Below are 140,845 nucleotides of genomic sequence, written 5' to 3' on the forward strand. Positions count from 1 at the left end.
TCGAGAGGGGCCTGGAAATAATTTTGGGACCTCCCGCCCGTTGGATGGGTGGGAAGTCCCCGGCCCCACGCCTCCCGCCCGTTCATCGGGCGGGAGGTACCATTTTCCGAAATTTTGCCAATCGGCACCCTTTTTCGAATTTTTATTTTTTTATCCTTTTTCAAAAAAAACTCCAGAGAAGAACACCACGGTGGGTCGATTGTTCGCGACGGCGGCATCGGAAATTCCAGTTGTCCGTAGCCGCTGCCGATGAAGGTCGATTATGTCCCCTTCGTCTATCTGGCGCCCATTAAAGCAAAGTAACCTCCTGCTTGTATTCATTTGGTTCCGCGCTCCTCCCTTTGTCCATGGAGATGTTTCCTTTCCTCCATCTGTGATGTCTTTGTTTAGGATTTGGGGTGTGCTCTGAATAATCCGGTTTCTAATATTAAATCTGAATCTCATCGATTATGACCGTCGTTGGAGGACACTTTCATGCTTTTGTTTGGTTCTGAATAATATGGGAAGTTAGAAACAATCCACCTATAAAGGGACTGGACAGATCAAAGTAGTAGTTTAATGTGTGTAGTTATTTTTTATGAGAGCAAGCGTACCTTAATCATGGATGCTAAACATGTCTTTGATTCTTGAACTGTAGAAGCTCTCTTCCCTGGCTGCTGGGATCCAGATTCTAAACCATTGTGTAGTCTTGTTCACAGGCTGCAGCGCAACAAGAACGACTAGAATCATGTCAAAGCAACAGGCATAAGGAACCTAGGTGATTTTAGTTACGCAAGAAGGCTTAGACTGATGAAGTGATGGGAGCTTCTAGTCCAGTTTATAAGTTTTATTGATGGTAGTTGTTATTTTGTTCAACCTTCTGTTTCTCCATCATTTCTGAATCTGTATTGAGCACCTGAACATTAGAGTTGACCTGATTGAAAATATGAAGAATGGAACTGATGCCAAATAGTTGACTTACTAGATGGAAAATCCAGTCTGCGTGGTATAAAAATTCAAGAATGTTATTTTTTACTTGATGCGAACATTGAATTCCCCGTTTCAAAGGCACGTAATTATCTTTCTTTACCCCAATGCAAAACATCAGAGTACGATAAAGGATACTCGGACATTTTTTTTCCAAATCTTACGTGAACCCAGTAGTTAGGAACTCATGTGAGTATAGTTTTTTTTTGTTTTGAAACTTTTGTCTTCATTGAGTAATTATGTGTAGTTCATTTTTATATTATCAAAATGTTATGTTTCAGTAGTTTGGTACTTCAGTTTAGTATTCATTCTGGAGCCAGTTTATTCAACTCTATGGAGTTCATTCTGGAGTATATACAACAGTATGAACCTTTGGTAGGGCCGTGGTTCTTTGAGTAGGATATATGGTTAAATTATCAACTACTTTTGGTTGAGTTAACCTACATGATATGTACATGAGCGTACTGCAGACTCAAGAATCAAAAACCATTACTAGATCAACACAAAATTGGTTCAGTTAACCTAGATGATGATCCATTAGCGTATTACTTCTATTATTTTAACATGTATATTTCAATTCTAATTTTCCATTTTGAAATTGTTGTTTCAAGAAACAAGCCACTACTACTACATGATAGTTTTAGCCCTGTATGGCAATTAATTTTTAGTTAGTTTTCATTTTCAGAGTTCTTAGTGCTTTCATATGAAAAATACAGAGATGTATGCTGGATCAAGTAGAAATTCTGGATATCTCCTTTTGCTTATATATATTTCTTAAAAAAATTCATTACATAGAGATCAAGTTTTTCATAGGTGAGTACCTTTTCTGCCCGATATTCTTCTAATTCTGTCAGTCTTGCATTTTTTATTTTTTGTTCATTCTTATTTTGCCTTTTGGTAGGGTGTTGCCTTTCATAACTTCTTCATTACCACGTGCAAAATTGTATACTCGCTCGTGGAGTGTGGAGAAGGGTTGCTCGGTGTGCAGGCAGGATAACATGGGAGATGTGGTCCCTTATTTTCTATTTCTCGTGTTTGAAGAAATCTAAGTAATTTTCTTTTTATTTATCACTTGGTTTTCCATTGGTGCCCTATCTTGTGTTTTTGAGTGATATTAGTGGTTTTATCAGTCACTTTTTCATATTTGTTTTATTGATGATGTGTCTAGATTCTATTGGACAAAAAATGATTGATAATTAGATGTGAAATCACCCGGATGATAGGTAGCAACTCCCTTTGTTTAACTATATAAAAAAGTAAGAGCATCTCCAGCAAATTACTCATCCATCTATCCAATACTAAAAACTATCTTTTTGACAATGAGAGGTGCTCCAAAAGATTACCAATTCCATCACCAATACCAAAATATTTTTATGATCACCAAATACACCTCCCACTTGCTCAAATATAGGAGATTTTTTTCTTCACCCCATCCATTAGGTAATATGTTATAGCACTGACTACCAAAGACTACTAAAAATATAAAATATATTATTAGGGATGGAGAGAGAAATTATATAAGAGCATCAGAGATAGGTAATCTGCTGGCTCTAGCCAAATTTGACTTGCAAATTCTGCTAATTCAGCAAACGGCATTACTATATGTAAACATTCGAAATTAGGCTGCTGTAAACATTTCAATCATAGCCAGTTATTACTACTTGCTAGGTTAATTGACAGAGGCTGCTTCCGCTCGAATTCATTTTGCAGGTCTACGGTCTACCTCGGTGAAATCCGTGGGGCAGCTCTTGTCAGAACTCAGGAACAACGCACGACCTCCAGTCTCCACCCCTCGACATCGCGATAACCCCCCCAGCGCGAGCAAGCCAAAACCACAAACACCAGAAGGGCGCGCGGAGGCACAGAGCTCTCCTCACCCCTTCAGCCATGGAGGTGGCCGCTCTCTCCCCCACCTCCCGCCCCGTCCCCCTCCTCTCCACCGCGCCCGCCCACCGCTTGCGCCTTCTCCCTCCCCGCTTCGTCTCCGGCCGCCGCTTCCGCCCCTCCCCTCGACACCAAGGTAACCCCCATCCTCACACTGCGCTCACTGGGAGGCCTGCTTCTGCTCAAATTATACCCTGCGGCGTCGGTCCCAGAGGTGGCGCGGGTTTAATATGTGGGGGCATATGCTGCGGTTGCAGGGTTCGGCTGCGTGAGAGATGGCTGGGGAGGAAGGCATTCTGCTCGTAAGAACGGATTCTTCGTAACAAGCAGCTCGTCAGGTTCAATTATCCAGCATGACATCTCTGCTATTTTACTAGTAATTGGTAGTTTGTTTGCGATTGCTGTTCTGGTTCGACGTTATAAAGTTTTCCCCTGCAATCTTCAGCCTCAATAGAACCCGCAACCCAGGAAGTGGGCACCGCGGTTCCAGGGGAGTGGAGCGGGGACGCGATACGCCGGCGGTTCCTTGAATTTTACGCTGCCCGCGGCCACAAGATCCTCCCTAGCTCGTCGCTTGTGCCCGATGACCCGACGGTGTTCCTCACCATCGCAGGGATGCTTCAGTTCAAGCCTATATTTCTTGGCAAGGTGCATCTTATGAGTTATGGACTTGTGTAATGTTCATTTAGTGCATCTGAAATATATTTGCGGAATGGACGCACAGCATGATCAAATAATCTTGACTATATTAATAAACAGCAATAAGATTCTATCTATGATCATATAATCTTGACTATAAGACGCTTCAACATGCAACTGTTTCAGCATACTTCATTCTGAAGTTCTTATGTTGCCACTTACAGGAACCTAGGCGTGTGCCATGTGCCACTACCTCCCAGAAATGCATACGAACAAATGACATTGAAAATGTGGGACGCACAGCTCGACACCAGACCTTCTTTGAGATGCTTGGGAACTTCAGCTTTGGTGATTACTTCAAGAAGGAAGCAACTGCATGGGCATGGGAGCTGGCAACCGAGGAGTATGTACAGTTCCTTTATTCTCCATGGAGTGTGATCGCCTTATTGGTGAATTATAAGCTGTTCATCTGAAAAGTTTACCATATGTTTGCGTATTACCATAGAGATGCCATTCATACTCATATGCTTCTAGAATCTCAGAGTTGTCCTAATGCATTAGTATTATCAGGCATCAATTGGTATTAACATGCTCTTCATTTACCTGAAAAGGTAATATTTCATTTTTACAATCAATGATTGTTTGTATAAAACATGAACTGGGTGATCAGTATTGCTGTAGTTCTGTCTGATTTCTGTCAGTGCTAATGATTTGCATGTTGGGCTTTACATTTCTGATCACCAGAAAGATTTTTTACGCATATATCTTTAGTTCATTTGATTTTACAAGTTCTTGAGTGTATCTAGTTCTCATTCTCTTTATTTAGGTATGGGTTACCCGCAGAAAGGCTGTGGATTAGTGTTTTCGAAGATGATGATGAAGCATTCAACATCTGGCACAATGAGGTCGGCTATCTAAATTTTATATACGATTTTTACCACACCTCACTGCCAATTTAAGAGTACAGGAGCCTGTGCACAATTAGAAAGTCAGCTATGTCTTAACCACATTTCATGATCTACACTCTTCGGTAGCTTTTTTATTTTCTTCGACAACCGTAAACTGTAGTAGATGGTAGACTAGAGATTTACGGTTATGATTTATTGGTCATCTTTAATTGTCAAAGCTCACACATTCTGTTCACAAGAGGCACGGGTTATATTTTGTAACCCTGTGGATGACGCGTGGCTTTTAAAAGATATTTGATCCATATTAATTAGGCAGTAGTCTTGCAGTATGAGTGATGGATTCTATATCTGTTTATTTTATGAAGGTTGGTGTACCAAAAGAGCATATAAAGAGGATGGGTGCGGAAGATAACTTTTGGACTAGTGGAGCAACTGGACCCTGTGGACCATGCTCTGAAATTTATTACGACTTCTATCCTGAGAGAGGATCATCAGACGCGGTGTGTAAAGATTCTTGTGGAATTAATGGTTAGGTTTAAAAAATTATATTTTTTTTCTTGTATGTAAGAGATTCTCAATAACTGAAATTAGTGATATCCATGTAGTTGTGTGCAGGATTTGGGCGATGATAGTCGATTCATTGAATTCTATAACCTTGTCTTTATGCAATACAACAAAAGGGATGATGGATCGCTAGAACCATTGAAACAAAAGAACATCGATACAGGAATGGGCCTTGAGCGTATGGCACGCATTCTTCAAAAGGTATTACCTATCATTTTGTTTCTCAGAAAATGATTTGTCATACTTTTTCTCTTAAGTTATGATCTAACACAAACTTGTTGTCGTTTATCATAGGTTCCAAACAACTACGAGACAGACTTGATTTTTCCAATTATAGAAAAGGCAGCTAGTTTGGCGCTGGTGTCCTATGCTAAAGCTGATGATGCCATGAAGACAAATCTTAAAGTGTGTTATTCTGGATGTAGTACTTGCTTTGTGACAAATAAGGGGGATACCTATAACCTTTGATTTCTTCTGTTTTTTCAGATAATTGGCGATCACATGAGGGCAGTTGTTTATCTTATATCAGATGGGGTCCTTCCCTCAAATATTGGGAGAGGATATGTTGTTCGAAGGCTGATAAGAAGAGTAGTTCGGACGGGTAGATTGATAGGTATAAGAGGTGATGGTCATGGAAACCCTGAAGGTGCATTTTTACCTTCACTGGCCGAGGTAGTGATCAGCCTTAGCACTCAGATAGATCCAGATGTCGAATCACGAAGGAAATCTATTATTGGAGAACTTCAAAGGGAAGAGCTACGATTTGTCCAGACCTTGGAAAGAGGTGAAAAGTTATTAGATGAACTTCTAGATGAGGCCTTATTAAGTGCTAGTAATAATGGAAATAAACCTTCCCTATCTGGAAAGGATGTTTTCCTTTTGTACGATACATATGGTTTTCCAGTAGAGATTACAGCTGAAATAGCTGGTGAACGAGGTGTCGCTGTTGATATGAAGGGATTTGATATTGAAATGGAAAACCAAAGGAAACAATCTCAGGCTGCTCATAATGTAGTCAAACTTTCTGTAGGAAATGAGAGTGAGATAGTCAAGAGCATCCCTGACACTGAATTTCTGGGATATGACTCTCTCTTTGCCACTGCTGTTGTTAAAGGTCTCCTAGTTAATGGAAACCCAGTTAATGAAGCTTCTGAAGGTTCTGAAGTAGAAATATTATTAGATCGGACACCATTCTATGCTGAATCAGGTGGTCAAGTTGGAGATAATGGTTTCTTATATTTAAATGTAGGGGAGGATAGAAAACAAACATCAGTCATAGAAATCAATGACGTCCAAAAATCTCTGGGAAATATATTTGTGCACAAAGGCACGATTAAGCAGGGGTCTGTAGAGGTTGGCAAGGAAATTGATGCTTCTGTTGATGCAAAGTTGAGGCAGGGGGCTAAGGTATGAGATTGTAGCATTGTATTTGCTTCTTTTGGTTGGCCTTTTTATTTTGTTGCACATTTATTTATTTGAGATTGCATTAACTAGAGTTCTGAGTTTATTACTTGGGCTTTAGCGGTCTTTAAACAAGAAACAAATAAATATTTTGTATAGATATTAGATAGTTAGTTCCATCTCATTCATGCCTTCTGATAGCATTATGTGTAACATTTCAGATTATATGAAAAAAAATTTAGTACTATAGGTTATAACTTCTGTTTCGTGACTGCTGATAGCTTAGCTTGTAGCACATGTAACATGTCTAGTTATAAGCAATTTTTTTGTTATAATTCAAAAGTGAACTCTTATATACTGAAACAAATATTATCATGTCATGATATTTATATAACTTTGTTCTGCTTCTGGCACTCTGTAGGCACATCATACTGCAACACATTTACTACAATCTGCTCTTAAAAGTGTGGTTGGTTCAGAAACTTCACAGGCTGGTTCCCTTGTGGCGTTTGACCGTCTCCGATTTGACTTCAATTTCCATCGCCCCCTTTCTGAAGAGGAATTAATGAAAATTGAATCACTCGTCAACCAATGGATTGGCAATGCAACACATCTTGAGACAAAAGTCATGGCTCTGCAAGATGCAAAAAATGCTGGTGCAATTGCAATGTTCGGAGAAAAATATGGTGAAGAGGTTGGTATATCTTGAAACAAGATTAATACCCAAGAGATTAGGATATTCCATTAATGTGATTGGAAAAATCATGAAAGTTCATGCATCATGCATCTGAATTTAAAGGAGCAACTGATTCTTAAAGAGAATTACAGTAGAAGCAGTACGTTAGAGCATCAGTAATGAGTGTTTGCAAATCAGGATCTTGATTATCTTTAAGATTCATACTTTTGAGTTTTTAAGAAAGAATAGAAGCAATAGCGATGTCCAAACCTATAATAATTTTGTATTTTTCTCTGATAGGTCAGAGTCGTAGAGGTCCCTGGGGTCTCATTGGAACTCTGTGGTGGTACTCATGTCAGTAATACCGCTGAGATTCGTGGCTTCAAGATAATCTCAGAACAGGGAATAGCTTCTGGAATCAGAAGGATAGAGGCAGTTGCAGGTGATGCATTTGTTGATTATGTTTGTGCTCGGGACAACTACATGCGACGCTTGTGTTCATCCCTTAAGGTATGATGGCATTCATAGGTTGTAAAAAGCTTGCTCATTCCCTTTGTTCGTCGTGCTTTTGTTGGTCGGTTGGACGGCTATACTTTTGTTCATCAGATGGTCCTTATCTCCTGCTCAAGTAGACTTTGGATTTGCCATTTCAAGTGTTTTGAAACCCATTTTGTAATTGAAATCTGCATGCCTCTTAATACTGATCATGTTTACGAATTTGCCCAAAAATCACTTGATTTGAGACATCATGTTGGTTACCAACATTGGTAGAGTGACTGGAAGTATGTTTCTCCACATAAATTTTCCAATTGATGTTATAACCTTGTGACTTATATTTCAGGTTAAGGCTGAAGATGTGAATGGCAGAGTAGACACAATTCTTGAGGAGCTAAGAGCAACCAGAAACGAAGTATCATCTCTACGGAGCAAAATGGCGGTGCTCAAAGCCGCGTCTCTTGCAAGTAAAGCCACAACGGTTGAACCCCAGAATGTCAGGTACTTGCTTCAATTATGCCCAATCTCTAGTGGCGTCATGTGCTACCAAAAAAGCGGTCACCACTCTCAACTCAGAAAGTTGGCAGAGACGATCTGACGTAAAATCTGTTTCCCGCAGGGTCGTGGTCGTGAACATGGGCGACGTGGACGCCGACGGGCTGAAAAGCGCCGCCGAGTATCTCATAGGCACCCTGCAAGACCCCGCCGCGGTGATCTTAGGATCAAGCCCGGGAGACGGTAAGGTCAGCTTGGTCGCCGCCTTCAGCCCCGCGGTCGTCAAGATGGGGCTGCAGGCGGGCAAGTTCGTCGGCGGGATCGCGAAGCTCTGCGGCGGAGGCGGCGGCGGTAAGCCCAACTTCGCGCAGGCCGGCGGCCGGAAGCCAGAGAACCTGCCGGACGCCCTTGAAAAGGCCCGGGCCGAAATCGTCGCGGCGGTGTCGTCGAGCTCGAGCTGATACTTCACTTCACTCCATACTTGGTAGCGGTGTACGCTTAGGAAATTCAAAAGGTTTTCCATTGGCAGCCAGGAGAAAGAGTTTTGGTTACCCCCGTGTCCTGGCATTCATTGTACGTTTTGTGCAGACGATGGAACAGTTTTTGTCAGTTTTTGTCAGACAGGAGGGAAGGGGTAAGAAATCAAAATCAAAATTTTCGTACAGCAAAAGTAGATACGCTTCACAGCAGTCTTGGTTATCATTGTGGCGCTTTTTGTTAACCGGAGAACGGGAAGCTCTTCCGGAGATGGAGTAGCTGAGCATAGCCGTCACCTGTCAGCCCTTTTCGGGGCATTGCTGCCGGGCATCGAAAACGATGGATTGGCACGTGCGTTCCCTCCCACTCCCTTCCATGATTCCATCGCACGGACACCCGGACGCTGGGCCTCCCCACCTCTGGCTAGGCAGCCATCACCGACAGGCGGGACCCGCACAGCGCCGCAGCCCCATCGGGCCCAAACGCCCAGGCGCGAGGCCCCAGGCCCCAGCCCGAGCCCGAGCCGACCGCCCAAAAGGGCGAAAAAGTTGGAACCGGCCGAGCCGCGACGGCGCGGGGGCGGAGGCGTTTGAAAAGTGGGTGGTGGGAGCACCGGAGTCCGGAGCCGCCGACGCCGCGGCGGGCGCCAAATTACCCAACGGCCTCGCGTGAATTCTCGCCGCGTTGCCCCCGCAGATCTACGGGGCGGGGGCAAAGGACAATCCAAAAATTTACTTGGAGCGGCAGAGGGATTCCTTCCCCTCCCCCGCCCGCGCCGCGTGAGCCGAACCCTCCCGAGCTCCCGCGCCCGCGATGGACTCCGCCTCCGCCACTGCAGCGGCAGCCGCCGGGCCCTCCTCTTCCTCCGAAGCCGCAGCCGCTGGGCCCTCCTCTTCCGCCGCCCCAGCCGCAGCCGCCAGGTCCTCCTCTGGCGCCGAGCCTCCCGCGGCGGCCGCCCAGCCGCAGCCGGTGGCTCCGCAGGTGCAGTTCCTCCAGGCGACCGTGCTGGGCGGCGGCGGCGGCGCCGGCAGCGGGGGCGGGAGCGGCGTCGCGCGGGCCTGCCGCCACCACGCGTACAGCCGCAAGCAGAAGTCGCTCGGCCTGCTCTGCTCCAAGTAAGGCTCTCCCGTCTCGTCTCTCCGCCTTGTTCCTAGTTCGCGTCGAACACCCCCTCGTGGCGCGCGGTGCCCTGACCCAGCTTCCCTTCTCGCGGCGGCTGTAGCTTCGTGGCGCTGTACGACCAGGAGAACGTGGAGACGATTGGGCTGGACGACGCGGCCAAGCGGCTCGGCGTCGAGCGCCGCCGGATCTACGACATCGTCAACGTGCTCGAGAGCGTCGGGGTGAGCCGCGATTTCCCCGCCAGCTCTAATTCCCGGGATGTGGTGCGGTTGCGCCTTCTCGTTCTTCTTCCAATCTTCATGTGCTGTCATCTCTTGGGGCTTGCAGATTCTTGTGCGGAGGGCCAAGAATCGGTACACGTGGCTCGGATTCGGGGGAGTCCCTGCAGCGCTCAAAGAACTCAAGGTCTGGCTATGCCTTTATGTTCCCACTTCCCCATTTCTATCTCTGTCAATTTCATCTTAACTCCAAATTATAATCTGATTACTCATAATCACCCCCTTTTCTCGTTCGTTTGACCAGGAGAGGGCGTTGAGGGAGATGTCCGGATCACTAGTGTTACCTCCAATGGAGGAGTCATCCACTGCTAATGTTAGATTTCTTCTACTTGATTTGGCTGGCTGTGGTCGTGGTACAAGTTGTTGCTGACTTTTGCATTTTCTCTGGGTTTTGTGATTGCAAAGCTCTCTGATGATGAAGATGACGAGAAATTGGAGGATGCTGATGAAGATGACGAGAAACTCAGCCAGTCCGTTGATAATACGTCTGATAAGCCTGACGCACCCGGCTGCCGCCTTAGATCTGGTATAGCTGCTGCTTAACTGTCTTCCTGCTATATCTGGTGACTTATATGCTATGTGCTGACTTGAAGTTGACTGCTGTAATTTCAGATCATCGGAAGGAGAAGTCCCTTGGGCTGCTCACTCAGAATTTTGTCAAGCTCTTCCTCACCATGGAGGTGAGTGACACTGAATTTTCACCTATATTGCTGGGGTTATCTTCCTTTGAGGTTGACTCTAATGGGGTTTGCATCTGGTGCAGGTTGAGACGATCTCACTGGATGAAGCTGCTAGGCTTCTCCTAGGAGAGGGACATGCTGAGAGCAATATGAGAAGTTAGTACATGCATTTCGTTTGTTTAATTTTGTCTTATAGCTATGATTTTCCTATCCAAGTAGAACTAAGATTGATCCTAATATTGGTGATGCAGCTAAAGTTCGGCGATTGTATGACATTGCCAATATACTATCTTCTTTGAACCTCATTGAGAAGGTAGGCTCTTAACCGCCTGCCATTTCAGTTGAAGGAAATGATTATTCTGCTTACCATTGTTTCTTCCACCATTTTGTTTCAGACACAGCAAGCTGACACAAGAAAGCCCGCATTCCGATGGCTGGGCCAGGCAAAGCGAAAGCAAGAGAATACCAAGGTCGCTTTACCCCCTGCCAGGCCCAATAAAAGGGCATTTGGTACTGATCTTACGAATTTTGACAATAAGCGGGGCAGATTGGACTCCACAACAGAGAACAAAGCCAAACTCATGCAGGGTGCTGGCAACATAGTGAAGACTTTTGAGAGGCAGCTGGGGCAAGGGAACAGGAGTGACTTTGTTTATGGGCCCTTCCACCCTGCTGTTGTAAAGAAACAGGAAAGTGATGATCACACCGTTAGGCAGAAGGAGAGGAAGACCATTCAGGACTGGGAAAACCTTGCTGTTTCCTTCTGTCCGCAATATCAAAACCAAGGTGAGCTTAGCATTTCCTTTCCAAATGACTCAGGTTTAATAATTCTTGTTTGAAGAAACAATACTGCATTGCCCAAATGCCTTGCAAGCTCTTGTTTTGTTCTCTTTTTCTCGCAATTAACTCGCCAAGCCTTTTCACTTGCTTTATAATCCTACATGTGATATGCTGGTGTCTGATCTTGATTGTTTTAAAGAATCTGGAAAATACATGAGCAACTATGAAATGTTTACTAATGAAACATAAAAGGCATGCTAGATTTTTTTTAGAGATTCATAGTTTATCATAGTCCAATGGTGAAAGAAAAACATTCACATTTACACTTGAAACTTCTTATTCTGAAGCCATTCATGGTTTAATATTTCCATGTTATTACCAATGGTAGATTTTCTTGATGGATTTATACATTAAAGGTTTTGTTTTTATTGACAGTCATGTCATAGGTCCCCTTGTGTTGTTTCTGTAAATCTACTATTGAGAGTTGATATTGTTGAAGAACTGACTGGGTCAAACTTACCTAATTTCTTCCACATTTTCCTGTTGCAGCATTGAATGATCTTTTTGGTCATTATGTGGAAGCATGGAAATCATGGTACTTGGATCTTACACGGGAAACATCATCATGAAATAGAATGCTGGCAGGTCTGTTGTAAACCGATTCCAGTAGGCAGATCAACTCAGTTGTTGATGCATGCTTAGGGAACTGATTTGTTTGTAATAAAAACAAAGGCAATTTTGGCCTTTGGTTCATTGTATTTACTCAAATGCAAAAAAATGAGGCCATTTGTCAAAAGGAAAAGGTTCAAAAAAATTTGACCCATTGTCTATCTGTAGTCAACACTGAAGATTATCATTTCCACATTTCCAGTGTTTGTTTCGTTCTATCAAACAGCCTAAAGGAGATGGTTTGGTATGAGGATCAAGCTTCAGCTGGGAAACAGCTTAAGGCTACAATCCATCCAGATGGAAGAATTTGTATTTTTTTGGAATTTCTTGACCATCCCTGAACCTGAACTTCTGACGAGTTGTCTGAACTAATGCTGCCTTGTGGGTTTTGCGAGATCTAATGCTTCCTTCTGGGTTCTGTCGATATAATGCTGGCATTCTGGTTAGAATGAAGCGTTACATCCATTGAACGGACTTGTGCTTGATCCACTAATTCTTTGACTGATGAAAGCAGCATAAGCTAGTCATTTGAGAAGGAAGTTAGGAACATATCAAGCAGATGCAAGTAATGATGATGCATAGTCAAGCTCGCAGTTTAACAGAATGTGTATGGAACGAACATCACAAAACATCGGTAGCAGTAACCAAATGAACGTTGGCTGACAATTTATCACTGAGGCACAGCAAATCCACATGACAGATGAGCATGAACATCAAACAGGGTGATGCAACACTCGAACCATATCATACACATAGCAAGCCATCACCAATCACTCACACGGTACTTTTAATAAGAGGTATCTGATGTCCTCCAATTTATGGATGACATGACATATTGAATGCCTTAAATGGGTACACTCGACAATAGCGACTCCGGCAGCAGCACCCAAGCAAATCGCTTCACTTTGGCTCAGTGAAGAACTTGTTTATCGAAGGCATGATTTCAGGGGTCTTGTCATGCACAAAGCTTCTGAGGCTGTGCATTGCGTACCGCCTCCCCTCCTCATGGTTCTCAAGCACACCAGCTGCCCTCCCTGCCTTGTTTACCCTGTAGATTGAAGCGATTTAGATTTTTTTTCTTCAACAAGTAGGTCTATTGACTCGGACATCAGGATTGAACTTTGTTATTTAACCAAAAGTTCAAATTATTGATACAAGTGATGCTACTACAACATCGAAGTACTTTATTCTTAGCATCATACAAGTTAACACCACACATATAACAGAGAAAGCGGTTCAGTATGCATTGCACACTTACAACTCAAGAAGAACCAAGATTACAAACAGTAAACATGAACAATGGTGAAATGAGATTATTATACATGTAAACAGGGACGCATGCATGTACCCACAGACGCACGGCATGTTATCGACAGTCAGACAATCAGTCTCTGAATAAGTAGAAACTACATGCATATCACCTCATGCTTTCTCTCAAAAGAAATCATCACCGCCACACAGGTAAACCTCTGCAGGTATGTAGACACAATGACTCCTACGGAAAGTCTAGTAGTTTTCAACCCTTTGCTAACCCCCTCAACCGAGAAAACTATGGCCACAAATATTCACCTGATGGATAGAGCCACAGCAACAATAGCCTGGCAAGTCAACCCCAAGCCATGGGTCCAAACAAGTTAGAAACGAAGGGTACTGACTATCGAACTTTGAACTATACACAGACCACTCCATGAGCACAAAGAAATCCAGCAGATCTATCCTGATACAGTCCTACAGCACGCACAGGAACATCTCTTGCAAGGATCGAACGGTTAAAGGAGTTAAAGAGTCCAGATCCCGACCTGACTTCCGGGTTGCCGGTGATGTTCCGGAAGAGCTGAAATCCGCATATGCCGACGGCCACGCCCATCGCCGCGAACAGCGGGTACACCTGCGCGGCAGCCACGCCCCCATGAGAGAGAGAGAGAGAGAGAGAGAGAGAGACGAAGCGACCGAGGAAGCTCACCTCGGGTCGGACCCAGCGGCTGGCCATCGGAGTCGGAGGCTCTTCGGACTGCGAGGCGACCGCGACGGCGGCGAAGGATGGGGAAAGTGGAGAGGCGACGGTGGAGGAGGGGGAGAGCGGAGAGTGGGTGGAGCGGTTTTATCGGCGTGTGGTCGCTTGGAGCTTCTAGTCAGAAATGACGCTCCTACCCTCACACTTTCTTTTTGTTCCCTTCCGGTTGCCCACTGTTTGTTCGAGTACACGGGAATTATTATCTTTTTAGGAGAGTCCCCAGGAAGCCACCACATGCCGATAGTATTTACAAGAACAAATACATGACTGCCCAAGTGCTATACGTCGGTATTTGAACAGTGTTGTGTACTTGCATCTACGAAATACAGTGGAAAAGGTGGCAGTTCGAGCGTCAATCATTGCGTAAAAGCAAAATACTTGCCGGAAATTTATAGATAATGCAGGCTTCGTAAGAAATTCTGTTGCGTCGTCTCTTAGTAAGTGATTTTGCTCGGATCCTTATCTCCATTATTGTTTTGTCTTCCAATTTTTATTAGAAAACAGGCTTTGCCCTGTTGCCTCCTCTCTTTTTTACAGGTCCTTAAGGCTTTGCTAGGTTAGTTCAGAGAAATAGCATCAATGATTAATAAGATTTTACTAGAAAAGTTCTTATAAAATAGTAAGACCAAGATTTTACCTAGAGGCCAAGATTCTTAGCTGCAAAAGCCGAACTGCGCAACAAAGGCCACAGGCCAAAAATGCTAGCACGGGCTGGAGACCGCTCGACGAGCCGAGTTTGCAAACAGTGGGCTGTGGCGGGCGGGGCACTTTGGTCATTTCGAAATGCTTAGCCCGTGCCCTGTCACGTCCAGCGCCGAAAGCATATTCCAGTGCACTTGTACAACTCGAGGGCGAGCCGTGAGCGGGGAGGAGTGGAGCATCGTGACAGTGGCGTCGAGTGCCGCTAGAAAAACGTATTAAATACGTTCATATTTCTTTGGGAACAGCGACATCTTTTTTCTGTTTTTAAAAGAAGTCTGCGTCCAACAGCTATCTCCATCTTTAAGGTCAGCTTGCAAATCTTGCGTCACTCCATCCCCCAGCTACCATGGCTGCTTCCGCGGACAAGCGATTTTAATATTGCGCGTACGAAACGGAGCTTATCGCCTTGGCTGCTGCACGGCCTACGGGAGAAGACATGTTCCAAGCCCCAACTGCCCGTCTGCTCTCATCCCAGAGAGGATGGTCTCGTCTTCTGGGGCTATTTCCAGTCGCAAGTTATCTGCCACCGCGAGCCGAATCTTCGCAGAAGCTCTCCACCGTCGTGGGCTGTCGTGGGCCGGCTGTGCTCCCATGCCTCCGTCGCGGCCCGTCGGCTCTGGCGCTGCCCCGGCGCCTCCGCCGCCGCTCAGCATCGCCGCTGACACTAACTCGGTACGTTTTCTCGTCCCAGCCTTCCTTTTCGCCCCAGCGCCGGCCACCGCCCGTCAGGGATCTAGCTCCGCTCGGCCGAACGCTGCCTCGCCTCTGCCGCCGGCCGAACCACCACCACTGCTGGGCCGCCCTCTCCCCCAACCTCCCCTCTATGGAAGCCGGCCATGGAAGCTGCCCCTACTGGTCCATCTCCGGAAATCCGAAATCCTAAAGACCACCACCTCGATCACTACCCCCGCCGACGGCGATCTCATTGTTGCCGCTCCCCCTACCTCCCACCCTCGGCGGCCGCTCCAACCCCTCCGCTTCCCCTACCTCTTTATTCATCAAATCTTATGGAAACTCCACATCGGATCATACCTAGGCTCCAACAGCTATATGACACGTCTAGTTTCCAATCGAGACGTGCAGATCGAAATGCAATTCATCCAAATGAGGGCGAAAGCAATCCAAACGAGTCTTGGAGTACGTGGGCAGGCTGTCTGCGCTAGCACCAAGGGGATTAGAGACTTGATGTCTGTTGGGCCATGAGCGTAACCAAAGTGTTATCTTTACTCGGCTGATACAGTTTCACATTTTCAGACAATTTTTTTCTTGGCTAGTTTCACGGGAAATCGGTTGATTTTTGGATTGTCATTACTCAATTTAGTTAACCATCAATGCTACATAGCCTCATCCTATTAGTCTGAAAAATTGTTGACGCTGGCACGGATTTTACTCGATTGTTGCGGAGTCATTCACGTTAAAAAAAAAACTGACCTGCCTTTGTAAGAAAATACATTAAGGTATATTTATCTACACATGGTTTATAAAGGTTTTGTAGCTTCTCATGATAGGGTATAAACCCACGATCCTTAGCGGGGACATGTGCCCCTACTAAACACCAATTTGATCTGCCATTGGCTCGTCGTTGGAGGATGGTTTTACATAAACGACCTGCATGTTTAGATCTTGACATGTAGGCGATGTCTCATAACAACAATAATTGAACTGTCCATCTAGGCATCGAACCCCGACAAGTGCAGGATTGGGCTTGAACCAACGCGCTTATTCTTGTATCCTCCATCTTTTTGGCCCATTGAGTGACCCCGAGAGTAGAGATTACGTCTGTTGTAGGTTTTTTCTAAAATACTAAGCGAGCTTGCTGTTCCTTTCCTATACTTTTTTTTTCTTGGTGAACTTCGGTGATCATACAAGTTTGGAAATCGTTTCTCTATCCTTTTTCTGAGGGTGGCTCTCCTGTAACAACTGTTATTACGTGGGGAGATATGAAAAAAAAAGTAAAAAGGGACGTCGTAGACTCGTAGTGGGAAAATAATTCCCAGCCCAGTTTCAGGTCCGGAGATCATGGGGCCTAAAATTTCACGAGTTTTTTTTAAAAAGGGGACAAAAAAAAAACAAAATTCGAAAAAGGGGTGGCAGTTGGAGAAATTTAGGGAAATGGGTGCCTCCCGCCCGCTGGGAGGGCGGAAAGGAGCATCCCGCCCAACCATAGGGCGGGATGCTCAAAAAAAATTTCCAGGGACCTCTTCGCGAATAAGAAAACTTTTTTCATTCGCGAAGTGGTCCCTGAAGGAGGCCTCCCGCCCGGCCACTGGGCGGGATGCCTCCCGCCCGGCCACTGGGCGGGACGCCTCCTGGTGCACTGTTATTTCATGTGTATGTGTTTTCTGGCTTCCAAAATTCGTAACAATTCACAGAAAAATCCAAAAATAGCAAAACTAGTTTTGTTAGAAAGTAGATTTCAAACTCTATAACTTTTGTTAATGGAGTTTAGTTTGAAACAAAATACTTTTACTCCTATTTTAAAACTAAGATTAAGGAAAGTTTATGCATAACTTTAGGATTTCATGCTTTGTTGTTTATGAAGTTTGGTATGACTATTCTATAAACTCTAGGTACCTTTGTGCAAAGTTTCAAACTCAAATTTGATGTAAATTTAACTTCTTTTGTCTTGAATTTTTCAAATTTGAAATGTTAACTAAACCTAATTATAACCCTTTTCTAATTAAAATCTATTGTTATTCTCTAATGTGATATTATTTAATATCTAATATATAGTCAAAGTTCTAAAACCTATAAAGTTCTAAAACCTATAATCTTATGCTCATGGTCCATTTTTGTTATATTTTTTCTTAGATTATTTGTTTCAGAAACTATTTAAAATTCAGAATTTTTTTAAATATAAGATTCATTCGCCATACTCTTATGTATGCACATAAAATTTTAATTCAATTTTCCAAAGAAGATTACGGTATCTAAAACTCGTACGAAGATAGTTAAACGATAACGTTTGCAACGTAGAATCTAAATATGATAATGAACATTACAAATATTACAAATACATGAATCCAAATATTGTGTCTTCAGTCAATGCGGCAAATATTACAAATACGTATCTAGGTCTGATAGAATCTCAACGCAGCAAAAATTACATATGAGCAAATAACGTTTAAATAAAATTACAACTAAATGATGCCTGATGACGTACTAGCACTCGATCGGCGACGTCTCCCACTTCTTGATGCAACCGGAGGTCTTCCATCTGTAGCATCACCTGTAGGGCCAGCTTCAGCACAACTGGTAATTCCTCTGACCGCACAGTTGAATTCACTTAAATCTACCCCATTCGGCCCATAAATCACATTTCCTTCTCCGTAATATATACTGAAAATACCCTTCTCGGAAGACATATCTGTCAATCATTAATAAACTAGTTATACTACATATTAATACACAACGAACGACGATCCTAAATTTCAGCGACTCTCAGATTATATTTTACAGATTCTAAACTATTCAGATTATAAATTATACTAAAAACAAATGAAAATACTAAAACTATTCAAAACATAACTACTCTAACAAATATTTCCTAAATTATAGTTATTTTCAAGTACTTATATGGCTAGAACGAGAATATACCTCAAAATCGACGTGTGGACAGGGCTTCGCCGCTTCCTCTTCTCTCTTCCTCTCCTCTCTTTCTCTTTTTTCTGATTTTTGCTGGATAAAATGGCATTTTTTGGGCAGGTTGGGGCTTAAATAGCTGCTGGGGGGACCTCCCGCCCGACCAAAGGGCGGGATGCCCATCAGCACAGCATCCCGCCCGTTGGTTGGGCGGGATGCCCTCCCAGGGACCTCTTCGCAAATAATTTATTTGCGAAGAGGTCCTCGGGGGACGTCCCGCCCTCTGGGTGGGCGGGATGTCCCGGGCCCCACGCGTCCCGCCCGTTCAGCGGGCGGGAGGCACCCATTTCTCTAAATTTTCCCAACGGCCACCCCTTTTTCGAATTTTAGTTTTTTTTAGCCCATTTTTAAAAAAAATTCAAAATTTCACTACCGCGGTCCAAAAGTTCTGTTTGGAGCGGCTTGGGCCTTCACAGCCGGGAATGTTAAAACGGCCCATGTTTTTGCCGAAAGCCATCCGGGCCGGCCTGGTTGCACTCCACCCCCACCCGCAGCCTGCTGTGGCTGGGCTGGCATGCCGAACCAATGAGGTCCAGGCCCAGCATAATAAACTGAGACGGCCGCAAGGGCCTGGAATCCTGGATCAGACGAGCGAGCCTGCTCACCCCCGCCGCCGTCGCGAAGGAATAGAATCGCCGCCCCTGCTCGGGTGTCGTCGGACTCACGCGTCCCGGGTCCCGACCAGACCAGCGACGGACAGGTGTTTGTACGTCGACAACGACCGGCCAACCAAACGCGGCCGTGTGCTCCAGCAACGGCACGGCTCCCAGGTCGCTTTTACCGGCGAGCCACCTGTGCGCCGTGCCTGCTTTGTTTAATGGCAAAGAGTCGCGACTCACGAGTGAGCTCACCAAGGTCCGGAGAAGCCGCAGGCCAGGTTCGCGTCGACGCGGCACGCGCCGTCCTCCCGTTCGTCGCGCGGCGCCACGACGCGCACGCGCCGAGCTAAACCGAGCACCACGCGTCCGCGCGGCGGCTCCCACGCACCCGCCCCCCGCCACTCCGCCGAACACCGCCCCGGCTCGGGTCGCTCGCCGCCTAACCTTCTGCTCTGCTCCGCTGCGTGCACCCGTTCCCACCACCCTGCACGCCATGGCCGCGGCCATCCTCCGCCGCCTCACCACCCTCACCCCCGCCGCCGCCGCCAGCGCGCGCGTGGCGCCGCGGCCGCTACTGCCGCTGCTCGCGCGCGGGGTCTCCGACTCCACGGACGCGATCACCGTGGAGACCTCGGTGCCCTTCAAGTCCCACATCGTGGACCCGCCGTCCCGCTCCGCCACCACCTCCGCGCGCGAGCTCCTCTCCTTCTTCCGCGACATGGCCCTCATGCGCCGCTCCGAGATCGCAGCGGACTCCCTCTACAAGGCCAAGCTCATCCGCGGCTTCTGCCACCTCTACGACGGGCAGGAGGCCGTCGCCGTCGGCATGGAGGCCGCCATCACCCGCGCCGACGCCATCATCACCGCCTACCGCGACCACTGCCTCTACCTCGCGCGCGGCGGGGACCTCGTCGCCGCCTTCGCCGAGCTCATGGGCCGCCGGGACGGCTGCTCCAGGGGCAAGGGGGGGTCCATGCACTTCTACAAGCGGGACGCCAACTTCTTCGGCGGGCACGGCATCGTCGGCGCGCAGGTGCCGCTCGGGTGCGGCATCGCCTTCGCGCAGAGGTACAGGAAGGAGGGCACCGTCACCTTCGACCTCTACGGCGACGGCGCCGCCAACCAGGGCCAGCTCTTCGAGGCGCTCAACATGGCAGCGCTCTGGAAGCTGCCTGTCATATTGGTCTGCGAGAACAACCACTGTGAGTTCTGCTATTTTACCAAGTGCGGTTGTTCTGTAATCATACTGTTCGTCGGTGTAATTCGAAAATTGGAATTGGAGTGATTTTTGTCGGTACCTGATTTGTGCAGATGGGATGGGGACTGCAGAATGGAGGGCATCCAAGAGCCCTGCTTACTACAAGCGCGGGGACTATGTGCCTGGATTAAAGGTAAAAACTCTTTGTCGGTTTGGTTTATTGCAGAGTTGATGGACAATTGTGCATAGCAACTTGCAAGTGAACTGGACACTATAGATTGGTTTTGTAAATGATAATTTGGTTGCGCGCTGTGCGGTGTTCAATTATTTAGCTGTGATACTGTTGGAATGTTGGGTTTGATCTGATCTCATAAATTGTAGGATGAAACTCGTAGTAGTTTTAAGGACTAGCAGCACTCTGATTTTTTGAACCTTCTAAGGCTTGATTGTATACATTATGGAAGTACGGTCGAGATTGATCTTCATTTTGAATTCCTTGGTGCAGCAAAGTCTGCAAAGTGGGAGGTTGATTTTGGTCACCACGTCTGCAATTGAGTGCTTGGCACTGAGATGGTAACTTGTGTTTGGTGCAGGTCGATGGAATGGATGTTCTTGCTGTGAAGCAAGCTTGCAAATTTGCCAAAGATCATGTCCTTGAAAATGGACCGATTGTAAGTATTTCAGAAACAACTCTGATTTTTCTCATTTGGATGCATATCTTGGAGCACATAATTCATCACGTACGGGGTTAGGCTGGAATGCATTACTAGCGTTTCATTACTGGTCATGCTACGGTACACAGGATACATACACTGTAAGGAAAAGAGAAAATGCTGGAAAGCTTAATTATGCTACGGGCTGATACCACACATCTTCCTGTCTAGTAGCTTGACCATTGTTTCCCCCTCTGTTTTCTACGTAGAATGCAAACTTCTTTTTAGATTAAATGCAATCTTACTAGTGAAATGTGTAAATATTATGTTATGCAATCAGAAGCACCCTAGAATACTACTTGAATTCAGCTTCATTTCTTTTTTCCCTTTTGAGACCAACTTCAGTGTTCTGCGGCAACATTTCAACTGAATGTCAGGTTGCTGTGCTTTTACACTTTTATCTTGAGTTCAATTCTTGTTGATGAGATTTTCTTTGCTGGCATATGTTACCCAATGCAGGCTTGCTTTTGTTTTAAACATGTGTTTATCACCATGTCTATTGAACAAGCAAATCTAGCATGCTACATTTGTGTTGGATGATATTCATTGCAGATTTAGTAGTTAGTACTTACTCCTAGAAGCATGTTTTGTCAGCATTTCTTGTTTTCTCTTGTAGAAAGCAGCAGTTGTTGTCCCTTTTAGGTCCCTGTTATTTTTCCTTAGTGGACATGCTTTGGAAATATATGGTCGATCATTAATTGATTCTGGTTTCGAATGTGCTATCAGGCTCATTGACATCTATTTTATAATATTTTTCATTAAAGCTGTTGGTTACTTGGTTACCATAGTTCCATTCATTCCTTATTTTTAGATTCTTGAGATGGACACCTATAGATACCACGGGCACTCTATGTCAGATCCTGGTAGCAGCTACCGCACCAGGGATGAGATTGCAGGGATAAGACAGGTTAGGACGGCAATTGTCTCACCACTTGAAAAATCTGTTCCTCTAAGGGCGGACATTCCGAATGATTTATTTGTGTTATGAGCTCATGATACTAACAGGAGCGTGATCCAATCGAAAGGGTTAGGAAGCTCATATTGGCCCATGACTTCGCAACAGCCCAAGAGCTAAAGGTATTATTTGGATTGTTAAGACAACAAACCATCACAAAAGGTTTTCTTAGCGGACATAGAAAAGAAATGCATCACAAAAGCACATGGCTTTGAACATACTTTACTTGGCAGATAGAAGACAATCTGAATTGTGCATGAAATTCATTAAGACTGCCTATTCTTTCTCATTAGGACATGGAAAAGGAGATAAGGAAGCAAGTTGATGCAGCCATTGCTAAAGCAAAGGTCCAAGTCTCAGCTAAACATGTTCAATGCCTACACGTCCTTGATTTGTTCAAACTAATTCTGCTTACGAGTTGATGGGAATTTATATGTGCAGGAGAGTCCAATGCCCGATCCGTCCGAGCTCTTCACAAACGTTTATGTCAACGACTGTGGTTTGGAGGTAAGCAGGTGTTAAGGGCTAATTCATTCCGGATTCTAGATGCTTAGGTAGTTTTCCTTCTCCGTGCCTGGAAATTCCCATGTGCCCATAACCTGTGTCTTAACGTAAACTACACTTCAATTCAAAACCTGTTGCATGCTTCTCTGAATTGAGCCCGGGATTACTAAATTGGAACGGGCCCAGACGAACAAGTAGCATACCGTTGATAAGGAGAACTAGCAAAGTGCAAACTCGTATCTGCTTGCTCTTGCTGTAGGCTGGTTAGTTTGCAAGTGGCATAACACTCTGAACCGGATGTTCTATGCTAATCAACGATCTTTTCCGTGACGCAGTCCTTTGGGGTGGACAGGAAGGTGGTGAGGACCGTTCTTCCGTAGGCTGGCAAATAAGGACAGTTTCAGTACTAATACGCATGGACATATGGTGCCTACCGAGGATAGCTGCACTACCAGCCGAATACAGGCGAAGGGATCCTCAGCGTTGCTTCTTCTGCTTCGAAATAAGCTTGTACAGATGCATACGACTGCTTGCTGGATTCTGGTTTCTGCATCACGCAGCAGTGGTCCTTCCCTTTTGGACCCCTGTTTACAATTTCCTCTGGCCGTTGAGTTGTCACAATGTGCAGCTGAAACCTTCTCGTGTGTGATGCAGATGCAACATCTTCTGCCTGATGTATTGTGTTCACGGAATCTTTCTTTCTGAATTCTGATGAAGGATCCCAACAGTTGGAAAGAAAAAACACAAAGAAAACTCTCGAGTCTTGTACGGAAACGGGATGCTCAATGACGGAAGACGAAATTTAAATGGGCCACTCGGTGTGTGGTGATGAAGCGATTACTAGGTCCATGGTCCTTTCTGGGCTGGGCTCGATTCGCTTGCCTCTTTACCATTCAGGCCCAAAAATGGAGGGCAAACATCTTCCTATCCCCGTTCGCCGTGCAGTCGCGCTCGTACGCTGATCTCTACGGATGGAATGATGGGGGCAGAAGAAGACGCGAAGTTCGAGATCAGCGTACCGGTCCCGTGGCACAGGTGGTGCTACCATGTGGCTACCACCTGCCCACCCACCACAGGGCAACTCACAGCGTCGCCAAGACCTGACTGACGACGAGCAGGACAAAGATCAAGATGAGCACAGGGAAGTAGCCGTTGGCCAAGCAGCATCCGCCGCGGCGGCGGTCCAGACTCCAGACCGATCTCCCTGCAGTTCGGTGAGCCCCGGCACGCTGTTGAAACTCTACAAGCTACTCCTTCAGCCAAGGATAGGAGGGGTTTCCAGGCGCAGCGACGCCTCCCTCAGCAGTGGTCCAAGAGAGCATACTTACACGCTCGCGTCGCTGTCAGGCGGCTCAGGGACAGCCGGACATGCCGCGGTGGCGCTCCTGCCGGCCGCCCGTAACCGCCGGACGTCGACGCGCCCGCTCACCGTGCGCGCGCGGGGCGGGTGGTGTCCTCAACATGCGCGTGTCGACCCGCTCCCAGCCCCCGCGCGGTTTCCTCCAGCTGCGAGTCCCGTGCGGGCGACGAGCAACGGGAGGAAGGCCCGGGAAGCCGGCGAGAGCGAGGCCTGTGCTCCGGTCTCCGGAGGCTGGACGGAAAGAGCGACCCCGCCGGCGCGTTGCCATCCCGGGTCTGCCGAGCGAGACCGGCGGAGGACACGAGTGACTGATCCCCGGCGGCCTCTCTCTTACCATGGACGACCATGGGTCAAAACACAAGGTCCCCGGCCACCAGGTGACGAACCACGGAGCCGAGTCTCTCTCCGTGCACGCGGTGGTGATCCGCCGCGACGGGCACGACAGGGAGACTCGCGACCAGGGACTACCAGGTGAAACAACAGAACAAGCCCCGGCAGCGACAAGGCGCGCGCGCTGGCACGACACCGTTCCCGGCGGGCCGTCGCTGCTCGCAGGCGCGCCGCGTGTGCTGACTGCTCCGAGACTTTGAAGGGGCTTTTCGTTTTCGTTTACCAGCAGCTGAGTTCGCTTTCGCGTCCACCGGCCGGCTGCTGTGGCGTTCTCGGGCGAACGTTCCAGAAGAAGCATTTGAGGACGACTGCTTTTCGTGAGAGCGGCAGGAGGCTTTCGGCCCCCGATCGCAAGCCAACCACGGCTCGAATTATTGTTTTTTTTTCTTGAGAGAACAGAATGGAACCTGGTTACATATTATTGTTGGAATTCTGGAGGAATCCAGTGCTGTGCTGAGGAGTTGTACTGGTTTTTAGGAGTAGCAAATTTGTGTCTCCCAGCAGTCAGGACTTGGACATCAAGACAGGAGGGCTTCGGGCTTACTACTCGGACGAGGGATACCATTCGTGCTGGTGGGGGATAACACCCTTCCTTTTCCAAAGTTTTCTTTTTCGAAAGAACATTCCTTTTCCAGAGTTTTGCTGGGATCATTGCGCTATACTGTACGTACACTGTGATTACACTCGTGCGTGCCAAGCAACACAAGTAAAGCTAGCGCCCAGTTTGGTTGGGTACTCCCTCCCTGATACCCTATGCCCACCAAACGTATCCACATTCCACTGCTTGCATAACAAGTTTGCACTCATCGCTCGGGAATGGCTCCATCGAAAAAACGAAGAGTATACAATTAACAGGCACAGGCCATCGTTGATTAGTATTCCATGTCTCACGGACAATTAGGCGTTCATAAGTATGCATATACTTGTGCGAGCATTTCCGTCTACTCCTTTCGTTCTGAAATACAGGGTATTCTAACATTTTCATGATAAATTAAGGAGATCAGGAAATAACGCATGTACCTCTACGTAATATCTTGTTTGGTTGTCATTTTACTGATTTCGTAGCCAGTTTGGGAATAATTACTTTCCAAATCACCCCAGAACATCTTATATTTAGATACAAATTTTGAATCCCTCGGTACCTTATATTTCAAGATGGAGAGTCGAAAAATATATGTCCTGCTATTCTCAAAGCTACGGAATCAAGTCAAACGGTTAAACCAGAGTTACGAATGGTGCTCTCTGTGATGTAGACAAGATTAGCACTAACAACCGATTTCAGCATGGCAGATAAAAGATGATATAGTACTCCCAACCATAAAAAGATACCGATGTTAGTTGTGTGCAGTCCGTGGAAACTTTCGAGCATATAGTTGTGATTTCTTTTTTAAAAAAAAGGAATATAATTGTCTTTTGAAAACGAAGCGTATGAAAGCCATTTCAAAGTATTGTGGTTCTGATGTGTTTTGCAGCTCGGGATGAGGGGCCCAGCTGCTCGTGTCCGCGTAACGAGCTCGGCTCAGCAGGCGATCGAAGGAAATGAAATGAACCCACGCCAAAAGTGAGGCGCCCGTCCAGCTGGCCGGGCCCGCCACTCCCCCTCCTTTCCCTTCCGCAGAAAAAGAAAAATTCCGGTTCCTTTCGGGGAATCCAGCCGGCCGTTTCACACTACCTGTTCTCCACTCCCGTCGGCACATTTTGCTAGACGAACACAGCCACACCAAGGCCGCGCAGGCGACGGCACGGCGGCGGAACGCCACTCGAGAATGTCCCGGAACACGTCTGTTTTTCGGCTCCAGAGTCTTTGAACCGCTCCACGTGGAAGATTCCTCTGAACTTTGCGGCGGGTTTGCAAATGGTGTGAATCGGAAGACACAGTAAATAATAATAATAATGGCACCCCACCTACTCACTGATCCTCCCATCAATGGCTAATCCCCCAGCTTTCCGCAAGCGAGAGAGAGAGAGAGAGAGAGATCAGGGCGCCACGCCCCGCAGCGGGAAAACTTTTGCAGGCGAAAAGGCGGGGCGGGGCTGCGCTGCGGCGCCTGCAAAAGTTGCCGCGGCACGGGATCAGCCTTGGTGCCCCAGATCCGAGCACACGTACTAGGGATAGCTGCTATGAAGAAGTACGGCCTGCATACCGTAGAGGATAGCATAGGGGTAGAGGCTGTTCATTCGCTCTTGTACCCGCCACGATTGTTACGAGAGATTTCTCCAGCTCCTGCGCCTTGTTTAGATCCCTTCCAACAACTGGTTAGATTTCTTCCAACTTCCAACTTTTTCCATCGCATCAATTTTGGGACATATGCATGGAGCAGTAAATGTATGTAAAAAATAACTAATTGCACAGTTTAATTGTACATCACGAGACGAATATTTTAAATCTAATTGGTCCATGATTAGATAAAATTTATCAAATACAAACGAAAACGTTACAGTAGCAAAAAGTTTCAAAAATTATAAAAATTTGCGATCTAAACGGGCCGCCTTCTTCCGCAAAATTCGTGTCTTGCACTACCACTTGCCTGATGCCCTCTGCTGCGCAAGTTCGGCGGCTCATGGCGGCGCTGCTACGATAGTAGGGGTCGTTCAGAATTTCGGATGGAGGAGCACATGCACGTGACTGGAGTGCACGGTACGCCCAAGTGGCATAATGATGCGTTTTTTAGGCACCACCTTGCCAGTGCCCCTGGACACCCCGGCTACCTTGGCAGTATAAGATTTCCGACGATGCCCCCAACCACCCGTGCTCTGCTACGCATCACAAAGTGTTTGGTTACTGGCCCTAACGCATTATTTTTAACTGCCGGGGTTTACCGGCCCGTCGGAGAGAGAGAGCCGTCCGTGCAAAGCTGAAACGGTGCACCTACCCATTTTGTAGGGTTGCTCTCTGCAGGGTTCCGTAGCATGAAGGTGCAATAATAATGTGACAGATGGCAAATTGTATGCCATACCTCCTAAAAGTTACTTCAATCCAGTTGATACTTGTAATTCAAGCCGATACAATGCGAAAGGGTGTGTTGAAGAGGCAAGACATAATAGTGAGCACTAATGGAAATCATCATTCGTCCTTGCAAAACGATCTGCCATAGCCTAGAGATAGAAAGCACCATATAGGTATAAAAAATATGAATGCTAATTGAAAGTTAGCACGATCACAACTGGCAAGAACAATCAACCATCGCGAACATCATGGCAAAGTATAAGAACCGACAAAAACGATTCGCCATAGGCCCATAGCCTAAGGGTAGAAAACAACCAAATAATACTAACGTGAGTACAATGCTAGATATTGATTGACTCAAATATATATCCATGAACTACAAATTTGTTGAACTACCTCCAACGATTATAGTCATAGTATTGAAGTTAGCCATAGATTGAAGGTCTCTGCCACGACCATGGGGCCACATGACAGAATAAATGTAAATCACGGTAGTACAATTGCACAAGTATTATTCCTCATTAGCACATTTATTAACAGTAAATTCACATGCATTTTCATGAAAAAAGGTATCTATCTTTCTCTGAGTAGTAACAGAATCCAAGTACAAAGTAAAATGTACCTCCACATTCATATAGGCAGGCACCCTAAAAGATCTAACCAACATCTTTACATTGCGTAACTTAAGTTATATTCACTTATGCAATCGTGGCTAAAAAAAGATAGTTAGCTCATTTTGACATAATGATGGTTCCAAGAATAAAAAATAATAATAGTTCACCATAGCTTTTATATAAAAGTATATGTGACAGATATGCTAGCACGAGAAGATGACTAGATATTGTAATTTTCGCATCCATCAGGTAAAAGTTAGTAGTACCATATCTAACAATTGTAAAACCACATATATTGAATTCAAATATAGACCAAAGATCCTATCTACAACCATATAGATGAAGCTATTGGAACAAAAGAGAATTTAATTGAGAGTTAGTATCATCAACCAAAATAGTTGACCCTCAAATTCCGACAAAATTATAATGCTTAGGAAGTGATAAAGTATATGAACTACAAAAAGTTGTTGGCCACAGCCTGAAGATAGAAAACAATACTAGTACAAGTACATAGCTAGATATTGATTTTCTCACCATATCCATGTACTAGTACTATCTCCAACAATTATAGTTATGGTATTAAAGTCAGACTTCAATTTAAATATATATGCCAAGACCATCCAACCACTTGACATTAGAAAAAAAATTATGAATTAAGGTAGTACAGCCGTACAATTTTTTTCCCACAACATGCATCCTCTATTAAAAAAATGCATATGCATTTTATTATGAGAAAATACGAGATAACTATGTTACTTTAGGAGTTTAAGTAGTAACAGAATGTAACTACTATAAATGTATCTCCACGGCTGCATAGACATGTGGCGTACAAAGAGTGAAGTAGAGCTACCGGATATCTTTACATTGCGTAACGTAAGTTATATTGCTCTAACAGAAAGTTAGTGCAACCGTGGATAACAAAGCCATTAACCCTTAGCTTCCGACAAAATAATAATACGAGAAACATGAAACCGATACCGATCCACCGTATCCTAGAGATATAAAAGAAAACTGGACGCACATCCGAGCGAGTAGATATTATCTTTTCATATCCAAATCTGCAGACTACGGATCAGTTGTGCAATAACTAACCATTCTAAAAACCGCAAACATTGAAGTCAATTGGGAGACCAAACATCCTCTTCCACGACCATCCTACCACATGACAGATTGACAGTAGAATAAACACGGATCAAATGTTGTTGCTCACAGCCTGCAACAGCTACCGAGAGGCACCAAAAACCGGAAACAAACAGCGCAAGCTGCACAACTGGGAGCCAACCCATCCACACGCCAAAATCAACGCGCTTCCCCAAGCACGCACGGGACGCCCTCCCCTCCCCTCCCCCGGCCGTTTATCGCTAACGCCACCCGCGTTTTGTACACGCAAACAGCTACCGCCCGCGGCTTCCCACCGCAATACATACGCCTCCCCCCACCGACCACTCCCCTCCTCACTACTGCGAGACAGCGCAGCACAGGCTGCCGCCCGCCGCAGGGAGAGGAGAGAATCCGAGAAGGCGCACAGGAGCACCCTCGTCGCCGGCGTCCATGGGCGGCGCCGCGGGCGAGGCGATGCGGGCCGGTGTTGTGGCGGTCTTCTTGGCCGTCGCGGTCTCGGGGGCGGCGGCGGGGACGCTGCCGAGGTTCGCGGAGGCGCCGGAGTACCGCAACGGGGAGGGGTGCCCGGCGGCGGCGGCCGGGGTGTGCGACCCGGGGCTGGTGCACATCGCCATGACGCTGGACGCGCACTACCTGCGGGGGTCCATGGCGGCGGTGTACTCGCTGCTCAAGCACGCGTCCTGCCCGGAGTCGATCTTCTTCCACTTCCTGGCCTTGGAGGCCGGCGCCGCGGCCGGGGAGGAGCCGGAGCCGGAGCTGCTGCGGCGCGCGGTGGCCGCGTCGTTCCCGTCGCTGCGGTTCGAGATCTACCCGTTCCGCGCCGAGGCCGTGGCGGGGCTCATCTCGGCGTCCGTGCGCGCCGCGCTCGAGGCGCCGCTCAACTACGCGCGGAACCACCTGGCGGACCTGCTCCCGCGCTGCGTGCCCCGGGCGATATACCTCGACTCCGACGTGCTCGCCGCCGACGACGTCAGGCGGCTCTGGGAGACGCGCCTGCCCGCCGCCGCCGTGGTGGCGGCGCCCGAGTACTGCCACGCCAACTTGTCCCGCTACTTCACGCCGGCCTTCTGGTCCGACCCGGGCCTCGGCGCGCGCGTCTTCGCCGGGCGCCGCCGCCCGCCATGCTACTTCAACACCGGCGTCATGGTCATCGACCTCCGCCGCTGGCGCGCCGGCAACTACCGCCAGCGCATCGAGCGCTGGATGGAGATCCAGAAGGAGAAGCGCATCTACGAGCTGGGCTCGCTGCCCCCGTTCTTGCTCGTCTTCGCCGGCGAGGTGGAGGCCGTCGACCACCGCTGGAACCAGCACGGCCTCGGCGGCGACAACGTGCACGGCAGCTGCCGCCCGCTCCACGACGGGCCCGTCAGCCTCATGCACTGGTCGGGCAAGGGCAAGCCTTGGGACCGCCTCGATGCCGGCAGGCCGTGCCCGCTCGACCACACCTGGAAGTCATATGACCTCTACATCCCCAGCGACGGCGCCGTCTCGCCGGCGTCCGGGCCTGCATTGGCCGCATCCTTGTTTTCATGGTAGAGAAGAGCTTTGTAGTTCCATAGGCGCAACAGTTACTCGCTGATTGAGCGGTTCTTGGCAATGGCAATGTGCTCCATTGCATTGTCTTGCTGCAGCTGTTGTCACTGCCGCTATGAGCTAGCTGCCGCTCATGGTGGGCTGTGTACAGGGCGGTGAAGGGGGAGGGGGAGCGGCGGCGACAGCAGGGGAACGAGAATAGGGGATGAGTTGATAGAAAGGGGGAGCTCTTGCTCTTTTGGGTAGAATTCAGATTGGTTATTTGGGGGGATTTTGATTATTTTTGGTCCGGCCGGTGATCCTTGGGGTTCCCAATTCTCTCGATTGGAGGGTGTACAATTAGGAAAGACTTGGAATTTTGTTCTATTATTGATCATTCTTTGATTCATATGCAATGCCTGCCTTATTGACTCTAATTCGTACAAAATGATCTGATTTTAGCTTTTAGATGAACTGAACTGTCTGGAATGCCTTGTATATGATGTGAATTCTCAGCGGAGCACACAACAAGCAATTATCTTCCCTGAAATGGTTCTTGAAATGCTCATAATTCTCGATCAAATCTGAAATGCTCAAGCCTCAAAAGTCTGAGGTAAATGCTTATGATCCAAGAACTAGCATAATCTAAACGTTCTGTAGATTGAAGATTCATGTCGCTGAAATGTCACATTGGTCAACCTTATGTGATATGTACTATCTCTGAATGAACTCTTGCAACATGCCTATGTAACTGCAGTTGGATTGTTCATGATGTACATTCTACTCCTGAGTGGTAACTATTCCCTGCTATACGCTCTGTACCTATTTAAATTCTGTATCAATTACATTCTACTGCTAATGATCGGGCTGGAGCCTGAATTATAGCATTGGAACCGATATCTGTTTATGGAAGAACATCTCTGTTGCATCTGCAGTTGGATTTCTCCTGCTATACCAACCTCTTATTGATCCAGCAGAATCCTGAAATTTTAGACCTGGAATTGAATTCCTGTTTCTGAAGTAGTTGTTCTGGAACATGTCTTTTCCATCTCTGGTTGGATTCTTTCCCAATGGAACACACTCCCACAGATTGATGAGAACAGTTGCAGTATTTCGATTCTATACAGACATCTACTAGGCCAGGAATGAATATTCTTCATAGCCCACACAAGAGGCCTGTGACCGGGAAACTTTAAAGTTTCCCCTGAGGAGGTTGTGCCAATTAACTTCCTGCCTGCTCTAACCATGGACGATACTTGAATATGTATGCGCAGCAAGGGTTACACCATTTACCAAACCGCGCGGTGTTTCCAGTATCAGAGTGCCAACCTCGGTTTTTCCAAGTGCGATTTTCTTTCCAGTAAAAGATGCTTTGCTCACAGCCAAAAAACGATGGTTTGAGACTTGAAGCAACAAAGCAAGAAGCCTGGCATCTGCTTTCTACTGGGCGCATAAAGAATGTGACCAGTTACATGCCAAAGTTTACTCGCTTTTTGTACAAGCAAAACCATCACAAGAAAGGTGAGCAACCAACTAATGACCGGCCATAGCATCGCAAGCTCCAGGCAGGGCAAGTTCAGCCAATCATTGCCAGTATTCTTGTGCACCTGCTTTTCTTTCTAATCCAATCTCGCTTTCCCTTTCCTTTCGATCTTTCCGCCCACACGCATGAGCACAAGTGTGGGTACGAGCTCGTCTCCTCCACCCATCCACTCCACTGGGCATCGGCATCAGCCACCGAGCCATCAGCGATGAGCGATGGATCGATCCCCTATTGAATACCCCCTGTCAGATGGACACCAGCTGTGCCTGGTGAAAGCAGGGTCTGGCCATGGATCCCATGAATGGTGGTGGTGCGTGTCGCGGCGGAAGGGAGGGGCGCCATCATTTTCAGGTGGTGCCCCGGGGAAGAACTGTTTCCATGTCACGTTGTTGGTCAGAGGATCCGAAGTGGCAGCTGCTTCTGCACAGTGGTGATCCACGCACCATCCATTTTCCTGCTGATGATGAACAAGCAGAATGGGATGTTGCACCGACGAGCATATGCCACCGACAATCTACGAACTGTCTGACTACGTACTCCCTTCGATTCAGAACACATATTGTTCAGGATATCGACACGTTTTACCAGATGAAACTTTGATAATTTTTTTTAAAAAATCATGACATAATCTAGCAGGGATCGCCGCCACCTCCCGGCTGGTCGTATCAGATCCGGGCAGCATTCACGAGCCGTGCCGTGGCGGCGGCGCGGCAGCCCCATAACGCCGGCCGCCGAGATTCAGTTCTCCGTGCGGCGAGCGGCCTAGGCCTATTACACGACGTCGTACTCCGCCGCCACATGCTTGCCGTCCGGCCGGCGGAAATAACTCGGGGGGTTTCAAAGCTTCTGTTTCCGCGCAGGCCGTAACCGTAATGGCCGGCGCAGAATTCGGCCGGGAAATGCCCGGCCGTTTGCGGAAACCGCCGGTTAGCCGCCGTGCCCGGCACACACAGGCACAGGACGCGTTCCGTTGCGGGATTTTTTCCTTCCGGGAAGAATATAACCGACGTGGGGAAGAGGACGAGGGGTCGCCGGCGGCCGCCGCCGCGAATGGTAGCGAGTGATTGCGCTCGCCGGTGTCGTGGTACGGCCGTACGAGCAGCTAGCTGCACGGTGAGGTGACGTTGCTGGTTGCGCATTCATGCCTGGGATGCTACTATGCTAGGTTGACGGTTTTGACATGAGGTTTGGTGAAGTTCCGGCACATTGAGGCAAGAAAAAAAAAGTCCAGATGAGTGAGATCAGAGAAGACATACATGTAAAAAAAGAAAGCAAAGGGAAACTTGAGGCGTTGGATGCCTATGCGGTAGTGCGCACTGCGCAGTGAAGTAGTAGAGGGTAGATGATGTCTTGTCTCCTAAGCTAAGGTTGCTGATGAGTTGGCCTAAACTATACACGATCAAGTGGTGGAAGGTGAAGCGCAAATCTGAGGACAGAGCACGTCGTCGCTCCTCGTCGGTCACAGTCACGGATCGAAAGCCGTAGAAGCTCGTAACCATAGAGGTTGGGGGAATAAAGGGTGCGAGGATAAGATATGATTATGTGTTTGGAATCGAGACCCATGATCCAAGAAAAAGGGGGCACCAAACAACCGTATGAGACGCAAGCGACCCGATAAGCAGGCACGTACATGTTTCTCCACTTGCAACCATGCTCTTCAAATGTTGTACATTGAAAAAACATGAAGTCAATTCTGGGTTGAATTGGACCCGTGCGTTTTCCGATCCTAACCAAACTACTCCATCCATTTCAAATTATAGATCGTTTTAATTTTTCTAGATGGGTACACAGATTTTGCTATGAATCTGGATATACGCTCTATCTAAATATATAACAACAACTATATATCTAAATTTTCTAAAATAACCTATAATTTGGAATGGACGGAGTAACACTCACTAAAATTTTGGATTCGGATTAGTAGATTGCGCCTGGCTGATGGGATTGCGAACTTTGCAATCTAAATGAGTGACCATAATAACTGTGCTAAAGAGAAGCTCCTATTTGAAGTGCCTGGCGTAAGCATAAGGACCGGCGCTAGAATTGGGCCGGGAGATGCTTGGCCGCTTGCAGAAACTGCCCCTTGTTGGAGCACTCCCGTAGTGGAGCAGGACGTGTTTGGTTGTAAGGTTTATCAAGGAATGGGCAAACAAGTAGAAGCAACATGTTTGGTTGTAAGGTTTATCAAGGAATGGGCAAACAAGTAGAAGCAACATGTAAGGTCTGTTTGGTTGACTGCCAATGGCGCCACACCGCGCCTAACGTGCGGCGGCCGATTCAGCCGCCACACCTACGGCGCAAGATGTGTGGCGTGGCGCTGCGTCCGAGACAAGCAACCAAACACGTCTGTAATGCAACAAACCGCCATGTAATGCAACAATATTGCATCGCAGGAAAAATAAGAACCAAGTTTTTTTGGGGGGGTTTAGTTTTCTAGGCATCTCTATCTCTATAAGACGAAAGCGGACCCTGTAATCAGGCCAAGATCGAACGCTCCCTCGGCCACGTCGCTCTTATTTCTCAGTCGTGCGATTCTGATCTAGCGGTAGGAACGGGTTATCGCGAAGTGTCTCGAGCCCGCATTATCCGCACGCCTCGCTCCAGCGCCGCCGCTAACGCGCCACCCCCCGCATGATTCGGAGCTCCTCGCAGCCCGCCAGCGCCCTCCCCATCGCCGTCGAGCAGCGTCGTCTCCCTGCGCGCCGTGGTGGTCGAGGCGCTTCACCGCCGGCTAGCCGAACATCGGCATGCTCCTTGCCGCTGCCCCGCCTGCGCGGCGCCATTGCGAGCCCCTCCGTTGCCGCCGCTGCCATGAGCGCCACGGCCTCGCCGCTGCGGGGGACGCGCTCCACCGCCGGCCGCCTGCCGTGCCCGGCGGCGTGCCGTGACTGCACGACCGCCCAGCTCCTGAGCTCCGACGGGGATTTAGGGGAGAGAAGCAGTGGCCAGTGGAGAAGATCAGAAGGGGAACGGCGTGAGAGAGATGCGGTGCGCGTGGGAACGAGAGAGAGGCAGTTAATTGTTGCTGTCACACGGGTCCCACACATTTATCTCACCTCCATGTCAGCTTTTGCTCCAAGTTAGGGTAACCCCAATGGAACTCTCAAATTTGAGTTTCTATTCCTCTCAACGAGGATCTCTCGTTCAGATTTCAGCCCTCTACTTTTCTTCGCACTCCAACCGAACTTTCATATACCTCCTTACATCTTATATCTTATGTACCTCTTTCTTTATCCATATCCATATCATGTAACTAACAATCTAAGCATTATATATGCAAACATTATTTATTACCAACAATCATTCTATAAATGACTACATTTTCTAGTAATAACTTTTGAATGGAATTATTTTTAACCATTAGTTTTTAATAATTTGGCAGCTAACAACTATTTGAACAACAACTACATTTGCAACGGCTATATTTAAAACAGCTATATTTCAAATTGCTATATTTCAAACGGCTATATTTCGAACGGCAGTACCTTTCATCTTTATTTTTTGTTGTTGCTATTACAAGGAAGGTCCTTCCACTTCTGGGCATGCTGTAGCAGGTTCCAACAATGCAGTAAATCAAATAACCACTTATCTGAATCTGCATCCTTGTACATCACACATGCTTGTTGAATCTACACAGATCACAGTATGTTAGTAACCATACACACAACATGCATATACATTTTGAAACAACTCAAAGGAAAATATTTTATACCCTGTCTTGCTCTTTGACACCGTTTTGATTTAAATGGAGTACTTGAGCGTACCATGAACAAAATTTGCTAACACATCCTTAATAATACCCAACGATGTGAGAGAGAACTGATATTACGATCAGATTCAAAGGTCTTGTGCTTGTGGTAGTACTCATGAATTCGCTGCCAATAAGTACTCCGAGTTTAATCAACAGACTGAATGGGATCCATGCTTACTTCTAGCCATGCCGATGCCAACAAAATATCCTCCTTCTCGCTGAAATTTCTAGTTCTTGTTTCCTATCTTAAGGGGGGAGAAGCCCCTGTAAGTGCCTCTGTAGATGCTTGTTTGTCAGGCATTGCTCCAAAATTGAACTCATCAGCATCAAGCTCATTGCTTCCAACATTGGTCCCCACCAATTCCACCCAGCTTTGCATTTCGAGCTCTTGCAGTTGAGCATGAATAAAAAGAAATGAAACAGTAGTCGGGGATAAAATGAAAGAGCAGCCTTGGGCGCGGACGCGAGGCGGGGCGCCGCCAACCCCCATCAGGCGCGGCTGCAAGGTGGGGCGCCACCGGCCCCCTCGGGCGCGGGGCGCCGCCGGCCCCCACAGGCGCGACCGCCGGCCCCATGGCCGCGGCCGCGGGACGGACCGCCGCCGGATCTACGAGTACTATTTTCCCTCCCTCCCCTACACTGCATGGCTGCCGGAGATGAGAAATCGACATACCTAGCGCGGGGAAACGTCTGTGGACGTCGCGGGAAAAGCTCCATGGATGCGCTGGAGGGCCGGCCGTTGGCGTCGTCACCGGATGAGAGCTCGGCAAAGGAGCTCCTACGAGCGAGAGTCGGAGCGGGAAATAAGCTCGCCTCATCCGTCGGGGTTGTGATGAGAGACCGGTTGGAAAGAGATTTTTGGGTTTTAGCCCTCATAGAGGAGGTATGGGTCTAACAAAAAGCTCGGTTGGAGTTGCCCTTAGCTCGCGGAATCATCGATCCTGTTGGAGGTGGTCTGAGGATAAACTACTAAACTGGAACTTCTCCAGCGAGTGGTGAATCAGGATTGTGTAAGGATACAGATGCACCTTGTGCTCCTGCGTGACTCTGGTGTTTGCTAGGAAATGGCCATGGAGAGCAGCCCCACATACTCCTCTACGTCACGTCACTGCTTGTCAGACGTGCGCATCTTCTTAATATCCAAGACAAACAAGCAAGATACAAACAATGGATAGATTTCTTGAGCAATTATATCAGTCCTGATTTGTATTCTTTTTGTTCATACGGTAATTCATTTCAATAGTTGCTATTCCACCACCAAAGAACCGTCTGAATGTGGTGAGGTTGTATCCAATGGTTTCAGAATTCGTAAGCATGTATGGATTGCATTCTTACTGGATGAGCATGTTGTTTCAAGAATTACGTGATAGATGCCACTGCCATCTTTGGGATGTTTTTCTGGAAGAAGTTTCCAAAATTTTCTTTTGCCAACCCATCTACCACATACAGGTTTAACCATGATGAATAATATAATACCACAAATACGATCACGAGTTCAACAAATTTAGTGTATCTTTTGTTACATGTATCATTTGGTTCGTACATGGAATAATTCAAACTAGATGACGATCCTCTGGTTAGGTTGGGTGAAATGTACCAACTCATACAAGATGAAGCCATCCCACTTGAATACTTGATATAATTTAAAAAATTGGTTGAACCACACCATCCAGGGTCATCCATACATGATGCATGCAACCAAATACATCCTTGCAGTCTCAAACCAACATTGGGGTTGGGGGCATAGCCATATTTCTAGTCTTTGATGTAAATTAGTCCGCTGACACACAAATAAACTAAAATCAGGTAGTATTCCTCTCAACATGGATGGCACGGTACGTACATGTTCACAAGGTTGCGACCATGGTAACAGAATCAGATAATCAGGGCCACAGGACAAGTTTGTGCGTGAATAGGGCAACCGAAACATACAAAAACTAAAACCAGTCCTTATTACTACCACATCCATCCGCCTAACGCAACAAACTCCGGTAAAACCTCTTATTTTTTGACATTTCACAAAAAGGAGACTGCATGCTGCTCTAGAGGAGCCCCAGTCTCCACTTCCAAAACTGTAAGAACAAAAAGAATTAAAGGCGCAGGCCACGTAGACGCATCTCTAAGCCTGGGCGCCGAGTTCCAGCATCAAAGTGTGGTTCGAGTCATCGCTTCCGGGTCCACTGAACTGGATGGGGCCTGTGTCATGAGAAAGGTTAACAAGTCAGATTTGTTTAAACTGGATGGCCGCTAAACTGGTATATGGTGGTCATCTCTAGCAATTTTGTATCTACATACCAGGGCTGATGTATCTGTTCTTGATGGCCCACTCATCTCGCATTGATGCAAACTTCTTGAAAGGTGCACCTGAAATTGGTGTCACAATAAATCATTTTTTTTAAAAATAAAGGGGGCACAAACTAGCCATAACAGTCAGTAACTGCAATGCTAGTGCTCTTACCATCAAGTTCCACCATAGCCTTCTTGATCACTGGCTTGAACTTGCCTGATTGCAGGGAACAATGTCAAACAAATGATGCAGCATGCAGTATAGTCAGAAAATATGACACTAATCAACCAAAAGAGAATAACAAGACTTGACATATCGTTTGCTACTTGAATAAACAGAGAAGTCCACGGTTGAAAGCAGGGTGAAAGCAAGAAAATTACCATGCCTCCTCTCGACATCCATCAATGAAGTCAAAGCAGTTCCACCAACAGTCCATTCTTCTACAGGAGCAGCAAGGTTGCCAACCTGGATCGAGGAAAAAAATTGGCAACTCCAATCATGCAACAACATACAAGAGCTGCCAGAATACCGTATTTCATGAAGAAAAATCCAGGGTTAAACCTAATGCTACAAGGCTATTAGGTTATGAATTTCTCATGTGTCACTATAAGCCATGACTTCGTATCCACTTTACAGTAAGAGCAAAACAAATACAAAGCCATGACTTTGTATCCACTTTACAGTAAGCGCAAAACAAATACAAAATTTTGCAAAGCAACTACGAATATTGGGATGTGACGTTTACATTATTGAGTATTGACACTGGTGCCTGTCTTTCTGTCTCAGGGTGTCTTTGCAGAATTTACAATGCACAGTGCAAATATGCCTCATGAGTATTTGACATAACATGACAAGATAAGCAGGCATACCGAGGTAATAAGTCCTGTCTTCCGACTTTGGAGAAGGGCACCAGATCCATAGCCCAATGCATAGCAATAGCTAGAATCAAAATTAGTAGGAAGACCGCATCTTCCTTCATATCTGCAAGATAACAAACAAGCTGCATGAGAAAGAGTTGGGGGAGAGATTTTCAATGTGCATTATTCATTACTTACCCAAAGAAGTGAGACTGTCCTCTGAAGCTTGCATGGTATCGCCCCTCAGCTTTTCTCTTCTCCAATTCAGTTTCAACCATGGTAATAAGCATTTTCTCAGTTTCAATTTTTGCAACCTGAAATGACATTTTGGACACCAGTCAGAATCATGTCACAAGACTAAGAAAGTTATGAAGATTTAACAATTTTCCCAGTCTTTACCTGAACATTGCCATGAGGATCCCTTTCAAGCAAAAGTTGCTCCTGAATAGTTTTGGGCAAAAAGTCAAACAGCTGTCTGGATTCTGGCTCAAGCTTGCTTTTCCAAGCCCCTGCCTCATCAACAACATCATGTGCCAAAATTTCATTCAATTCCGCAATGAGTTTTTGAACCTGCAAAAGAAAAGGAGTGATATCAGTAATACAGTTTATGCCAACACAAAGTCAGAGGGCATAAAGAGTGTCAAACCTCTGGGATGAAATCAATCAGGCCCTCTGGTATAAGGATAACACCATAGTTGTAACCAAGATCTGCACGCTTGCAGATGATATCGGTAAGGTAGTCTGTGACATTCTTGAGAGTTTGCTTCTTTGCAGCAACCTACAAAGAAAAAAAAAGACGGCATTTGATAAATAATAATGCATAGAAACATAAATAAACAGAATAAAGCCATAATGTGACAAAATGTAACTTGTCAGGTACAGACAATATTCTAGCCCTCTATCTTGTTCTCTAAATGCCATAATGTGAGATTATGCAAGAAAATCGGTAGGGAAGGAGAGCCCTAAGTGTGTATCAAAGAAAATATGTACACTGGTGTGCTGACAACTATATATCCTCCTTGTATACCATTTAATGTCTCTAATCTAGTTAGATAAACGCCAGAGTCATATGGTGCTAATTCAGTGTAGAAAGAATACCAACCTCTTCACCAATGAGTGCAGCATTAGGATGTGTTTGCAAAGCGCACTCCAATGTAATGTGAGAAGCAGCACGTCCCATAAGCCTCACAACTGCAATCATAGCAAGTGATTCTTAGGGATTTGATTGTAAAAGAATGCCAAAAATGTCTATGTGCCATTTGTTATGCTGTTGCATAAATTCATGGACTTATGTGTAAGCATCATAGTATAATGTCACGAAATGCTTGTTGGCATTACATGATGCAAATGACTTCCTTCTCAGCATTTCATTACAGAGAACTTTAATGGTAAAACTTGTCTCCACTATGCTGTACCAAAGAAGTTACGGGATATGTATATTTTCAAGCTTAACTTGGATGTTTGCTAACAAAAAGACCCTGCCAGGTGTGGCATCTTCTCAAATTTGAAATATTGACAACTAATCTGCTTAAATCAACAGCAGTTTTAGGATTTGGCAGTTGCACATGGTATACATTACCTCTGTAAATTTTATCTATTTTATTACCACTGACTCACTTTACCAATTTTATGGAAAATTATCTAGTTTCAGCATGCACAAAAAATACTGATGAACTTACAGTGGTAGTATTTTCCAGTTGACCTTGCATCAGTCATGACATTGCCGATCATTTCAGAGTATATCTGAAACAGAAGATGAGTCATTGTCATGATAGTTCTCGAATGTATCTGTGGCTAGTTAATATCCTAATTTCTCCTTAAATTGCAAGAACGCGTGTAAGCAAGTGCTCCATGGACATGATAGTGAAAGCTTTAAAATCTAGTATAAGATTTGCAGAATACTACATGATAGTGCACATGGATCAAGAATCAGATACCTTGCAAGCAGTATCAAATCCAAAGCTTGTGGGAACCTCCTTACATTTCAGATCTCCATCAATAGTCTTTGGGCAGCCAATGACACGAGTCTTCATGTTTTTTGACCTATGAAGCAAGTTCAAAATTAGAAATCATAATATCTATTTGGTCATGAAGAAGCAGAAAAACAACAATGGTCGAGAAAACAAGTCATCCAGTCTGGCAATGATATTGTAACACCAAAACAGCAGAACATGGTACAAGACCAAAAACACTTAGCAGTGTTAGAAGCCAACCTAAAATATTCTGCAAGGAGGCAGGCATTGGTGTTTGAATCATCACCACCAATGACAACAAGTCCGTCCAAATCAAGCTTGTTGGCTGTGTCTTCAGCTTGCTTGAACTGCACCGGCAACAAAAGGAGTTGAGAGAAAAGATATTGACAGTGAAGTATCAGTTACTTGATATTGATTAGGCACAACTGCCACATAGCAAAAATTGTTTAACCATATATACAAAAACATGCTCAGAGACATACCTGCTCTGGTGTTTCAATTTTGTCCCTTCCACTGCAGATCATATCAAATCCTCCCTATAAAAAAGAAACAATTTAAATGCATCACCAAAACAACAGCGCATGTGTCATGAAAGATCATCCATCAACAGTAGTTGATGTGTAATATTACAATAATCGGACAAGAAACAAAATAAAAATCTCTAAGATTGCACTGGAGAGAATAACTATCATCATGTCTGCTCCTAAATCTTATAGCTAATACTATCAGCCAAACTAACGTGGTTTACGCTGAAGAGAACATATGAGGGAGCCATTTGAGTTACCTGGTTTCTGTAGGGGTATACATAGTCAGAATTGAGCTCCACGTATTTGCACTTCATGATCCCAGCTGGACCTCCCTTGAATCCATACATAGTGCTGCCTTTAGCACGCTCCTGCAGGTAATCTGATCCAACCCAACCAAGCTAAGTCAACCACAAGCAAGCTTCAAAAATCCATCAAAATGCGCCACATACTCCCCACTTTACCAATTCAATTTAATGCACAGATTTATCAAACATATAAGTTCAACTTAGGTGAGTTCAGCCAATCCAGCATCATTTGACTGGTTAGTTCTATCAAGATCTACAATTGTGAAGGTTCACTATCGACAAGCTAGCACGAAGCCACTAATAGACAAATAGAAGCCCATGGTCATCTTCAGATCTACCAAATTTGGTTGAGACGCTTCCATTAGCAACAAAACTGGGTCTTCTAGTGCTCGTGAATGCTTGGTAGCTGGTACTTACCGAAGATGCCGCAGATCACATTGTGCCCGCCTGGCGCCTGTCCACCGGAGAGCACGACACCGACCTTGAGCGGCCTGGTCGCCGCGGGCTCGGCCGACGGCACCAGCGACGCCGAAGGCTGGCCGAACAGGTTGGGGAAGAGCTTGGCGATCTCATCTGCACCAGATCGATCAAAAGACCAACAAATCTGATGAGCTCAAACCCATCGCAGACTGGAGCGTAAGCAGGACCCGAGATCCAGACGAGCATCCGACGATGCGGCGGGCTGTAATGGTCAGAGGAGTCAAGCTTACCGGGGTTGCCCGCGGCGGAGCTGGCGGGCCCGTCGACGACGGAGAAGTCGGAGCGGAGGACGGAGGGGAGGGGCAGCGCGTGCAGGAGGCGGCTCGTCTGCACCTCGCTGTACACGGAGGCCAGCCGCCCGGGCGACGGCCCGTTCGCTGCCGCCGCCGCGCCGCCGTTGGACGTCACCGCCGCCGCCGCCATGTGTCCCGGCTTGGAGAGGGAGCGAGCAGAGTGCGGCTCACTGATCTGGTTTGGTTTGGGGTTGGGGGGAATATGCCGTGGGCGAAGCGAGGGGGGCCGTCGCCGTCGCGGGGGTTTTATGGGGGTAGGCGAGGAGGGTGCGAGGGCGACGGGGTGGGTGTGGCTCGTTTTGCGGGGGAGCCCCTGGGTTTGTGGCGTGTCCCCGGTTTGGTCCGGGAGGCGGTGGCGGCTGACGGAAGCGGACGTGGAGACTGACTGGAGCCCGGATTGCTCTGGTGGTTTTATGGTGTGGCACCTGAAAGCTGGCGGATTTGGGTATCAAGTGGTGTGCCAAGTGAGGTTCGTTGTGGTGGGAGGATTACGAAGTTTTTATGGGTGTATCTGCAAAGATGAGAATCCACGGAGCACGGCGTTTGTCTGGCCTGTCTCTTGGAACCTCGGCTGGCCGTGGTTTCTTCTCGGCTGCATGTCGCTGCCGTTTGGCTGCTGCCTGCTGGTTGTTTTCGGCAGGTGGACGTGCTATCCTGTGTGCTGTCGAGCTTGCAATTGAGCTAGCAGCCTAGTGGAAGTGTGGAACGTAGCCATCAAACTCATTCGACATGTTGAGAAATACATTCTGGTGTCAGGATGATGTTGTTTGCTTTGGCTTTCTTTGTGTTTCTCCCAAAGTAACATTCTTTTCGGACTTCCTTTTTTCTTTATTACAAGAGGATCTATCTGCTCTATGGAAATTATAAAATTTGATAGTAACGAAGTATCTTGGCGACAAATGAATTGTATGTTTCGAATTTCGACATGGACAAATTCGAAACAAATCAGTACATAAGTAGTATTAAATATCTTTATCAACGTAATGCCTTGCTAATTAGCAAAGTGTGGATGGGAAGTTATAGAGTTTGTTACTAGTTCAATGTTCTCAAGTATAGAAATATGTAGGGATATATCAGTTGTGTATGTAGGGGTATATTGGTTGGCTATCACAAATTGCTAACTTTGCATACTTTTATCACAGTTGTTTGATATTTGCCGTAATTATGACATCTTTACTCGATCTCTTTGCCTAAGGTGTGGCTTACAAACTGTTAGGCACACCTTAGGCAAAAGATGTGGCAATAGGTGTAGCAAATTCTGGATAAGAACCAATATATCTTAAATAAAGATTGGTCTGTTAGGTCCATATGGGTAAATAGGAAATTTTAGCCAACAAGATTCTTGGTGAAATTTAGAAATCAAATACCCTTAGGTTCGGAATGCAGACCAAATCATGAAAGTGCAGTGGATGCAATGAACTTTAATTGGTGCTTGATACCTTCTGATGGAAGTCATTGATGGATCACTAAGTTGTGTTTAATTTTTTCTATACAGTTTTATGTACTATACATAAATTCTTGAATCTATTTTGGATGTGTTCAGATGATAGATGGTATTTCCAACAAAGTTCATTATTTTATAGGGTGCGAATGTAACTTTAACTTGCTATGTTATGATGGATTGTGTACATGTATAGCTAAATTGGTGCGAAGCAAAAATAAAATTCTTTTTTATTTCTTGTGAACAAAATGGAAAAATAAATCTTTTAATTTGCAACCCTCTAACAAGGTGTATGTGCAAATATCAAAATCATAGTAGCCCAACCAGTGCAAACAATGGTTGTTTATGGTATATCTTATTGGGTGTCACTGCCATTTAGTCATTAGTCACTCACCTAGTTTGACCCCTAGATATGGGCATTTGAAATCATTTTTCACGTTCATGAATGCCATCCAAACGCAACATGGATGCTCAGGTCAAACGCAAAGAGGATGCCTAATATTAGCATATGATCCGATTTTCAAAGTCTCCCACATACGCCTGCATTTGGACTGACAAAATTTGCTTCTTCCAAATTGTCAAGGCGTTCTTGTGGCTACATGCATGCATACAATGGTTGCATGCATTGTCTTTTCTCTGTCCACTCAAGTTTTAGTCTGCATGCATGCTATTGTCTTTATAAGTAGTGCGAATGTCGTATAGGGAAGAGCATCACAATTAGCAGATTTTTTCAGCATTTCAATTTCTCTTGTAATCCGCTTGGGTTGAGTTAACCACTTTGTGTAAATCCCTTGCGTTTGTAGACCTCCAGTTATATTGAATATTAAATATTACCTTTGTGTATTTATGGCTTGTTTTTAAAGAAATTTCCACATAAATCAATGTCTCTATTGGTTGTGATCGTACTTATTTTGCCACTTATTTTCTAACACCCAAGTCAAGGCACCATGTATGAGTTCAACCAGTGTGAGCACAATGAGTTATTAATCTCCTTTTATTCCTCATTTTTCATTTTATTTCTTTTATTCGACTCCTTGGTGATTAACTCATTACATTAATGGTATTTTGCATTAAATATTTTGAGATACCATATTCAGCATTTTTAAAACCAAATTTAACATTTTGGAACAACCACTTCAACAATTTATTTGAAAAGTTTGGAATAGAATTTATTTGTCAAAATACAATATTAAAATATTTGTTAAAGATGAAATATATAATTAGATCCCATTTGTATAGCATCAATTACAGCGGGCATCATGGTCCAAAGGATTTGTCAATGAATGCAAGTTTTGATGCATTTGAAGTTTTTCTAAAATGATTTCTCAAAATTCTCCCGCCACCACAAAGATCACATATCCTATATGGTGTACCCTTGTGTCGGGTCATCGCTTTGTGCCACCATGGCTATCTGCATTGTCTTTGCATCAACCTCAAAGTTGTTGGAAGTGGAGGAAGATATAGAACATACTATGCATCTCATAAAAGATAGTTGATTGGCTCGCACCAAGATCCAATAGCCCATTTGAGCCAATTATTGCAGCCCAATGTCAAAGTGATACAACACATTTCATTTTTATTTTTATTCTAATCTATGTAGCTAATCTTGTTGGTTCGATTACAATTTTCTCCATTTATATGTGTTTCGGATTTTCTAACATCCAATTCAGCTATCTATGAAATCTAATTAAGCAATGTGGAAGTGTTGAAACAATATATCCAAATGCGGAACATGTATTTTCAAAATGTAGAAATAGTACTTTCCAAATGTTGATTTTAAAAAATGTACTAATATTTTGTTGCATGAGATAATGCCTTTCAAGCTTGATATATTTAGACTAATTAATCACTTAGTTGTTCCATCCAATCAAAATGTGTTACATGGTGTACATATTGTGGGCTAATTTGTCTATACCGGCTGTAAACATACAGCCCTGTAGTTTCAAACACCAGAAGATACAAAAACTTGAAAAGTAAAATATAGGATTGGCCCCTAAGTTTGTTCAATGATGACACCTAAGGGGTGTTGGGTTTGGAGGGCCATAAGCCCCTCTATAATAAGCCCAAAGTGGTGTTTGGTTGTAGCGGCATATAAAAAGCTTCTGTAGTTGGTAATGACCTTTCTATCCTCATTAATGCCCCTGTAGGTGAGGGAGACAAGGGTAGTGGGAGGAAAGAGGGATGTTTTAGTGGAGCACATAGAAAATAAGCCTCATAAGCATCCCTTGGAGGGGCTTATGTGCTTACGGGGAGCATAAGCTTCACCTATAACCTTTTGTGTTTGGATAAAAAGAGGAGGCTTATTAGTGGGGCTTATAATAAACCCCTCCAAACCAAACACCCCCATATTAATTTGCAGATCTGGATCCTAAACTTATTAAGTGGTTCACTCCTGACCATACCTCTATATTCAGGGCCTGTTTAGTTCCCGTAGCTGTAAACGCAAAAAACTTTTTGCAAAGGAATCTTGCTAATTTGATGTACTAAATGAAGTCTATTTACAAAACTTTTTGCAAAGATGGGTTGTAAATCGCGAGACGAATCTAATGATGCTAATTAATTCATGATTAAGCAATAATTAGCGGATGGTTACTGTAGCATCACTGTTGCAAATATATGGATTAAGTAGGCTCATTAGATTCGTCTCGCGATTTACAGCCCATCCATGCAAAAAGTTTTATAAATAGACTTCATTTAGTACTTCAAATTAGTAAGATTCCTTTGAAAATTTTGCGTTTACGGCTTTTTGCGTTTACAGCCTGGGAACTAAACACCCTCAATGTTGACTTGCCTACTTGGCATTCATGCCACCCAACTTTTCCATTTCATCATTTCAAATCGCGGTTAACCCACACGACAACCAATGGAAAAAAACTTATTGTGACTCAGTTGTCATCCCTTAACATCTCATCTCTCTCTAGCTCCAATTTGACCATGAAGGGTGTGGAGAGACATGACCATATTGGCATGCCACATAGACAAATCATATGGTGATTATTGATATTTGGATTTCAAGTAATATACTCACTTCAGTCGGAAATACGTGAAGTTCCTGAACAGAAGAATAAACTAGTGACATTTCAAAAGTTTACTGTCTGAAGGGAGTATATCACTAGTTTAATTAATTAATAACCACCGGAGGGAGTAATAAACTATACTGAAATCAAATGTTACGGAAGATGGATAAAAGTTCCAGGCAAAATACTGCTCCGCGAGGCCACGCCAGACGGCCCAATCCCGCAAAATATTTGGAATCTGCTCCGCCCAGACCCGAGGGCCGAGGCAGAGGCCCAAGCCCAACATGCGAAGCCCCACCGCTCTCCGAAAAGTTGTGCACCTTCGCAGCCAAGCAAGCAAACGGCTCCGCTCCGCTGCGGCTCCTCCGTTCCCATCTCTCCACTCGCCCAAATCCACCACCCCCAAGTCCCATTCCATCCCCGTGTAGATTTCAAATCCGCGTCAGGCCAGGGGCAGCTCGAGGCTCGGTCTCCGCCGCCGCCCGCAGCTCCCGATCCCCCGAGATCTGCCTCCGCCGCCGCCCGAGGGACCGCCGACCATGGAGGCCATAGAGGAGCTGTCCGAGCTCTCCGAGTCGATGCGCCAGGCGGCGTCGCTCCTCGCCGACGACGACCCCTCCGACGACGCCGCGCCGCGCCGCCCCACCACCTTCCTCAACGCCGTCGCCCTTGGCAACGTCGTAAGTATCGGCCGCCGCTACCGCTCTGCCCCTCCGCCGGAAACCCTCTCGCGATCTGCTCCTGCTGCTCGTGTGCTCCGATCTGATCCGTTTCCCGATCCGTCTGTGCGTGCAGGGAGCAGGCAAGTCGGCTGTGCTGAACAGCCTCATCGGTCACCCGGTCCTGGTGAGCTCCTAGCGTAGCATCTCAGCTCCCTTCCCGCCCCCCCCCCCCCCCCCCCCCCCCCTCTCTTCCCTCGTTGTGGCATCTGCGGTTTTTTTTACTGGATTTCGGTGGTGGTGTGCGGTGCAGCCGACGGGGAGAACGGGGCAACGCGGGCTCCGATAGTGGTGGACCTGCAGAGGGAGCCGGGTCTCAGCAGCAAGTCCATCGTGCTCCAGATCGACAGCAAGTCGCAGCAGGTGTCCGCAAGTAAGTTGGATCTCGTTTCTGTGCTTCCTGCATCTATTGACGAGTTTTGGGAGCTTGGGGACTACGCCTGATCTCGAACTTGACATTTCCTGTTTCGTTCTGTTGTACTGCAGGTGCCCTCCGGCATTCACTGCAGGACAGACTCAGCAAGGGGGCGTCTGGTGGATCAGGGAGGGGCCGCGCTGATGAGATTTACCTCAAGCTGCGGACGAGTACAGGTCTGTCTGTGACTGCGAGCAGTATAATCATTTTAACAAACCTTTAACTGTTTCCCCCCTCCGCTTCACTAGCATTATACAGAACATGGTGTTGACTGTTGAGTATATCCTCGCACTTTTGGTGACGGTGGGGATGTACTTGTTGTAATTTAACAATGATGAAACAACTATTGGGCTGGGGTATTTATGTTTGTGGCGCTGTATGTGCTTTTTGCACACTGCACTGTGGAAACAAAGTAACAGGAGAAACATTTTGCGAGTAGTCCATTTCTTATCAATGTTTGATGTCTTGGTGAACCCTATCCCTATGCATAATGTCTTTTCTAAATCTGCTTTGTTTAGTTTGCCTTTTATTTTGTTATTTTTCTTTGTAAAATCCCTTACATTAATTTCTTGTTCATCTTCAGCTCCCCCATTAAAGCTGATTGATTTACCTGGGATAGACCAGCGAGCTGTTGATGATTCCATGGTAGGTTCTTGAATTATTTTTAAGCTACTTTTCCTGTGCATAAATGCTTAGAGATTAGGTAGAATGCTCATTAACCGGTTGCATGGTAAACTTTGACCAGACTTTAATTGTGAAGCACATGCTACATGTTTTATCCTGGGACCGTTAGAACATACTTTCATTTCTCTGTAGCTTGTTTCATTTTCCTTTATAGCTTTTGAACTATTATTGCACATTTACTTTAGGGAGATCACTTCTAGTTCTTTGAGGCTGTCAACTTTCTTACTCTTTGTAGCAGAGCGCTGACTGTTTCCTTACTTTAGATCAATGAATACGCTGGGCACAATGATGCAATACTGCTTGTTGTGATACCTGCAATGCAAGCTGCTGATGTCGCATCATCTCGAGCTCTAAGGCTGGCCAAGGATATTGATTCAGATGGTTTGTCTCTTATTTGTAAAATATCATCACTATTTCCATTGCAATTTTATTGTATTAAGTGATGTACTTCCATTTACTGTAACTGTAGGGACGAGAACTGTTGGTGTTATAAGCAAAGTTGATCAAGCAAATGGAGATGCAAAAACTATAGCTTGTGTTCAGGCCCTACTGTCAAACAAGGGCCCAAAAAACCTTCCAGACATTGAGTGGGTTGCTCTAATAGGACAATCTGTTGCAATTGCGTCAGCGCAATCAGTTGGGTCTGAAAACTCGCTAGAAACAGCTTGGCGAGCTGAAGCTGAAAGCCTGAAAAACATCTTAACTGGTGCTCCTCAGAATAAGCTAGGCAGACTTGCTTTGGTTGACACCATTGCAAAGCAGATACGTAAAAGAATGAAAGTGCGGCTTCCTAACCTATTGAGTGGGTAAGAATTGTGCCTCATTTTCTTCAGTAATCATTGCATCTGCTATGTAATACTTGCATATACATGGTATATAGTAGTAAACGAGTTCCTTAAAATGATGTTAATTCACTTGTATGCATGGTCTGGTGTTAAATCACATCTGCTTGGTTGTGCTGCAATACCAGCCTTCAGGGTAAATCTCAGATGGTGCAAGATGAACTAGCAAGACTCGGAGAGTCTATGGTACAAAGTCCTGAAGGAACCAGGGCAGTTGCTTTGGAGCTGTGCCGGGAATTTGAGGATAAATTTCTTGCTCATATAACATCTGGTGAGGTTAGTAATGAACTTACACTAAAGGTTTGATTATGCCTCTTTAAAATGAGTAGTTCATAATGAGGTGAGTATACTGTTCTTTTTTTCATGTAAAAGGGATCTGGTTGGAAAATTGTTGCAAGTTTTGAAGGCAAGTTTCCAGATAGAATTAAACAGCTACCATTGGACAGGCATTTTGATCTCAACAATGTCAAAAGGGTAAGATCAGTTTCAACTTTTACATTGAGCTCTGGTGGACCTCTAGCCACTTAAACAGATTTCTCTTGATGAACTAGATTGTCTTGGAAGCCGATGGTTATCAACCATATTTGATATCTCCAGAGAAAGGACTGAGATCCTTAATAAAAATAGTACTGGAAATGGCAAAGGAGCCATCGCGACTATGTGTTGAAGAGGTATGTCCCAATCAATCAATAAAAAAAGAAGCCATCACAACTTTGTGTTGAGCACACTTATTCTTGTCCTCCCTACCCCACAGGAGACAAGCAATGATGGAACTTAGTTGTCTCTTTTGTGATAGCCATTATTTCGCACAACATGTTTTGACAAACTTTGCAATCTATACTCACCGTAATGTTTAACTGTGCTCTATGACACTGCCATGACCACTGTAAATTAAATCTTAACTCTCGTTGGGTGTATTTGAGTTGTTATTTATTTATTTTTTGTTTGTCTGTGCTTTCCTACCTGGTTTGAATTTAGAGTTTAGGTTGAATTTCATGTACCATGTACTTAGCTGTTAGTTAGTAGCTGCTGATGCATGTTATTTCTGTCTAGAGGGAGTTCTATATGTCCAGTTAGGTTTTGGTCTATTTAGTGTTTCCCAGTTGGTATCTGTTATGTGCCCTTTAGCATTGTCTTTGTCGTAATGTCTTGTATACGGTTGTGAAATTCCTTGTGTGCACATGTTGTGTAACGCTATATAAGTCTTAACTGCTTCTTTCCTCCGGAAACTAATTTGTTATCACATTAGGTTCATCGTGTATTGTTAGACATAGTCAATGCTTCCGCAAATGCCACACCAGGACTTGGAAGGTATCCTCCATTCAAGCGTGAGGTATTACTTTTTTGTTTTGCAAGTGGGTTTTTGTGTTGCAAGTAGTTTTCGCCTTTTTGGGTGTAAACTCTCTTTTGTTCTTTGGTCAAGGTTGTTGCAATAGCATCGAATGCACTGGAGAGCTTCAAAAATGATGCCAAGAAGATGGTTGTAGCACTTGTTGATATGGAGCGAGCCTTTGTTCCTCCTCAACATTTTATCCGCTTAGTGCAAAGAAGGTCAGTCATTAGATTGCTGTAGCTGTCTCTATCTGTAGATTTTTATTTCATTTGCACTATTCTGTGCTTGCAACTTGACAAAAGGAAGTATTATGTTCTTTCACCAGTCACCTCCTTTTCCACTATGAGTCTGATGTTAAATGAGCTCTACGCTGAAGTAGTACAATCATACTTGCACTTTCAAACTGCTATGTATCAGTCACCACATCACACGTGAACACCAAAGGAAATATGCAACTTAAGGTTGTGACTAGTGACTATCCTTTTCTCTTAGTTGGAGTTGTCATGATTTATCGAGCATACATATTCGCCATGTTTAAATGTACTGAATTGCAGTTATTGTGAACTAAACTGTCCATTATTTCATGATGACATTATTATTACTGACCCTTGGCCTTCATTTTTTGTCTGATATTGGCAGAATGGAAAGGCAGCGTCGTGAGGATGAGTTAAAAAATCGATCTTCTAAGAAAACACAAGAGGCTGAACAGCCAACGTCAAAGAGGGTATGATTTTGCGTCTATTTTTGCTGTGTGCACTTGTTTTACTGTAAATGCTATCTTTGGAAATATAAGATCTTTGTATCGTTACAGGTGTATAGTTTATATTGACTTTGTTGACTTATAGCACATATTGGCTCTGGTGGTGTTTATTATAGGCCTCCAGTCCCCAAACAGATTCTGAGCAAGGTGGTGGCAGCTTAAAGTCAATGAAAGACAAATCTGGTCAGCAAGATAAAGACACGAAAGAGGGATCGAATTTACAGGTTGCTGGTGCTGCTGGTGAAATTACTGCAGGTATGATACTCAAAATATTTCTGTGCCTAAGTTAGGTCATAGAAATACATTATCAAATGTTATACTTGTGCAAGCCAACATACTGCTAACCGTATTAATTCCTCATCACAAATCGGCTGCATCCTTGCTTTATGTGCTTACTAAATTTAGTATTTTGAGGCCTTACGCCCTTACCTATTTAGTCCATGGGATTAACATGGGCATTCTCACAAGAATTCTCCTGAAGAACTACTGTGACCACTTGGCAGTGTCTAACTTCATGGTAATGGATACATTTTGACTGATCTAACAAATAGAGATATAAGCATATTTTTGTTTTCATCTGCAGGTTACCTCTTAAAGAAAAGCGCAAAAACTAATGGATGGAGCAAAAGGTGGTTTGTTCTTAATGAGAAGAGTGGAAAGGTTAATCAGTTCTCCCGAATATTTTTTTGAACTCCTGATTTGTTTGGTACTCAAAGTTATGAAGATGTCCTTCTGATTTTTCACATTTTACTTAGTGCTTGTTGTTGATTATTATACTTCATGGTACTTGTTTGATACTTTGATCTACGGGGTGTGGTTGTATTCACTGTGTTTTTTTTTCTATATCAGCTTGGATACACAAAAAAACAAGAGGAGAGACATTTTCGTGGTGTCATCACTCTTGAGGTGTGCATAATCTTTGCCTTTATATTTTGTGTTATTTACTCTTGAATGATATATGATTACATAATTTTTGCATTGTCACCTAAACAGTTTCCCCCTGTTGACTGGACCCTAGCAGAAAGATATACTGACCTCGCAAAACATGACTTGATGTAACCACAAAAACTGTAGACTGCTTTAGCAACTTATTTATGCTGGAAGCCTCTTTGCAGGAGTGCAACCTTGAGGAGGTAGAGGAGGAAGAACCTTCTAAAAGTTCAAAGGATTCAAAAAAGGCAAATGGACCAGAAAAAACTCCAAGTCTTGTGTTTAAGATAACCAACAGGGTTGCTTACAAAACAGTCCTCAAAGGTCGATACCTTTTTGAATGTTACAACATGATACTTAACAGTTTTTTTAATGTATACATGTATAATTGGTTGGTTTAAATTTTGCAGCTCACAGTGCTGTTGTGTTAAAGGCTGAGAGCATGGCTGACAAGGTTGAGTGGATAAATAAGATCAAAGCTGTTATTCAAAGCAAAGGGGGTTCTATCAAGGGTCCTAATACTGAGGGTGGTTCAATGAGGCAAAGCCATTCAGATGGCTCCTTAGTAAGTTTCAGATTATTCATGGTTGAATTGCATTTGTAACTGTCTTTGTGGCATATGTTTATTAGGCACATCGTCATGGAATTTGAGGTTTCCTTGTCAATATGTTTAGGAAGTGTCTATACAGATACTGTTCCCTTGACCATCTTACACATATTAACATCTGATCATACGCTTTTCAAAGGATACTATGGCACGGAGACCTGCTGATCCAGAAGAAGAACTTAGATGGATGTCTCAAGAAGTTCGCGGTTATGTTGAGGCTGTTTTGAATAGTCTTGCAGCAAATGTTCCAAAGGTTCATATTCTAGCATCATTCATTTTATTGACCTTGTTATTTGTTTCTAATTTTTCATTGTTTTTCTTTGCTTATTAGGCCATTGTGCTTTGCCAAGTGGAGAAAGCAAAGGAAGATATGCTTAACCAGCTTTACAGCTCAATAAGGTTGTTCCAAAGGAAGTACTCCCTCTGGTTCCAAATAGTTGACGTTCTGGAAGATGCAATCAATATTTTGAAACTTTCACTGTCAGTCACTTCTAAGATATTTAGTTTGGAAACATAAGAGGGCCATGGGTAGAATCTTTTTTAAAAGTAATTTCATAGTATCTTAAATATTAGATTTTCTAAATAAATATATTCTAGTAGTAGTCAAGTCGTACTGGAAGGCCAACATAAAAAATGTAAAAAACATTTTTTACCGTAGGGAGCATACGTTTTCTATTTTGTCATTTGGAGATCAGCACTTAGCAGATTATTTAAGCAATAAACTTAGCAGATTATTTAAGCAATATAGCTTCATAATCCCATATTTCCATTAGAATAAGTAATATTGTGGTGATACACCATTCTAGAAAATAATGCTGACATACACTTGGAACACAGCAGTACACTATCTCCTAGACCTATTATCTGGATTCTAGACTGTATGGACATATGGTTGCTTTGAATTCTTGAGTTTATCTGGACAACAGAGTTCCAGACTAAGGATGTAAAACTCACTAATTGAGATGTAACATCTCTCCTTTGCTAGTATTTCTAATCAAGGATGGTTGCCATATGTTCAGTATGGTTTATTATTTTAAGTACATTTTGAATAGCTTTGGTAATCTCAATCATTTCTCTACCAGCGGGCAAAGCAATGCTAAGATTGACGAGCTTCTCCAAGAAGACCATAATGCTAAGCGCAGAAGGGAGAAGTACCAAAAACAATCATCTCTCCTGTCAAAACTTACTCGTCAACTCAGTATCCATGACAACAGGGCATCTGTTTCCTCTTATTCTAACGACACCTCTGAAGCTGGTAAGCTAACAACAGCAAGTGCAATAAACTTTCTTTCCCTTCTGTTATCGTTGTAATGACTACTGGCAACTATGGTTTGGTGCTTAATATAGAATTGTAGATAATATACTGTCCGGTAGGTGGTAACTTTGATGCTAGGTAAGGCATTTTCTCAAGATTCCTCTATAAAGCAGAGCAAAGTAGCTGGTGCTTATTACTTATAAGGTAGTGTAAGGTGGTGCTAGTCTACCTTCTGCCCTAGCTGTAGTGCTGATGGTTACTAGGCTTGCAATTATATTAACCGATGTTAAGAAGTCAGATTAGACAAGCTAAAATCAATGTAAGGAGGCTCATGACTTGAAACCCCCTTTAGCTAGATAATCCTTATGGTCGAGGTCGGTGATAAGGACACATATTTTGATGTTCTTGTCTGTGATTCATGTACGGTACATTTGGCATATTAGTGGCAAGCGCTGTACATGAAAGAATTAATTAACAATTTAGAATTTGGTCTTCCCTCCTTACGTGGATCATTTTGTAACTCATCCCAAGTTATCATTTGCAGAGAGCCCTCGAACCCCCAGCCGCTCAGGTGAGGACTGGAGGTCTGCCTTCGATTCTGCATCCAACGGGCCTGCTGCTGCAAGCTCAAACAGCGAGTCAAGGTCGAGAAGCGCTGATGGTCGCAGCCGGCGCTATGAGAACGGGGATGTGAGCGCAGGTGCCAACTCCGGCAGCCGACGCACGCCGAACCGGTTGCCACCAGCGCCACCAAGATACTAATCGTGCTGATTGGTATCCATGAACAATGTATTCTTGCCTGGCACACGCCCTGTTTGTCATATCGGTTATTGGAGCGTATTCCGGATCGGCTGCTAGAGATTGCGACGTAGTGGAGTCGGGTGATTGCATGAACATTGTGTTCACGGGTCGCTGGGACTCGAGAGTTGTTTATAGAAATATATAGGTAATCTATGGTCTCTATTGTTAATCCTGTTGCTGTGTCCATTTCTTTGGGATTTTGTGGATCTGGGACGATCGGTCTTAGCTTGCGTTCATCAGGCTATGATTTGATATGTTGTTTCCCTTCATTTTTTGTCCAGTTTGCGCATCATAATTATCATATGCTGCCTTGTTAATGCTACATGCTGAATTCCACGTCCTGGTTGCCATGTTTCGAGACTCGTGTGTGTCGGAGCATCCCAGCTCGCCTCGCATCGTTTGGGCTTTGCATGGCGTTGGCGAATAAGTGGGCCGGGCTGGGAAGTGGACAGAAACGAAAATGGCATTAATTATGAAAGGCTCAGAAAGAGTTAAAGACTCTTTAGCCGGATGTATGCCTGTATCATGGTAACAATTTCTATTGTTACTCTCTTTTTATTTGCAGCGTTCCGCGACTTATCTGAATTGGTTGCCGCTGTTGGTTACTCCCGCGCTGTTTTTTTTTTACGCTTTATGTCATGTGATTCAGAGACGCATCAACCGTACTGGCACACCTAAAAATAGTGCCAGCCAGGCGAAGAGGCATTGTGGATCTCTTGGGATGACAAGGTGCTTTGGTCAGCTGGTGACGTCTCAATTGGGGGAGCTAATTTGTCCGAACAACAGTGGGCACCATGACAGCGATTTGCTATTTCCTCGTTCATTCCCACGGCTCACTACACGCTGAAACTCTGCTCGAATAGGCCGGGGGAGAAAACAAAGGCTGACGGCCACTCGATCGGCTGTCGGCGTTGGCTTTTCATGGATCGCGTGGGATTATCCTTTTCGGTACGGCGGGACATGGAGATCTCCACTTAAGTAGGGACGAAGGTAGGGTTGAAATAAAAAGGTGAAATGCTTGTCATAAGCTATGGTTGAGGAACGTCCACTACATTGCCCTTCTTTTTTATTATGTTTTTAGTACTCTGCAGAATATCAGAATGCTGGTGCCGCGCTGTGCTCAAGTTGTTTGATGCCCCTTTACCAGATTCTGTGATCATTGCTTGCACGAGCTGCAATGATTTGAGAGGCGAGGTGAGCCCGTAACCACTGGGAATTTCAGTAACCTAAGACATTATTCTTTTTTTCTCTCCTATATTTACGGGGAGGGGATTTACATTTGCTTTGCCAAATCCCTCCGCCTACCTTCTTTTCCCTCGTATACAAATAATTTCCTGTGAAGAGCGCCTTCACTTCACCTGGCTTCACATCTAGTAGAGAAAGAATGAACAAAAGAATAGGGGCAAAATTGTACAAACCCCCTCTGTATCACTATCTATTTACACTTGGGTCCGCCGCCTCGTCCCGGGCCAGCCTGTTGAGCATGGCGAACATGCCGACCATGGGCGCCGTGTTGTAGGTGCACGCCTCCGTCTGCATGTAGTTCTCCCGCTGGTCCCTGAAGCGGTCGCGGCGGTCGGGCCCGCCGACGATGGCGCCGACGACGACGTTGGGGTTGGCGCCCTTGCGGACGAACCAGTCGTCGAACCCCTGCGCGCAGCCGATGAACTCCTTGCTGTGCTTGTACGGCACGATGGAGGCGGCGCGGTGGTGCACCCGCGCCGGGAACCGGGCGCCGTACCCGACCAGGTAGCTCATCCCGCGCGGGTTGCTCCCCAGCACGTAGTCCACCTGGGACCGGGCCGCCGCGAACACCTCGCCGGCGCTCGCCGCCCCGCCGCCCGCGCACGCCACGGCCTCCGCCGCCCCGCCGGCGGCGGACGAGAGGTAGCCCGAGTAGGCGGACAGCAGGAACGCCGCGCTGGTCACGTACTGCATGTTGTTCCACTGCCGCACGTACAGCATCCCGCCGGGGCTCCGCTCCACGTTGGCGTCCGCGCCGCCGGCCGCGTTCCGGCCCAGGCACGCGCACACGTAGTGCTCCGCCTTGGCCCGGTACCGCTCCAGCGTCTCCCGGTGCCGCGGCGAGTGCTCCCCCCTCAGCAGCAGCTGAAAGTACACACGTGCTCCCGTCAGCAACCGATCAATGCTAGGTGGCCTGACAGGCTATATGTAGTATCGTGACGTACCCTGGCGGCGAGGATCTGGACGCCGGCGTACTTGACGTCCCAGCTGAACTCGGTGATGGCCCAGCCGGTGCCCCCGAAGTCGTGGGCGTTGTCGACGACGTAGTCGAGGTACTCGGCGCGGCCTGTGGCGCGGTGGAGCCAGAGCGCCGCCCAGAGGAGCTCGTCGTGGTAGCCGCTGACGGAGGCGTAGTAGCTCTTCACCTCCGCGATGCTGCTGTCGTACTTGCCCCGGTACTTGTCGGCGAACTCGAACAGCTGCAAGAGCACATCGCAGGTCAGCATGCACGCATGATGGGAGCTGCTGAGCAAGGGGGCGATCGATCAGTACACTGATCACTGTTCACACGAGTACACTGCACACTAATCCAACCAACCAACCAACTAATATTCCTCTGGCCTGCCAACGCCATGATCGGTCGTGGATGATCCATCATCATCGCTGCATCGTTGTAACGGCATGGGGATCGATCGAGCTGCCATTAATTTGCAGGAGGATATTATCTTTATCTATCCATCCATCGATGACAGCGTGCAGGAATGTGGTGGTTACGCTAAGCACCTCGCTAATTGGTCACCTAACCCTGATGGTAACATGCTGCTACGTGGTTGCTCCCGTCCATGAAATTGAACCCCCATCCCTGTGGGGGCCCGCATGGCGGCCTCGGCGGACCGACAGGAGGGTTTCCTTCGCGCACGGTCGGTTCAAAGTTCGAAATAAACCTCGCCGTTGACAAGCTGGTGGCACGTGCGCCGGTCCCGGCCGGGCGGCGCGGGGCGACACGGCACGCGTGTGAACGGGGCAGGAGGAGGAGGAGGAAATCGTGCGGCTCCGACCGGCCGGCCGGCGGCGCGGTGTCAGATTCCACACGCCAAAGTAAGCTGGCTGGCCTCTGGTCAGTTCCAAGCCAATCAGGGAGCAGCTGAGCCGAGCATGATGCGCGCGGTAACTAATCGGGATCATGATTAGCAGCAGCAGCGGCAGTAACTAATTAGTAACAAAATTACTGCCGTCATCATCAGCAGCAGATCAGTACCTGCAGGGCGTGGTGCAGGAGGAGGCTGGCGTAGTGCGGGTTGTGCTCCCGGAACACCATGGAGGCGGCGGCCATGGCGGCCGCGGTCTCGCCGGCGACGTCGGAGCCGGGGCGCTCGCGGTCGACCTTGTACGCCTGCCGCGACGTCGTCATGTCCTCCGGCCGCTGCCAGCAGTAGTGGTCCGTGTCGCCGTCGCCCACCTGGATGCACGCGCGCGCCACGGTCAGTTAATCATTTCATCCATGAACTAGCTAGCTCCATCACACACACATTGTCAGGGTCAGAGCCGCCGGACGAAATCCATCCCAAAAAAAAGAAGAAGAAGAAGAGTTGCTAGCTAATCCCATGTGAAAGCACAATCATGGAGCGTGTGGGATTTGCGCGTCTCGAACCGCAGCTTGTCCGCTAGCAGCAGCTAGCGCCACCTAACAAATGTTCCCCTCGCTCGACGCCTTTTTTTTTTCCTTTGGATTTTTATAGGTTTTTTCCTCTGCTTTTGCCAGCCGTGAGACTGGTTGTGCGGATGCATGTTGGTCGATCGCTGACTCTGACCCCAGTTTTATCTTGATCGATCGTTTATTACTACTGGTAACCAGCTTGGTAAGTAAGCTATTAGTTTGGTTAATGGGAGCAGTGATGAATTATGTGGTCGCAGTAATATAATGGGTGGTTAAATTACCTCTGCCCAGAGCTCGTCGGGCTGGGTGTGCGCCTTGATGAAGTAGTCGGTGCCCCACTTGATGGACTCGAGCGCGTGGGCGAGCTCGCCGGCGTCGGCGACGTCGGCGCCGTACTCGAGGAGGCTCCAGGAGAGCATGGTGACGGTGAAGGCCATGGGCAGGCCGAACTTGACGTGGTCGCCGGCGTCGTAGTACCCGCCCACCAAATCCACCTGAGGAGGAGATCACCGACCGAGATCCAACAAGAAGCACCGTCAGCCACCGCCGCCGTCGTCGATCGGGCGTCGACGCGTGATCACAGCACTGGAGACAGTAAGCAGACGTACCCCTTGCTCGAGGCCGTCGGTGAGGCCGGAGTGGTCGCGCCACGCCACGCGCTGGCCGTGCGGCAGCCGCCCCGACCGCTGCGCCTCGAAGTAGAGCAGGCTCTTGCGCAGCGCGTCCTCGTAGTCGTGCCGCGCCTGCGCCGACGCCGGCCCGGCCGCCGGCGGGGACTCGGCGCCCGCCAGGGGCAGCGCCGCCGACGCGAGGAGGACCGCGACGGCGAGAACCTCCCCGAGCCGGCCGGGCCGGAGCCACAGGCCGGCTGCCGCCGCCGCAGTCGCGGTGGCGCCGCTCCCCGTGATCCTCATCGCCGCGCCTCTAAAATGTCGCTGCCGACGCTGCTGCTGCTGTGCCCACCAGGCAGAACTTGTTGGCGTGCACCGGCCGGCGGCGCCCGGGACGGATGGCCGCTGTCCGCACGTACGACGTCGAGCTCGCTCGCTCGCTGGCTCGTCGGAGCAGCGCACGCAGGCCGCCCGATCAACCGGCGGGTACGTGGAGGTTGGTGCTACGTGCGCGTACGTAGCAGGTAGCAGCGGCGGCGGCGGCACCCGTCGGTTGTTCGGCGGTGGGAGTCGGGGACGGGAGGGGGGAGAGTGGAGTGCGGTGGGCTGTCCAGTCTGCGGGGGGCGTCCCGGCCCTTATATGTAAGCGAGCGGTCGATCGAGCTCCGCCTCCGCCGCGTTGGAGGGGAGGGGAGGGGAGGTTAGGTGACTTGGCGGTTGCGGGGTCCATGGCCGTGGGGGCGCGGGAATAGAAAACATGGCAGGGGGAAAGGAGTAAACCGTGGTGGAAGCGATGGAGGAAGGAAGGCGGGAGGAAAGGACGGCTGGGGTTTGGGAATGGGGATGCCGGATGATTGACCGAATAAAAAGGTAGTGTTATTCCCGGGAAAAGGATCGTCAAACGGCTTGGGGTTGGGGACAGCCGGCAGGTCCACGCCACGTACGGAATGTCTGAGAATAATCCGCGGTTCACAGGTGTGAGAATAAACCCCCCGGTGCAAGTGCTGTTTCGTCGCTTGGTCGCTGTGGCACGGTCCTGGCTAAGAAGAGCACGCACGCAGGTATGCACGCGCGCGGTGCCGGATGCATGGCGGCGGCGGCGCTCCGGCCGGCCGGGCGCGAGCGATCGAACCCCCCCCAGCTCTTCTTCCCCTGCTCGGCCGCCTCCTCGCCCACCGGCCGCCGGAGCCCTGACGGCATTCGCTTGCGCGCTTGGTAGGTGGGTAGGCCCGCGCCCAGGGCTCGTTCCTTCTCGCCGTCCCCGATGGCGTTCGAATGGAACGACCCCTTTCCGCTCCCGAAGCTTCTTGCCCCCCTGCAGTCTCGAGCCTCAACCGCCGCCTAGCTTATGTTAATGGCAGCGCCGCTAAACACACGTACTGGTACGCTGGTAGCCCTAGCAGCATGCTAATTTGGCATCACGCGAGCGTGAGCGTTTCTGGTCAGCCATCCAACACACGCTTCCAGCGGCCACACAGGACCCTCTCTTCCTTTCCTATTTCGATCTGGCTGTACAAAAGATGCAACAAAAAAAAAACTTCAAGTTCTTATCAGTCACAATGCTGCTGCTCTGTTTGATCGGTTGGCTCGTTTTTGCCCGTGCTGCTGCTGAGCGCTGACACGGCCGTCTCGTGCGCTGTTTATTATGGCGGGCGGGCGGGGCGGCTGCGTCAAAGCAGTTGAGCGAGGGAGCACGCGCGAGAAGAGTTGGAAACGTGCCGCGTTGGACATATAGAAGAATGGTGTTCTTTTCGGTCCGTGCACGGCCGATTAGTTCACGTTAATTACTAGTTTCGTTAGTTAATCCACACCTATCGAAACGCAACCGTGTCCGGTTGGGGTTGCATTTCGTCCGTGCACGGCCGATTAGCTCATTTACTCACTAGTTTTAGTCAGTTAATCCGCATCTATCGGATATGCGTACGCATCCTCTGCCGTCTAAGAGCAAGAGCATATTGAGTAATGGCTCTTAAATTAAAACCTCTACTTTACTCAAGGGCTCCCTTTACTTTTTTTTAGGCTATTTTTTTAACCTTAGCTCCAATTGTGGTCTTTAAATCTCACCCTCTTCTTTTAAAAAAGGTGGAACCCATTTATCAGTAGATATTTATCAGTAGATAGGAGCCTTCCGATAGACTCCTCAGGAATGAAGGGTGGAGGGAGAGATTTTGAGGATTCTAAAATAAGAGTTTTAGCAGAGGATCTGCTGAAGTGTGATTTTTTATTCCACCTTTAAATTTAAAATATGAGTTTATTTAAAAGGTCTGCTGGAGTTGTTTAAACCATGCTCTCAACGACTACCTGAACGAAACGACCAAAAACCGGATACTTGAAGTGGAACAAGATGGTGCACCGCGTGCCATGCCAGGCTGTAACTAACAAGTAATAATCCTGCGAGTCACGACATGCATACGCGCGCGCGGTCATTTTCCGAGCCAAAGCACGAGTAAACACACAAGGTCAATGAAAGGTAAACTAAATGACGACGTGGACCTCCGTTAAAAAGGAGCAAATTAACGACCTACCTACCACTCTGCCAGAGGCCAGCGCGATCCATCACGCATTGGCAGCACCGCGCTTTCACCCGCGGGCCGCGACTCCTCAGCTTGCGATTGATCGACGAGTCACATCGCTCCCGAGGAGACGAGCAAAAATCTCGAAACCTTTTCAGCGTCCGCCAGCTACGCTGCGATGTACTCCAATAGGAGTCGTCGGCGGAGCCCCGACGATGGCGCCAACGCAACCACCGCCGCCCCCGGCGTCGCTGCCCGCCGGCCGGAGTCGCGCGCGACGCCGAGGCGGCAGGGGCAGGAACACACGAACGAACGAACGCCAGGCGTTTCCCTTTCGACGAACAGTCCGTCTCGGTTGTTTTCCATCCCATCCTTGTCCACCTGCTGCCATTGCCGGCTAACAGCAGGTGCCCCGAGTTAACCCGGTTCACTGTCGAGGCCGTTTAGGCCGGGGCTCCTGACACACGCACGGCCGGGAGTCGTCTCGTCGATTAGGTGAGGGTTTGGTGAGACGAGAGCGAGGTCTGCTACGGGGGTCTCTCGAGACTCCGAGTCTGATCGATGGTCGTCGTGTCCGGTGCAGTGCTCTGGTTTCCCAGCAGCCGCGGTGGACGGCTCGTCGCCACAATTCGGATCCTAGCTAGGCGTGATATTTTGTTTTGTTTTTCTACGGAGTGGGGTTTTCGAATATGTGCAGGAAAATTACTTTCCAACTACTTTCTTGACGCACTGAAATGGTCTAGAAGGCGAGATTTTGACTACGAATTAATTTTAAGATGAAAGTAGAGGCTCGTCCCTCCTGTTCCATAAAAAAAGATTCAAATAGAAAATATTTTATACTATGAAACTCCTTTTCAGGATGAATAATCTAGCGGCACCGACGTCGCGTTGCAAAAAGGATTTGGATTTTTAGCTTTTGATGGTGAAAGCTTCAAAATTTTGACGTCCTGGGACAAAACTAAAACTACCTGTATTTGTCATAAGGGGAGTACGATCTATAAAAATGTTTGAAAAATTTAGGACTTTAAAGCAATGCTTGGATTTTTTCTTTCTCGACGACAAATATGCACTCGAACGTTCAGTTGTGAGTACTTAACAATGAGAAATCATGTTGACCTCTGCAATGCTACTCATTTTGTGGATGCCTTGTCGCCACAATTCAGATTTTGGGCATGATATTTTGTTTTGTTCCCTTGAGTGGACTTTTCGAATATGTGTTGGAAACTTACCTTTTGGTCTATTTTTTCAGTGCTTCCACCGATCACAAATATTAGTAGTTTAGGACATTTTAGATGGTCTATCAGGAGGAACCTGACTACCAATTTATTTCTAAAATACACTGTTTCAAATACAAAATATTATATATGTATTCTGTACAATTGCTTTCATGATCAATAATTTAGTGGGCATTAACATCGCGTTGCATAACTAGTATTGGACTTTTAGCTATTGATGGTAAAAGTTAAAAATATTGGCTTTTGGCAGACCAAAAGCTATGCCCAATTTTGTGATGATGGGGTGCCCCATTTTTCCGAATATTCAAATTTAGGACATCGAACAATGCATCTCGACAAATGCACTTAAATGTTTTGTTGCGGGTTACTTAACCGCGATCTGACTAGCATCGACGGCACAACCGCGTCGATTATCTACAATAATGCCACTCTTTTCGACGTACATGTTAATAAAGTGTTAAAGTCTAGGCATCTAATTCTTAAAGGTCAAGTTTTTTGTTTGTGGCGTGCGAATTCCACAAGAAATGGTTCACTGCACTCCCTATGGATGATACAAGCCCTAAGCTTGACCACGCGGTTTCGCTTTGCGCCCCAACGGTCATATTTAACTTCCACTTGCTCAAGCTATAGGATCAATGGCGCTCAATAATTCGCAGCAATTTGTTTTCTAGCTTGCGCGGCGAGGAGAAGGAATGGAACGCAGAGCACCCATCGTCGAGGACAAGGGAGGATGGGGTTTGAAACTTTGAATACATGCCCTGGGCTCCCCCTGCACATTCCTTCTCTCTCTAGTTTAGCTAGCAGCAGCGTTTACTTAGTTCTTGTCATCAGTCTAGCTAGCTCTATCAGCATAAAAAGTCTCAAGTGTGGTGGTGGCGGCCAACTAAGCGCTTCGCTGGCTAGCGGCGGCGGCGGCGGCGGCAGATGTGAACCGGGATGCTCTCGTCCGGATGATGAACAGACCAAACCGCGTCCTGGCCGGAGCTAGAAAAATATGCAGAAGCGGCTAAAGGAGTGGTTCGCTCGCCTTGTTCTTTTGCTTGCTATACTCCCGAAAAGGGAGTGTACATGTGCTAGCCCGTATTGTACTCGGAGCGCCGTACTGGGACGTTTTTTTTTATAGCTCATCCTGTTCTTCTGCCTGCTCTCGCCTGGCCTATCATGAAGACATGACATGAACCCTAGAGATGCAATTGCAATGGGAAATTGGGAGTTGGGAGTGGGGTGATGGTGCGTGGTAGACGGTGTGGCGTGCATGTGTGGGCTCGTCTTGTTTGTGTGTGTTGTTAAACATCTTGTAACTACATGTAACCGAACCAAATATGGAAGAGTCATGACCAGCTAAGGATTATAGATTGTCTAGAACTCTTGTTACTAAATTTAGTCTTTCCTAGTTTTATCTCTAGCTGGTCATATCTCCTTCATATATATCTGTAACCGCACCATGTTGCGTATGCATCTAATTAACAAGTAGCCACTGTGACCTCTGAGTTTAGAGGCCGGTGTTCCACCCAAGGCTTCAAGTGCGCCTCTAATTTAACATGGTAATCAGAGCATAGGCGATTCAAGAATCAAGATCTCCACGGCATCATCAAGCTCGACGACCAATCCTCTTCTCGGCGTTCAAGTCACCGAGAAGCTCACCCGCCAGAACCATGCGATGTGGTCGGCACAGGTTCTCGCGACCTTACGAGGCGCGAGGCTGGAGCATTATGTCAACGGCAAAGCTGTTGCTCCCTCTGAAGAAGTGAGCGAGAAGACAGCCGATGGCAAGGTTGTCACGGTCGTCAATTCAGCCTACGAGGAGTGGTTTGCCGCGGATCAGCAAGTCCTCGGCTTTCTCCTCGGTTCCCTATCTAGGGACATATTGGCACAAGTCGCCATCTCAAGGACCGCCGCTGAAGCATGGAAGGCGATCAGTGACATGTTCGCATCACACACGCGTGCCCGTACTACCAACGTACGTCACGCCCTCGCCACGACGAAGAAGGAGAACATGACCGTAGCCCAGTACTACGGCAAGATGAAGGGGCTCGCAGACGAGATGGCTGCAGCAGGAAAGCCCCTTGATGATGAAGAATTGGTGATGTATATCTGCAATGGTCTAGATCCAGAGTTTAATCCTTTAGTCTCTGCTCTTATAACTAGGGTTGAACCTGTCACCCCCACTGAATTGTACTCACAATTACTAAGCTTTGAGACTAGATTAGAACTGCAGCTTGGCACAGGATCTTCATCAGCCAATTCGGCAGGAAGAGGAGGTGGCCGTGGCGGGAACCAGCAGTCGCGTGGTTCTGGCCGTGGTGCTCGTGGGCGTCCAAATTATGGTCGGGGCGCTGGCGGCCGTGGGTCTGGTGGGCGCGGATAGCAGCAACAGCCGCGCTACAACCAGCAAAACCAGCAGCGCAAAAGCTTTCCCACTGGTCCTACTGCAACCCACGACAACAATGGGCGCCCTATCTGCCAAGTCTGCTTCAAGACAGGATATATGGCGCTTGAAGGCTGGCATCGTTTTGATGAGAACTACGTTCCAGAGGAACGACATGTTGCTGCTGCTATGAGTCTCTACTCCATGGATCAAAACTGGTACATGGACACTGGTGCTACAGACAATATAACCAGTGATCTTGAGAAGCTCGCTGTTCGTGACAAGTACAACGGAGGCGACCAAATTCACACCGCAAGCGGTGCAGGTATGAAAATTAAACATATTGGTCATTCAATAGTTCATACCCCAACTCGTAATTTACATCTAAATAAAGTTCTCCACGTTCCAGAAGCTGCTAAAAATCTTATTTCTGTTCATCGTCTTACTAAAGATAATTCAACTTTCCTTGAATTTCATCCTGATTATTTTTTGATCAAGGATCAGGTCACGAAGAACACCATACTTAGAGGGTCATGCCGCAGGGGCCCATATCCTCTTCCTCTTTCATCCATAATAAAGCAAGCTTTTGGAGTCATCAAGCCATCCTTTGAAAGGTGGCACAGTCGTTTGGGCCATGCTTCTGCCCCCATTGTGTCTAAAATTATTAGTATGAACAATCTTCCGTGTTTAGGTGAATCAAATAAAGAGTCTGTGTGTGATGCTTGTCAAAAGGCAAAAAGTCATCAGCTTCTTTATCCAAAATCGCATAGCGTTTCCAGCCAACCTGTAAGCATCTAGGCCCTCAAGGTATGTTTCGGTGATTAATGACAACCATTATTGTGACTAATGAGTTTGTGCAGATTTATAGATCATTATCGCTCATTTGGTTATATGTCAAAAGAGGCCCCTAATTTTCATTATTCAAAAAGGCGATCTCGGCATTCAACTCAATAATATGTCAAGACTAAGGATCTTTCTTGTCCTAAGTGTCATAAGGTTGAGAAGGACACTTAGGTTAGTATAGGTTTTATAGTTTTGTAGTGATCGCACTATTAAGAGGGGTTTAGGCTTAGTAACTTGAGCATGGACACGATCATTTGAAAATGGATGCACACAATGGTCACTCAGATTTCTAGAAGCTCAAATAAGTGGTTCTCAACTTATATCTCAAGAAGTATTTGGATTTCATTCAAGACTCAAGTCAGAAAACACAAAATCAGAAAAATCCTTAACACCGGTTTAACCGACGCCTCAAGTTTTCTATACGTCGGTTAAACGAGGTCAGCAGAGTCTGGACAAGTCTATACACCGGTTCAACCGACGATGTTTAAATTTAACGTCGGTGCAGTTGTCCAGTGAATTGGTTTTCAGTTGATCAGTGGACAACTACATTCACCGGTTAAACCGACGCTATTTGAAATTGGACGTCGGTGCAGTTGTCCAGTGACTTGGTTTTTCAGTTGTTCAATGGATGACTACACTCACCGGTTAAACCGATGCAACGACGGTTAATCTGCCCAAGCTGTAACGGCTAGTTTTCAGAAGGGGCAGTTTACATTCACCGGTTAAACCGACGATGACTACTGGAGGGACGTCAGATTAACCGGCGCTACGCAGTTTTCTGGCAGCATTTTCTCCAACGGCTCTGTTCGTGTGAGCTGCCTATATATACCCCTCCAATGGGTCATTCTAATACTCTTGACACCAGGCAACACCCAAACACACATACTATAGTCAAGAGCCACCTTGAGCTTCATCATTTCATACACTTGTTCATTCAATCATTCAAGAAGCAAGATTAAGGACTTGAGTAGAGAGAAGCTTGTGTGCATCCATTCTTGGTGATTGGTTCTTGCTCAAGTGAAGGCCTTAGCTTGTTACTCTTGGTGATTGGCATCACCTAGGCGATCTTGGTGATCGAGGTGATTCTCGCGGAGCTTGCCAAGGATTGTGGAAGCTCGGAGAAGAGAATTGTACGTGGCTTGATCTCCACCACACCGGGACGGTGAACGGAGACTCTTAGTGAGCGCCCTCGTCTTGGTGACTTGGGAGGTGACAATACACTTTGTGAGTGTCACAACGTGAATTAGGGGTGTGTGCCAACACATCGATACCACGGAAAAAAAATCCGGTTGTCCCTTGTCCACTTTACTTATTCAAGCATTATCTTTCATGCAATTCATTCATGTGCTTGATTTAGGGATCACTAGTTAGCTCTACCTTACTAGGCTTTATCTCTTTTTATCTTACCTAGCTTGCGTAGGTTGTTTAGTTATCCGGTTGGTGAATTGGTGACTTTCTAGTTTTGCATAGGTTAAGGTTGCTTTATCTTGTTTTAGAAATTGAAAAAGGCCCAATTCACCCCCCCTCTTGGTCCATCGATCCTTTCAATTGGTATCAGAGCCTCGTTGCTCATTTGGATCATTAGGCTTCACCACCTAGAGCTATGGCCAAGATGGGTGGTTCGCCGCCTCATTTTGAGGGCAAGAACTTTGCCTATTGGAAAGTTCGCATGGCCGCATACCTTGATGCGATTGCCCCCGAAGTGTGGTCGGCAACTAAAGTCGGGTTCACCGGAACTCCCACCCCCGAACAATTAAAATGGAATGCTAAAGCTAGAAATGCAATTTTCGAAGCTATTAGTGAGGAGGTCTTTGCTAGAGTAAATGGCATGGAACTAGCAAGTGATATTTGGAAGGAGCTCATTGAAATTCATGAAGGTTCCACCAAAGTTCGTGAGCAAAAATATCACTTGTTTAGAACTAAGTATGATTCCTTTAAAATGCTAGCTCATGAAAATTGCAATGATATGTATTCTCGCTTGAATGTCATTGTCAAGGACATTAATGCACTTGAAATATCCAAAATTGACAGTGCATCCATCAATCGCAAGATCCTCATGCTCCTCCCGAAGCCCAAGTATAACATTATCAATGCTATGCTTCAAAAGGAGGATCTCGCCACAATGGAAGTAGGAGAACTTGTGGGCGAAATTCGCGCTCATGAAATGAGCATTCTTGGTATGTCCGAAGAGCCAACATCAAGCAAGTCAATTGCTCTAAAGACCAAGACAAACAAATCCCGCAAGCTCAAGATGGTCAAACAAGACTCAAGCTCAAGCAATGAAGAAGATGATCATCATGAGAGCTCATCCGATGTTGAAGATGATGGAGAACTTGCTCTCATGATGAGAAAGTTCACACGCTTGAATGAGAAGATCAATAAGAAGGGTTTCAACTTTGACTCCAAGAAGGGAATGTTCCGGCCAATGGATGTCAAGAACAAGATTTGCTACAATTGTGGCGAAAAAGGGCACATCCGTCCAAATTGTCCCAAGCCGGATAAAAGAAACAAGGACAACAAGAGCAAGCATCGTCATGATTCAAGCGATGATGAAGAAGAGGAAAGAAAGAACAAAAACAAGAGATTTGGGAAGAAGAAGACCCATGACAAGAAGACCAAGCTCTTCCCAAAGAAGAAAGGGCACACCAAGAAAAGTTTCTTGGTAGAAAAATAAGAGTGGGTAACTGATGTCTCATCAAGCGAAGACTCAAGTGATGAAGAAGACATTGTCACCATCGCACTCACCAATGAAGAATCACCTCTACCTCCACCTCCTATGTGCCTCATGGCAAAAGGTAACACCAAGGTATGTGAGGTAGATAGTGAAGATGATAGTGATGAAGAGCTTGATCCTAATGAATTTACTAACCTCATCAATGAGTATACATCTGTCATCAAGAGGGAAAAGGGCAAAGTCAAAATTCTTGAGAGCACTCATGCCAAGTTAGAGCTTGCCCACTCCGACTTACTTAGTAAGTACAATGACTTGCTCAAAAAGCACAATGAGTCACTTGTACTTGCTAAGCAAGTTGAAGAGAGCCACAAAAAGTTCAAACAAGAGCATAGGGAGTTGGCTCACAAGTATCAAGAACTTGAATTTGCTTATGAAGTAATTGACCCAAGTCTTGAGAAAGTTGTTCATGAAAAGGTCAATGCTTCTACTTCATGTGATGACCTACTCATTGATGCATATGCCACTAATGTTGTGCCCAAGCTTGCTTCTTCTAGGGAAAAGGAATTGATGGATCAAGTGGCAAGCCTCAAGAGTAGTGTGGAGAAACTCTCAAGGGGAGAATACATCCACAAGGAGATTCTTTTTAACAATGCCCGTGACTATGGTAAGAGAGGTCTTGGTTCATTTCCAGAGCCAAACATGGCTACAACTCCTTCTCCGGAGATCAAGACAAGCTTCATCAAGGAAGTTGGCTCATATTGCCAACATTGCCAAGTCACCGGGCACCACACTAGGGAGTGCACTTTACCATCACGTTCTCTTCCTAAATTACCCAAGAATTACTCATCAATGTTCCAAAATAATCATTTTCTCTTGAGTAAAGTGAAGGGCAAGGTGAAGGCCAAGTTCATTGGCAAAATAGCTAAGGAGTCGAAGAAGAAGCTCCCCAAGCAACTTTGGGTCCCAAAAGCTCTTGTCACACATGTGCAAGGCCCAAAGCTTGTTTGGGTTCCGAAAACTCAAAAATAAATTCTCATGTGTGTAGGTGAACTACAAAGCCGGTGGAAAACATTGGGTACTTGATAGCGGTTGCTCTCAACACATGACCGGCAATGATAGCATGTTCACCTCACTTGAAGACCCCGGCGATCATGAACATGTCACCTATTGTGATAACTCAAAGGGGAAAGTCTTAGGTTTGGGTAGAATTGCAATTTCAAAAGATTTATCCATTTCAAATGTTTTGTTTGTAGAAGCACTTAGTTTTAATCTTATTTCTATTACACAATTATGTGATCTTGGACTAACGTGTGCTTTTGACAAGAATGGTGTTGTAGTGACTCATGAAAAAGGCAAGTCATTGGTATTCACGGGGTTTAGGCATGGCAATATCTATTTGGTGGATTTCTCTTCAAAGCAAACAAGCACCATGACTTGCCTCTTCACCAAGTCGTCTCTTGGGTGGCTTTGGCATAGAAGAATTGCTCATATTGGCATGAGCAACCTCAAGAAAGCCCACAAGAAAGGAATGATCACCGGCATAAAGGACGTCACATTTGACAAGAACAAGTTATGCAAAGCATGTCAAGCCGGGAAGCAAGTTGCAACTCATCATCCTATCAAGACGATGTTGTCTACCTCCAAGCCGCTCGAGCTACTACACATGGATCTCTTTGGTCCAACTTCATACAAGAGCATTGGTGGTAACCTCTATTGCCTAGTAATTGTTGATGATTTTTCACGTTACACTTGCGTCATGTTTCTAGGCGATAAGGGTGAAACTCCGGAAATCTTCAAGTCATTTGCAAGAAAAGCTCAAAGGGAATATAATTCCCCAATCGTGAAGATTCGGAGTGACAACGGCACCGAGTTCAAAAATATGAAGATTGAAGAATGGTGCGATGAAGAAGGAGTCAAACATGAGTTTTCCGCCACCTACACGCCTCAACAAAATGGAGTGGTGGAAAGAAAGAACAAGACACTCATCACCCTAGCAAGAGCAATGTTGGATGATTATGACATGTCCGAGAAGTTTTGGGCGGAAGCAATCAACACGGCGTGTCATGCATCCAACCGAGTGTACCTCACCGACTCCTCAAGAAAACTCCATATGAGCTCATCACCGGGAGGAAACCAAATATATCATACTTTCGAGTCTTTGGTTGCAAATGTTTCATCTATAAGAAGAAAAGGCTCGGTAAGTTTGAAAGTAGATGTGATGAAGGTTTCTTTCTTGGTTATGCATCAAACTCCAAAGCATATAGAGTATTCAATCAAACCTCCGGGTTAGTTGAAGAAACATGTGATGTGGAGTTTGATGAATCTAATGGCTCCCAAGAGGAGGTTGTTGGCTATGAAAATGTAGGGGATGAAGAGATTGAAGAAGCCTTAAAGAAGATGTCCATTGGGGATATCAAGCTGGAGGAGGTGCATGAAGACAATGATCAAGGGGGAGGAACTTCCTCATCTTTGCCAAACACCTCCACGGCACCCCAAGTGAATGAAGATCAAGATAAAGTTGATCCACTACCTCAAGAAAATGTGTCAACGCCAACACCCCAAGTCCAAGAACAAGAAGAGCAAAATTTCCACCACAAGCACAAGTCACTCATGATCCACCCCAACAAGCATCCACGCAAATACCGCTAGTGAAGCATGGTCGCATCTTCAAGGATCATCCAATCGGTCAAATCATTGGTAGTCCTTCCAAAGGAGTAAGAACTCGCTCTAAGTATGTTCATTTTGCGAACATCACTCGTTTGTTTCTTGTATTGAACCCACTAGCATAGAGGAAGCACTTGAGGACTCGGATTGGGTGATGACCATGCAAGAAGAGTTAAACAATTTCACCCGCAATGAAGTATGGGTCCTCGAAGCTCCTCCGAAAGACAAAACATCATCGGCACAAAGTGGGTCTTTCGAAACAACAAGATGAACATGGGGTGGTGTACGCAACAAAGCAAGACTTGTGGCAAAAGGGTTTTCTCAAGTCGAAGGTTTGGATTTTGGTGAAACTTTTGCTCCGGTCGCAAGACTTGAAGCTATCCGCATTCTTCTTGCTTACTCTTCACATCATAATATTAAGTTATATCAAATGGATGTGAAAAGTGCTTTCTTAAATGGCTTTATTAACGAACTTGTTTATGTTGAGCAACCTCCCGGTTTGAAGATCCGAGGAATCCCAACCATGTTTATAGGTTGCACAAGGCACTCTACGGGCTCAAACAAGCTCCAAGGGCTTGGTATGAGAGACTTCGTGACTTCCTAATCATGCAAGGCTTCAAGATCGGGAGGGTGGACACCACTTTGTTCACAAAAGACGTCAACGGGGATCTTTTCATTTGTCAAATTTATGTTGACGATATTATCTTTGGCTCAACTAATGATTTACTAAGCCATGAGTTTGCTACCATAATGTCTAGGGAATTCGAGATGTCCATGATTGGCGAATTGACTTTCTTCCTTGGTTTTCAAGTCAAACAAATGAAAGAAGGGACATTCATCTATCAAGAAAAATACACTAAGATATCTTGAAGAAGTTCAAGATGGATGAATGCAAGCCAATTAAGACTCCTATGGCTACAAATGGGCATCTCGACTTGGATGTGGACGGTAAACCAGTTGATCAATCCCTCTATCGTTCTATGATAGGGTCTTTGCTTTACTTACCGCATCTAGGCCCGATATAATGTTTAGTGTGTGCTTGTGTGCCCGTTTTCAAGCTAACCCTAAGGAATCACACCTTTCTGCTGTGAATAGGATCCTTCGTATCTCAACACACTCCTAGCATAGGCTTGTGGTACCCCAAAGGCGCTAGCTTAGATCTCTTGGGATACTCGGATTCGGATTTTGCCGGAAGCGTGTGGATCGCAAGAGTACCTCCGGGGGTTGCCACTTGCTTGGGGTTCTCTAGTTTCTTGGTCGAGTAAGAAGCAAAATTCCATGGCTTGTCCACCGCGGAAGCGGAATATATAGCAGCCGGTGCATGTTGTGCCCAAATTCTATATATGAAGCAAACCCTTTTGAACTTTGGTGTGAACTAGGAAGAATACCACTCCTTTGTGACAATAAATGCCGTAAAAATTGCCAAGAATCCGGTTCAACACTCTCGCACAAAGCACATTGATATTCGCCATCACTTCTTGCGTGATCACGAAGCCAAGGGGGACATTTCCCTTCAAGGTGTGAGATCCGAGGAGCAATTGGCGGATATTTTCACAAAACCTTTAGACGAGAGTACCTTTGTTAGGCTAAGAAATGAGCTAAATGTGTTAGATGCGGCAAACGTCATGTAAGTTGCCATGTCATATAGAAAAATGCATACATATAGGACACTTGTCTAACCATGGTAAGATAGTGATGAGCAAGGGTTTAGCTAGAGGTGGTGGCCACTTGTTTTCCTCTAGGCTTGTAGAAAGGCTCATCATGAAGAAGCTTTCCGTGGGATCAAACTTGACAAGTAGATTTTAGATTCTCGCTATGCATTTCTTGTCATATAGTTGTGCACTCATGTTTACCTTTCTTTCGCATGTGATTGTAGTTTGCATTATCATTGCATGCGTAAAGGTCACAAAGGAGATCACTTGATGAAAATGAGACTTGTTTTACGTGCAAGATCTTAATTCATGAGAAGTGAAAAGAGTAAAGTGTTAGGTGCATTATTGCCTAGTGAGCAATGTCATGGTGAGTTTGAAGTTTCCTCCTTCAATATTCCTATGACATGGCTCATACATTTTAATTTGGCGCTTTGTCTCTCTTGCGACTTTTCCTTGATCTTGAAAAGAAAAACTATTTAAGTTATTAAGCTGTCCTATTTTGAGGGGTAAAGTCGCCTATGCAAGTCCATTAACTTGAGTTTAGTTGAATCTTATAAGTTCATTGGACTTAGCATAGAAAAGTGAGCTGAGAGAGGGTTTTTGGGTTCACCGGTTAAACCGATGTTTAATGGATCTATACCCATCGGTTTAACCGGCGTTACTAAGTGTCAGCCTCAGCTCAGTCATTTCAGGCGTTCAACCGGTGTATACAAAGTTTGCAGCATCGGATCAACCGGTGAACAGATCACAATTTAACCTGAAAATCAACTGTTATTTGCATCGTTCAACCGACGAGTTCATTTTTCCGGGCATCGGTTCAACCGGCGTACAGATGCAGATTTGGCAGAGTCCCTGGTAAACTACACCGACGCAATCAACCGGCGTTCAAACCCTAAGCATCGGATCAACCGGCGATAAGAAAATCTGCGGGGTCCACATGTCATATATCTCTCTTGCCACCGCGCCGCTCACTCTCCCGCCGCTTGCCGCCTGTCCAACTTCTGTCGCGCGCTCAAATCCTCCGTCCGCCGCCGCCCGCCGCATTCCCGCGCCGTCTGTCTTCGCACCGCCGCTCGCCGCACCGCCGCTCGTTGCACCGCCGCCCGCGCATTCCCGCGCCGTCTACCTCGCATCACCGCCCGTGCGCGCTGCCATCCGCCGCCCGCACTCAATCGCACCGCCGTCCGCCGCCCACTCGCAACCGCCGGCCGCCGACTGCACACACCTCACGCCACCACCCGCGTGCCGCCTGCACCATAGTGCGATGCTCGCACGCCTTGCATTGCCCTTGCTCCACCATGCCGTCGTCACTGTCGTGTCACTGTGCCTTGTTACTGTCTGTGATCGAGATGGGCCGTGATAAGAGGAAGGGGAAGGAGATCGTGGTCGAGGAGCCCGCTCGCAAGCGGACTCGCGCAGCGAGAGAGGCCGAAAGGGCCGAGATGGTGGCTAAGGCCGCCGAGGAGCAGGCATCAGGCCGTGCTCGTCCGTTCGCGATCAGAGATGCGTCAGCCAGGGGCAGAGGCAGAGGCAGAGGGATGGGCAGAGTCCGAGGTGCCAGGGCCACCAGAGCCGCAGCAGCAGCAGCAGAGTCAGAGCAGTCACCTTCAGCGGCAGAGTCCGATTCAGATTCAGAGACAGAGCAGTCTGAGCAGTCTCAGGGGCAGGATACACAGCAGTCACCAGCTCTACGACGTTCTGGCCGCACCCGGCAGACGTCCCCCGCAGAGGAGACTTCACCAGCGACCGAGCATCGCACCGGACCGAGGACGCGAGGAGGCCACCAGCCACAGGAGCCTCGCAGGTCCACCGCAGCAGCAGCTGCAGCTCGTCGAGCCGAGGCCCTAGCGGCCGAGCGCGCAGTGTTCCGCATGGACACTGTCGTGCGTCTGGAGCCAGGTGTGCTGCTCCAGAACTTGACCAAGGCCAATGCAGCAAAGGTCAAGAGGCTCAGGTGGAGTGTACAGGAGGAGGAGTGGTTCCCGGTGACACGTGACAGCAGGGTCGATCGCAGATTCTGGACACTCCTTCAGGCCAGTTTCTACGAGACCTATCAGAGGCGGGGCCACAGGATCTTTCCTCACAGAGTTCTTGACTGGGTTTCTTTGAGGACAGCTGCAGGGGGAGCTGATGTCAGGGAGCACTTTGCTCATTTCAGGGGTCTGCCCAGGTTGCTCTTGATTGAGAGGAATAGATATATTGAGGACTGGGTCAGAGTCTTTTACGCCACAGCATGGATTGCCCCAGAGCGCAGAGCTGTTCACTTCATGTTTGGAGGGCAGGTATTTGGATTGTCCAGAGCGACACTTGCTGGGATCCTTGGAGTTGACCTTGTTGACGTCTCTTTGCACGAGATGGTCTACGGTGATGCAGATCCACCTCGCAGGGCTATGATTGGCGGGATTGCACCTTCTCACGAGGCGATCTCACAGTGCTTCCGCCAGCCCTTTCCAGCTTCTTACGCCAGAGTACCGAGCCTGCTGACCCCAGAGGCATACGCTGTTCACATGGCACTCCGGAGGACTTTGCTCCCGAGGAGTGGCTACCCAGAGGGGTTCACAGGTCTGCAGCAGCTGCTACTTCTTCACATACTCACTCATGAGCCATTTGACATAGTTGATTTTATCTTGGCTGAGATTGAGGATGTCATCACTGATGGGTTGGGGGTCGTGCGTCAGTTTCCATATGCTCACTGGATCAGTTTTATCTGCTCTATGATTGTGCCAGCTGAGTCACCAGTCAGTGCAGTATACCGCCAGGACGAGGTTCCATGGTTCCCCGTCTACCGTCCGACAGCTCCTTCGGACCGGAGGAGAGGCAGGCAGGCTGATAGAGCTGCCATGGCACGGCTGTCACCTGAGGTACAGGCACGTGTAGCACAGGAGGATGAGGCACTGCTTGCCGCAGAGGCACAGCTCCCCGGAGGAGAAGATGAGATACACTGGTCCGACCTAGAGTCAGACTCCTCCGAGGACGAGGAGTACTTCCCTGCACCTGCTCCAGCGAGTCACGATCACGAGGCAGGAGGTTCCGGAGAGCCAGCTCCAGTGACAGCTGCTGCTACTACTGTCTCAGAGTCACAGGTGTCTCAGCCGTCTGAGCTCACCGCACTTCTGCAGCAGCTGGTCACACAGCAGAGGGAGGACCGCCGTGCACAGGAGGAGGCCAGGAGAGCCCATGAGGCCCAGCTTGCAGACATACAGAGAGAGGCCGCCCGAGAGCGAGCTGCTACGGAGGAGCGTTTTGTCGGCCTCATTGACAGAGTATCTCAGAGGACAGACGCTCAGTTTCAGCAGATGCAGCAGGGCATGATGGCGATGTTCGGGATGATTTCACAGCTATATTCTCACACCGGACTCGCCCCACAGCAGCCAGGACAGTCAGGCCTTCAGAGTGCTGGAGCACCACCACTTGCAGTTACACCAGCTCCAGCCTCCATTGCTCCAGCTTCTTCCGCGACCCCAGAGATCATGTTCTCATTGTCAGCACTACTTGGGTCTACGAGTCGTCCCCTCTTCTCTCCACTGCCTGCGACCTCACTCTTCCAGGAGTCACCCTCAGCAGTGCAGTCTGCCGGCCTCCCCGTCGTTCCACAGACACTACCTTCAGGGGGAGGAGGAGAGGTCTCTTTGGTTCAGCAGTCGTCACAGCCGGCAGCATCAGCACTCACTACTTTAGATGTTGACACATCCTCTGCTGAGCCGGCTACTACTTCGACGGACCTTCCTCCAGGCAGCGCCAGCACACGAGCCTCCACGACAGCTACTCCTCCGGTCAGCTCAGCACCAGCAGGCACTTCAGATCAGCAGCTACCTTCAGTCTCCGAGGATCCACCGTCCGACGACGACGACGACGATGACCCTGATCGCTTTCTTGCAGTACCTCGTCAGCTGGATCCGTAGATCGCTCCTTTTTGGGCTTTGATGCCAAAGGGGGAGAGGGAGTCAGGGGGAGGGTAGCATTAGAGAGAGCTCGTGATCAGGACCTTGATGTTTCTTATTGTATTATATTTGGTGTTAGTTCATGGATATGTACATTTGTCATTTGAGCATGCTGAGCTTTTGAGACATATCTATGGATTTCGTTTGAGCCATTGAGTTCCTTGATTCTCTCTTTTCGAGTTTGCTTGTGTTTATTCATGCTTTATCTTTCTCGCTCTCTCGTTATCTATGTTTATGTTGTCATCAATCACCAAAAAGGGGGAGATTGTAAGCATCTAGGCCCTCAAGGTATGTTTCGGTGATTAATGACAACCATTATTGTGACTAATGAGTTTGTGCAGATTTATAGATCATTATCGCTCATTTGGTTATATGTCAAAAGAGGCCCCTAATTTCCATTATTCAAAAAGGCGATCTCGGCATTCAACTCAATAATATGTCAAGACTAAGGATCTTTCTAGTCCTAAGTGTCATAAGGTTGAGAAGGACACTTAGGTTAGTATAGGTTTTATAGTTTTGTAGTGATCGCACTATTAAGAGGGGTTTAGGCTTAGTAACTTGAGCATGGACATGGTCATTTGAAAATGGATGCACACAATGGTCACTCAGGTTTCTAGAAGCTCAAATTAGTTGTTCTCAACTTATATCTCAAGAATATTTGGATTTCATTCAAGACTCAAGTCAGAAAAGGCAAAAACAGGAAAATCCTTAACACCGGTTTAACCGACGCCTCACATTTTCTATACGTCGGTTAAACATGGTCTACAGGTCAGGACAAGTCAATACACCGGTTAAACCGACAGTATTTGAAATTGGACGTCGGTGCAGTTGTCCAGAGACTCGGTTTTCAGTTGATCAGTGGACAAATACACTCACCGGTTGAACCGACGCTATTTGAAATTGGACGTCGGTGCAGTTGTCCAGTGACTTGGTTTTTCAGTTGTTCTATGGATGACTACACTCACCGGTTAAACCGATGCAACGACGGTTAATCTGCCCAAGCTGTAACGGCTAGTTTTCAGAAGGGGCAGTTTACATTCACCGGTTAAACTGACGATGACTATTGGAGGGACGTCGGATTAACCGGCGCTACGCAGTTTTCTGGTAGCTTTTTCTCCAACGGCTCTATTCGTGTGAGCTGCCTATATATACCCCTCCAATGGGTCATTCTAATACTCTTGACACTAGGCAACACCCAAACACACTTACTATAGTCAAGAGCCACCTTGAGCTTCATCATTTCATACACTTGTTCATTCAATCATTCAAGAAGTAAGATTAAGGACTTGAGTAGAGAGAAGCTTGTGTGCATCCATTCTTGGTGATTGGTTCTTGCTCAAGTGAAGGCCTTAGCTTGTTACTCTTGGTGATTGGCATCACCTAGGTGATCTTGGTGATCGAGGTGATTCTCGCGGAGCTTGCCAAGGATTGTGGAAGCCCGGAGAGGAAGATTGTACGTGGCTTGATCTCCACCACACCGGGATGGTGAACGGAGACTCTTAGTGAGCGCCCTCGTCTTGGTGACTTGGGAGGTGACAATACTCTTTGTGATTGTCACAACGTGGATTAGGGGTGTGTGCCAACACATCGATACCACGGGAAAAAATCCGGTTGTCCCTTGTCCTTTTTACTTATTCAAGCATTATCTTTCATGCAATTCATTCATGTGCTTGATTTAGGGATCACTAGTTAGCTCTACCTTGCTAGGCTTTATCTCTTTTATCCTTCCTAGCTTGCGTAAGTAGTTTAGTTACCCGGTTGGTGAATTGGTGCCTTTCTAGTTTTGCATAGGTTAAGGTTGCTTTATCTTGTTTTAAAAATTGAAAAAGGCCCAATTCACCCCCCCTCTTGGTCCATCGATCCTTTCAACTCTTTTGTTTGACAACAGATTATGCATGCATGTACTATTCGTCCTCACAACCAGAACAACTGCCGAATATGTTCGGACTTACGTAATTAATTCCGGTGGCATACCCATACGTCTCTCACTATAAACTAATCGGTAAATCCTACGAGTCCTAACCTCGTAATCATGGTTAGTGTACCTGCAGAAGAACACATATATATATCATGAACCTTTCATGGCAGCACGACATGAAAGCGTCCCCAAACAGTACTGTTCACTATAGAAACAATATCTGTACAATTACCGCCGTACAGACAACGTTAGCATACGTTATCGAAACAACGTATTCACGGGGGGGTACCGCAAAATGCGGGGGTATGAACAGCGATCGCCATACCCTGCGCCAAACCATATACTCCCAATATTATCAACCTAAGTTGGTATATTGGCAGCATCTCAAGTAAGCCACTGCTTGAGAAACAGCGTTCGGTTCGCATCACCGACGGCAAGGCTAACTCCCCAGTTAGCTGAGGATCCTTACCTTCTTACCTCATGATCGTAGGTGTCATAACAGAATGTAAAGTTGAATTGTACAGGAATTTAAATTTTAACAAAAAGTAGTGCTGCAAGTTAGAACTATCTATACATATATATATACTAGTAGCCACCTGATATTTCCATATAAATCCCTAGGGCTTTACGTTCTAGGCATCAACCTTAGCGGATCCAACGTACTTGGTAAACTCATTTGCTGGCAAGTTTTATCCCAAAAACACTTTTTAAGAGCTTTTCCAGATGTAAGAGTAAACCTACAGCACTGATACCAGCTATGGCAGAACCGCCTTAATTACTCCGGCTCAAGTGCGCTAATGATCGCTATATAGCTGGCATTAACTCAACGCACTTCAAACGGAACAATTCTTTAGTCTGTCGGGTCTCCGCCCGATACAACCACGGTTCAACAGGATCGAAGCAGGTTTACCTTGCACGAAGGCGAGTTTACAATCATAGAATAGCTCATTAACTTTTAATTTACAGTCATTCAAACTTTATTACAAATCAGGTTCAAACATAAGTAAACTTATACAAACAGTGTTCAAATGGGGCACTCAATTGGGCGGCCAGGGAGTATCACCAATGCTCCCTGAGCGAGCCACAATCCTAGCCACATCTCGAGACAGCCGGAGCTCGTGGCTCGATGGCGGCGCCCCATGGCTGCAGCTCGGCCATGGCGGTAGCGCGCGTTCCGGCCATTCAAGCCATGGAACAAACGCTAATTCACCTCTACTACGATCCACCACTTGCTCTTGTCCCCCTAAACCACCTAGATCAGACCCAAAAGGCCGGAAGAAGGTTGCCCACCGGAGCCGATGGACGGAGGCGTTCGGAACCGAAAAGAAGAGCCAAAATCCGGCGAGGGTAGAAGCGAGGGTGGCCTAAGAAGTGAATGGATGGGTAGCGGATGTCGTCACACAGCCCTGGGCACAAGCAATTGAAGGGGGATTGAAGGGCGGTGACGGGAGCTCGTCGGAGATGCGTGGCGGTCATGCAGGTGGTGTCTGCCGACGTGGAGAAACAAGGGATGGCCAGCGAGGGGGAAAGCGGGCACCAGGAGGGAGGGCCGAGCGACGCGTGGAGTGGGCGAGCAGGAGGTGGAGGCGACACTCTGCACGACGGCGGCCGGGGGGAGGAACTGCAGCGGCGGCAGAACAGCGCAGGGGAACAGAGAGGCTCAGGGGAAGGAGAAGAGAGGGAAGAAACGTCTATGGGTTCATATGTAAAACTAAAAAGATCTAAGGGCCTCACTATAAAGTAAAAATCCCCGTTGATCCAAAGCTCAAATAGAAAAGTGCCCAAAATCAAAGTTGTAGAGTTTTTCAAACTCTACAAAAATGCTTTAGGGCTCAAGTTCCAAAGCTCAAAGTTTGCAGCTTTACAAGATAGATTTCGAATAGAAGTAAAATTTGAATTACCTTGGTCCTTACCAAGGTGAATTTGATTAAATTTTGAAAATTATTGGAAAACTTTAAGGAAGGTCATGATGACTTGCATTCTTACACATTGGTCCTCAAGTAAACACAAAAGTTACTTTTATACATCACTTACTTTACATAAAAGCCCTTTAGATTTTGTTTTAACTACACATAGATCCCTACCTTTCCACCACAAACCCATTATTCTTAAGATTTAACCTCCCTTTTTCACTTCTCTCCCTACAAGGATAAAAATTTGACACTTGGTATTATTTTTCTCCTAGGTCCCAGTGCTACCTTCTATTTAACCCAAATAACACTTAAGAGCCTATATTTTATATAAATTATAGATATACCCCTAGCCTTTTGTACTATCCCAAATATACCATAGTAAGCATACATACAAGCATACATATATCATACCCAAACCTAGTGTCCATGTCTTCCTATTACCTAAATGTCACACCGGCCGCCCCCGAGCGCCTGCAGCTCTGCTTCCCTCGTCCACGCGTCGTCTTGTCATCCCTTCCACCGCCCGTGTCCTTTCCGCTGTCCTCCCCTCACCGTGCCACGTTGGGCTGCCAGAGCCGAGCAGCTGCCACACACCGAGGCTCACCGACGCCGCCCGCCGTCGTGGGCTCGGTCCGTGACCACTCTCTCCTCCTCTCCCTCTCCTTTCTTCCAATGGAGTTGTGCTTGCCCAATAAGACCAAGCTGAGCTCCATCCTTCTATTATTTCTCCCCCTTTCCTCCTCCCTGCGACCACCAGCACCGAAGCGCCGCCGCAAATCTTCCGCCGGAATCCTCCCCAACCGCACCACCCCGCCCAGATTCCGCTGTCCCAGAGCTTCCTCACCTCCTCCCCTTGTTCCTTAGCTTGATCCAGTCCTGCTCCGGCCATCCCCCTCGCCGGAATCGCCTCACCCCGAGCCGCCCCTCATCGGCGCCGCCCGAGCTCAGCCTCGTCATCGACAGTACGCTCCGCCACCTCTTCGACCGATCCAAGTATGGAGATCGATTCCCCTTTGCCCCCTGGTGCTCGTGCGTGCGTTAGCCCCTCCTGTTCGCCGGTCCTTCATCGGGAACGGCGACGCGCCGCCACGGCCGCCGCTCCTCCCCGTCGTCAACCCCGGTCCCCTGCTAGCCGTTGTGCGCTTCCACCTCCACAACACCCCCTAGGCCTCGTAGGTCCTACCCCACCGGCCCCTCCCCGCCGACGAGAACATGCCGGGGCCGAGCGGCCGGGCAATGTCGAGGCTGGGCAGGGACTTGTCCGTGAGAAGGAGACTCCTTCTAGGGACCCGAGCGCAAAAAACCTAGACCCCCCTCTCTTGTGTATCTGTTATTTCATGTGTGTATGCAGCTGCCTTGTAAAATTCTTAGAAAATCACAGAAAAATCCAAAAATTGCAAAATTAGTTTTGTTAGAAACTAGATTTCAAACCCTACAGCTTTTGTTTATGAAGTTTGATATGAAAATAAATAATTTTGCACCTATTTTAAATCTAAGGTTAAAAAGTATTTTGTATATAACTTCTACATTTTAATTTTGCTTCTCATGATTTTTGGCATGTAAATTCTATGAGCTATGTGTAATCTTGTGTTAAAATTTCAAACTTAGCTTTGTTTTATAACTTAACTTCTTTTGAATTTAGGCAATTCAAATTTGAAAAGCTTTAAAGTTAGCTAAGCATGTTCTTTAAACCTAATTAGTTAAGATCTTTGTATCATCCTCTAATGTGTTGATGACTAGTGTGTAATTAAATTTCCAACACTTTATGCATCTATTTACTTAAGTTTTGACTTTAAAGTGGAATTTAAATTCAAATTCAAATGTTCTAGTTTCTGTTTGCAATAATTTCAGTACTAAGTTATGACTCAATTATGAAGAGTTATTTCAAACCTAAACCCTTTTATGTCATGGACTTATATGTGATGACTTTATTTGTTTGCAACTTTGTTGAGACATAAAATCTTAAATTCAAATCTTGTCTTACTTAAATTGTTGCATCTCATATAGAATCAACGACGCTCGACGACGGAGATTACGAGTTGATCTTAGGACAAGACCAAGGGTTTTCTGAAGACCCAACACAAGCCGTCGAGGAACTAACTGAAGCCCCGAACCAAAGTTCGGAAGTCTCTGACACTCCTGTCCCCAATCCCACTCAAGAAGGCAAGCCCCGATGCATATCCCAGTATTTCAACTTATTACCATTTCACTTATGTATTATATATCTTGCATTATGTCTAGGAGTTGAACTGAAACCCTAGTTGCATGAGATCTTAGGAATCCAATGTATTGTACCCGAGTCCTTATCGCTTAAATGCTCTGCTAAATAGGACCAGTAAAAGTCCGGTGAATTCCTGTCACTCGCGCGATATAGGAGTTGCTTGTTTACAATTCTGCAACCACTATAAGGATAATGGACAGGGTCATGTGTTGTATCATGACCTGAAGGTTTACCCTGTCTGTTTCGTTAAAAGTGGTTAAGGTCGCAGCATGTGGTAGTGGTGGCTAAGCGTTTGAAAGTACTAGCCACATACCGCGAAATATGGTAAGCAGTAAGCCTAGTACCCAAATGGGCCCGGCAAATGGACACGTTTCCACCACTCGACTTTTATTTTATGTTTACACACACTGACGTGTGGGAGTACATTCTGCATGGCAGATAGGAATACGGGTTTTGTAGTCGCGCTACAGACGTATGTCCTGCACAATTGGTGTGCGTACAGTCCTGCAGTCGCTTGTGGTGGCCCTGATCCATAACCTGGAATATGAGGGAAACGGTTGCTTTGGAACGATCTTTGGATGTTCCAAGCGTGTGTGTTAGGTTTACCTTGTAAGGTTTGAATTCGATTCAGAATCGTCCACCTCTCATGAGGATTGAGACTGCTTATCCCTTTTACAACATAGAGTAAAAAGTGTAATTGGTGATGAAATAATTTTGATGGGTGATAATATCTATCTTGCTTGTTTAGTATAAGTGCTTACCTAGATGGCTAAACAAGCTAGAATCTGAAAGCTAAAACTTGATAGTAGGTTATACTTCTAGTTGCTTTTTTTGCTAAAAATAACTCATAACCCTTACAATGCCTTCATGAGTCTAGTTACGGGCTAAAGTATACCCAAACTCGGGTAAGCCTTGCTGAGTATTAGAATGCTCAGCCTTGCTAGTATCTGTTTCAGGTATAACTTTCAAGAACTCCATGGACAACCCTGCATGGCCAACTTCTGTTCCTTTTAGCTGGTCCGTGGAATGGGACCCGTCCCTAGCTGGCAGTGACCCTCCTGAGTGACACCAGGCCTTGGGCTGAGCATGGTGTCCACTTTCGCGACGTGTGTAGTCGCGTAAACTTTTCTTTCCGCTGTGAGTTTGGACAAGCTGCTCTGCTTGTCAGTTTGAACATGGTTTGTATAAGTTTTATCCAAGTTTAAACCTGGTTTGTAATAATGCTTGAATATCTATAAATTAAAGGTTGATGAGCTATTCTGTGATTGTAAACTCGCCTTCGTGCGAGGTAAACCTGCTTCGATCCTGTTGAACCGTGGTTGTATCGGGCCAGCTGTTCCGTTTGAAGTGCGTTAAGTTAATGCCAACTGTATAGCGATCATTAGCGCACTTGAGCCAGAATAATTCAGGCGGTTCTGCCACAGCTGGTATCAGAGCCGTAGGTTTACTCTTACATCTGGAAAAGCTTTTAAAAAGTGTTTTCAGGATATGGGAAATATCAGGTGGCTATAGTATCTATATATGTATAGATAGTTCTGACTTGCAGCACTCCTTTCTGTCGAAATTTAAATTCCTGCACAATTCAACCTTACTTTTTGTAACGACACCTACGCTCATGAGGTAAGAAGGTAAGGATCCTCAGCTAACTAGGGAGTTAGCCTTCCCATCGATGATGCGAACCGAACGCTGTTTCTCAAGCAGTGGCTTACTTGAGATGCTGCCAATATACCAACTTAGGTTGGTTATATTGGGAGTATATGGTTTGGCGCAGGGTATGGCGATCGCTGTTCATACCCCCCGCATTTTGTGGTACCCCCGTGAATACGTTGTTTCGATAACGTATGCTAACGTTGTCTGTACGGCAGTAATTATACAAATGATGTTTCTATAGTGAACAGTACTGTTTGGGGACGCTTTCATATCGTGCTACCATGAAAGGTTCATGATATATATATATGTGTGTTCTTCTGCAGGTACACTAACCACGATTATGAGGTTAGGACGCATAGGATTTATCGATTAGTTATATAGTGAGAGACGTATGGGTATGCCACCGGAATTAACCACGTAAGTCCGAACATATTCGACAGTTGTTTTGGGTTGTGAGGACGAGTAGTACGTGCATGCATAACTTGTTAATAATCAAATAATGTAATACTGCTAAGGATGAATGGTATGTTGTTTGTATTTGGGAAATGTGCTGATAGAGTCCTAATGGTAGTTTTAAGTTGGGTATCTTAAAGTACCTTAGGCTTCCATCTGATTTTCAGTCCCTGCTGTTATCAGAATTGATTATCCCGTTCTATTTATCTTGTACTTTCTCAGCAAGGTAAAAAGTCTCACCATTTGCATTTCTGTTCCAGATGGCAGCCCCACCTAATGTCTTTTGGGATCCGGCAGGGCATCTTCATACAAATGCCCTGCACTGGGAGGATTTTCCTCGTTTGCTTTGGGAATCCCTAAGGTCGTTTGGTTATACTGACCCTCCACAGTATGATGCAATGGAATACCAGGAAGAGGGCATCTATCGAGCCCGAGTCAAAATGATTATCCCTCAACACCCGCATCGTTCCCAATGGCAACCCATTGAAATTGAAGTGATGGGTTACCGGATTGTGGATACCATTGAAGGGGCAGCACTAGAAGCTATCTATGTCTTCTGTAATCAACATCCCGGGGAAGTCGCAGGACAACCCATTGGTTTATTTGCTACAATAGATCCTAGTGAGTCAGAATGGAATCTCAGGGTAATTCCTAAGAGTCACAGATTGGAAGGTTCACCGGAAGAAGCACTTCAAGGGATGATGCGTTTCATGAATGTGCAGTATCATTACCAATCATTGCTACGTCGTGAGATGGGCCAATTGGTTAATGCTGCGCGAAATCTCCATAGGGAAGCTACTAGACATATCACCCAAGTGGATCAACTTCGAGCTTTGGTGATTAAGAAAGATGGAATCATTACTACCCAAAATGAGACTATTCATCACAGGGAAGATCAAATCAATGAAAGTGATGCGACGATCACCCAACACAACACAATCATTGAATTTCTTCAAGAGCAGATTCATGATCTTATCCTCGAAGTGGATGATGCCAATGCGCACATAAATGAGCTTCAACAGCAGCCTGTACCTCCTGTAGTACCGGCACCTGAAGAAGAAGAGGAAGATCCCGAGGAAATAGAGGTGATGAGGACATCAACTACAATACAAGAACATCCACATCAGCAGCACTAGAAGCATTCCAGGCGCCATCTACACCACCAGGCGCACCTCCACTCCAGGCCCAGGCACCATCCCCTACACTTAGGCCAATTACTCCGGCCCGTGCAAGGGAATTAAACTACATCATGCTATTGAAGAACGAAGGCCCAGAAGAATAGCAGTTGGCCCAATAGGAGGCCCAACCTTCACAACCCTAGGCGTGAACAGTACCCGCGGTACTGTAGCGCGCCGCCCCTCCTGGCCGCCAGGGGCTGCGTCCCCTATTTAGATAGACTCCTTTTTTATTTTCAGACTTGAGTTTTGTTTTACATCTAGCTTTAGCTACTCTCGAACACGCGCAAATACGCACTGTCCTCGTGTGATTCAGAACTCCACCTTCGAGTGATATTGTGATTGCTCGCATCTTTTTCTTGTTCGTTCTTCGATTGCGCACAGGAAACGATCTTCATGATTAGGCTGATCTTGCATCAACAAGGTCGGTAACCACAGGGAGTTGGTTCAGCGATTGCATTGGTGCTTCGGGCTCGCTCGTCGTAGTCGGATCGTGAGGGTCATCTTCCACCAGATCGAAATTATCTCCACTCACCGAAAGATCGGGCACTCTGACTCTATCAAGTGGTATCAGCTTTCCAGGTTGATCGGTGAGTTTATCGAGAGATTTTTTTTCCCTTCCTACAGTCCACAAAAACCAAAACAAAAATTTATTTTCAGGTTAGATCTTGTCCCAGCAACCTTTTTAGCCTCGCGCATTCTTTCAATACTTTGCGTTGTTGAATTTGTGTGCTTTACACTTCAATTGTTGCTGGTTACTTGTGTTTTTGTTTTCTCATAGCCTTGTTCCTATCTCTTCACACCCTAGTGCGCCGCCCTTCCATCTTGCTGCTCGCCTTCCTTTTTGCCCCCACGCACGCCGCAACCCTACAACACACGCCGCACCCTTTTCCCCTGGTCACACGTGCCGTAGCGCCACCGGCCCTGTTCGTCCTCCCGCAGGCCTGTGTGAAAGGAAAGTCAAAAAAAAGGGAAAGAAAGCAATCAAAAAAAAAGGAGAACAGAAAAAAAAAGGAAAAGCCGAAAAAACAGTTTTTTGTTGTGCCTTCTCCATCTTTGCCACCTTCCTTGCATCTGTCCTTTCGGTTTCACTTGTTTCCAGTAGCGTTTGTACTTGTGTTAGCACTATAATTCAACTTTGCGTCTATTGTTTGATTGTGCTAATCCTTGCTTTGAGTGCAGCCTACTCAGAACTCCACATATTTCTACGACGAGCAGTTTTTGTTTCTCCAGGCAATCGCTCCTCCAATCTTTCATGAGTGCCACCAGTTGGTTGCAGTTCGCTCCTGTGTGTGTGTGGTAAGAACGGATAAGAATTTGATAAAAGCACTTTTGTGAGCGCATTACACCCTTCTAGTCGTAGGATTTTGTTTTGTGTTTGCGCTAACCATGGCAGGAGACGACAACAAGATGGATGTACCACGGTAGGACATGCGGACACAAGTTGATGGACTTCTCGCGGACATTAAGACGATACATGAATGGCTGGACTCCACGGTCACCTCGACGAACCAGCGGTTCGATCAGCTCGACCTCACGCAGACGGCCACCCGGAACACGCTCGACACCATCATGGCACGACTCGACGCATTGAACACCTCGATCACGGAGTTGCAGAAGGATTATGGCGGTGATACTAAGCAGGACGATGGAGATGCTGGCAACCGCCGCGATCGTGCTCGCCGCGTGGTACGTCCCCCCGCTAATGATTCTTTTGCTAAGATTAAGTTTAAAATTCCCTCTTTTAATGGTAAATATGATCCTGCTGCATATCTTGATTGGGAACTAGAGGTCGACCAGAAATTTTCATGCCATGATATTCCTGCTAGTTCTCAACTTAAAGCTGCTATTAGTGAATTTACTGACTTTGCTTTAATTTGGTGGCGTGAATATAAGCAAAAACATCCCCCTCCCACCACTTGGACTCAATTAAAAGCTACCATGCGACACAGATTTGTCCCTTCATATTATGCACGAGATTTGCTTGAAAAAAATGCAGTGCTTTCGACAAGGTCAACAATCTGTTGAGGACTACTATCAGGAGCTACAAAAAGGTATGATTCGTTGTGGTTTGTTTGAGACAGACGATGCTGCTATGGCACGTTTTCGCGGTGGTTTGAACCGCGAAATTCAGGACATACTTGATTATAAGGAATATAATGATATGACCATGTTGTTTGCATATGCTTGCAAAGCTGAACGTGCAGTGCAGGGTCGCCGCTCAAAGCCATATTCTAACTCTTTTGCAGGAAGAAGCTCGGCAACCAGCTCAGCGCCTGCCCTACATGCGCCATCCACGACCAGCACTACACCGCGCGAGAGGTCGGCCAAACCTGCAGCACCCCCGTCCACAGGCGCTGCTCCTTCCACAGGACGTACACGGGATATTCAGTGCCATCGTTGCAAAGGATTTGGGCACATGATTCGGGACTGCCCAAACAAGCGCACCTTGCTCATACGTGACAATGGTGAGTACTCGTCCGCTAGTGATTCCGAGGAAACTCATCATACTATGCTTGCCACTGACCATGCAGCTAAGGCGGAGGTACATGTCAACCCGGGCGACGCCGATAGGTATGAAAGTCTTGTTGCGCAGCGTGTTCTTAGTACACAAGTCGTCCCGCCCGAGAAGAATCAGCAACACACTCTGTTCCATACAAAGGGTGTTGTCAAGGAGCGGTCGATTCGCATCATCATTGACAGCGGCAGCTGCAACAACTTGGCGAGTACCACGCTGGTCGAGAAGTTGTCATTACCCACTCGTAAGCATCCGAATCCATATCACATTCAGTGGCTTAATGATGGTGGAAAAATTAGAGTAACACGGTCGGTGCGTGTCCCTTTCTCCATGGGTGCTTATTCTGATTTTGTCGATTGTGATGTTATTCCCATGGAGGCATGCTCTTTGTTACTTGGTAGACCTTGCCAATATGATACTGATAGTTTGCATCATGGTCGTTCGAATCATTATTCTTTCATGTTTAAGGGTCAGAAAATAATTATACATCCAATGACACCTGAACAAATTGTTAACGATGATCTTGCTCGAGCTGCTAGGAATGCTAAACAACTAGAACCATCACCATCGACTTCTAATTCTGAAATCAAGTTGAATGCTCCTGTTTTACTTGCTCAACGTGCTGATTTTGATGATCTCCGCGATGCTCACTTACCCTGCTATGCACTTGTATGCTCTAGTATGCTCGTTTCACTTGATGATGCACCGTCTTTGGATATTCCCCCTGCTGTTTCTAACCTTTTGCAGGAGTACGCTGATGTGTTTCCCAAAGACTTGCCACCGGGTCTTCCTCCACTCCACGGCATTGAACACCAAATCAACCTCATCCCCGGCGCTCAGCTTCCAAACCGCGCCCCGTACCGTACGAATCCGGATGAGACAAAGGAGATCCAGCGCCAGGTGCAGGCATTGCTTGACAAGGGTTACATCCGTGAGTCTCTTAGCCCTTGTTCAGTTCCTGTGTTACTTGTTCCAAAGAAAGATGGATCATGGCGTATGTGTGTAGACTGTCATGCTATTAATAATATCACCATTCGTTATCGATATCCTATACCATGCCTTGATGATATGCTAGATGAGCTTAGTGGTGCCATTATTTTCACTAAGATTGATTTGCGTAGTGGTTACCACCAGATTAGAATGAAACTGGGTGACGAATGGAAAACGGCTTTTAAAACAAAATTTGGGTTATATGAATGGTTGGTTATGCCGTTTGGTTTGACTAATGCTCCCAGCACCTTTATGCGTTTGATGAACGAAGTTCTAAGGCCTTTCTTAGGATTGTTTGTTGTTGTCTATTTTGATGATATCCTTATTTACAGCAAGACTATGGAAGAGCATTTAGAACATTTGAGTGCTGTTTTTGATGCGTTGCGTGCGGTTCGCTTATTTGGTAACATGGAAAAATGCGTCTTTTGCACGCAACGTGTTTCGTTTCTTGGTTATGTTGTGACTCCACAGGGCATTGAGGTGGACAGCAGCAAGATTGATGCCATTCGGGAATGGCCTACACCGACGACGGTCACACAGATTCGGAGCTTTCTTGGACTTGCAGGATTCTACCGTCGGTTCGTCCGTGATTTCAGCTCCATTGTAGCCCCTTTGCACGAGCATACAAAGAAAGGTGCGCCATTTGCTTGGGGCGACTCGCAGGAGGTAGCGTTCAACACTTTGAAAGATAAGTTAACACATGCTCCCCTCTTGCAATTGCCTGATTTTAATAAAGTGTTTGAGCTTGAATGTGATGCTAGCGGTATTGGGCTAGGTGCTGTTTTGTTACAAGAAGGAAAACCGGTTGCTTATTTTAGTAAGAAATTAAGTGGTGCTAGCCTGAGATATTCTACATATGATAAGGAGCTTTATGCTTTAGTTCGCACTTTGCAAACATGGCAGCACTATCTTTGGCATCGCGAGTTTATAATCCATTCTGATCATGAGGCTTTGAAACATATTCGTACCAAAACAAATCTGAACCGTCGTCATGCTAATTGGGTAGAATTCATTGAGTGTTTCCCTTACATTATTAAACACAAGAATGGGAAGGAAAATGTCATTGCTGATGCTTTGTCTCGTCGATATACCATGCTGTCCCAGTTAGATTTTAAAATCTTTGGCTTGCAAACTGTGAAAGATCAATATGTCGATGATGCTGATTTTAAAGATATCTTAGCTCATTGTATGAATGGCAAACCATGGGGCAAATTTCACATGCAGGATGGGTTCCTGTTTCGCGCTAACAAGCTGTGTGTTCCAGCAAGCTCGGTTCGTCTTTTGTTGTTACAGGAAGCACACGGAGGCGGTCTCAAGGGATACTTTGGCGTCTACAAGACGCATGAGATGTTGGCCGCCCATTTCTTTTGGCCCCGGATGCGCCGTGATGTCGAGCGCCTTGTTGCCCGCTGCACTACTTGTCAGAAAGCTAAGTCACGACTGAACAACCATGGTTTGTATATGCCTTTGCCTGTCCCTACTTCCCCTTGGTTTGATATTTCTATGGACTTTGTTTTGGGATTGCCTAGAACTAAGAAGGGGAGGGATAGCATTTTCGTGGTTGTTGATAGATTCTCCAAAATAGCTTATTTTATACCATGTCATAAGACTGATGATGCTAGCAGTGTTGCTGAATTGTTCTTTCGAGAGATTATTCGTTTGCATGGTATTCCAAATACAATAGTCTCTGATCGTGATGCTATGTTTCTCAGTCATTTTTGGAGATCACTTTGGAATAAATTGGAAACTAAATTGCTGTTTAGCACAACTTGTCACCCTCAGACTGATGGCCAAACTGAGGTGGTTAATAGAACTTTGTCAACCATTCTTAGGGCCATTTTAGACAAAAATTTGAAATGTTGGGAAGATTGCCTGCCTCATGTTGAGTTTGCTTATAATCATGCAACACATTCTTCTACAAAGATGTGCCCTTTTCAGATTGTTTATGGTTATATTCCTCGGGCGCCTATTGATTTGTTTTCGCTTGATGCTGCGGACGCCCCACACATAGATGTTGTTGCCCATGTTGAACACATGATTAATTTGCATGAACAGACTCAATAGAATATTGCTGCTGCTAATGCTAAATATCAGGTTGCTGGTAGTAAAGGTAGAAAACTTGTTACTTTTGAACCTGGTGATATGGTTTGGCTGAATTTGAGAAAGGATCGTTTTCCTACTTTGCGCCGTTCTAAATTGATGCCTCGCTGGTCCTTTCAAGGTACTAACCAAGATTAATGATAATGCTTATATCCTTGACCTGCCTGCGGAGTTTGGTATTTCCACTAGTTTTAATGTAGCAGATTTGAAACTGTACGCGGGAGAAGATGAGGAGTTGCCGTCGAGGACGACTTCGGTTCAAGAAGGGGAGGATGATGAGGACATCAACTACAATACAAGAATATCCACATCAGCAGCACTAGAAGCATTCCAGGCGCCATCTACACCACCAGGCGCACCTCCACTCCAGGCCCAGGCACCATCCCCTACACTTGGGCCAATTACTCGGGCCCGTGCGAGGGAATTAAACTACATCATGCTATTGAAGAACGAAGGCCCAGAAGAATAGCAGTTGGCCCAATAGGAGGCCCAACCTTCGCAACCCCAGGCGTGAACAGTACCCGTGGTACTGTAGCGCGCCGCCCCTCCTGGCCGCCAGGGGCTGCGTCCCCTATTTAGATAGACTCCTCTTTTATTTTCAGACTTGAGTTTTGTTTTACATCTAGCTTTAGCTATTCTCGAACACGCGCAAATACGCGCTGTCCTCGTGTGATTCAGAACTCCACCTTCGAGTGATATTGTGATTGCTCGCATCTTTTTCTTGTTCGTTCTTCGATTGCACACAGGAAACGATCTTCGTGATCAGGCTGATCTTGCATCAACAAGGTCGGTAACCACAGGGAGTTGGTTCAGCGATTGCATTGGCGCTTCTGGCTCGCTCGTCGTAGTCGGATCATGAGGGTCATCTTCCACCAGATCGAAATTATCTCCACTCACCGAAAGATCGGGCACTCCGACTCTATCAAGAGGGAGTCTCCGTGATTGACTCTGAGCACGAAGACCCTGTCATCAGCCCCCATCATTCCTCTTCGGGTAGTCAGTCATTAGTGGGAAACTTTGATGACTATTAGTTGTGGTTGAGTGAGTGATAGTCTAGTTGTAACTAGTGTAAAAAGATGTGACATAGGTAGTGTGTAGTTTATCTAGATGTAGAGCCACTTGTTGTATATGTGGCATGTGCTTTTAGGCAAAGGTTTGTAGTGGTTTGAGTGTGTTGATATAAGATGTAAGGATTATCAGTGTTTATATAACAATCTAAATCTTGTGCTTTGTTATCCTGCTCAATGACCTTGCATCTGTTCTGAGTGGATTGAATGGAACATATGAAATTACATTTCTATCTAGTAATTGCATGTTATCTGAAATTGGAGTAAGACTATGGTTGATAACGGATACCTCCTTTGTTTCAGATGGTTGGAGCTACTCGAGGAACCCCTGAAGGATTCTGGGTAGGTCAGCCCGGTGGTTCCCAGCAACCGCCACCGCCACCTCCAAATTTGGCCGAGGTTATGGCCCGGCAAATAGAGCTTCTTAACCAACTTGTACAAGCTCAAATGGGCCACTTCCATCAGCAACCCTGAGGCCGAGGTGAACCCCTGTCAGCCAGTTACCAGGACTTTCTCAGCACTCAACCTCCATTATTCCATAAGGCAGATGAGCCTTTGGATGCAGACGCTTGGCTTCGAACCATCGAGTCCAAGTTCGCCTTATTATCAGCTCCATGTTCAGATGAGAATAAGGCGCTCTTTGCAGCCCAGCAACTCCGAGGCACTACCCGTTTATGGTGGGATCAATTTCATGCTATGCAACCTGCCGATCATGTCGTCACCTGGGATGAATTTCGGACGGCGTTTCGCGCGCATCACATACCGGAAGGACTCATTGAGCGAAAGCTCAATGAATTTTTGAATTTGACCCAAGGTACCCGCACCATTACGTAGTATGCACAAGTCTTCAATCACTTGTGCCAGTATGCAGGATCTCATACGGACACTGATGCCCGCAAACGTGATCGCTTTCGCCGAGGCCTGAACACCAAACTTAAAGAATGGCTGAATTTGGTGAAGGTCGATAACTTCAACGAACTAGTCAACATGGCCATTACTCAGGAAGACTGCATTTCAGCCCACAGAGCAGAAAAGAAATGGAAAGCACCTGCAGGGCCTGCAACTCCACAATCGTCAAGGTATCGGTTGGTTCAGAGTAATGCCCCTCGAGCCCCGTCTCGAGGCAATTTGCCTGGCAAATGGGTAGCCCGACCACCCCAACAGGCACAATTCAACCGACCACCACCGCCACAAATTCAACAGCAACCACGACAAGGTCCGCGGCCGAGCTTTCCACCAGCCACTCCAGGAAACAGCAATTATCGTTGTTTCAATTGCGGAAGCCCGTCCCACTTCATCAAGGACTGCCCTCAACCTAGGAAATCTTTCCAAGGGCAGGCATCTAATCTGATGAACAAGGGTAAGGGCAAGAGATAAGTGGTCCAGGTCCGTCAAGGGAAGGTGAACCTCACCACACTCTCTGAGCTTCCCGAAGGGACACCGATAATGATGGGTACATTTTCTATCAACCATCACCCCGTTACTGTTCTTTTTGATACCGGTGCCATCCCTAGCTTTATCAGTATAAAGATTGGAACTAAAATAGGCTTAGATGATTATCCTGTTAATGGAGTATATGTGATAACCACTCCAGGTGGTAACCTCTCTTCAAACTGCATTTGTAGATGGTGCCAATTCAAATGGGTAATAATCTGATAAGGTCAGATCTACTACTATTAGACCTAGAAGGAATGGATGTTCTTTTAGGAATGAATTGGATGACCCAGTACCATGTATCTTTAGATATTCCTTCTCGAACTGTGGAGATAGGTTCACCAGAAAATGAGCCTACTCTTCTTTATCTTCCACAACCAAAGTACTTCAACTCTTGCACCTATGCTACATCTGGGGTCAAGCTAAAGGATATTCCAATTGTCTGTGAATATCCAGATGTCTTTCCAGATGACTTACCTGGAATGCCCCCAGATAGAGATATCGAGTTCATCATAGAACTCCAACCTGGCACAGCCCCTATCTCTAAGAAATCTTATCGCATGCCTCCTAACGAGTTGGCTGAATTGAAAATCCAACTCCAAGACCTTTTAGACAAAGGTTTCATCCGTCCAAGTGCATCACCCTGGGGTTGTCCAGCCTTGTTTGTGAAAAAGAAAGACAATAGCCTAAGGCTGTGTGTGGATTATCGTCCTCTCAATGCGGTAACTATCAAAAACAAGTATCCCCAACCCCGCATTGACATTCTTTTCGATCAACTAGCCGGAGCTAAGGTATTCTCTAAGATTGATCTTCGTTCCGGCTATCATAAAATTAAGATCCGGCCCAGTGATGTTCCAAAAATAGCTTTCTCTACTCGATATGGCCTATATGAGTATCTAGTCATGTCATTTGGTCTCACCAATGCTCCAGCATATTTCATGTATCTCATGAATTCTGTATTCATGCAAGAACTCGATAAATTTGTTGTGGTCTTCATTGACGACATCCTGATTTACTCTAAAACTCCAGAAGATCATGTCAAACATCTTCATGTCATCCTTCAGCGATTAAGAGATCACCACCTGTATGCCAAATTCTCCAAGTGTGAGTTTTGGTTAGATACAGTAAAATTTCTAGGTCACACTATCTCTGGTGACGGTATATCCGTTGACCCCAGCAAAGTACAAGAAGTGAAGGATTGGAAAGCTCCCACAACAATCCATCAGATCCGTAGCTTTCTTGGTCTAGCTGGCTATTATCGTCGGTTCATCCCGGATTTCTCCAGAATAGCCAAACCTATGACCGAACTACTGAAGAAAGGTGTCAAATTCTCTTGGGATCGAAAATGCGATGATGCATTCCACGTTCTCGGAGATCATCTCACTACTGCTCCAGTCTTGGCGCAACCAGATGTGTCAAAACCTTTTGACATCTATTGTGATGCATCAGGAACTGGGCTTGGTTGTGTACTTATGCAAGACCACCGAGTGATTGCATATGCATCACGGGCACTCAGAGTTCATGAACAAAACTATCCTACTCATGACCTTGAACTAGCAGCTGTCATTCATGCCTTAAAAATTTAGAGACATCATTTAATGGGTGCAAAGTGTCATATATATACTGACCACAAAAGCCTCCAATATATCTTTACCCAAGCAGACTTGAATATGAGGCAAAGACGCTGGCTAGAACTGATCAAGGATTATGACCTAGAGATACATTATCATCTAGGCAAGGCCAATATCGTTGCAGATGCACTTAGTCGCAAAGTACATTGTTCTTGCTTATCTATTAAAGCTTTCAGCGAGACTCTTTGCTGGGAAATGAGAAAGCTTAATCTAGAAATCGTTCCCCAAGGTGACTTAAACCATCTCTCGGTTGAAGCCACGCTTAGGGATGACATTGTTCTAGCTCAGCAGCGCAGTGAGGGAGTTGGAATTATTAAGCAGAATATAACACAAGGAGAGAAAAAGTATGAATGTTTCCAAGTGGATCCCGAAGGAGTTTTGTGGTTCAACAAACAACTTGTTGTACCCAAGGACCATAAACTCCATAAACAGATAATGGACGAAGCCCATCTATCTAAATTTTCTATACACCCTGGCAGTACGAAGTGTCGGTGTTTAACCGGCTGCTCACCGAGGGATATACCCAACGTGGTAAGTTTTGGGTGAGGAGACGCCGAGATCAGTAACTCGAAGGTGCAAGGAACACAAAGCTTAGACAGGTTCGGGCCGCAAGATGCGTAACACCCTACATCCTGTATGGTGGTTTGTATTGCCTTTGGTGTAGAATGACCTAGAGATCTTGTTTTGAGAGGGGTCCCTGACCTCCCTTATATATCCGAGAGGCCAGAGTTACAAAGATGCTAACCAACACCCGCTGAGGGATCATACCAAAACATATCTCGAGTAGGTCCCCTCCGTGCTGGTTAGCTCTATCTCCTATTTAAACAGGATAAACAAGAGATAAATAAAATGAATAAGAGATAAGACGGACTTAATCTCTTAAACCTCTTTAAATTACGTTATGTACCCAGCTCGATGGCCCCGGGTCTGACAAGCCCCCGAGCTCTTCGTAGCTGAGTACTGCAAGCTTATCGAGTACTTTTGAAACAGTCTTCGACTTCTTCTAAAGCTTTGCCTTGAAATCCTTCTTCGAGTACTTGCTTGGCTGCATCGAAGCTATGAGGTGCTCATGCCCCGAATTTTATTTTTAATCATGGTGTGCGATTTGAAAAATCGCACTCCATATGGAGTAGCCCCCGAGCCTTAGGTTGAATCGGAGAATCAGGCTGAGGGTCCCATTTGTCTGTAATCCTCCTTGTCCGTCAAACAAATTTGAAAAATAAGTAGTCGATGCCACGTATCCCGCAGCCCCCGAGCCTTGAATCCAAATCCCTCAAAATTGGAGATAAGGATCCAAAAACCGTGGCATGGGTGTTATTCTGAAATCCCGAGAAAAACTCTTCGTCTTCTGCATAGTGAAATTAAGCCTCCCACTGGTTTATTTAACCGCGCGGTGACTTAAGGTTTCTTCTGCACTCTCAGTCTTCATATGAGTCGTCTTCGAGTAGTTTTACGGCGTCCAGCCCCCGAGCTTACGAGCCAGGAGAGCCAAAGGAGCCACGTCAAGTAGTGCGCATCACCCAGCCCCCAAGCCTGGGAACTAGCAGAACTGTGATGGCACGCCGTGTTGCCTGGAGGGTTGTTGCCGAAGCTTGATCTGAAAAAAGACAAAGCACACATTATGTAGCATAATGTGAAGATACCGAGTAGTACTCAGTAATAATGTGAAGACACTAAAATTTATCCGGTGTAAAAATTTCGCGTCTTGCTCTTGCTAGGCCATGTAATTTCCCCGGGCAGTTAGCCTGTTACGTTTAAGCACCTGATCCCTGATGGCCGTAGACCATAGCGTAGGGAGCTTAGCCGCATGCACGCATAGGAGCATAGGCGTACAGAAGAGTCGAGGTTTCACGGATTAAGGCCTGTGCTACCCGAGTACTTTAGCAACCATTAAGAGAAGACAAAGAAGTCGTCATGCGACAAAGAGGATGCACGGTGCACATAAAGTAGTCGGCGATGTGTAGCTCTGGAGGGTTTCATACCCATCGAGAGACATACACGCATAAGTAGTCGGCGAGAGCGTGTGTGGCAACACGCAAAGATCTATACTTCCATAGGGTGTAGTCCCATGAAGCCTCCAGCACTAAGAACACAATCTTGTGGCGTAGCCTCCGTAGTCAGTGTCCTAAGGCTGTGGCAAAGCCGCCAGCACTTGGTGCATTAAGTCTGTGGCAGAGCCTCCAGTACTCAGTGCACCAAAGCTGTGGCTGTCGGTCTAGCATCCCAGGAGTAGTCGATCAGGGCGTAGCCCCCGAGGGTTTCCTGCCCATCGAGAGGCATACCCGAAAAGGTAGCCGATCCTGTGAAGAACAAGTCAGAAAAGGTATAAATCACTTAGCTTGATTCGTGGACGAATATCGACGAAGCCGTGGAGCTCGTTGATGGAGCTGCGACGGTTTGTTGATGAAGCTCGACTAGTCAGAGTCGATTCCGACTGGTTTTCAAGTCGAGACGAGTAGTTGAAGTAGTCGTCGTCGGGCTGCCGATCATCCTCGTGAAGTCCCATGGCCAGTGATAGCTCGCCACACCACCCACACGCACTCCATCACCGTCCTTATATCTCAGGTGGGTGGCTGACGGAGTGGTTGATGCGATCGAGTTATCGTGGCTGAGCAGACGGTTGACAGGGTAGTCGGCATGGCCGCGTCGTCGTGACCGCGTGGGTGTCACTTTCCGTCCAGACAGCAGTCCATGTTGTTGCTGAAGCCGATCAGCCAGGAGACGTGCCCGACTAGTTCTCGATTAGCCAGGCTGCTATGACTGCGTGATAATGTCAGCCAATTCACCAATGCCTCCTTCAAGCACCTAGAGTAGGCACAACCTTAGACCCATGGGACCCGTCCTCCTTTGGTGCTCAACCATGTGGAGGATCACGCATGCATCTCGCGTTGTAGAGAAAATAGATTAGAACAATCTTTCTCAAGGGAAAAATTTACCAAGGATAGATTAGATCGGACGTTGAAGTAGGAAACCGAAAGAATCTTCCCTGTATGTTCGGTGATGCGTGTTTCCATCTGACGTACGCACCAAAGGCGACCTTAGCCGGGTTACCCGCGTACGGAGACCGGGGTCGATACTTGCCGACACAGAGTTGCATCAAGGCCCCGTTCCCGGAGAGTTGGAGGTTGGCACGTAATGGAGGAACATCTACACAGACGCGCGCCGTATTGCTGGATCGACAAGACCAGCAGCTGAGTTGGAAGAATTGCCTCACGACGACGCTAATGTAGTTGATGTTGAAGAGGTCCTTCGAGCTCGCCGGGGGATCGTCGATGTGCCCCCCTACCTGGTGCGCCAGGTGTCGGTGTTTAACCGGCTACCCACCAAGGGATATACCCAAGGTGGTAAGTTTTGGGTGAGGAGATGCCAAGATCAGGAACTCAAAGGTGCAAGGAACACAAAGCTTAGACAGGTTCGGGCCGCAAGATGCGTAACACCCTACGTCCTGTATAGTGGTTTGTATTGCCTTTGGTGTAGAATGACCTAGAGATCTTGTTTTGAGAGGGGTCCCTGACCTCCCTTATATATCCGAGAGGCCAGAGTTACAAAGATGCTAACCAACACCCGTTGAGGGATCATAGCAGAACATATCTCGAGTAGATCCCCTCCGTGCTGGTTAGCTCTATCTCCTATTTAAACGGGATAAACAAGAGATAAACAAAATGAATAAGAGATAAGACGGACTTAATCTCTTAAACCTCTTTAAACTATGTTATGTACCCAGCCCGGTGGCCCCGGGTCTGACACGAAGATGTACCAAGATCTGAAACAAAACTTTTGGTGGACTCGTATGAGGCGAGAGATTGCCAAGTATGTCTCAGAATGCGATATCTGCTAAAGGATCAAACCTAGTCATCTAAAGACTGCTGGTATCCTTGAACCTCTGACCATTCCCTCTTGGAAATGGGAGGATATCAGTATGGATTTTATTGTTGGTCTACCTCATACTTCTCTAAGACATGACTCTATTTGGGTAATCGTGGATCGATTAACCAAGACTGCCCATTTCATTCCCGTGCATACTACGTATGTTGCCAAAAAGTATGCCGAGATCTATTTAGATCAAATTGTTCGTCTTCATGGAATACCTAAGACGATCATTTCTGATCGTGGAGCACAATTCGTCGCTCGGTTTTGGGAGCAACTTCATGATGCTCTTGGAACTAAGTTACTTCGAAGTTTGGCATATCATCCTCAGGCAGATGGACAGACTGAGAGGGTAAATCAAATTTTGGAAGATATGCTCAGAGCCTGTGTCCTTCAATACGACAAGAATTGGGATAAATGCTTGTCGCTAGCAGAATTCTCATACAACAATAGTTATCAAACCAGTCTAAAAATGGCACCATTCGAAGCATTGTACGGTCGCCGTTGCAGAACTCCTTTAAGTTGGTCACAAACCGGCGAGCGTAAGCTTTTTGGACCAGACCTTGTCAATAAGGCAGAAGAGAAAGTAAGGATTATACAGGCGAATCTCAAGGCAGCACAATCTCAACAGAAAAGCTACGCGGATATACGAAGAAGGCCCTTACGATTTCAAGTCGGAGACTTCGTATATCTTCGAGTATCTCCTACCCGAGGCATTCAAAGATTCGGAGTAAAAGGGAAACTTGCTCCTCGATACATCGGACCCTTTGAAATCCTTGAAATCTACGGACCCGTAGCTTATCGTCTTCAACTTACTCCTTAACTAGCGGCCATCCATAACATCTTTCATGTATCTCAACTTTGGAAGTGTGCCAAAGTTCCTACTGAAATTACCGATCCTCAGACTATTGAAATTGAAGCCGACCTAACTTATACGGAACATCCCATCAGAGTGCTAGATACCAAAGAAAGGAGTACTAGAAGGGAAACCATTAGGATGTAAAGATTCAGTGGAACCATCACACCGAAGAAGAAGCAACATGGGAAACTGAGTCTTATCTTCAGCATAATTTCCCAGATTTCTTCCAAGCCAATCTCCGAAATTGATCATTCAATTTCTTCTGATCCGGAATCTCGGGATGAGATTCTTTTTAGGGGGGAAGGCTGTGACACTCAGGTAAAAAGTATGGTCACACCCTAGATCTTTAGTGTGTGGTTATGTACAAAATGTAGCAAAAGTATGTTTAAAAATGTTAATGATAAGCAAAGGTGATTGTCTGTATATTTGTATTTAAATCAGGGTCCTTTTGTGCTAAATGGGTGAGCTTGGAGGGTAGATTTTGAAAGTATGAGGGTTGTTTTGTAAAAGTTAAAAACTTATGTTTAAAACGCAAAAATAGGTGAAACTACCTTTTGGATGTAAATGTGGTGTAATTTTAAAATAGGATTTATGCAAAGTTTAGAGATCTTTTTAAATTTCAATTTGATTGCAAAACCTTAGCTCTTCTGTGGATGAACCTTAAAGCAAAGTTGTGCATTATGAAAAACTACACACTTTTGCTTTTGGGTCCATCTTCATTTGAGCAGTGGTGTGAAAGTTGTCCATGCTTTACAGTAAGGCCCCTGAGTTTTCTGCTTTTCGCAACACGGTCCTCTGTCTTCCTCCTCGAGTCCTCGAGCTCCCCTGTTCTTCTACCGCGCGCGCGTGCCTTCTGCCGCCGGCCGCCCCCGAGCGCCTGCAGCTCTGCTTCCCTCGTCCACGCGTCGTCTTGTCATCCCTTCCACCGCCCGTGTCCTTTCCGCTGTCCTCCCCTCACCGTGCCACGTTGGGCTGCCAGAGCCGAGCAGCTGCCACGCACCGAGGCTCATCGACGCCGCCCGCCGTCGTGGGCTTGGTCCGTGACCACTCTCTCCTCCTCTCCCTCTCCTTTCTTCCAGTGGAGTCGTTCTTACCCTATAAGACCAAGCTGAGCTCCATCCTTCTGTTGTTTCTCCCCCTTTCCTCCTCCCTGCGACCACCAGCACCGAAGCGCTGCCGCACATCTTCCGCTGGAATCCTCCCCAACCGCACCACCCCACCCAGATTCCGCTGTCCTAGAGCTTCCTCACCTCCTCCCCTTGTTCCTGAGCTTGATCCAGTCTAGCTCTGGCCATCCCCCTCGCCAGAATCGCATCACCCTGAGCCGCCCCTCATCGGCGCCGCCCGAGCTCAGCCTCGTCGTCGACAGTACGCTCCGCCACCTCTTCGACCGATCCAAGTATGGAGATCGATTCCCCTTTGCCCCCTGGTGCTCGTGCGTGCGTTAGCCCCTCCTGTTCGCCGGTCCTTCGCCGGGAACGGCAACGCACCGCCACAGCCGCCGCTCCTCCCTGTCGTCAATCTCGGTCCCCTGCTAGCCATTGTGCGCTTCCACCTCCACAACACCCCCTAGGCCTCGTAGGTCCTGCCCCACCGGCCCCTCCCCGCTGGCGAGAACACACCTGGGCCAAGCGGCCGGGCAATGTCGAGGCTGGGCAGGGACTACTCCGTGAGAAGGAGACTCCTTCCAGGGACCGAGCGCAAAAAACCCAGACCCCCCCCTCTCTTGTGTATCTGTTATTTCATGTGTGTATGCAGCTGCCTTGTAAAATTCTTAGAAAATCACAGAAAAATCCAAAAATTGCAAAATTTGTTTTGTTAGAAACTAGATTTCATACCCTACAATTTTTGTTTATGAAGTTTGATATGAAACTAAATACTTTTGCACCTATTTTAAATCTAAGGTTAAAAAGTATTTGGTATATAACTTCTACATTTTAATTTTGCTTCTCATGATTTTTGGCATGTAAATTCTATGAGCTATGTGTAACCTTGTGTTAAAATTCCAAACTTAGCTTTGTTTTATAACTTAACTTCTTTTGAATTTAGGCAATTCAAATTTGAAAAGCTTTAAAGTTAGCTAAGCATGTTCTTTAAACCTAATTAGTTAAGATCTTTGTATCATCCTCAATCCCACTCAAGAAGGCAAGCCCCGATGCATATCCCAGTATTTCAACTTATTACCATTTCACTTATGTATTATATATCTTGCATTATGTCTAGGAGTTGAACTGAAATTCTAGTTGCATGAGATCTTAGGAATCCAATGTATTGTACCCGAGTCCTTATCGCTTAAATGCTCTGCTAAATAGGACCGGTAAAAGTCGGGTGAATTCCTCTCACTCGCGTTATATAAGAGTTGCTTGTTTACAATTCTGCAACCACTATAAGGATAATGGACAGGGTCATGTGTTGTATCATGATCTGAAGGTTTACCCTGTCTATTTTGTTAAAAGTGGTTAAGGTCACAGCATGTGCTAGTGGTGGCTAAGTGTTTGAAAGTACTAGCCACATACCGCGAAATATGGTAAGCGGTAAGCCTAGTACCCGAATGGCCCGGCAAATGGACACGTTTCCACCACTCGACTTTTATTTTATGTTTACACAAACCGACGTGTGGGAGTACGTTCTGCATGGTAGACAGGAATACGGGTTTTGTAGTCGTGCTACAGACGTATGTCCTACACAATTGGTGTGCGTACGGTCCTGCAGTCGCTTGTGGTGGCCCTGATCCATAACCCGGAATATGAGGGAAACGGTTGCTTTGGAACGATCTTTGGATATTCCAAGCGTGTGTGTTAGGTTTACCTTGCAAGGTTTGAATTCGATTCAGAATCGTCCGCCTCTCACGAGGATTGAGACTGCTTATCCCTTTTACCACATAGAGTAAAAAGTGTAATTGGTGATGAAATAATTTTGATAGGTGATAATATCTATCTTGCTTGTTTAGTATAAGTGCTTACCTAGATGGCTAAACAAGCTAGAATTTGAAAGCTAAAACTTGATAGTAGGTTATACTTCTAGTTGCTTTTTCTGCTAAAAATAACTCATAACCCTTACAATGCCTTCATGAGTCTAGTTATGGGCTAAAGTATACCCAAACTCGGGTAAGCCTTGCTGAGTATTAGAATGCTCAGCCTTGCTAGTATCTGTTTCAGGTATAACTTTCGAGAACTCCATGGACAACCCTGCATGGCCAACTTCTGTTCCTTTTGGCTGGTCCGTGGAATGGGACCCATCCCTGGCTGGCAGTGACCCTCCTGAGTGACACCAGGCCTTGGGCTGAGCATGGTGTCCACTTTCGCGACGTGTGTAGTCGTGTAAACTTTTCTTTCCGCTGTGAGTTTGGACAAGCTGTTCTGCTTGTCAGTTTCAATATGGTTTGTATAAGTTTTATCCAAGTTTAAACCTAGTTTGTAATAATGCTTGAATATCTATAAATTAAAGGTTGATGAGCTATTCTGTGATTGTAAACTCGCCTTCGTGCGAGGTAAACCTGCTTTGATCCTGTTGAACCGTGGTTGTATCGGGCGGAGACACGACAGACCAATGGATTATTCCGTTTGAAGTGCGTTAAGTTAATGCCAGCTGTATAGCGATCATTAGCGCACTTGAGCTGGAATAATTCTGGCGGTTCTGCCACACAGGTAGACCACGGTCCTCACGAAGGCGGAGGAGTGGTTATGGCGTGACGAGCCAGAAGGAGAGGCGGCGAAGCGAAGGCAGCGGACGGGCGTGATGAGCTCGGAGGAGATGCGGTGCAGCCAGGCACGCCGAGCTCCCTTCATCCATGCGAAGGTCGAGGCAGGAGTAACGCGGCGCGGGTTCGACGCGCAGCGCAAGACTGGCGGCGGTGGTAGACCGGTCTTGATGGCGTCACAGCAGATGGAATGGACGGCGGAGTTACAGGACCCGGAGGTCCGAGCGGAATTGAACCGGCGCATTCGCGAGTGCGAGCGGGAGTATTCTGCTGGTGGCCGGCTCGGCTCGATTCCGCAGGCATGTGTGCGTGCAAGGCAACAGGCCACGCATGAGCAGGTTAAGGGCCAGTGGTGTGAGAGCAGTACAGGAATAGTGTGCAGGAGATGCAACCGGGCGCGGCGATTCTGCAGGAGGCTATGCGGGTGTGCCGACCGTGTTTCTGCAGCACACGCGCGTGAGCAGTGGAGGTTTAGCCCGTGAGTAGGAAAACCCTGAGGTTCATGAAGGAGTCGGCATAGCGAACCAATCCGGCCCTATCGGCTTCTTCCATGAGTCCACGACATCCAGCAGCTCTTACCCTTCGCCGATCGATCAAGCAAGACCACAACACCTCGAGGAAACTCCTGGATCTCCTCCTCGAGTCTCTTCGATCCCTGAATATCGGAACATCATCGCCGTGGCAACATCGACTATCGTCACCACGGGTCACCGTGAGGAATATTCCTCCGGCCATTCTTCACCCACTACAATTCCTGGCAAGCTTCTTCGTCACCCACGAAATCTCATCACCGTCGAGTACTTCTCATCGCCGATCTTGTTTGCCACGGGAATTCACTTTCCACCCGTTCTCCTTTACAACCAAGGCTACCCCAAGGTTTGCCCTGACCTACTGAATCTTCCTAATGTCGGCGACTCCTTTGCCGGGATATCGTCGTTATCTTCCTGTTCTCTGTTTTCCCCGACCAGGGACTTAATTGCTTTGATTTAGAAAGTTTTAGGATGTTCTTTGTAAAATTTCCAAAGTCTTCTTTATTTCAAATCAGTGAACTTCTACATTCCATAGAATTTTGTAAGAAGTTCATAAAAGTACAAAATCAATTTTGTTTGAATCCTTAGGTCAAAATCTACAAGTTTTATGTTGTGCTTTTGAATTGAAAGTCTTTTGATTTGTGGTCTAGGTTAAACATTAGGGAATGAATGCTTTATTTGTACCTTGAGTTATATGCATGTGTTATAGCTGAAAAGTAATCATAGGATGTATGTCTCAAGTGGAGATGTGTGATATTTAGTAATCCTTTCACACGAGTGCTCATATCCCTACCAGCAAGACTTTATCCTTATTTTGATTGCCGTTTCCTTAAGGTCCTTTTCGTATAAGGATCCTTGTTAGTTCATGTATGTTTGCTGCTTAGCTAATACATCTCCGTAGCTATACTTCAGTGTCGGCTATCAGTTCAGCCGCTAAGCATCTGTTTCCTTGAATCTATGATGTTTCTGTGTAACAGCTATCAGCCGATACATTTCTTTTGATATGCTTCTACCATCGGCTGGTTAGCTGATCCGGTTGTTACCCTTCTAATATCGGCTACTGCCAACACAATTCTTTTGTTCTATCCTACATCAACTGCACATAGTCGATGCACCGGAGATGCACACACGATCTTAAGGTTCTTGCTATCGGCTGATCTAAGCCGATTTTGGTTGTTGTCCATATCAGTCAAATATAGCCGATCAATCCTTAGTTTTCCCATCCTTATCCACACACTTCTATTAGCCGATTTATCAGCTAGGAAATTGGCTATATACCTATCGGTCACATACCCTCAACGATATTCCAATAGGCTATACGTCACTCAATTGTTGTGCTGACGTAAACAAGTCGATACAACCACACCTAGTTACCTAAGATAACACTTAAGCACATCTCAGTTAAGATACAGCTGCTTTAGGAATCATCCCTCTGCTAAAGTAATCAATGCTTTCATCGATCATTTAGGAACACAATGCACCTATCAATCGGCTACACAGGCCAAAGTACGTACACCACCCTAGATCAGTAAGCTAACACAGTAGACACGCCCCTGTTAGGCATGACCAAAGCACGTCAATTGGCTAACCTCTTCTGCTTATATACAGAGACCGTTTCTGCCGATTTCTCTTCCAAACAGAAATCAGAGGATTTCCTAACACTGCATAGACAGCCCCCTCCTTTGCCGATTCCATCGGCTAAACCCCTGTTGTTTCAATCGGCTCTGTTGTAATCTTCAACAAGTAGCCGACTCTAATTAGTTGTCCCCCCTAAAGCTCTGTCTAAGTTTAGTTTAGATCTTTCTGGTTGTTATGTGAGTAGTATGTTAAATGAGTGTTGGATTGCAACTTTATTGTGAAGTAAGATAGTTTTATGTGCATATTTTGAATGTAATGTTGCATTGCATGTAGATACGACTACTTCCGCAAACGGTACCTACAAGATCTCCCAGGAGTTTACAGAGGATATGTCTGAAGATCAAGTGAACGTCACCAAGGGATTATCGGAAGCCCCGAACCAAAGTTCGGAAAGCAACAATACTAACATCCCTGACTTCAGCCCCACCAGTAAAGGCAAGCCCCGAACATAACCCACTATTTTATTTACCCTGCAATCTATATCTATTCATATCTATATATGCATTACATTCATAGGAATTGTATGAGAAACCCTAGTTGCATTTCCCTAGAAACCAATGTATCGGATACTAGCATTTGAGTTCGAATAGCCGCTATGCTAATAGGACCGGTAGAAGTCGGGTGATTTCCTGTCACTCGCGTGATATAGGAGTTGTAATGTTTACATTCCTGTTATCACTATAAGGATGACGGATGGGAGTTTTGTGAGGTATCATGGTTGAGATGATACCCCGTCTGTGTTGTTGAACTTGATAAGGTCGCAGTGTGTGGTAGCGGTGGTTAAGTGTTTGAAAGTACTAGCCACATACCATGAAATATGGTAAGCGGTAAGCCTAGTAGCCAATTGGCCCGAGGAGTGGACATACCTCCCACCACTCGTCTTGCTTCTTCTGGTTACTTAGTTCGACATGTGGGAATACGTGTTGCAAGGGCAACCAGGAGTACGGACATGTAGTCGCGCTACAGGCGTACATCCTGCACTTTGGAAGTGCGTATGGTCCTGCAGTCGCTTGTGGTGGCTCTGATCCACGAGTTGGAATGAAAGGCAAACGGTTGCTTCGGAACGACCCTTTGGTGTTCCAAGCGTGTGAGTTAGGTTTATCCTTGCAAGGTTGAATTCGATTCAAAATCATCCGCTTCTCACGATTATTGAGACTGCTTGATCCCTTTACCACATAGAGTAACAAGAGCAACCTTGTGATTATCAAAGATGATGTTTGATCAAAGATTCTACCATGCTTGAATAGCTATAGGTGCTTATCTAGAATGGATAATCACATAAAATTTGAAAGCTAAAGTTGAAATTAAGGATCTACTCTTTTTTTGCTTTTCAGCTGAAAATAAACCCAGAAGCTTCACAATGCCTTCATGAGTCTAGTTACGGGCTAAAGTATACCCAATCCCGGGTAAGCCTTGCTGAGTATTAGTATACTCAGCCTTGCTAGTTTTATATTTTTTAGGAAAAGTCTTTGAAGACCCTACTCTTCCCTTGCCTTGGCCTTGTGCTCTCCCAGAAGATTGGTCCGTGGAATGGGATCCGTCCCTGACCAACATTGATGATATCGAGTGATATTATGCCAGGGCTTAACATGACATCCGTCTTGACGACGTATTGTAAATCATCGCGCATGTTTTCCGCTGCCAAAAACCCTAACTTTAATAGTTTGTAATAATTTCTCTAAGTTTGAAACTTCGTACTACGTTTGAAAACTCTTGTAATGTATTTCCCTGTGATGTAAAATATGATGGTGATTGTATCTCTGGACTCACCTTCGTGTGAGGTAACCTTATTTGATCCTATATTCGGTGGTTTATCGGGACGTTACCCGATAGGCCAAGGGAGTATACCGTTTGAAGCACGTTGGAGCCCTTAGGAATGGACTCGCGTACTTGAGCCGGTATAATTCAGGTTGGTTCTGCCACAGCGCTTTACTGAAAATAAGGGTGTGAGTGTTTTAAAAGATAAAACGGGATTTTGGGAAAATCAAAGAAAGATATAACCCGATGAGATGGACGGTGTTTTCTGTGTGAAATGCCACTGGTGTGCTTGTACCTTTGTGGTTGAGCATGGTTGGGAGATGTCCGTCTTGTCAATGTAAGGATGAACTGAGGTGTCATCTTGCCTAACCCACTTATCATACAACCACTCGACCGTTGTGTGGGCAACAGCTTAGCATAAACCCCACTAGTTGTCCTGCTAGCCAAAAGAAGAGCGGGTGAGCAACAGGAGATCATGGAGAAGGAATACGATCTGTGTGAGTTATGTCCCGGTTATGACTTTGTTGATAGGTCATTAACCCCATGGTTGCTTCCGTGTTGGCTAGTTAGATTCAGCTAAGGTGGGTAATGGCTTTGTTAGGATCCGCCGCGGCATTAAGGTGTTCGTAGTGCGGTACCCTACTTGTGGGTAAAGTGTACAACCTCTGCACAGTGTAAAATCTATTCAAATAGCCGTGTCCACGGTATTGGACGAGTTACGGCATGGTCACTTCAATAGACATTTTGGGATGATTGGTTTTGTGGCGTGAGTTGTTTTGAAAGTGCCCGGCAGTTGTGCAGTGAGCTACTGTGGATGAGGAGTCCGGTAGTATTAAAACTTGGATCCTTTGTGTAGGATCAACCCCACTTATTATTCGATTACTATAGAAATGTCTTAAGAAAACTCTTTTATTAAATGAACCCTTGCATGTGTAAAACCTTGCTTTATCGCAAATGAACCCTAGCCTCATCCTTGATATATCGATGCATGATCTTTATTATTCCCTTCCGCAGGTGTGGTTGGGCTTGTTGAGTACGTATGTACTCACTCTTGCCTAGCTTTTACAGAGGAGGATCCGAACTTCATTCCTGAAGACGTCGAGTAGGTCGTCGTCCTGCACCCAACCTTGCCTGTGGTTCAGGGTCTCCACAGGAAGCTTACCATGGCGCAAGACTCTGATGTTATCTTAGATTTCGTTAGCACTTTGGTTTGGTTTGTAGTCCTTATGTTGTCCCTCTTGATAGTGGCGCTTCAGTGCCCGCTACCTCAACGGTTTGTACGGTAATGAACCATCTGATGTAATAAATGTGTTATCAGCCTCCTGGGACTGATATTTGTATCACATTTAGTCACCTCTGATGAGGGGATGCTTCAAAGATCCACCGGCAAACTTGATGGCATCATTCAAGTTCACCAGTGCCATGCTCCCCGAGGGCACGACGCTCGTTTTTGGCTCATGGGTCTGCATCGCAGACGGCGCGGGCGATTTCCGTCGACTCACCATTGACATTGTGACATTCAGGTACACTATTAAACTACACTAGATTCTATTATAAAGTGTGCATGTTTAATCTTGTGTATGTGTGCTAAAATTTAAATGCTAAGGGAAAAGGATATTTTTATATAATTCTGAAAAATTTAGGTCCTTTAGTGTTAAATGGGTGAAAATGGGAGGTAAAATCAAAATATATGAAGGTTGTTTTGTAAAAGTCAAGAACTTACTTTTAAACCGCAAATAGAGGTGAAACTACCCAAAGGATGCAAGTGTAGTGTAGATTTTAAATAGAATTTAATTAAAGTTTAAAACTTAGCCAAGTTTTAAAGTATATTCAAATCCTTAGCTCTTTTGCAACTGAACCTTAAAGCAAAGTTGTAGATCTTGTTGAACTCTACACTCAGCTTTACAGTGGAGCCCTTGTATTTTTGGAGAATCACATAATAGCCTGTGACACTCAGGTATTTAGCATGATCACACCCTAAAGTCTTGATGTGTTTTTATGTGCAAAGTTTAGCAAAAGGTGTGCCTAATATGTGCAAGGTTATGGAAAAAGTGATAGTTATGTAAATAATTTTAACTAGAGGTCCTTTTATGCAAAATGGGTGGAAATAGAGGGAAGAGTTTAAAAGTAAGAGGGTTGTTTTGCATAAAGTGGTATCTGTGGTTAAATTGCAAAAATATGTGAAATTACCATTGGGTATATATGTAAAAGTATTTTTACCCATGGGATTTACATAAAATGTGAGAATTTTACTAAGTCTAAAATATCTTCAAAACTGTTGCCCAACTGTAGATGAACCTTAAAGAGAAATTGTAGAGTTTGAAAAACTATACACTTTTGCTTTTTGGACCATCTCCATTTGAGCACTGGTTTAAAAGTTGCAAGCTCTTTACAGTCAAGTCCCTGCTTTTCTCTGATTTTGCAAATCAGTCCCCAGCTCAGTTCCTACCCCCTTCTTCTTCCTGGCGCCTCTGCCCCCCCTGCTCTGCTCCCCTGGTGCTTCTGCCACCGGCGCAGCGTGTTAACTCCGGCCGCCGCCGGCCACCTCCTGTTCCTCCCTCGCCACGCGTCGCTTCACCATCCTCTCACCGCTCTAGCCCCTGCTGCTGATGCCCCGTCCGAGCGCCACGTCAATTGCCGGCTGCCAGCACCACTCGCCGGCATTCCTGCCGCCGCCGCAATCCACCTGCGCACTCACCTTATTTCCTTCTTTCTTCTGCGCAACAACGCCAGTAGCTCACACTCGCTTCATTTGCCTCGCTGGTCCGCTTGCCCAACCTACTCCGAGCCCCTTTCCCCTCCGCCGCCCAATTCGTCTTTCTGGTGAGCTCTGGGTCACCGTGGGCCGCCACGTCCCGGCCATCACCGCTCCCACCGAACCCTCCTAAGGCTCCCCCGGCGCTTGCCCGTGCTTCCTAGCCCCCGACCACCTCCCCAACTCCGGCCGAGGAACCTCCCCGACCAGCGCCGCCCGCCACCGCCTCCTGGCCGCCGTGGGCTGGCCACCTCGGTCACTCCCGCGCCACCAGGACCCTACGGCCGGCTTCTCTGTGCTCCAGTGAAACTTCCCGACCTATTCCACACCACCTCCGACCACTGGACCATTACTCCCGCCACTCATCTTCATCGCCGGCCGCCTGCCTCCGCCGAGCCGCCACTGCCAGTCACCCCTACTCCAATTCCAAGTGTCCTCAGGTGCGTGAAGGGTCGTTGATGCTTCCCCTCCCCTTCAATTCCACCGCCGGTGATCGCCGTCGACAGTGCACGCCGGTCAAACCTCGCCACCCCCTGTGTTGGACCGGCAGGGAGCTCGGGTTAGAAGGAGCAGAAGCCCAGGGGGCTATTTGCAAATTGTAAGACTCAGGGGAATAGTAGTGTTAAGGACCTGTGTGCAAGAGTATTTGTTATTTCATGTGAGTGCATGTTCTGCCTTGCTAAAATCGTAGTAATTTACAGAAAAATCCAAAAATGGCAAAACTAGTTTTGTTAGAAACTAGATTTCAAACTCTATAACCTTTGTTTATAAAGTTTGATATGAAGTTAAATACTTTTGCATCTATATTAAATTTAAGGTTAAAGAGTAATTAGTACTTAATTTCTACATGTATACTTTGTTGCTTATGAATTTTAGCATGCAACTTCTATAAACTACGAGTAACCTTGCATTAAAATTTCAAACCTAGATTTGTTGTGTAGCTCAACTTCTTTTAAATTTGGGCAATTCAAATTTGAAACTTTGACTAAGCATGTTCTATAAGCCTAATTAATTAAGATCTTTTTGTCTTTCTCTAAGGTGTTGATGATTAGTGTACGACTAATTTCTCAAACTTCATAATCCTTGTAACCTAATGTCTTAAATTTTAAATTAGAATTCAAATTCAAAATTCAAATGGTCTAGTTCTGCTCGCAATAAATTTAGTACTAAATTATGACTCACTTATGGAGAGTCATTCAAACCTAAACCCTTTTATTTCGTGAATTTTTGAATGTTGACTTGATGAATTGCAACTTTTATAATATAAGGTCCTAAACTCAAACCTAATCTTACTGATTATATTGCATCTCATATAGAATCAACGACGCTCAACGACGGAGATTACGAACTGGTCTTAGGACAAGACCAAGGCTTCCCAGAAGACCCAACCCAAGTCATCGAGGGACTAACTGAAGCCCCAAACCCGAGTTCGGAAGCCTCTGACACTCCTACCCCCAATCCCACCCAAGAAGGCAAGCCCCGGACATATCCCACTACTTTATTTACACTGCAATCTATGTCTATTTATTTTATATCTTGCATTAAGTCTAGGAATTGAAGTGAAACCCTAGATGCACGAATCCTAGAAATCCAATGTAATGCTCCCAAGTCCTTATCGGATAGATGCTCCGCTAATAGGACCGGTTGAAGTCGGGTGATTTCCTGTCACTCGCGCGATATAGGAGATGTATGTTTATTTTCCTGCAACCACTATAAGGATGACGGACAGGGTCATGTGCTGCATCATGACCTGGAAGTTTACCCTGTCTGTTTCGTTAAAAGTTGATAAGGTCAATATGTGTGGTAGTGGTGGCTAAGCGTTTGAACAGTACTAGCCACATGCCGTGAAATATGGTAAAGCGGTAAGCCTACTAACCAATCGGCCCGGTAAGTGGACATACCTTCCACCACTCGATTAATTTGGTTCTTTTCACACGCCGACCTGTGGGAGTACGTTCTGCATGACAGATAGGAATACGGGTTTTGTAGTCACGCTACAGAAGTATGTCCTGCACATATAGGGTGTGCGTACGGTCCTGCAAGTTGCTTGTGGTGGCCTATTCCACGACCCCGAATGAAAGGTAAACGGTTGCTTCGGAACGATCTTTGGATGTTCCAAGCGTGTGTGTTAGGTTTACCTTGCAAGGTTAAATCTCGATTCAGGAATCGTCCGCCTCTCACGATGCATGAGACTGCTTATCCCTTTTACCACATCGAGTAAAAAGTATAATTGTTGATGGAATAATCTTGATGGATTATAATATCTATCATGCTTGTTTAGTATAGGTGCTAACCTAGAATGGCTAATCAAGCTAGAATCTGAAAGCTAAAACTTGAAAATAGTTTATACTCTCTGTTGCTTTTCAGCTGAAATTGAACCCAGAGCCTTTACAATGCCTTCATGAGTCTAGTTACGGGCTAAAGTATACCCAAACCCGGGTAAGCCTTGCTGAGTAGTAGAATACTCAGCCTTGCCAATATCTGTTTCAGGTATGACCTTCGAAAGTCCCACGGACAACCTTGTGTGGCCAACGTCCGTTCCTTTGGGCTGGACCGTGGAGTGGGACCCGTCCTCGGCCGGCACTGACCCTCCGGAGTGACACCAGGCCCTGGGCTAAGCTTGGTGTTCGCCTTCGCGACGTGTGTAGTCGCGTAAAACTTTTTCTTCCGCTGTGAGTTTGGACAAGCTGTTATGCTTGTCAGTTTGAACATGGTTTGTATAAGGTTATTCTACTTTGAACTCGGTTTGTAATAATGCATGTATGGCTGTAAATTAAAAGTTGATGAGCTATTCTGTGATGTGAACTCGCCTTCGTGCGAGGTAAACCTGCTTCGGTCCTGTTGAACCGTGGTTGTATCGGGCGGAGACCCGACAGACCAAAGGATTGTTCCGTTTGAAGTGCATTAAGCTGATTGCAATTGTACGGCGATCAATAGCGCACTTGAGCCAGAATAATTCAGGTGGTTCTGCCACAGCTGGTATCAGAGCTGTAGGTTTACTTTTACATCCGGAGAAGCCCTTAAAAAGTGTTTTCTGGATAAAAGTTTGCCAACAAATGAATTTACAAAGCACGTTGGATCCGTTAAGGTTGGTGATTAGAACGTAAAGCCCTAGGGGTTTATATGGGAAAATATCTGGTGGCAATTAGAGTATATATATAAAAATCTGACTTGCAGCACTACTTTCTGTCAAAACTTAAATTCCTGTACAATTCAACCTTACTTTCTGTAACGACACCTGCGAACGGAGGTAAGAAGGTAGGGATCCTCAGCCAACTGAGGGAGCTTGGCCTTCCCGTCGGTGATGCGAACCGAACGCTGTTTCTCAAGCAGTGGCCTACTTGAGATGCTGCCAATATACCAACTTAGGTTGATTATATTGGGAGTATAAGGTTCGGCGCAGGGTATGGCGATCGCTGTTCATACCCCCGCATTTTGCGGTACCCCCCCCCCCCCCCCGTGAATACGTTGTTTTGATGACGTATGTTAACGTTGTCTGTACGGTGGTAATTGTACAGATGCTGTTTCTATAGTGAGCAGTAATGTTTGGGGACGCTTTCATGTCGTGCTGCCATGAAAGGTTCATGAGATATATATATATGTGTATTCTTCTGCAGGTACGCTAACCACATTTACGCTATTAGGATGCGTAGGGTTTATCGATTAGTAATATATAGTGAGAGACGTATGGTTATGCCACCGGAATTAACTACGTAAGTCCAAACATATTCGGCAGTTGTTTTGGTTGCGAGGACAAGTAGCGCGTGCATGCATCATTTGTTAACAAAAAGGATTTTCATGAAGAATATGTTGTTTGCTTTAGGAATGGGCTAATGGAGTTTTAATGATAGTTTTAGGTTGGGTATCTTATATTGAAACTTAGTTTTTCATCTGATTTTCAATTCTTGCTGTTATCAGATTGACTATCTTGTTTTGTTTATCTTGTATTCCTTTAACAAGATAAAAAGTTTCACCATTTGCATTCTGATCACAGATGGCAGCACCTTCTAATGTCGTCTGGGATTCGGAAGGGCGCCTCCACACTAATGCTCTTCATTGGGAGGGTTTTCCCCGTTTACTTTGGGAGTCTTTGCAGACTTTCCATTATACAGAACCTCCCCAGTATGACGCTGTGGAACATTTGGAAGAAGGAATCCATAGAGCTCATGTTAGGATGACTATCCCTCAGCATCCATTTCGTTCACAATGGCAGCCTATTGAGATCAGTATGATAGGCTACCGAATTGTGGATACTATCGAAGCAGCGGCCCTAGAAGCCATTTATGCCTTTTGCAGTCAACACCCCGAGGAAGTTGTAAAACAACCCATTGGTTTGTTTGCTACAACCGATCCTGGTGAAGCAGAGCGGGACCTCGGGACAATTCCTGAGAGTCATAGACTGGAAGGTCCACCAGAAGAAGCACTGCAAGGGATGAGGCGTTTCACGGGTGTGCAGTACCACTATCACTTGCTGCTACGCCGTGAGATAGGCCATCTGATTAATGCTGCACGAAGTCTCCACGGGGAAGCTGCCAGACACATCACCCAGGTGGATCAACTCCGAGCTGTGGTAATCGAGAAGGATGGGATTATTGCTACTCAAAACGAGACTATCCACCATCGGGAAGATCAAATTAATGAGAGTGATCATATAATCACTCAGCGGGATACTGTTATTGAGTTTCTACAGACACAAGTCTAAGATCTGATCCTTGTGGTGGATGACGCTCAAGCTCAGATTGAGGAATTGCAACAGCCCCCGATTCCTCCCAAAGCACCGGCAGCACCTGAGGTTGAAGAGGAGGATCCCGAGGAGATTGAAGGGGTCTCAGAACTTGATTCTGAGCACGGGGATCCTGTCGTTAGTCCCTACCATTCCTCTTCCGGAAGTCAGTCGTCAGTAGGAAATTTTGATGACTTTTAGTTGTGGCTGAGAGGGTGATGGTTTAGATGTAATTAGTGTATAAAATGTAACATAAGTAGTATGTAGACTATTTAGTTAAAAAGCCACTTGTTGTATGTGTTGCATGTACTTTTAGATAGAAGTTTGTAATAATTTGAGTGTGTTGATGTAAGATGTAAGGATATCAATATCTGTATAGTAATCTAAATCCTGAGTTTTGGTTATCCTGTTCAATACCTGTGCATCTGTTATAAGTGGATTGAATGGAGCATATGCATTACATTTCCGTTTGGTAATTGCATATTATCTGAAACTGGAGTAAGATTATGGTTGATAATGGATGTCTCCTTTATTTCAGATGGTTGGAGCTACTCGTGGAACCCCAGAAGGATTCCGGGCAGGTCAGCCTGGTAGTTCTCAGCAACCACCACCGCCACCTCCAAACTTGGCCGAGGTTATGGCCCGGCAAACTGAGCTTCTAAATCAACTGGTGCAATCTCAAATGGGCCACTTCCAGCAGCAACCTCGAGGCCGAGGTGAACCCCTGTCGGCCAGTTACCAAGACTTCCTCAGCACTCAACCGCCATTATTCCATAAGGCCGATGAACCTTTGGACGCAGATGCTTGGCTTCGAACTATCGAATCCAAATTCGCCTTATTACCAGCCCCATGTGCAGATGAGAATAAGGTGCTCTTTGCAGCCCAGCAACTCCGGGGCACTGCTCGTCTTTGGTGGGACTAGTTTCATGCGATGCAACCCGCCGATCATGTCGTCACCTGGGACGAGTTTTGGACTGCGTTCCGAGCACACCATATACCAGCCGGACTCATTGGGCGGAAGCTCAATGAATTTTTGAGTTTGACCTAGGGTACCCGTACTGTTACATAGTATGCACAGGTTTTCAGTCACCTGTGCCAGTATGCGGGATCTTATGCGGACACTGATGCCCGCAAATGTGATCGCTTTCGCTGAGGCCTAAACACCAAACTTAAAGAATGGCTGAATTTGGTGAAAGCTGAAAATTTTAATGAGTTGGTCAATATGGCCATTACTCAGGAGGATTGCATTGCCGCCCACCGAGCAGAGAAGAAACGGAAGGCACCTACAGGACCTGCAACTTCACGGTCGCCAAGGTATCGGTTGGTCCCGAGTAATGCCCCTCGAGCTCCGCCTCAAGGCAATTTACCTGGCAGATGGGTAGCCCGACCTCCCCAACAAGCACAATTCAACCGACCGCCGCTGCCACAAAATCAACAACAACCCCAACAAGGTCTGCGGCCGAGCTTTCCGCCAGCTACTCCAGGAAACAGCAATTATCGTTGTTTCAATTGCGGAAGCCCGTCCCACTTTATCAAGGATTGCCCTCAACCTAGGAAATCTTTCCAAGGGCAAATGTCTAATCCAAACAACAAGGGCAAGAGCAAGAGGCAAGTGGTGCAGTGTGACGCCCCGAGAATTCACTTAATTAAATCATGCGCTAGAGTAATTCGTAGAAACGGTTCGACGTCAAAACCCTAACCCTGACCGGATCGCCGTCCCGTTCCGCATCGCTCGCGACCGCCAACCGTGATTAGAGCCGGCGCGACCCCTTTTCTTTTTCTCCTCGCGCGAATACCGCGCGCGTGGCCGACCGGCCGCGGCTGCGGCCGCGATTGGCGCCGACGCGTTTTCCTTTTTCCCTCGCTGTCCTCCTCGCGCTGCGCGCTTCCCCGCGCGTGGCCGACCGGCCGCGATCACCGCCGCGACCGGCGCCGGCACTTCCCCCCTCCCCTCTTTTTTCTTTTCTCTCTTTCTCCCTAATTCTTTTCTCTTTTCTTTTTCCTTCTTCCTTTTCTCCCTTTTCTTTCTTTTCCCTTTTCTTCCTTCCCTCCCTTTTCTTTTCTCCCTCCTTCCTTCCTGCCTCTCCCTCTTTTCCCTCTGCTCCCGAGCGCCACACGCCGTGCGCTGCCGTGCCGCGCACGCCCCCGCGTGCCCCGCGTGGCCGTGCGCCACGCCGAGCGCCGCGCCGTGCCCGCGCCCCACCCTGGCCCGCGCTTCACCGCGCTGTTCGTGCACGCGCGTGCCTACCCCCGGAACGCGGCCGCGCCGCCCGTCGTCAAGCCGTGCCGCCCGCCGCTGTTCCCTGCCGCACCCCGCGCGTGCGGTGCCTCTGTGCCGCACCACGCTGCTCCTCCCCACGTGCGGAGCTCGGCGCCCTCCCCGCCACGCCGCGTCGCGACGGCCGCAAGCGGCCGAGCGCCATTAATGGCCGCCCGCGACCGCCGCCGGCCGAGCCCGCCGCCCCACCGCCTCGGCCACCTATAAAAGGGGCCGAGGGGCACCTCCAGCACCCCACCACCGCCGCCGCACACCTGGCCTCCCCCCTCCTAGCCCTCAACGCTGCCGCGCCGAGCCCCTGCGTCCACCGCCACCGGCCTTCGTCGCCCCGCCTGCACACGCCATCCCGGCCCGAGGTGAGGCCGGGGATGGGATCCCCACGCGCCCCTCTCCCTTTTCCCCCACTCCCGGGCCGCCGCCGTGCCCTGGCCGGCCGGATCGGGCCGCCGCCGGCGCCCTGTCTCCCCCTCCTCTGTTTTGCACGGGGGAGAGGAAGGAGGAGGGCGTTTTGCCCATAGCCCCCCCTCTTCCTGCATTTCCCAAGAGGACCCCTTCCCCTCTTTAGTCACTTCTTTTGCTAAAGAAACCTCACTCTTTTTATTATTTCAAACCAAGTCCCTCCACCACGTAAACCTAATTACACTCGACATCCTTTAACGTGTCCGCGTATTTCTGGAAATTGCAAGTAGGCCCTTGTCCCCTCCACATACTTACGAATAAATCCCTAGAGCCCTGTTTAACCACCCGAATCCTCTTTAGCTCGTCATTTTATGTGCGAAACGACCTCCGATTGACCCGAAACTTTACCACTCCACTTCTAGTATAGTTTTAGCCATGCCATTAAGAAACCACCCAAAGATATCACCCCTAACTCTGTAACTAAATTATTTCCGATTCAAGCCCAAGGATAAAAGCTTTTAGTTCTTTCGCTTGATTGTGTGTCTGTTTGTCTGCGTCGTAGGACACGGAGTGAACGACGAGGTTCCCGACTGCGACCAAGCAACTGAGGACCAGTTCTGCGACCCCGAACCCGAAGGACAGTGCTTCGATCAGGACTTCCCGCAAGGGTTTGACGATGGCAAGTTCAACTCCACCCTTTGATGCATGTTTCTGTCCTAATTTTTATAAACACAACCCAGAGGCCTGTTTTATAAAATTGCATGGTTTTGTGTGCCGAAAACATGGTAGGATAGCCACCCCTACTTGTGATAACCATACCTTGACCACTTGGTTTCGCAAAGAAAGTGTGTGTACGTGTGGGAAGGGATAAAGTGTGGTTTTGAAAAGTGAGTTAGACGGGATGGATGGCATTTCTGTGTGAATTGCCGTTGGAGTGCTCGTACCTGTGTGGTTGAGCGTGGAAGGGAGATATCCATCCTGTCACCCCTAAGGACCGAGTTGATGTGTCATCTCACCTAGCTTCCTGTCGTGCAAACCACTTGACCGTTGTATGGGCAACGGCTTGGCCTAACCCCACTAGTTAGTCTGATAGCCATCAGGAGAGCTGGGAGCAACGGGTGATCAAGGAGACGGGATAAGCTCTGTGTGACTTATGCCCCGGTTAAACCTCGGTGTTAGGTCGAATGACCCCTTGATAGATCCCGTGGTGGCTAGTCAGGTCTAGCTAAGGTGGGTAAGGGCTTCGATGGGATCTGCACCGGCACTAAGGTGTTCATGCTGTGGTACCCCACCTGTGGGTAAAGTTGCACACCTCTGCAGAGTTAAAATCTATTCGAATAGCCGTGCCCACGGTACTGGGCAAGTTACGGTGTGGTCACATAACTAGTGTTTTCTCTCTGGGAATGGTTGAGCTGGTGTGAGTTGTTTGGAAAGTATCCGGCGGTTGTGCCGTGTGCTATGGTGGACGGGGAGTCCGGTAGCGGTTTGAAACTTGGATCCGTGTGGATCAACATCGTGTGCCCCCTTGGTACTGGAAAACTTGTTTTGAAAAGTGCTTTTAAAACGAACCCCTGCATATAATTGTGTTTCTGCAAATGAACCGTAGCTTTATCCTTGGATTATCCGGTGCATTTAATTCTGTTATAACCCCCTCCGCGGTGTGATTGGACTTGCTGAGTACGTTCGTACTCATCCCATTCTTACTTTTACAGTGGAAGATCCCGACTACATCCCCGAAGACGACGAGTAGGGTTCCATCCTGCACCCAGTCTTGCCTGTGGGTGAGGTCACCGTTGGAGCTCCGCATGACGCAAGACTCTAATGATCCCCTTTTCGTAGTTAGTGTAGTAGTATGGGTTTTTGTTGTAATCCTCGCGATAGTGGCGCTGCACTGCCCATTACCGCGAAGAGTTGTACGGTGATGTACCATCTGATGTAATAAAAGTGTTATCAGCCTCCTGGGACTGATAAAGTAATACTTTTAAGTCTTCCCTGATGGGGGGACGCTTCAGGTGGTATCAGAGCCGTAGGCTGGCCGTAGGATGTGACCCTAGGAGCGAGACCCCTTTTCAGACCCTAGAACTTGTCCCGATTTAGAAACCTTCTGCACAAACACTCACCACTGGTCTTTGCCTTGTTCCAGATGGCTGGCAATGGATGGGTTAGCGGAATCTGCCACGCAGAGCCCGGCCTCCCCAAGCTACTATTGCTCAGCCTGGAACGCGTTGGGATTATGGAACCACCGGAGTATGCCTACCGTGAGTACATCGCCGGAGGCACCCTTCGGTGCGACATGATGGTTTTTGTGGAGAGAAGCACCCGCTACCCTGATGTGGACCCTTGGTTTATCTCCACCGCTGGCTTCCGCTTCCCCGACACCTATTGAAAGGCCGCTCGTAAAGCCCTGCGACGACTGCGTGTGCTCTACAGGCACCACCTTCAGCGGACCCCTATGGGATTTTTCCCACCCACTGAGGGAAGAGGGCGCACTTGGATTGCCCGAATGAGGGGACTTGGACGAGAAGAAGAAGACCTGGAAGACACGGTCTCCCACCTGTCCATCTACCTCACTGGCTTGGATGCACTCTACCGCGAACAGGCGGCACAACTGAAGCGGCTAATCCATGGGATTGAAAAGTTAACCCAGGAGCTGGAGGAACAACGGACAAGAGCCGCAAGCGCCGAGTATTCCTTAGCCGCCCTCCAAGCCCAGATGCAAGAATACGAGAACCGCAACGGAATAGGTGGATGGATCGAGGAAGAAGAAGAAGAACCCATGGAAACCCATTGGGATAAGGGTACTCAGACCGAAAACGAGATGGATCGGTTCCTTCCAATAAAGAAGCGCTCTATCAGGACCGAGGAAGAATCCCCATGATAGGATTAGCACCCCTAGCAAAAACCCTACCCTAATGACCGCGTATCCATGAAAACTGTACCACCCTTGTTGTAATAATAAATATCATCTACTCCCTTTTGCACCTGTACCAGGTTTTTTACCCTGTTTCTGTTTCAGATGGCTGAGGAAGGATGGACCCAGGGCGATTGCCAAGCTGCACCTGGATTCCCCAGCCTCTTGATCGACACCCTGGAAGGCCTTGGCGTTACAGAGCGCCCAAGGTACTACAGCCGAGAGTACGAGCACCATGGTACCCTCCGCTGCAGGGTGATCCTGGTCATCGCCAGGAGCAATCGCTACCCCGATATCCAGCCCTGGCGGGCGACCGCCACAGGGTTTAGACACCAAGACACCTACCCCTTGGCCATCAGAAAAGCACTCCGTTATTTGTGCCGGATTTTTGAAGAACACCTCGCCCCTACACCAGCAAAGTTCTTTCCGCCGGCCATCAAAACCCCAGTCTGGGAAGCACGCATGAGGAACCTGGAACGACGTCGCCACGAAGAAGGCCCCCTGTACCAAGTGGCTACTTACCTAGCCGCCCTGGACCAACTCTTTGATGAGCAAGCCAACCTTCTAAGGGAGCAGACCCATCGAGCCGAGCAAGCAGAGCTCGCGGTGACGATACAGCAGATCCGAGCCGCCCATGCCGAGGCGAGAGCCGCAGCCGCGGTCAGTAGCGAAGCAGTCGCCCAAGAAAGCCTCAGGCAGGCCCGAGACCGGCGTATGCAAGATTGGACCCAAAGTGGGACACCAGTCCCGGCGATAGGGGAAGACCATGTTTTGCTCGGGACACCCGTCATAGGTTGGGGATCACTCTTTGGGAGCACACGAGCCCCACCCGAGAACCCTGGAAGCTCTGCTGCCGCCGACGAAAGGGATGTTGCAATGCAACCCCTGACCGATGGGAACCCAGAAGACGGCAAGCGAGAACCTCTCACCCTGTCCGCCCCGAAAGAAGACACACCACGCAAGTAGAGTGACCGACGCCATCCCAGTGATGCCCCTCCCTAGCCTTTCTGTTTACGCCGTACCCTTAAGATGAGACCCTGGCCGAGTAGCACGAGACCTAGTCGTACCCCCAAGTTGTACCCCCTTGCTGTAATAAAAAGGGTTTGTGCTTGCTGTTTGTGATGATTGTGTGCTGATTTGTTGTGTGCTACTTGTTTATATGGGTACCGGCAGAAGGTAGATTCTGCCTTATATATATGAATTAAACAACTTAAACATCACAAAATCGTAACCCCGATTTACCCAATCAACAGGTGACCCCCCGGAACGTCGCGAGGGCCTCCCGTGGCCGGAACCCCGTAGCCGCTAGTGTCGGAGCACAGCCCGTTGAACAAGATCTTCCCCAAGGAGAACAAGAAGTAAGCCAGAACCGAGGGGGAAGTCAAGAAGGAGAACAACTACCGCCACCCCCACCCCTCGGAGACCTGGCGCAGATCATCCATAACCAGACCCTCATACTGGAAACTCTGGCGAATGCCCTCATTAACCGGCAGCCACGAGGGCAGAATATGAACGACAAGCTGACGGCCTTTCTAAGGACCAAGCCATCAACCTTCGCTGGATCCTGCAACTCGTTGGATGCTGACGACTGGTTGCGAGTAATTCAGAGGAAGCTCGAACCATTCGAATGCCAGGACCGGGATAAAGTCCTTCTGGCAGCCCACCAGCTCACCGGAACAGCATTATCCTGGTGGGAAAACTATTGTGCCGCAGCCGAAGATGCCTCTACCATCACCTGGGGGGAATTCGTAAGGGAGTTCCGCCGCTACCACATCCCTTCAGCCACTATGAAGCGCAAGGCGGATGAATTCCGCGCACTACAACAAGGAAGCATGACGGTGGAAGAATACACCCACCGATTCATAGAATTGGCCCAGTACGCGCCGGAAGAAGTGAACGACGACGATAAGAAGCAAGACATGTTCAAGAAGGGGTTAAGCCCAGAACTCCGGAACTTGCTTACTCCCCAGATCTATCCGGACTTCAACACCCTGATGAACAAGGCTATCCTCACAGAAAGGGCCAAAGCTGAAGAGAGAAAGGATAATAAACGCAAATTCCTGGAAAGTAAGGCCCGCCAACAGGACCGCTTCCAAAAGCTGAGGAACTCCAACTACACTGCACCAAGATCCCAGGCCCCAATGCAGTATAGGACTCAGTCCCAAGTGACAGGATCACGAGCCCCTGAAGCACAGCCTAAGAGTCAGAATACCATGAGGGCCCCGCAGAGCAACACCGGCCTGGCTGCTTCCGACAACAGCAACGTTAGGGCCTGTTTCAACTGCCGTGAGACAGGGCACTTCATCGCCAACTGCCCTTACGCCAAGAATAAGCCGGCCACGTCAGCCTTCTCCAACACAGTGAATGGGCCTAGACCAGCCCTGACCGGTGCCAACCGAGTGCCCGTCCGCAACAACGACGGCAGCCAGCAGGTGAAGCAGCAATCATTTGGACGAGCCCGCGTCAACCACATCGACGCGCAGGAGGCTCAAGAAGCTCAGGGCGTAGTGCTCGGTGAGTACTTAGTCAACTCAGCTCTGGCGACAGTATTATTTGATTCTGGAGCATCACACTCGTTTATATCCTCGAGCTATGTGGAGAAACACAAAATACCTACAGTACTACTAAAAACACCCCTATTAACCCGGACGCCTGGAGGCGACATCAATTGTCAATTAGGATGTCCACGGGTAAGGATCAATTTAAGTGGGGTAGACTTTCTAGCAGATTTGGTAGTACTTAAGTCTGGGGGAATAGACGTGATCCTTGGGATGGACTGGTTAAGCCGGCACAATGGTCTCATAGGCTGCACTGACAAAGTGGTACACCTAACAAACCCCGAAGGAATACAAGCGATCTGCCATACCCGGGATAGTAAGTTTGACCCAATGATGTTTAACATGGAAGCCAAGCCCTTAGAAGGAGTCCCGGTAGTAAACGAATACCCAGATGTATTCCCCGATGAGCTTCCCGGTATGCCGCCAGATAGGGATATAGAGTTCGTCATAGACCTTATCCCCGGAACATCCCCTATAGCCAAGAGACCTTATAGGATGGCGGCTTCTGAGTTAACAGAATTAAAGAAACAACTGGAAGAACTGCAACGAATTGGCTTCATTAGACCAAGCTCGTCGCCGTGGGGAGCCCCAGTGCTGTTTGTCAAGAAGAAAGATGGAAGTATGAGGTTGTGTGTAGATTACCGAGCACTGAACGAGGTTACCATTAAGAATAAGTACCCCCTTCCCAGGATCGATGACCTGTTCGATCAGTTAAAAGGAGCCAAGTACTTTTCCAAGATCGATCTAAGGTCAGGATACTTTCAGCTCAAGATTAGGGAAAGTGACATCCCTAAGACAGCTTTTGTCACCCGCTACGGGCAGTTTGAGTTCACTGTAATGTCCTTCGGACTAACTAATGCCCCTGCCTATTTTATGAACCTCATGAATAAGGTATTCATGGACGAGCTAGATAAGTTTGTCGTAGTCTTTATTGACGACATACTTGTCTACTCCAAGAGTGTTCAGGAACATGAGCAACATTTGCGGGTAGTGTTGGAAAAGCTAAGGAAGCATAAACTATACGCTAAATTTAGCAAGTGTGAATTCTGGCTGGAGAGAGTAGCTTTCCTTGGTCACATCCTGACCGCGGAAGGCGTAGCTGTGGACCCAGAAAAGGTCGAAGCAGTCTCCAACTGGCAGCGACCAACTAACGTCAGTGAAATCAGGAGCTTCCTTGGGTTAGCCGGATACTATCGGAGATTTATCGAAGGATTCTCTAAGATAGCCCAACCCATGACGGAACTTCTTAAGAAGGAGAAAAAGTTCGCTTGGACAGAATCCTGTGAGAGAAGTTTTCAAGAATTGAAGCAAAGGTTGACAACCGCTCCAGTGCTGACCCTACCGGATATTCATCGGGACTTTGTCATTTATTGTGACGCATCCCAACAAGGATTAGGGTGTGTACTGATGCAAGATGGGAGAGTCGTCGCATATGCTTCCCGCCAACTCTGGACTCATGAGCAAAATTATCCGACCCATGATTTGGAACTAGCAGCCGTAGTGCATGCCCTTAAGATTTGGAGACATTACCTGATTGGAAATAAGTGTGAGGTTTATACCGACCACAAGAGTCTGAAGTATATCTTCACCCAGCCGGATCTAAACCTAAGGCAAAGAAGATGGTTGGAGTTGGTCAAGGACTACAATTTGGAAATTCAGTATCACCCCGGGAAAGCAAACGTAGTGGCCGATGCTTTAAGCCGGAAATCCTATGGGCCCGAAGATGACCACCTGCGCGAGGAAATGGCATGATTAAATGTGCACATTGTTCCTCGAGGTTCCAGCCAAGTGCTAAACATCCAATCGACACTAGAAGATGGAATTAGAGAGGCCCAACGATCGGATCAAGAGTTAATGAAGATCTGCAAACAAACTGGAGAAAACGAAGCGCCGGGTTTCAGAGTAGACGATAAGGGGATATTATGGTACAAGGATAGGATTTGCGTACCCCAGAATGGAGACTTCCGGCAAATAATCATGGACGAAGCCCATAACTCAGCCTACTCCATCCACCCAGGATCCACCAAAATGTATATGGACATAAGGCAAAAATATTGGTGGAATGGAATGAAGGCGGATATTGCAAGATTTGTGACTCGTTGTGATACTTGCCAAAGGATCAAAGCCGAACATCAGAAACCGGCAGGATTATTGCAGCCCTTGCCTATCCCGGTGTGGAAATGGGATGAAATAGGAATGGACTTTGTAGTGGGTCTACCTAAAACACAGAAGGGACACGATTCTATATGGGTAATAGTGGATCGACTCACTAAATCGGCACATTTCATCCCCGTACGAACTAACTACGGTGGAGAAAAGCTGGCAAAACTCTATGTGGAAAACATAGTAAAGCTACACGGAGTACCTAGCAGAATTGTCTCAGATAGAGGAACCCAATTTACCTCTAGGTTCTGGAAAAGCTTGCATCAAGCCATGGGCACCAAGTTAGATTTCAGCTCTGCATATCATCCATAGACGGATGGTCAAACCGAAAGGGTAAATCAGATTATGGAAGATATGCTGAGAGCGTGTGTCCTGACCTATGGGAAGGACTAGGAACAGAGTCTGCCCTATGCAGAATTCTCATACAATAATAGTTATCAGGCTAGCCTGGGCATGTCGCCATTCGAAGCTCTCTATGGAAGAAAGTGCAAAACTCCCCTGATGTGGTCCGAAGTTGGGGAATGTGCCCTAGTAGGACCCGCACTTATAAAAGAAGCAGAGGAAAAAGTAGCGGAAATCCGCGAAAAATTGAAAGCGGCGCAGTCCCGACAAAAGAGCTACGCAGACAAGAAGAGGCGGGAAATAAGTTTCAATCCGGGAGATTTTGTCTATCTCAAAGTCTCACCCATTCGAGGGACACGAAGATTTCAGGTACAAGGAAAATTAGCCCCTCGATACATTGGGCCGTATCGGGTTCTAAAGAAAGTCGGAGTCATGGCATACCAACTGGAGTTACTAGAAGAAATGTCGGATATACATCCAGTGTTTCACGTCTCGCAATTAAGGAGATGTTTGAGAGTACCCGAAGGAGAACACGTGCCGGTAGAAACAATAGACCTGCAACCGGATCCGCGATACCAGGAAGTACCGGTCAAAATTCTGGACACTGTCACTAGGAGGACAAGAAACTCCGAAGTACGGATATGCAGAGTTCAATGGAGCAGACACGGAGTAGAGGAAGCAACCTGGGAACGCGAGGAAGCTCTAAAGAAGGAATTTCCCCATCTGTTCAGGAGCCGGCCGAATCTCGAGGACGAGATTCATTTAAGTGGGGTAGGTTTGTGACGCCCCGAGAATTCACTTAATTAAATCATGCGCTAGAGTAATTCGTAGAAACGGTTCGACGTCAAAACCCTAACCCTGACCGGATCGCCGTCCCGTTCCGCATCGCTCGCGACCGCTCGCCGTGATTAGAGCCGGCGCGACCCCTTTTCTTTTTCTCCTCGCGCGAATACCGCGCGCGTGGCCGACCGGCCGCGGCTGCGGCCGCGATTGGCGCCGACGCGTTTTCCTTTTTCCCTCGCTGTCCTCCTCGCGCTGCGCGCTTCCCCGCGCGTGGCCGACCGGCCGCGGTCACCGCCGCGACCGGCGCCGGCACTTCCCCCCTCCCCTCTTTTTTCTTTTCTCTCTTTCTCCCTAATTCTTTTCTCTTTTCTTTTTCCTTCTTCCTTTTCTCCCTTTTCTTTCTTTCCCTTTTCTTCCTTCCCTCCCTTTTCTTTTCTCCCTCCTTCCTTCCTGCCTCTCCCTCTTTTCCCTCTGCTCCCGAGCGCCACACGCCGCGCGCTGCCGTGCCGCGCACGCCCCCGCGTGCCCCGCGTGGCCGTGCGCCACGCCGAGCGCCGCGCCGTGCCCGCGCCCCGCCCTGGCCCGCGCTTCACCGCGCCGTTCGCGCACGCGCCTGCCTACCCCCGGAACGCGGCCGCGCCGCCCGTCGTCAAGCCGTGCCGCCCGCCGCTGTTCCCTGCCGCACCCCGCGCGCGCGCTGCCTCTGTGCCACACCACGCTGCTCCTCCCCACGTGCGGAGCTCGGCGCCCTCCCCGCCACGCCGCGTCACGACGGCCGCAAGCGGCCGAGCGCCATTAATGGCCGCCCGCGACCGCCGCCGGCCGAGCCCGCCGCCCCACCGCCTCGGCCACCTATAAAAGGGGCCGAGGGGCACCTCCAGCACCCCACCACCGCCGCCGCATACCTGGCCTCCCCCCTCCTAGCCCTCAACGCTGCCGCGCCGAGCCCCTGCGTCCGCCGCCGCCGGCCTTCGTCGCCCCGCCTGCACACGCCATCCCGGCTCGAGGTGAGGCCGGGGATGGGATCCCCACGCGCCCCTCTCCCTTTTCCCCCACTCCCGGGCCGCCGCCGTGCCCTGGCCGGCCGGATCGGGCCGCCGCCGGTGCCCTGTCTCCCCCTCCTCTGTTTTGCACGGGGGAGAGGAAGGAGGAGGGCGTTTTGCCCATAGCCCCCCCCTCTTCCTGCATTTCCCAAGAGGACCCCTTCCCCTCTTTAGTCACTTCTTTTGCTAAAGAAACCTCACTCTTTTTATTATTTCAAACCAAGTCCCTCCACCACGTAAACCTAATTACACTCGACATCCTTTAACGTGTCCGCGTATTTCTGGAAATTGCAAGTAGGCCCTTGTCCCCTCCAGATACTTACGAATAAATCCCTGGAGCCCTGTTTAACCACCCGAATCCTCTTTAGCTCGTCATTTTATGTGCGAAACGACCTCCGATTGACCCGAAACTTTACCACTCCACTTCTAGTATAGTTTTAGCCATGCCATTAAGAAACCACCCAAAGATATCACCCCTAACTCCGTAACTAAATTATTTCCGATTCAAGCCCAACGATAAAAGCTTTTAGTTCTTTCGCTTGATTGTGTGTCTGTTTGTTTGCGTCGTAGGACACGGAGTGAACGACGAGGTTCCCGACTGGGACCAAGCAACTGAGGACCAGTTCTGCGACCCCGAACCCGAAGGACAGTGCTTCGATCAGGACTTCCCGCAAGGGTTTGACGATGGCAAGTTCAACTACACCCTTTGATGCATGTTTCTGTCCTAGTTTTTATAAACACAACCCAGAGGCCTGTTTTATAAAATTGCATGGTTTTGTGTGCCGAAAACATGGTAGGATAGCCACCCCTACTTGTGATAACCATACCTTGACCACTTGGTTTCGCAAAGAAAGTGTGTGTACGTGTGGGAAGGGATAAAGTGTGGTTTTGAAAAGTGAGTTAGACAGGATGGATGGCATTTCTGTGTGAATTGCCGTTGGAGTGCTCGTACCTGTGTGGTTGAGCGTGGAAGGGAGATATCCATCCTGTCACCCCTAAGGACCGAGTTGATGTGTCATCTCACCTAGCTTCCTGTCGTGCAAACCACTTGACCGTTGTATGGGCAACGGCTTGGCCTAACCCCACTAGTTAGTCTGATAGCCATCAGGAGAGCTGGGAGCAACGGGTGATCAAGGAGACGGGATAAGCTCTGTGTGACTTATGCCCCGGTTAAACCTGGGTGTTAGGTTGAATGACCCCATGATAGATCCCGTGGTGGCTAGTCAGGTCTAGCTAAGGTGGGTAAGGGCTTCGATGGGATCTGCACCGGCACTAAGGTGTTCGTGCTGTGGTACCCCACCTGTGGGTAAAGTTGCACACCTCTGCAGAGTTAAAATCTATTCGAATAGCCGTGCCCACGGTACTGGGCAAGTTACGGTGTGGTCACATAACTAGTGTTTTCTCTCTGGGAATGGTTGAGCTGGTGTGAGTTGTTTGGAAAGTATCCAGCGGTTGTGCCGTGTGCTACGGCGGACGGGGAGTCCAGTAGCGGTTTGAAACTTGGATCCGTGTGGATCAACATCGTGTGCCCCCTTGGTACTGGAAAACTTGTTTTGAAAAGTGCTTTTAAAACGAACCCCTGCATATAATTGTGTTTCCGCAAATGAACCGTAGCTTTATCCTTGGATTATCCGGTGCATTTAATTCTGTTATAACCCCCTCCGCGGTGTGATTGGACTTGCTGAGTACGTTCGTACTCATCCCATTCTTACTTTTACAGTGGAAGATCCCGACTACATCCCCGAAGACGACGAGTAGGGTTCCGTCCTGCACCCAGTCTTGCCTGTGGGTGAGGTCACCGTTGGAGCTCCGCATGACGCAAGACTCTGATGATCCCCTTTTCGTAGTTAGTGTAGTAGTATGGGTTTTTGTTGTAATCCTCACGATAGTGGCGCTGCACTGCCCATTACCGCGAAGAGTTGTACGGTGATGTACCATCTGATGTAATAAAAGTGTTATCAGCCTCCTGGGACTGATAAAGTAACACTTTTAAGTCTTCCCTGATGGGGGGACGCTTCATGCAGGTCCGTCAAGGGAGGGTGAATCTTACTACGCTCTCCGAACTTTCTGAGGGGACACCGATAGTGACGGGTACATTTTCTATCAACCATTACCCCGTTATTGTTCTATTTTATTCTGGTGCCACCCATAGTTTTATCAGTAAGAGTTGTGGGACTAAAATGGGGTTGGACATCTATTCTATAAATGAAGCTTATAGAATCACAACTCCGGGTGGTAAGGTTTTATCCAATCAAATTTGTAGAAAGGTACCCATTCAATTGGGAAGTTACTCAATCAAAGCAGATTTGCTAGTAATGGACTTAACGGGAATGGATGTTCTCTTAGGTATGGACTGGATGACCCAATACTATGTATCTTTGGATATCTCCTCTCGAACTGTGGAGATAAATTCGCCAGAAAATGAGTCTACCATTCTTTATCTCCCACAACCAAAATCCTTCAACTCTTGCACCTATGCGACATCTGGGGTCAAACTAGAGGATATTCCAGTTGTCTGTGAATATCCAGATGTTTTTCCAGATGACTTACCTGGAATGCCCCCAGACAGAGATATCGAGTTCATCATAGAACTCCAACCTGGTACAACCCCTATCTCTAAGAGACCTTACCGTATGCCTCCTAATGAGTTGGCCGAGTTAAAAACCCAACTCCAAGATCTCTTAGACAAAGGTTTCATTCGTCCAAGTGCATCACCATGGGGTTGTCCAGCCTTATTTGTGAAAAAGAAAGACAATAGCTTAAGGCTATGCGTAGATTATCGTCCTCTCAATGCGGTGACCATCAAAAATAAGTATCCTCTACCCCGCATTGATATCCTCTTTGATCAGTTAGCCGGAGCCAAGGTGTTTTCTAAAATAGATCTTCGTTCCGGCTACCACCAAATTAAGATTCGGCCCAGTGATGTTCCAAAAACAGCTTTCTCCACTCGGTATGGTCTATACGAGTATCTTGTCATGTCATTTGGTCTCACTAATGCTCCAGCCTATTTCATGTACCTCATGAATTCCGTTTTCATGCAAGAACTCGACAAGTTTGTTGTGGTCTTTATTGATGACATCTTGATCTATTCTAAAACTCCAGAAGATCATGCCAAGCATCTTCATATCATTCTTCAACGATTAAGAGACCACCACCTGTATGCCAAATTCTCTAAATGTGAGTTTTGGCTAGATACAGTCAAATTCCTGGGCCATACCATTTCTGGTGATGGAATATCTGTCGATCCCAGTAAAGTCCAAGAAGTGATGGATTGGAAACCCCCGACCTCCGTCCATCAAATTCATAGTTTTCTCAGTCTAGCTGGCTATTATCGTTGTTTCATTCCTGACTTTTCCAGAATAGCCAAACCTATGATCGAACTACTAAAGAAAGGTGTGAAATTCTCCTGGGATCAAAAATGCGAAGATGCATTTCATACTCTCAGAGACCATCTTACGACTGCTCCAGTCTTAGCTCAACCAGATGCTTCAAAATCTTTTGACATCTACTGTGATGCATCGGGAACTGGACTTGGTTGTGTACTTATGCAAGACAACCGAGTAATTGCATATGCATCACGAGCACTTAGGGTTCATGAACAGAATTACCCCACCCATGATCTCGAGCTTGCAGCTGTTATTCATGCCCTAAAGATCTGGAGACACCATCTAATGGGTACGAAATGTCATATTTACACTGATCATAAAAGCCTCAAGTATATCTTTACCCAGGCAGATCTGAATATGAGGCAAAGGCGCCAGCTAGAACTTATCAAAGATTATGATTTGGAAGTCCATTATCATCCAGGCAAGGCCAATGTTGTCGCAGATGCCCTTAGTCGCAAAGTGCATTGTTCTTGCCTATCCGTTGAAGCATTCAACGAGACTCTCTGTTGGGAAATGAGAAAGCTCAACCTAGAGATCATTTCCCAAGGTGATTTAAACCATCTTTCGGTTGAAGCCACACTTAGAGATAGTATTGTTCTAGCGCAACAGCGTAATAAAGGGGTCAGAATCATTAAACAGAAGATAACACAAGGAGAAGGGAAGTATAAATGCTTCCGAGTTGATCCTAAAGGAGTTTTATGGTTCAATGAACGTATTGTTGTACCCAAGGACCATAGGCTCCGCAGGCAAATAATGGACGAGGCCCACTTGTCCAAATTCTCTATTCATCCTGGCAGTACAAAGATGTATCAGGATCTGAAACAGAACTTTTGGTGGACTCGTATGAGACGAGAGATTGCCAAATATGTGTCGGAATGTGATATCTGCCAAAGAGTTAAAGCCAGTCATTTGAAGACTGCTGGTATCCTTCAACCTCTACCCATTCCCTCGTGGAAGTGGGAGGATATCAGTATGGACTTTATTGTTGGCCTGCCCAACACTTCTCGGAAGCATGACTCTATTTGGGTAATCGTTGATCGATTAACCAAGACTGCACATTTCCTTCCCGTGCATACTACGTATATTGCCAAAAAGTATGCCGAGATCTATTTAGATCAAATTGTTCATCTTCATGGAGTACCTAAAACGATCATTTCTGATCATGGAGCACAATTCGTCGCTAGGTTCTGGGAGCAACTTCATGATGCTCTTGGAACTAAGTTAATTCGAAGCTCCGCCTATCATCCTCAAACGGATGGGCAAACTGAGCGAGTAAACCAGATTCTAGAAGATATGCTCAGAGCTTGTGTACTTCAATTTGACAAAAATTGGGATAAATACTTGTCACTAGCAGAATTCTCTTATAATAATAGCTATCAGACAAGTATTAAGATGGCCCCATTTGAAGCATTATACGGTCGCCCATGCCGAACTCCTTTGAGTTGGTCACAAACCGGCGAGCGTAAAATTTTTGGACCTGATCTAGTTATGGAAGTAGAGGATAAAGTCAGGCTTATTCAGAACAATTTAAAGGCCGCCCAATCCCGATAGAAAAGCTACGCTGATATACGAAGGAGACCATTGCAGTTTAAAGTCGGAGACTTCGTATATCTTCGAGTATCTCCTACCCGAGGTGTTCAAAGGTTCGGTGTAAAAGGGAAACTTGCTCCTCGATACATCGGACCCTTTGAAATCCTTGAAATCTGTGGACCCGTAGCTTACCGTCTCCAACTTCCTCCTCAATTAGCGGCCATCCATAACATCTTTCATGTATCCCAACTCAGAAAATGTATTAAGATCCCCACCGAAATCATCGATTCCCAAGCTATCGAAATCGAACCAGATCTGACCTATACAGAGCATCCAATCAGAATTCTCAACACTAAAGAGAGAAGTACCCGAAGAGAAACCACCAAAATGTACAAGATTCAGTGGAACCATCATGCAGAAGAAGAAGCAACATGGGAAACTGAATCTTATATCCAACATAATTTTCCCGACTTCTTCCAAACCAACCTCCAAGCTTGATTCTTCCATTCCTTTCCATTCCGGAATCTCGGGACGAGATTCTTTTTAGGGGGGAAGGCTGTGACACTCAGGTATTTAGCATGATCACACCCTAAAGTCTTGATGTATTTTTATGTGCAAAGTTTAGCAAAAGGTGTGCCTAATATGTGCAAGGTTATGGAAAAAGTGATAGTTATGTAAATAATTTTAACTAGAGGTCCTTTTATGCAAAATGGGTGGAAATAGAGGGAAGAGTTTAAAATTAAGAGGGTTGTTTTGCATAAAGTGGTATCTGTGGTTAAATTGCAAAAATATGTGAAATTACCATTGGGTATATATGTAAAACTATTTTTACCCATGGGATTTACATAAAATGTGAGAATTTTACTAAGTCTAAAATATCTTCAAAACTGTTGCCCAACTACAGATGAACCTTAAAGAGAAATTGTAGAGTTTGAAAAACTATACACTTTTGCTTTTTGGACCATCTCCATTTGAGCATTGGTTTAAAAGTTGCAAGCTCTTTACAGTCAAGTCCCTGCTTTTCTCTAATTTTGCAAATCAGTCCCCAGCTCAGTTCCTACCCCCTTCTTCTTCCTGGCGCCTCTGCCCCCCCCTGCTCTCCTCCCCTGGTGCTTCTGCCGCCGGTGCAGCGTGTTAACTCCGGCCGCCGCCGGCCACCTCCTGTTCCTCCCTCGCCACGCGTCGCTTCACCATCCTCTCACCGCTCTAGCCCCTGCTGCTGATGCCCCGACCGAGCGCCACGTCAATTGCCGGCTGCCAGCACCACTCGCCGGCATTCCTGCCGCCGCCGCAATCCTCCTGCGCACTCGCCTTATTTCCTTCTTTCTTCTGCGCAACAACGCCAGTAGCTCACACTCGCTTCATTTGCCTCGCTGGTCCGCTTGCCCAACCTACTCCGAGCCCCTTTCCCCTCCGCCGCCCAATTCGTCTTTCCGATGAGCTCTGGGTCACCGTGGGCCGCCACGTCCCGGCCATCACCGCTCCCACCGAACCCTCCTAAGGCTCCCCCGGCGCTTGCCCGTGCTTCCTAGCCCCCGACCACCTCCCCAACTCCGGCCGAGGAACCTCCCCGACCAGCGCCGCCCGCCACCGCCTCCTGGCCGCCGTGGGCCAGCCACCTCGGTCACTCCCACGCCACCAAGACCCTACGGCCGGCTTCTCTGTGCTCCAGTGAAACTTCCCGACCTATTCCACACCGCCTCCGACCACTGGACCATTACTCCCGCCACTCATCTTCGTCGCCGGCCGCCTGCCTCCGCCGAGCCGCCACTGCCAGTCACCCCTACTCCAATTCCAAGTGTCCTCAGGTGCATGAAGGGTCGTTGATGCTTCCCCTCCCCCTTCAATTCCACCGCCGGTGATCACCGTCGACAGTGCACGCCGGTCAAACCTCGCCACCCCCTGTGTTGGACCGGCAGGGAGCTTGGGTTAGAAGGAGCAGAAGCCCAGGGGGCTATTTGCAAACTGTAAGACTCAGGGGAATAGTAGTGTTAAGGACCTGTGTGCAAGAGTATTTGTTATTTCATGTGAGTGCATGTTCTGCCTTGCTAAAATCATAGTAATTCACAGAAAAATCCAAAAATGGCAAAACTAGTTTTGTTAGAAAATAGATTTCAAACTCTATAACCTTTGTTTATAAAGTTTGATATGAAGTTAAATACTTTTGCATCTATATTAAATTTAAGGTTAAAGAGTAATTAGTACTTAATTTCTACATGTATGCTTTGTTGCTTATGAATTTTAGCATGCAACTTCTATAAACTACGAGTAACCTTGCATTAAAATTTCAAACCTAGATTTGTTGTGTAGCTCAACTTCTTTTAAATTGGGGCAATTCAAATTTGAAACTTTGACTAAGCATGTTCTATAAGCCTAATTAATTAAGATCTTTTTGTCTTTCTCTAAGGTGTTGATGATTAGTGTACGACTAATTTCTCAAACTTCATAATCCTTGTAACCTAAAGTCTTAAATTTTAAATTAGAATTCAAATTCAATATTCAAATGGTCTAGTTCTGCTCGCAATAAATTTAGTACTAAATTATGACTCACTTATGGAGAGTCATTCAAACCTAAACCCTTTTATTTCGTGAATTTTTGAATGTTGACTTGATGAATTGCAACTTTTATAATATAAGGTCCTAAACTCAAACCTAATCTTACTGATTATATTGCATCTCATATAGAATCAACGACGCTCAATGATGGAGATTACGAACTGGTCTTAGGACAAGACCAAGGCTTCCCAGAAGACCCAACCCAAGTCATCGAGGGACTAACTGAAGCCCCGAACCCAAGTTCGGAAGCCTCTGACACTCCTACCCCCAATCCCACCCAAGAAGGCAAGCCCCGGACATATCCCACTACTTTATTTATACTGCAATCTATGTCTATTTATTTTATATCTTGCATTAAGTCTAGGAATTGAAGTGAAACCCTAGATGCACGAATCCTAGAAATCCAATGTAATGCTCCCAAGTCCTTATCGGATAGATGCTCCGCTAATAGGACCGGTAGAAGTCGGGTGATTTCGTGTCACTCGCGCGATATAGGAGATGTATGTTTATTTTCCTGCAACCACTATAAGGATGACGGACAGGGTCATGTGCTGCATCATGACCTGGAAGTTTACCCTGTCTGTTTCGTTAAAAGTTGATAAGGTCGATATGTGTGGTAGTGGTGGCTAAGCGTTTGAACAGTACTAGCCACATGCCGTGAAATATGGTAAAGCGGTAAGCCTAGTAACCAATCGGCCCGGCAAGTGGACATACCTTCCACCACTCGATTAATTTGGTTCTTTTCACACGCCAACCTGTGGGAGTACGTTCTGCATGACAGACAGGAATACGGGTTTTGTAGTCACGCTACAGACGTATGTCCTGCACATATAGGGTGTGCGTACGTTCCTGCAAGTCGCTTGTGGTGGCCTGTTCCACGACCCGGAATGGAAGGTAAACGGTTGCTTCGGAACGATCTTTGGATGTTCCAAGCGTGTGTGTTAGGTTTACCTTGCAAGGTTGAATCTCGATTCAGGAATCATCCGCCTCTCACGATGCATGAGACTGCTTATCCCTTTTACCACATCGAGTAAAAAGTATAATTGTTGATGGAATAATCTTGATGGATGATAATATCTATCATGCTTGTTTAGTATAGGTGCTAACCTAGAATGGCTAATCAAGCTAGAATCTGAAAGCTAAAACTTGAAAATAGTTTATACTCTCTGTTGCTTTTCAGCTGAAATTGAACCCAGAGCCTTTACAATGCCTTCATGAGTCTAGTTACGGGCTAAAGTATACCCAAACCCGGGTAAGCCTTGCTGAGTAGTAGAATACTCAGCCTTGCCAATATCTGTTTCAGGTATGACCTTCGAAAGTCCCACGGACAACCTTGTGTGGCCAACGTCCGTTCCTTTGGGCTGGACCGTGGAGTGGGACCCGTCCCCGGCCGGCACTGACCCTCCGGAGTGACACTAGGCCCTGGGCTAAGCTTGTTGTTCGCCTTCGCGATGTGTGTAGTCGCGTAAAAATTTTTCTTCCGCTGTGAGTTTGGACAAGCTGTTATGCTTGTCAGTTTGAACATGGTTTGTATAAGGTTATTCTACTTTGAACTCGGTTTGTAATAATGCATGTATGGCTGTAAATTAAAAGTTGATGAGCTATTCTGTTATGTGAACTCGCCTTCGTGCGAGGTAAACCTGCTTCGGTCCTGTTGAACCGTGGTTGTATCGGGCGGAGACCCGATAGACCAAAGGATTGTTTCGTTTGAAGTGCGTTAAGCTGATTGCAATTGTACGGCAATCAATAGCGCACTTGAGCCGGAATAATTCAGGCGGTTCTGCCACATAGCCCCTATCTTCAACCTCCAGCTCCCCCTCCACTGTTCTACTCGCGCCCGTGAACCCCGCCGCCTTCGCCGGCCATGTACCGCGCACCTGCTGCCCCGCGCCGCCCTCCTGTGTGCCACGTGCCTCCCCAGCACCCGCGCCGCCGTTCCCCACCCCGTGCTGGCCCTATCCTTGGCCCTACACGTCGCGCCGCCGCCGCCCGAGCCACCACGCACCCTGCCGGTCGCCAGCAGCTGCTCCCGCGCGATCGTGCCTTCTTCTAGACCCCGAGCACGTCCTGGAGCTCCTCGTGAACTTGCTCTTCCACTTGCACACACCCATTTTGCTCACCTCTCTATTGGTGTTTAACCGGCTGCCCACCGAGGGATATACCCAAGGTGGTAAGCTTTGGGTGAGGGGACGCCGAGATCAGGAACTCAAAGGTGCAAGGAACACAAAACCTAGACAGGTTCGGGCCGCAAGATGCGTAACACCCTACGTCCTGTATGGTGGTTTGTATTGTCTTTGGTGTAGAATGACCTAGAGATCGTCTGTTTTGAGAGGAGTCCCTGACCTCCCTTATATATCCGAGAGGCCAGAGTTACAAAGATGCTAACCAACACCCGCTGAGGAACCGTACTTGAACATTCTCGAGTAGGTTCCCTCTGTATCGGTTAGCTCTATCTCCTATTTAAATGTGATAAATAAGAGATAAGACGGACTTAATCTCTTAAACTACGCCATGTACACAGTCCCGTGGCCCCGGGTCTGACAAGCCCCCGAGCTCTTCGTAGCTGAGTACTGCAGGCTTATCGAGTACTTTCGAAGCAGTCTTCGACTTCTTCTGAAGCTTCGTCTTGAAGTCCTTCTTCGAGTACTTGCTTGGCTGCATCGAAGCTATGAGGTGCTCATGCCCTGAATTTTGGTTATGGTGTGCGATTTAAAAATCGCACTCCATATGGAGTAGCCCCCGAGCCTTAGGTTGTATCGGAGAATCAGGCTGAGGGTCCTATTAGTCTGAAATCCTCCTTATCCGTCAAAGAAATTTGAAAAATAAGTAGTCGATGCCACGTACCCCGCAGCCCCCGAGTCTTAAATCCAAATCCCACAAATATGGAGATAAGGATCCAAAAACCATGACATGCAGGCGAAAAATGATGACTTGAAAAATCACCAAAATGATGATACAAATGATGGAAACTGGATCATCAACCCGAAAAACCTATTTTTTCGGGCTAACTAGCCCTGAAAAATGATTAATCGAATATTTAATCCAAACAGTCCACCAAATGACCTCTCATCTTTGGAATATTCCCAAAAAACGACCCTTGAACATCAGAACAGTAACTTTTCCCCACTCCGCTGGTTATTTAACCCCACGACAATAGTGGAAAAAACTGTGCTTTCAATCTGCCTTTTGCCAAGAACCGCTGAAAACCCCAATCGGACCCCAACGCCGCCGCCATCCCCCAAAGAAACCCGCTCGCTCTGACCTTCCCGCCCCTCTCCCCGCAGCCCCCGAGCATCTCATGGCCAGCGAATCGGAGATGGCGCCAAAGAAGGCAGAGATCAAGGGGAAGAAGAAAGAGGCGCAGCCTTCGACCGTAGAATGGACACATAGTAAGTGCTCCCTCAACCATCTGAACAACCTAGTTTCCAAGGGGTTGCTGCAAGAAAAGAACCTTGTCAACTGGCGCCCCTCTTACCGTGAACCTTTCCCCATGGAAAATGTTGACGAAATCATCACATTTCTCCATTTTGTCGAACGAGGATTGGCCCTCCCTTCTTGTTCCTTCTTCCGAGGCCTTCTGTATTACTACGGGCTTGAGCTTCATCATCTCAACCCAAATTCAATCTGCCACATTTCAATTTTCATCTATTTCTATGAGGCTTTCCTCAGAATCAAACCCCACTGGGATCTTTTTCGCTTCCTCTTCCGCATCAAACCACAGCCCACATCCAAGAATCTTTCCGTTGTGGGGGGCGCCAGCATCCAACTGCGTTAGCAGGCCGGTGACAAATATCTTGCCTACAAATTCCCCTCCAACCTTCCCGGATGGAAGATCCATTGGTTTTATATCGATAACCATGCTCCCCACCTCCCAACGAAGTCAAACAGACCACCTGTAGTGAGGGGAGAGTGGAATCTCGAGCCCTCCGGGGGGGAGATGGATCAGGTCAAAGAGCTGCTGGACATCATAGAGGCACAGAAGAAGAAAGGGGTGACCGGTGCCTCCGTCATGTTCGCATTTTACAAATGTTGCACCCAACCAATCCAGCAGCGCCATCGCTTGGGATTCGAGTACATCGGCCCCGCTGATCCCTCTCGCATGTGCGCAGAGGAGTTGTCCAATGAAGCCGCGCTCCAGCGAGTTCAGCGGGTGCTGCTAGACGTGGACGCCGTGCCATACGTGCCAACATTATTCTCTGCACGAAATCCGCCCAAACCAGTGAGTATTCGACTTCTTTTTTGTTGGAAATATCCTCATTCACTCTAGTACTTAGCCGAAGAAACTTCTGCAGGGACATACAGAGCTGTACCGCAGCTACCCACCACGCCCCGACATCCCCCGGCCAGAGCACCTCCTCCCCAGTGCCGCTGTAGAAGCAAAGAGGGCCCGCATTGCTGCAGCTCAACGCCGCAGCGGTTCCACCGAGGACGTGAGCTCTCAGGTGGGGGAAGGAGCCGAAGGAGAAATGCGCCGGGACAACTCCTCCGAGCAAAGCGTGGAGTTGACCGGCGCTTTGCCGCTGGTGCCACAGGGTCATCGGCTGGTGCGCAAATGAAAGGCGCAGGAACTCGAATCCTCCCGGGCTGAGTCCGAAGAAGTAAGAACGAGCCCGGCGGCCATCGCAGCCGTCACCATCGCCATGGCGGGGACCACGCCACAAGCTGGTGAAACCCCACCGCCAGCAACGGGGACGCCGCGTCAGGCCATGCGGATGAAGAGAGCTATTAAGAAGAAATCTGTACTGTA

General features: G+C 46.9%; 8 protein-coding genes, 1 long non-coding RNA gene, 1 other non-coding gene and 1 pseudogene across 10 annotated transcripts; 7 read left to right on the plus strand and 4 right to left on the minus strand.

Annotated features, from left to right (window-relative positions):
* Nucleotides 1–2,780: 2,780 nt before the first annotated feature.
* LOC112889772 (alanine--tRNA ligase, chloroplastic/mitochondrial) lies at nt 2,781–8,690 on the plus strand. The gene is made up of 13 exons (XM_025956543.1): nt 2,781–2,986; nt 3,108–3,188; nt 3,296–3,498; nt 3,714–3,892; nt 4,316–4,394; nt 4,763–4,897; nt 5,013–5,162; nt 5,256–5,366; nt 5,448–6,368; nt 6,784–7,056; nt 7,339–7,548; nt 7,880–8,034; nt 8,153–8,690. Exons 1-13 carry the CDS (start codon nt 2,854–2,856, stop codon nt 8,487–8,489), a joined length of 2,967 nt encoding a protein of 988 aa, XP_025812328.1. The 5' UTR covers nt 2,781–2,853; the 3' UTR covers nt 8,490–8,690.
* A 413-nt stretch (nt 8,691–9,103) lies between these two features.
* On the plus strand, nt 9,104–12,357 carry LOC112889658 (E2F transcription factor-like E2FE). Its single transcript, XM_025956396.1, has 10 exons — nt 9,104–9,620; nt 9,728–9,848; nt 9,955–10,032; nt 10,150–10,218; nt 10,311–10,431; nt 10,518–10,585; nt 10,669–10,741; nt 10,837–10,898; nt 10,981–11,371; nt 11,915–12,357. The coding sequence occupies exons 1-10, from the start codon at nt 9,319–9,321 to the stop codon at nt 11,992–11,994; spliced, it is 1,365 nt and encodes a 454-aa protein (XP_025812181.1). The 5' UTR covers nt 9,104–9,318; the 3' UTR covers nt 11,995–12,357.
* Nucleotides 12,358–12,646: 289 nt separating this feature from the next.
* LOC112891038 lies at nt 12,647–14,155 on the minus strand. The gene is made up of 3 exons (XM_025957933.1): nt 13,998–14,155; nt 13,834–13,922; nt 12,647–13,082 (listed from the first exon to the last, which is right to left on the minus strand). Exons 1-3 carry the CDS (start codon nt 14,022–14,024, stop codon nt 12,935–12,937), a joined length of 264 nt encoding a protein of 87 aa, XP_025813718.1. The 5' UTR covers nt 14,025–14,155; the 3' UTR covers nt 12,647–12,934.
* A 5,075-nt stretch (nt 14,156–19,230) lies between these two features.
* Nucleotides 19,231–23,042, plus strand: LOC112890707 (pyruvate dehydrogenase E1 component subunit alpha-2, mitochondrial). Its single transcript, XM_025957559.1, has 8 exons — nt 19,231–20,193; nt 20,303–20,382; nt 20,783–20,860; nt 21,714–21,809; nt 21,908–21,979; nt 22,151–22,204; nt 22,299–22,364; nt 22,697–23,042. Exons 1-8 carry the CDS (start codon nt 19,485–19,487, stop codon nt 22,739–22,741), a joined length of 1,200 nt encoding a protein of 399 aa, XP_025813344.1. The 5' UTR covers nt 19,231–19,484; the 3' UTR covers nt 22,742–23,042.
* A 6,053-nt stretch (nt 23,043–29,095) lies between these two features.
* On the plus strand, nt 29,096–30,722 carry LOC112888539 (probable galacturonosyltransferase-like 9). Its single transcript, XM_025954763.1, has one exon. It carries the CDS (start codon nt 29,224–29,226, stop codon nt 30,328–30,330), a length of 1,107 nt encoding a protein of 368 aa, XP_025810548.1. The 5' UTR covers nt 29,096–29,223; the 3' UTR covers nt 30,331–30,722.
* A 4,400-nt stretch (nt 30,723–35,122) lies between these two features.
* LOC112889771 lies at nt 35,123–36,907 on the minus strand. The gene is made up of 2 exons (XR_003228197.1): nt 36,274–36,907; nt 35,123–35,478 (listed from the first exon to the last, which is right to left on the minus strand). It is a non-coding gene; the product is annotated as an uncharacterized LOC112889771 (long non-coding RNA).
* Nucleotides 36,908–37,225: 318 nt separating this feature from the next.
* On the minus strand, nt 37,226–42,533 carry LOC112890130 (pyrophosphate--fructose 6-phosphate 1-phosphotransferase subunit beta-like). Its single transcript, XM_025956992.1, has 16 exons — nt 42,260–42,533; nt 41,967–42,122; nt 41,502–41,623; nt 41,200–41,253; nt 40,958–41,064; nt 40,682–40,787; nt 40,424–40,487; nt 39,847–39,935; nt 39,391–39,522; nt 39,144–39,314; nt 38,943–39,058; nt 38,757–38,868; nt 38,268–38,352; nt 38,059–38,103; nt 37,896–37,964; nt 37,226–37,796 (listed from the first exon to the last, which is right to left on the minus strand). Exons 1-16 carry the CDS (start codon nt 42,450–42,452, stop codon nt 37,720–37,722), a joined length of 1,698 nt encoding a protein of 565 aa, XP_025812777.1. The 5' UTR covers nt 42,453–42,533; the 3' UTR covers nt 37,226–37,719.
* A 2,177-nt stretch (nt 42,534–44,710) lies between these two features.
* On the plus strand, nt 44,711–55,427 carry LOC112890565 (dynamin-2A-like). Its single transcript, XM_025957435.1, has 23 exons — nt 44,711–44,729; nt 46,960–47,460; nt 47,576–47,626; nt 47,753–47,872; nt 47,986–48,090; nt 48,498–48,559; nt 48,862–48,979; nt 49,068–49,404; nt 49,569–49,716; nt 49,813–49,914; nt 49,992–50,111; nt 50,690–50,773; nt 50,864–50,991; nt 51,413–51,497; nt 51,650–51,788; nt 52,117–52,193; nt 52,383–52,439; nt 52,649–52,787; nt 52,874–53,028; nt 53,210–53,323; nt 53,402–53,469; nt 54,153–54,325; nt 54,870–55,427. The coding sequence occupies exons 1-23, from the start codon at nt 44,711–44,713 to the stop codon at nt 55,085–55,087; spliced, it is 3,120 nt and encodes a 1,039-aa protein (XP_025813220.1). The 3' UTR covers nt 55,088–55,427.
* Nucleotides 55,428–56,321: 894 nt separating this feature from the next.
* On the minus strand, nt 56,322–60,175 carry LOC112891127 (endoglucanase 16-like). The gene is made up of 5 exons (XM_025958058.1): nt 59,357–60,175; nt 59,030–59,242; nt 58,350–58,550; nt 57,316–57,570; nt 56,322–57,235 (listed from the first exon to the last, which is right to left on the minus strand). The coding sequence occupies exons 1-5, from the start codon at nt 59,660–59,662 to the stop codon at nt 56,558–56,560; spliced, it is 1,653 nt and encodes a 550-aa protein (XP_025813843.1). The 5' UTR covers nt 59,663–60,175; the 3' UTR covers nt 56,322–56,557.
* Nucleotides 60,176–65,169: 4,994 nt separating this feature from the next.
* Nucleotides 65,170–65,308, plus strand: LOC112891307. The gene has a single exon (XR_003228526.1). It is a non-coding gene; the product is annotated as a small nucleolar RNA Z247 (small nucleolar RNA).
* Nucleotides 65,309–88,010: 22,702 nt separating this feature from the next.
* The window catches only part of LOC112890566, a 112,264-nt pseudogene continuing 59,429 nt past the window's right edge, over nt 88,011–140,845 (plus strand).

The sequence above is a fragment of the Panicum hallii genome, chromosome 4 (assembly GCF_002211085.1).
Source record: "Panicum hallii strain FIL2 chromosome 4, PHallii_v3.1, whole genome shotgun sequence".
Taxonomy (NCBI): Eukaryota; Viridiplantae; Streptophyta; class Magnoliopsida; order Poales; family Poaceae; genus Panicum; species Panicum hallii.

What these genes read in the sequence shown, in the direction of transcription:
- LOC112889772 (XM_025956543.1), top strand. Translation starts at nt 2,854, where the DNA reads ATGGAGGTGGCCGCTCTCTCCCCCACCTCCCGCCCCGTCCCCCTCCTC. An exon ending in AGCCTATATTTCTTGGCAAG is followed by an intron (nt 3,499 to 3,713) that starts GTGCATCTTATG and finishes TGCCACTTACAG; the next exon opens with GAACCTAGGCGTGTGCCATG. An exon ending in GTTGAACCCCAGAATGTCAG is followed by an intron (nt 8,035 to 8,152) that starts GTACTTGCTTCA and finishes TGTTTCCCGCAG; the next exon opens with GGTCGTGGTCGTGAACATGG.
- LOC112889658 (XM_025956396.1), top strand. Translation starts at nt 9,319, where the DNA reads ATGGACTCCGCCTCCGCCACTGCAGCGGCAGCCGCCGGGCCCTCCTCT. An exon ending in ACGTGCTCGAGAGCGTCGGG is followed by an intron (nt 9,849 to 9,954) that starts GTGAGCCGCGAT and finishes TGGGGCTTGCAG; the next exon opens with ATTCTTGTGCGGAGGGCCAA. An exon ending in AGCTCTTCCTCACCATGGAG is followed by an intron (nt 10,586 to 10,668) that starts GTGAGTGACACT and finishes CATCTGGTGCAG; the next exon opens with GTTGAGACGATCTCACTGGA.
- LOC112891038 (XM_025957933.1), bottom strand. Translation starts at nt 14,024, where the DNA reads ATGGCCAGCCGCTGGGTCCGACCCGAG. An exon ending in GCCGCTGGGTCCGACCCGAG is followed by an intron (nt 13,923 to 13,997) that starts GTGAGCTTCCTC and finishes GCTGCCGCGCAG; the next exon opens with GTGTACCCGCTGTTCGCGGC. An exon ending in ACCGGCAACCCGGAAGTCAG is followed by an intron (nt 13,083 to 13,833) that starts GTCGGGATCTGG and finishes TTCAATCTACAG; the next exon opens with GGTAAACAAGGCAGGGAGGG.
- LOC112890707 (XM_025957559.1), top strand. Translation starts at nt 19,485, where the DNA reads ATGGCCGCGGCCATCCTCCGCCGCCTCACCACCCTCACCCCCGCCGCC. An exon ending in GGTCTGCGAGAACAACCACT is followed by an intron (nt 20,194 to 20,302) that starts GTGAGTTCTGCT and finishes TGATTTGTGCAG; the next exon opens with ATGGGATGGGGACTGCAGAA. An exon ending in CAGCCATTGCTAAAGCAAAG is followed by an intron (nt 22,205 to 22,298) that starts GTCCAAGTCTCA and finishes TTATATGTGCAG; the next exon opens with GAGAGTCCAATGCCCGATCC.
- LOC112888539 (XM_025954763.1), top strand. Translation starts at nt 29,224, where the DNA reads ATGGGCGGCGCCGCGGGCGAGGCGATGCGGGCCGGTGTTGTGGCGGTC.
- LOC112890130 (XM_025956992.1), bottom strand. Translation starts at nt 42,452, where the DNA reads ATGGCGGCGGCGGCGGTGACGTCCAACGGCGGCGCGGCGGCGGCAGCG. An exon ending in TATACCCCTACAGAAACCAG is followed by an intron (nt 41,254 to 41,501) that starts GTAACTCAAATG and finishes TCTTTTTTATAG; the next exon opens with GGAGGATTTGATATGATCTG. An exon ending in CTGCACTCATTGGTGAAGAG is followed by an intron (nt 39,523 to 39,846) that starts GTTGGTATTCTT and finishes TTTTCTTTGTAG; the next exon opens with GTTGCTGCAAAGAAGCAAAC.
- LOC112890565 (XM_025957435.1), top strand. An exon ending in ATCTCAACAATGTCAAAAGG is followed by an intron (nt 49,915 to 49,991) that starts GTAAGATCAGTT and finishes TTGATGAACTAG; the next exon opens with ATTGTCTTGGAAGCCGATGG. An exon ending in TAACGACACCTCTGAAGCTG is followed by an intron (nt 54,326 to 54,869) that starts GTAAGCTAACAA and finishes TATCATTTGCAG; the next exon opens with AGAGCCCTCGAACCCCCAGC.
- LOC112891127 (XM_025958058.1), bottom strand. Translation starts at nt 59,662, where the DNA reads ATGAGGATCACGGGGAGCGGCGCCACCGCGACTGCGGCGGCGGCAGCC. An exon ending in TCCTGCACCACGCCCTGCAG is followed by an intron (nt 57,571 to 58,349) that starts GTACTGATCTGC and finishes GTGCTCTTGCAG; the next exon opens with CTGTTCGAGTTCGCCGACAA. An exon ending in TCCAGATCCTCGCCGCCAGG is followed by an intron (nt 57,236 to 57,315) that starts GTACGTCACGAT and finishes GTGTACTTTCAG; the next exon opens with CTGCTGCTGAGGGGGGAGCA.